This window comes from Mesoplodon bidens (assembly GCF_964165515.1).
Source record: "Mesoplodon bidens genome assembly, chromosome: 1".
In the NCBI taxonomy this organism is placed as follows: Eukaryota; Metazoa; Chordata; class Mammalia; order Artiodactyla; family Ziphiidae; genus Mesoplodon; species Mesoplodon bidens.
Window position 1 is genome coordinate 15,022,182 of NC_138176.1, and position 109,067 is coordinate 15,131,248.

Below are 109,067 nucleotides of genomic sequence, written 5' to 3' on the forward strand. Positions count from 1 at the left end.
ATCATAGAGAGGAAGTTATGTGCTGCAGGCTAGCCACAGTTCTGAGATTTGTGGATGGGCACATGACCCAAGCCAGCCCAGTCAGAATCCTTCCCAGGTTTTTGTTTAGACAGTTGAGATACTTACTCTCTGTTGGTTTTTTTTTTTTTTTTTTTTTTTTTTTTTTTTTGCGGTAGGCGGGCCTCTCGCTGTTGTGGCCTCTCCCGTGAGATACTTACTCTCTTTGGGGCTCACTTTACCTGAAAGTACAATGAAGTCTGGAATTATTTATGGTCGTTTTTGCCACCATATAGGAAGAGTCTACTTCAAGTTATGCCAACGTGGAGGAAGATATCAGAGCCATAAAAACTGGAAGAAAAGAGACAAATTGGATAATATCATTTGAACTGCTGAATCCAGCCATTTCTGAAGCCAGAATTTTCCCTGGTCTTCCTGGTTACATAGACCAATATATTCTCTTTCTGGCTTAGGCTGGTTTAAGGTGGGTTTCTATAACAAGCAAAGAATCCTGACTCTGTATCTGACTAGTACAGATAACTTATATTACCAATTATGTCTTAGTTGTTTGACAAGCTATGTGGTCCATATAATCCTGAGTTTTCTTTATTGTAACTTACTACACTTAATCATAATCTCTTATTTAACATCTACTTTACATGCTAGCTTTGGAAAACTTTTTCTGTAAAGGGCCAGACTGTAAATATTTTAGACATTTTGGGCCAGACTGCCACAACTAACTCAACTCTGTATTTTAGTGTGAAATCAGTTATAGACATAGACAATACATAAACAAATGAGCGTGGCCGTGTTACAATAAAACTTTATTAACGGCACTGGAATTTGAATTTCATATAATTTTCACATCATAAAATATTACTCTTCTTTTGATTCTTTTTCAACCACTTAAAAATCATTTTTAGTGTGTGAGCCATATTTGGCCTACAGGCTATAGATTGCTGACCTGGTAGTAGATTGTAATCTCCACAAGGGTGAGGAGTGGGTCTCATCCTCACTGTGTCCTCAGCACCAAGGGCCAGGGCTTGCCTACAGCAGTTTATCACTAATTATTGAAAGAATAGATGAATGCTCAAGGAAAATCAAGATTATAGAAAATTCAGTTTTCACAAAAAATACAGTCACACCAAGTATTTTGGAAAATTAGTAGAAATTATTAAAGACTTAAGGAACCTGAGGAAGGTCATGCTTCTTCCTAGTTCTCTGGTATCTTCTTTGTCCCTCTCTGATCTCTTTACAACAATTGCTCCTGAATTGTCCCAGGAACCCCCAACTTTTTCTCCTTCTGTTATGCAGATCAATTTTTTCCCTTTACAACTTCATCCCCAAACTTGCATATCAAAACCAATCAAGGTATTCAGATGAACAGAGGGATCTACCCCACAAGTCAGGTGACCAACCTCCCCAGTTCCATTAGCGACATTCTCAGTAGGTCACTGGTCTCAGGCAACACACTTAAATGCTCATTTTATTTGATACAGAAAATGGAGAGAGTATCACCTATTGATCCAACTCATATGTTTTCTTGAAAGTTTCACATGAATTACTGAATATATAGTATATATTCTTTCATATATATAGTGGAATATATACATAAGCTTTTAAAATTCTTCAAAGAATTTAATATTATTAATAAAAATTTTAGCAGTGTTCACAGTGATCAATGTGTATAAGGAATGTGATCCAGCATGCTTAGATCAAATTTGTTTTTTTAAAAAGTAGTCATTTTAATGAAATTTCTCATCTTAAAATAAAAACAAACTAGTTCAAAGGCTTTCTCAGAAAAAATCAACTACAACCAGAATAACTTTCATACTATATTTTTCTTAACTGATATTCTCATATTCAACTAACTTCAAACTGTTAATGAATGAAAATGAAAAATGATGACACCTAAGTTTTAACTTTGAAAAAATAAACAGAAGAACTCAACCAGTCTAAGATCATAAAATATGAAAATTTATCCTTTTAGGATGTTTTGCTCTATAGGAACATGGATATTTCTGAATATCTTTAAAAATAATATTTTATTCTCATGGAATCTTTTTCTCTTTCATTAACCTGGAGGATAACCTTAGACTTTTAGTTAAAGTAAGTATAAAATGAATAAGACAGCAATGTGTTATCAATACATAAAACAGCAGTATTATAAAAATTTTAAGTCTTTCATACAACAATGAACAGGTCCCTTTTCCTCAAAATCATCTTTAATGCATTGCTCAGCTGCTGTGGCTAAGATTTTTTTCTTTTTTCTATTTTTTTGAAAAAGAATATGTCATATAACCTATGCGCTCCTCTTTTTCTGCCTTAATATCTGCTATTATATCCATGTAAAACTAAAAATCTACACAGATATATCTTTGTTTTAAATAATCACACATAAAAGTGGTTATAATTTTTTTTTTTTTTGCGGTACACGGGCCTCTCACTGTTGTGGCCTCTCTCGTTGCGGAGCTCAGGCTCCGGACGCGCAGGCTCAGCGGCCATGGCTCATGGGCCTAGCCGCTCCGTGGCATGTGGGATCTTCCCGGACCAGGGCATGAACCCGTGTCCCCTGCATTGGCAGGCAGACTCTCAACCACTGCGCCACCAGGGAAGCCCAAAGGTGATTATAATTTAAATTGTTTTAAATGTTTGCATTATGTTTCAAACTGAAAATTCTCACAAATGAAAAGTTTAGATTTATAGCTCATACCATCCAGTTAATCTGTCCATTTTTGCATTTATGTCCATTTATGAAATACACAAGTAAAATATGAAATACCTAACACTAAGCAAAGGTGATTCCGTCATTTAAGAAACACAGGATGAAAACACCTGATTGCAGACTTTCCTGGTGGTGCAGTGGTTACGAATCCGCCTGCCAATGCAGGGGACACGGGTTCGATCCCTGGTCCGGGAGGATCCCACATGCCGCGGAGCAACTAAGCCCATGTGCCACAACTACTGAGCCTGTGCTCTAGAGCCCGAGCCCACGAGCCAGAACTATTGAAGCCCATGCGCCTAGAGCCCATGCTCTGCAAGAAGAGAAGCCACCACAATGAGAAGTCCATGTACCGCAACGAAGACCCAACGCAGCCATAAATAAATAAATAAATAAATAAATAAAACCCCAAACATCTGATTGCTTTAACACTAAACAGAATTGATAGCTCTGACTGGTTATCTCCCCCTGGCTCTAAAAAATCAAGTGTGGACCTAAAATGGAATATCTTTTCCCTGCTCTAGAATGCCATGTCATTTTCCACAGCTGACTATGAGGAGCTTTTTCCAAAGAAGATTTCAGTCTCGTTTGTGGGTTTTTTTTGTGTTTTTTTTTTTTTTTTTTTTTTTTTTGTGGTACATGGGCCTCTCACTGTTGTGGCCTCTCCTGTTGAGAAGCACAGGCTCCGGACGCGCAGGCTCAGCAGCCATGGCTCACGGGCCCAGCTGCTCCACGGCATGTGGGATCTTCCCGGATCGGGGCACAAACCCGTGTCCCCTGCATCGGCAGGTGGACTCTCGACCACTGCGCCACCAGGGAAGCCCTTTGCTCCTGTATTTTGATAAGGCTTTCCATCGTTACTGCTTTACTTACAGTAGTACCATTGATCATCAGAGCCGTAACATCAGACATTGCTCAAAGGTTACCTCTTCACAAGTGGAACCAAGAACTAGGTTGCTTAGGTCAAAGACCTATATACCTTTTTTCAACATTTAAATGTTTTGCATTTCTCAGACAACATAGGAAAAAATCTAACATGGAGTTACCAATAAAATCCTCCTCATATACTTTCTGACTGAACTCAGCCCAAGTAAATTCCCCAGCCAGTGAGACCACATAACCAAGCATCACGATAACTAAAGAAATATAATACTAATGTCTGTATTACACAAGGAGAAAGTCAGCAGAACACAGGAATTGCATGCATCAGAATACAAGGAGACAAGCCCAATATGGCTTTGGCTATGTAGTATCTAAAGCTTTACCTACAAATTCAAGGATACCATATGAATATTTTCTCAGGAAGTGCCACTTTGAGTGAAACTGCCATTAGGATGAAAACTTAGCAACAGTATAATAAATTTCATGACTGGATATGAATATTCATGTGACCTTGACTATAAAAGGGTTTTACTCAGAGGGTCTATGCTAGGGCATAGACCTTAAGGTAGGGAAACATTAGCAGTAGCCCTCGAAACGGCCATGACTTGGTAATGTCTACTGCAGTTCTTGGGAGTCAATCAACGGTGACTACTTCCTCACATGGTCTGTTGCACAGATAAGCACCACATCTGATGTAGCCAAAAAGAGTGCAAAGAAGGGCAAGAGCAACTCAGGCAGGGGGACAGCTTATAAAAGTGTCTGGGAAAGAAATGACTCACAAATTTCCTAAAATATAATTCAGGGAACTGGGAGCTTATGAAAAGAAACCTGTATAATCCACCTGGATTCAGACGTTACACCATTTACTTGAAAACTGAAATATGTATCTCTTGTTTTAAGGGGAAAAAAACTGAGCACCAATTAAGTTAATGGAAAAAGAGGGCCTCAGACTAGTGGGATGACCCCAGTTGGACTACACCAAGTCCCTTCATAAAGGTCCGAAACATAGAACTACAGGAACATGTTGAGAGACTGCCAGTTATCCATCAAATAAGAATCTAAGCACCTATATTTAGTGCTTTCGAGCTCCTCAGTTTTTACCATATTTTGGTTCAATAAATGTGAACTACTGCTGAATTATTTTATAGCCCACTAGAAAAATGTTGCTCCATGATATTAAATTCACCAGCACAGAGATGCTTTCTAGAATATCAAGCAGGTACTGAGTCTTGAATTTGTGCCACAACATTGCAAACACAAGCCACAATTTCTTCTGCTTCACATCAAGAAATCAGACAGTGCTGAGGGAGCAAATGCTCGTTCTTAAAGGACAATGTCATCTTCACAATGGAACCAAATAAAGGAAGCCCTTGATCCTATCTCAGAGTCAAGAAGTTCTAGACATTATTCTAGAACTTTTATATAGAACGATTATGTCTATATAATTTACATCGATCACAAGTTGCTTTCTGGACTACAAGGAGGATGCATGCACTTTGAAGTAGACAGATAGAAGACATTGTAAGAGTCTTAGTGTAAATAGTTAAGGCTGGTGGGAGTAGGAAACAGGTGGTTGGATAAGCAGGACCTGAACTTTCTGACAGGAAGAGCAAGGAGAATCCCAGCCCTATTCACACAAAGTCAGGTGGCAGAACCTTGGTAGAGAGGAGGTATCCAGAAGAGAATATCCAGGTTCAGGAATATGACCCTTCGTAGCCAGAACAGTGTCCAATGATTTTTTTCTCCAAATAGAAAGGAGACCAGGAAGAGGCAGGAGAGCCAAGCATTGCAGATTTACAGGGGAAAAAAAACCCCAAAAACTGCTGACAGAGATAGAGATACATCCGTATAATCCACACTTCCCCAATTTCCACAATATCCTACAGAGGAGTGCAACTCAAAGGTATGAAAAACAAAATAATTGTCTTTGGCTCTCAGCCACCACCAACAAAATAGACTTTTGTGACACAACCATAGTTGTATAGTAGTTACTTGCAACTGACAGATCACTAGATCAGATGGTTTCTGACTCAGAGTCTAAATGAGAGAATCAGTTTGTCTATGTTGATACTGGGCAGTGTGTGATTATTTGAACTGTCCTTTGCCTCCAGCATTTAGCCAAGTGGAATGGATGATGTAGATAACAAGGATTATCACTTTGAAGAAAATTGCCATTAAGGCTCACGGGTTTCTTATCACTCCAGTATCACTTGTCCCATATTTAATTTTGTGTGTGTGTGTGTGGTACGCAGGCCTCTCACCACTGTGGCCTCTCCTGTTATGGAGCACAGGCTCCGGACACACAGGCTCACCGGCCATGGCTCACGGGCCCAGCTGCGGATGTGGGATCTTCCCGGACCGGGGCACGAACCCGTGTCCCCTGCATCAGCAGGCGGACTCTCAACCACTGCGCCACAAGGGAAGCCCCCATATTTAATTTTTAAAATCAAAGTCTATCCAGTGAAGACAAGAAGATGGGGCCTCGCTCGGCTTCAGCTGTCTCAAGTGAACTGAGAATTCACAGGACAGTCATTAAGGCTGCTCCACCTGTACCTCCCTTCACTTTTTTTTTTTTTTAACAAGTTGGTCTTTGCAAAAAACTATGGAGTTGCCAGGGTTGTTTTCTGCCATGGATACTGAGGAATCCAACTTTCAAATACCCAGTACAGTGTGCAGATGGGCCAACAGCTCTGGAATGGCCAACTGGAAGATGTTTCCCCCAAGGAACTAAATAATACCAGAACCTTTAAAGTATTTCTCAGACTTAACTGAATATTCAATGTTTATTTGAATTTTGTTCATTGAATTTTGTTCAATGAACAAAATCCAGTGTTCAATATTTTTTTTAATTATGGTGAATTATAATTAATGATAAAATCTATCATTTTAACCATTTTAAAGTACATAGTTCAATGGCATTAAGTACACTAACATTGTTTTGCAGCCATCACCACTATCCATTTCAAGAACTTCGAAACCCAGACTGAAACTCTGTACCCACTAAACATTAACTCCCCTGTAATGTGGAGCATCATTTCATACACTTACTTTCCATCTGAATATCTTCTTTGGTGAGGTGTCTGTTTAGGTCTTTGGCTCATTTTTCAATTGGGTTGTTTGCTTTCTTGTTGAGTTTTTAGAGTTCTTTGTATGTTTCTTACTCCCACCCCTGCCTCTGCCTCAGGTAACCACTGTTTTGATTATTTTTCACTGTGGATTAGTTTTACCTGGATATGAACTCTATATAAATGAATTATACAGTATGTACTCATTTGAATCTGCCTTCATACAATACCTGTGAGACTCCGCTGTATTGTTGCATGTAACAGCAGTTCATTCATTCAGTGTACCAAACACTTTATTGTATGTATACAACCAATATCATTCCAGATATTGGTAATTTGTGTTTCCTCTCTTTCTTGATCAGGCTTGTTGAGGTATATCAACTTTAATACTCTCTCAAAGGATCAACTTTTTTGTTTGTTTTTTTTGTTTTGTTTTGTTTTTTTGCGGGCCTCTCACTGTTGTGGCCTCTCCTGTTGCGGAGCACAGGCTCCGGATGTGCAGGCTCAGCAGCCATGGCTCACGGGCCTAGCCGCTCCGCGGCATGTGGGATCTTCCCGAACCGGGGCACGAACCCGTGTCCCCTGCATCGGCAGGTGGACTCGCAACCACTGCGCCACCAGGGAAGCCCAGGATCAACTTTTGACTTTGTTGATTTCTTCTTATTTATGTCTACACACACATGCAAGTTCCACATCACAGGTTTTTAAACTGTTATTGTACTATATTTTCTAAATCGCTTTTTTTTTTTACTTAACAATATATCATGGATGTTTTCCAAAATTGATAACATAGATATTTCTCAATTTTTAATAGTTGCACAGTATGCCCTTGATTCCGTATTTAGGCCAATTTCAAATTTTTTAAAACTATAAATGATGCTGTATTCTTGTTCACAAACATTCACACAACCCATGCTGATACCCTGTGGTACCTGCTAAGTTATAAATTATGAAATTAAAATGTTGATAGATTCTCCAAAAATATTCATGCCCTCTCCCTCTAATTTCACCATTACTGGCATAATCTGTTTAATTTTTGCCAATTTACAGAAAAAATTGTATCTTGTTTTTATTTTCATTTCTTTAGTTATAAATGAGCATCTTTTCATATATTCACCTTTGTATCTTTTTCTATTAATTATTAATATCCCTTGACCATTTTTCTAATGTTACCTTTTATAATTTTTTGAAGTTGTCTCTGTATTACTCATGTTAACCCTTCACTTATCACTTGTTGCAACTGTTTTCCCAGTTTTGTGTGTGCACATATGTGTATGTCTGTGTGTTGGATGTCTTTTGTTAAGTCAATATTTGAGATGTAATTCACATACAACAAAATGCACAGATGTTAAGTGGACAGTTTGATGAGTTTTGTCAAAGGTAAACACCCACATAACCACCACCCAAACCGAGGGATAGAACAATTTCAACACTCCAGAATGTTTCTCATGCCTCCTTGCAGTCATTTCTTGCTCTTTTAAGTATTAGAATTAGATAGACGTCTATAAAGTTTCTGGCATAGCGTCCAGTGCATAGTAGGCATTCAATGCATGAAATTGTTATTATTAATCCTCTCCTGGGAATGGCTGATACAATGAGCCTACCTCATCTGCCTGCACTACTGAAGTCCTTTGGGAAGCTAACGGCTTCATTTTCTCTACACTTCTGACGTAGGTGAGACTCCTCCCCTGCCCCACACCAGTCATGGAGGACCACTGCTTTCGTATTACCACATTCCACTAACAAACCAGCTAAACTTAAATTCAATAACAAATTCAGCTAAATTCAGCTAAAACTCCAGGAAACTGAGTTTTAATTACTCTAATCCAACTCACACTAAAACATTGATACCATTTTCCATGACAAGCATCAGAAAATAATTTAAATTCTTATGACTCATCCTTGAGAACAAAATGTCCTCAGACAATGGAACACAGGTATAATATGTGTTGGTCGGCCTTGTAGTCACCGTCTCATGCTCCCTGGATGACAAATAATGTACCCTGGACAAGAAATGAAGAATGTTGATGGTATTTATTGTATTCCCTATGCACCTTATGCCACAAGGAAAAGATTTTGGTGAACTATCTTGCTTGGTTTGAGCCCATAGGCTTCAATTATATAAAGAATTCTGCAGGTGCTGTTAGATAAGACAGGTACCTTTTACTGGGTTGGCCAGAAAGTTCGTTCGGGTTTTTCCGTAAGATGTTGAAGAATCACAGGTTCTCTGTGAACCCAGACGAAAAAGTGGGTAGAGCTCTCATAAGGAATCAAGAGGGTATGAGATCTGACAATTAACTACACTTGCAAACAGGCTCTTTGAGCGAGAGACTCTAATCACTCCTATATACTCTCCTAAGTCTTCTGTCTACCAATGACACCTTTCTTTGGCCCAGATTAATTAAGCCCAAAACAGTTTTCTGTCACTGAAACTGGTCTGCCACTGGGAGAAGCAGAAAGCTGGGTGAATATTAGTCATACAATGATGTGTATCATTATATGTTTTATCCCATCTTCAAGCAGCCTCATCTAAAATTTTAACAAAAACAGCTAAATTATTCAACAAATATCTATTAACCACTTACTAAAAGTTTTTACCCAGTCTTGTATTCTTAGTACATGCACTGAGCCTGGCACAATTGTTGATGTTTAATAAACATTTGACAAATGAATGAATAAATGAATGGATGAAATTAGGTGCTGGGCAGTATGGACATTTTTTTTTTTTTTTTTGCGGTACGTGGGCCTCTCACTGTTGTGGCCTCTACCGTTGCGGAGCACAGGCTCCGGATGCACAGGCCCAGCGGCCATGGCTCACGGGCCCAGCTGCTCCACGGCATGTGGGATCTTCCCGGACCGGGGCACAAACCCGTGTCCCCTGCATCGGCAGGCTGACTCTCAACCACTGCGCCACCAGGGAAGCCCAATATGGACATGTTTTAATCCTTACTTTTCTTGACAGAAGTTGAACTAGTTGCCCATTTTTTCCTTCTTGAAAGCTCTATTCCTAGGCTGCCTTACGTCACACTCTCATGTTTTTCTCTCCTATCTCAGGGCAATTCTCACTGTTCTTTGCTGGCTCCTCCTCCTCTACTTGACCCTTAAATTTTGGCAGTTCTTCCAGAGTCTGTCTTAGGCCTTCTTCTAAGCCTGCTCACTTTCCCCAGGCCATTTCATCCATCTCCTCAGACAACACACTCCTGTTTTGTTTTTTAAGCTAGTTTGAGTTGAATATCTGGTCTTTTGCAAGTAAAAAGTGTCCCAGCTTATTCAGTGTTACATAAATATCTATTAAAAAGTATACTAGGTTATCAGGCAGAAAACATGAGACAATATTGTAGGTCAAACGTAAGCGAAGGAGGAAATTAATATTTGGACAGCTTGATTTAACCTTTCTTAAAAATGGAGAAGAGTATATACATTTCTGTTCTCAGCAGCCCACAGATGCAAGGTTTTTGATGTCTCTTAAAGCACCTATCTTAAGGCTCCTTCTTCATCCCTAAAATTGTCATACATAAGAATTACAGTACATTATAAAGGAACGATTTGTCCAATTTTGTTCAAAGAAGGCTATGCATCTTATTTATGCTCTGAACAAAAAGATTCAAAGTAATGTTACAGAACTTATTCATTATATCTATATTAAGCTATTAGAATCAACCCTTAAACCAACCATTATGATGTCATTCTTCTTGACAAGCACCAGGAAACAATTCCTATTCTTAATTTATAACCAAAAGATTTGCATAACCTATATTATATTCAAACAACATGCTTATGACTAGAGCACTGCCAACTCATGAGGACATGATTTCACTACCTCTTGTGCATTATCAGATTACACATTTATTGAATTAGATCTTCTCAACTTGTCTTGTGTAATTTTGATGTTGCAACTTTTCCATACACACAAAACCTCATTTTTGTTGCTTAATATAATTCAAACATAGTCTATCTTTGACAATCTTATTTCTGGCATACCTATCTCTTTTTTTAAATTGGAAATCCAAAATTTATATACTGAAGAATTTATATAACAAAGATATGAAAAGGGCCATCAATTGGCTTTTGTAACTCTAAAACCTAGGTTTTAAATTAACTTTAGCAGTTGCTAAAATGCGCTAATTGACAGAGGTTCATAAACTTAATCAAAACTACTGCTCAAATTTTAGTTATATCTGAAGATCCTACTAAATTTAAACAATATTCCCCCTCTAATATTAGAGGGGTGACTAAATGTAAAATTTAAAAAATAGGTATGTCTCACTTCAACTGTAGCCTTGCCTAAATTTCCCATAATCATAGTACTCATTGTCCTAAAATATCCCATATTGGGTATAAATGCTCTAACACAGAGAATAATAAATGAATATCAAAGTAAGTTCTCAGCACTTATAAATTGGCTTGATAAATGAGACTTTATGGACTCCCAGTTAAAATAGTTAATACGACCCAATGCATATTAAAATAGAGCTTTCAAGGATAAAAACTTACTATATAAAACCTAATTAACGAAGGGGTGATCATTCTCACGACTTCTCCATTTAACAGCCCAATTTCACCTGTTCTTAAACCTGGAAAAAAATAAAGGGCATCCCAAGGTGGATTACTACTTAACGCTAGCATCCTATCCATTAAGGCCTCATACTCAATACCCAATATTATTAAACTTACTGACTTCAGTCAACAACTATAAATATTTTGCTCCTATAGATCTGGCTAACATGTTCTGTTCAGTGCCTACTTCAGCAGACTCTCAGCTGCTGTTTGCCTTTACCTCCAAAGGGACATCATGCCATTTCCAGGCTACCCGTGGGGTACCTGCAAAGTTTTGCTAAAGCACACAATCTTTGCAGACAAGGTCTTAACCATATCCATCTTCCTCCAGGAGCACAGGTATGAGATTACATTGATGATATCCTCCTCCAAGGAGATTCATTTGACACACTCACCTTTCTTTAATAAGAGACAAATTCTGAGGTGTTGTTACAGAGGCCAAATGCAGGCCAGGATTCCAGGGCCACAGGTGGCTACTGCTGTAGGAGTAGAAACTTAAAAAAAAAAAAAAAGCCTTCCATTCTATAAGGAACAAAAACTCTTCATTCCTTGTTCTAACAAGTCAATGGTCCTTAGACTAGACCCCTGATCACCTATTACCAGTTATACCTAGCCTCCAGCTAAACTAACCAGTCCCTTATCTGCCTTGATCCTATGGAGTGGGGAGAGGAGATCAAAGGACAAATATACCATGCTTTAATATTTTTCAAAGTTTTTAGCATTGTTGCATGTGTAGTCATTCAGTCATCTGTTCATTCATTCACTTACGTAATCATTCATTGACAGCTGACAGTGCTGGGTCCAGTGCTCGGCCCTGGAGTATGGACAGTGGATGAAGCACCACTTCTCTCTCTAGGAGCTCAGTTACCATTTGAAGGCTCTTCTCAAAAGAGGCAATGGGGCCTCCCTGGTGGCGCAGTGGTTGAGAGTCCGCCTGCCGATGCAGGGGATACGGGTTCGTGCCCCGGTCTGGGAGGATCCCATATGCCGCAGAGCGGCTGGGCCCGTGAGCCATGGCCACTGGGCCTGCGCATCCGGAGCCTGTGCTCCGCAACGGGAGAGGCCACAACAGTGAGAGGCCCGCATACCGCAAAAAGAAAAAAAAAAAAAAAAAAAAAGAGGCAATGAAAAGGAAAGATGCTAGTTGTTTTTCCTCAGTTTTTAGTTTTATCCAAGTTATAACTTAAAAAGTCAAATTCTTCTATACATTTCTGCTTCTATCTAGTCATGACAGAGTAATGGGCACTGGACTTGCTATCCCACTGAAAACAAGGAGAAAATGGGACAAAGTATATGAGACAACTGTTTCAGGCACTGAGGACAGGCAGAGCAGAATCACAGCCTCTGAGACAGGAACCACAGGTAGGTGAGCCTGGGGCAATTTTGCTTCTGTTGCACAGAGAGTTAAGTCCCAAGTATAGAGAGGTGAGATAGGTGGTTTTCCTGAGCTGAGAAGGCACAGACTCAAGTTCCAGGTAGCCAAAGCAGCTATAATTTGTGGGGCGGGCTACCTAAGAGGAGGCTTCTAGGGCTTCCCTGATGGCGCAGTGGTTGAACGTCCGCCTGCCGATGCAGGGGACACGGGTTCGTGCCCCGGTCCGGGAAGATCCCACATGCCGCGGAGCGGCTGGGCCCGTGAGTCATGGCCGCTGAGCCTGCACGTCCGGAGCCTGTGCTCCGCAACGGGAGAGGCCCCAACAGTGAGAGGCCCGCATACCGCAAAAAAAAAAATAAATAAATAAAGAGGAGGCTTCTACCCAACAGGGTGGGAGAAGAGGCCTGAGTTGGGGGTGCAGGCTAAGAAGTAGGGGTGGGGTTAAGACCTTCAGGAAAGCCACGCCTTAGTATAGAGACCACACCCTAGAGTAAGAGCCCTGCCCTAAAACTAAGTTCATAATGAAAGTTGAACAGCCCAAACAATAAAACCAAGACCAACAAGATCAAAAGAATTTCCCAGTAATCTAAATGACTGTTGGGATAAAATGAAACACTCTTTAAAGGAAGGTGTCATAATCAAAATTCATTACAATGTTATCACACACAATATCCAGCATAAAATCTTAAACACTGAGGTGTATACATATAATAGAATATTTGATACGCTGAATGACTGAACTGAGGTTATATGCAACAACACAGGTGAATCTAAAAGACATTGCATGAGGCCAGAATCAAGGGAGTACACACTGTATAATTCATTTATATAAAGTTCAAGTGCAGGCAAAACTAATCTACAGTAAAAAAATAATAATAAAATAATCAAAACAGTGTTTACCTGAGGCAGAGACAGGGGTGGGACTAAGAATTGACTGCAAGGAGACATGGGAAACTCTCAGGAATGATGAAATTGTTCTATCCCTTCCTCTGAGTAGTAGTTACATGGGTGTTTACCTTTGTTAAAACTCATCAAACTGTTCACTTAAAAACTGTATTTTATTGTATGTGAATTACATCTCAAAAATTGATTTAAATTTAAAGAAAAAAAAACAACAGCAAAGGAAAATATAGAACCACGTTTTATATAGCAACACTGAGTTTTTCATGCAAGTCAGAGAGGAATTTTTTACTTAGAAAAAACAGGTACATTTATTGAAGTCTTTATAAGTTGATTTACACTGCCTTGAAAGAAGTGACTGTTAAATTTTAGGAACTTTGGAGGCCAGCTGTTAAACTACTGTTAGCTCAAAATTGGCCATGGTAGAAGCTTTTACAACACATTACAAATCAGGCCTCCCCAAACCCACTCCCACCCCAAGAGCTGGTTTATTAGCACACAACTGGATTTATGATTTATATTAAAATAAAGATCTGCTTTGCATGTCATGTCTAGAGTTACGGTCAATAAACAAAGCAAACTTTCCAAAATATAGTTCTACAAAGATTATTTGTAACAATGGAGACTATCAATACCTCCTTCCCTGCTCCCCTTTTCACCACTACTCCCAAGCAATGATTTCAATTCTTTTGGCTGTTTACTTTTGGATTTGCCTTCATGTCACTAAATGATACGCTCATGCTGCTACTTATTTTTTCAGTTTTGGCATTATCTACTGATTTCCCAATATGGAAGATATGAATTTAGTCTTCTTTTCCACAAAACACCTGCCACCATCAAAAACACATTTCACACCACTCCCATCCTTGCAACATTGTGTTATACTTTTAGTTAGATCAATATTCAGTATTTACACTAATATGGTTATGAAAATATCCACAGCTGATCTGTCTAGTATTATGATTAGTATTACTTTTCCTTCCTTGCACAACTTTTTGTTTTCCTTGGAGTTAGTGATATCCTTGTGGTTTGCTTCTTTCATTTGCTTAGTTTTCTATGCACTTATCACTAATTTATACCAAAAAATTTATCCCAATTGTTTAAAATTTCTCTCAATAGTTCCAACATATCAGGTATTCTAGAAATTTAATTTTCTTGGAAACATCTCTCTGGAGGCTGCTCTCATTTGCATTGACTGCTCTCTAGGCTGGTACACAGTTATGATTCCGGAATTTACCTTCCGCATATCTGTGAGATTCTCATCACCTCTCTTGTGAATTGTTAAACCAACTGTTGGATTGTTCATCCAAGTATCGCTGTTGTTGTTCCTTAAGCACGAGGACCACATCTTAGTCACCTATGCCACAACTATCATGATATCCTGATTAGTAGGTGCTAATTTTTCACTTTAAAATATAGGGAGAGATAGTCAAACTGACTGTATGTAAATGATAAGAAGGTTATATTTATTTGGACATTTTAATTTAGAGTTGACAAAAGCACCAAGAATATGTCCGTCCCTACTAATATAATTTATAAAATATTTTGAGAAAGAGGCAAGTAACTCAAAGCAAATCCGTTTGTGTAAGAAATATGCTATATGAGTACATACTATGTGTCAGGCATTGTTTGAGGCACTGGGGAGATTGCAGTGAACAAGAGACAAAAATCCCCTACATTCTAGTTGGAACGATAGACGATGAATATGACAGAATTCATAAATAAGTAAAATATATCAGATAAGTGCTAAGAGACAAATAAAGCAGAAAAGAAAGACGGGAAGTATCAGGGAGCCTACACCAGGGCAGTAGCCATGGTATAATGAGGAGAGGTTCCAGATTCTGCATATATTTTGAAGGTACAAACAACAGGATTTGCTGATGGATTGGACACATGAAGTATTGTAAAATATTCAACTATTAGGATATTCTTGGAGTCAACAGACATTCAGCCCAATTTCCCTTCATCAACAGCACTGCACTAGGAAATACTCCAACCACTTAAGTTATGAAACAACATGAATTCTGACATCATGAATTCTATAGATGTTAAATGATAAGGAGATAGGAATTTTTAAGTAAAGCTTTAAAGGAAACACATACCTGGTGATAAATCTGATTGGCAGGTCAATTACCAAAGATCCTAATTAGAATGTCTTCACTTTATTTGATGGACCAATAATTCATGAATGAATATTTGAAGACTAAAGACAAAGACTAAATAATCAAGATTAACACACCCAGAAGTTATATAAATAATCAACAACTTAAATTAACATCAACTTTTCATGTGGTCTCAGGGTGAAAGTCTGTTACTTATATTTTTGAATTCAAAAATAAAGAAAGTGTGTTGATTAACCAATAAGGCTTTTTTAAGTAACAGTACTGTAATGTTACTGAAATTTCACTTTTATGTCCCTTAAACTTTATATTTACTCAAGGGTACATGTGATACTAATTTGAAAATAAGCATCAAATACATTGTATTTGAAAATTATGTATGGAGCAATTGGAAAATATATATAGAGAGAAATTTTAAATTTATACCTACATAAATGGGGAAGGAAGGAGGGAAGAAGGAAAGGAAGGAAGGAAGGGTCACTCTTGCAATTTTATCATCTTGTTCAAAGTGGTACCAGAGAAATCCAGCAGATGGCATTCCTACATTTTTCTAAATATGATACTGAATTAAAAACAGAATTGTTTAAACTTTGTATTTCAGACAAGAAAGGCCGAATAAATCACAGTTGAAAGCAAATACATTTCAAAATTTTCTATTACCATGGAGAAATAATGCTTTTAAGCTACTCTAATGCGCATTCATGGCTTGTAAGCAACTTATAATTTTCACTTCCTATTCTAGCAGCTGGTGGAAAGTAAGCATTCATAATCATTACCTGCCAATCAACAGCTTGATAATAGAAAGCTGTAAGTTGCCATTGAGAGACTCACAAACTTTTCCCATGATGGAATATGGGATCATTATTTTCTTCCAGTCTCTTTTCAATGCTTTTATTGGTTATTCTATATAGATGGGTTCCGAAATTAGGAAACATTATTACTACCATTTTCAACTAAGTAAACAGAGGCTCAGAAAGAGTAAGAAAATTAGGGGATATGGTAACTCAACCAAGAAAGAGAATCAAAAACAAATGAACCCAGTTTCTTTAACTGGATAATCAATAAATCCTCAATTAATAAATATGGGTTAAATGAACAAGTTAATTCAAGTCATACTTCAACGCACATTGAACACTTCCTGTATGCTGACACTGTTCCAGGCTCTGAAAAAAAGTGGTGCATAAGACAAATAATATCCCTGCTCTCATGGAACTTGTGGTTTAGTAGTGATAAATAGAAACAAACAAACAAGAAAGAGATCAGAAATTACAAATAGTATGAAGAGAATTAAACTATAGTGTGTGATAATGTGATGATGTGAATACTTTAGACTGACTGTTTAAAGGACGGCTTCTCCCAGGAGGTGACATTTCAGCTGATACCTGGACTACAGGAACAGACAGCCATACAAAGATCAGGAGGAGGAGCATCCCAGGCAGAGGGAACACAGCTTCCAAAATGATCCCAAGGCCAGAGTGAGTCGGACCTATTTGGGGAGCAGAAGGAACGGCAGTGCAGCTAGAGAGGAACGTGAAAGGAGGAGAGTGCATGATGTGAGTTCCAAGAGGTAGCTAGGAGCCAGGATGAATGGATGCAAGAATGGATGGAAGGAACAACAGATAGGGAAAAGAAAGAAAGAAGAAGAGTGCGACTTTTAGGTTAATCAGAGATTCTTTTACATGTTGATCTTTCTGGAAGTTCTCCATTAGTCCATATTCCTGCCTTAGCAGGTACTGAAAAAATGAATATAACTCTTATTATTTGATATTTTAAGAAGATGCCATCCCTCAGGTTAGCACCTTAAATTATCAATGACCAGAGGGTAGCACTGAAAAAAAAATCTGCAGAAAATGTAAAGTAGGGTGAATAGGTATTAATTTCAAGAGATACCCAGAAGGTGAATTTTCAATAGTACTTGATTTGAGTCTGTTTTGTACTGATTTGCCTCTTTCTTCTCATGGAGTGTAAAGGATATTCTTAATTAATTCAAGATTCATTCACTGATTCTGATTAATCAATGTTTTCTGGTACCAAAAGAGTGATTTAAATAATTCTCAAATTTCTCTTATCTTCTAATATTTACCTGCTGTGTAAAAGTTTATTGTAAGCATATTTTCAAAAGCAATGTATTTTTAAGATTTTTGGAACTGAAGCTCAAGCAATTAAACAGTAAATAAAGAGGCCCACTGCCCTCTGTGACCTCACACGAACCAGATCATTAATCAAAATCTCAGTTCCTCCTGAAAAAAACTGGGATATATGCTTGGTCTCCAACTAGAATCTCAATAGAGAATTTTGATTTTATTGGATAAAAATATTTTTATAAATATAACCTTCATTTTATAAATTTTAATTGGCACCAGATTTTAGAGGTGACATTACACTATGATTGCTCTCATGTCACCCATACCCAACCAGGAGCTTCTTTGTCTAAAGTCACGAAAGCTGCCAACATCATGTCATGGTGGTTTGAATTTACACTTTCTCTCAGCAGTCACAAAGCCCTATCCAGAAATATTTATTAGTAATTGTATTTGCACCTATTAAACATAGATTGAGAGGATTTTATTTTAACAAGATTTTATTTACCAACTAATTAGAATGACAATTTATTACAAGTATGACAATAATTAACTTAGAATTAACAGAATAGTATACAGCTTTTCTGGTTGTAAGAAAAAAATAAAATCATTTTTCTCCCCCGCTATGGGCCTCATTTTGCACAGCTACTTATATCAGTCATTGTTATTAATTTCACATTTTTATTTACTCTTTATTTTCCCAGACATTTGAATTCTGCTGCTGTCAATTTCACAAAGGTCTTTTAAAGATAGATTCGCTATGTATCAAAAGCAGTTGTTTAAATAAGCATTCGGTTCTGACAGCTTTGCTCTTGATACTTTTCATAGCAGCAGCTAGGAGAGCATTTTACCACCAGTCATGGTTTTCTTTGTTATACTTTCTTTTTTTCCTCCAATCAAAGTAAATATGTTCTTACAAACAGCATTACCCTAAAAAATTTTCCTCATGTTTAATGAATGTGACCCTCAGTACCAATGAATAACAACAAAGCAATGAAATCCCGATTTTCCCTAAGAGACAAGAGAGTTATCACATTATTTCATTCATATATTAGTCAATGCTGTCTCAGTATTATTCTTTTGTCAAATGTCAAGTTAATAAGAAAATAAAGCTTCTTCACTGGTATGATGATTTTATCGTTAACAGGCCAAGCAAAAGCTTATTTAAACTTGAAAATACAATGTTTAGAAAGCACAAATGCAACTAATTATGCATTTCCTACCTCCAACATTTTCAAAGATAACTTCATTCTTCCCACTCTTCCATTAAAAGAAAAATCTGTTGTCTTAAGATAAAAGGGCCACAAAACTCCGAGACCGAATCCCTGCTTCAGGGATTTCATTTTTAGTTCACATCTTGAAACAAATTCCCTTGACAGAAAATGCTCTGAACTAGACTCTGAAAGGCAAATGTATTTGCTTAAGTTTTTCAGGATGACAAAGGAGAGAAGAGGAGTCAAGACGAAACATGAAAGTTGAACTAAAATAATCTGCTTCAGATATTAAAATATTTTTTAGTATAATGAAAACTTTAAGTAGCAAATTTCATACTATAAATAAATATTTGAATGACAGAACACCTTACCCTTCTACACCCAGGATTAAAAACCATATCATATTTATTTCTAATCATGTCACTGAACTGCTACTGTTTTCTGGACTGCAAATAAATGACTTATTCATAACAATGTGACACAGTTATGTATGATTGATTGGTATGAAATAGAAAGGGACTTTGTCCTCAGCATAGATTAGAACAGGGCCCGTCTAGTGCATGCTGTCTGTCTATCTGCAGCTAGCCAACTGAATTACTGATTGTCCTTCTGGCAAAAGACTCAATAGATTTTTCTCAGCATAATTTCTACTCTACAATAAATTACCAAATCTCAATTGACTCTGTTTTAGAGTCATTTCTAGATTCCAATTCATTACAATACAATGACTTCAAACTTATCTTGGACTTTAAGAATCTCATCATGGTTTTTCAAGTTTCAAGAGAAAAAAGATAGGCAATGTGCTCCTCAATTTTTGTTTCTTTTACAGAAGAAAACACTACTATTGATGAAACAATGAGTACTTTAGAAATCTTCCTGACTGTACACACTTTAAAACTTTTCCTTTTCTTTGCTTTTTCCTCCCATTTCAATAATTAGGCCAGGGAATAAAGAAAGGAATTTCCAGTCCAGTGGTCATGCTCTACATCCTATAATTTTGTTGCTGTTTTTCCCCTAGCCAAATAGCTCCATTAATCAACAGGAAAAATATGCAGCAAACTATCTATACATCCTAGTATTATATAACCCCAGTGGAAGGCTGATAATTAGGAAGTTGCTTCTGAAAGAACTTCCATTAGAGTAAAGAACTATGGTGGTAAGCCAGGAACCTCAGAGATGTATCAGTGTTACTCTGGGTTAGTTAGGCTTTGGTTATAACTAAGTATAGGGAAAATTTAGTGAATTTATTTAATGAATGAGCATTCATTTAAAAATTGCCTTTTTATATAGCCAAAGTCTTACTTCCAGAGCAAAGTCAGTCTGAGACACACTTTTACTTAGATAATTTCAGTTATTTTTCCTAGTTAAGAGTTTTATGAATTACTAATTCTTAAAAAAACTAAAAACAGACCTAATCTGCTGATATACTGACAGTGTAGTTTCGTACACTGCAATTTCTATTGATTGTTGTATTTCCTTTTTTCAGTGAACTTGTGCCTTTGATTACATTGATTCTAATAGTCCCAGTTATTTTGGTTGGTATTACACGGGCAGTGCTCTACCATGCAGTGCTAAAACAATCATTTGATTGTTTGAAAAAAAATAGTTTAAATCTTAAAATACGCATTTTAAGCATTTTGAAATAATGAAAATACATTATGAACCTCCCATTTTGTCTCAAATTCAATTCATATGAATTCTGATTCATTACTGAATATTAATCTAGATATTCTATATGATGTGAAGACATGACAAGACTGTTATATCAGTAAGAGTTTATTCTGCATATATGCCATTGTGTGTTAGTTGTGCAAATAACTGGCAGATCTCTAATTCACATTGATATTTTAGCTACAAAACCGATAATGAACAAAAATTACTGTGAAAAAGGCTTTACATGTAAACTTAGCCTGCATATTAATGATGTGATACACATTTAATAATAAATATTCAGAAGACTTAGAACTTAGAATGTGGTTAGACAAATGGACTAAAATAAGACAGAACTGAAGTCATGACTAATCCCAGTAACCATTTCCCACTCTGCATTTGCATATAAAACAGACTGCAATTCTCTGGTACCATTCATTTTTTTTCTTCTTAAGCAAAAGTAATTTACTCTTAAATATTTAAAGAATCAAAATAAAAATAACTTTTGAAAGTGCAAATTATTTAAACAGATGGCAATTGGTACACATCTCAAAGGAGAGTTTTAACTTTGCTACTTTAAAAAAAAATAAGGATGTAAAGCAACCTATACAAAAAGCTATGCCCAAATAAGACTTGATTTGAAACCAAGACTACCTTAACATTAATAGATCTAAGACATTTGTAAACATCTCATATTTGATATTAAACTAATTCAACTAAAATCATAAAAGAAAACATTTGCACTCAGAACTTTGAGTTATATCCTTAAAGTAGCTTTTGTTCCCCTCCCCTGCCTACCACGATTTAGGGCCTTGTTGAATAGTTTCAATATACTTTTTTAAGAAACAGGTGAAAATACACCTTTCTTCCTAGTTAGGACTGCTAACAGCAGAAAGAGATGTGATGTTGGAAATTTGGTGGCAATATCATGATTGATCCAAACATAAGTACACTGTTTTCAGTTGCAATATTTTAGGCCACCAGCAAAAATGAATCCTGATGGCCATAAGGAGACTATGTACCTCCCCAAGTAGATGACTTATTTCATTCTAACCAACACTGGCATTAGGAAGAAAACTGGCAGGCACAAAGTGCTGGAAGGTGGCTGCAGGTGTCCCAGACTTAAATCTGTAGACACATTTAGAGAAAAGTGGAGAAAACTGGCTTCTGTAGATGAAAGGCCTCAGAAGGCCTCTGTCAAAAGACATCTTATGATTACAGAAGGATTAAAATGAAAGTAAGCATCTTTGTTGGTGCAAATGGCACTGACAAAATTGGGTCAATAATCTGAGCTTTTCTTCCTACACTTGATTGGATCTGAGGTAAACTGCAACAATGAATGAACATCAGAAAGCACAGATCAGCTTAAGGGTCGGGGCGGGGAATAAGGAGCCCGAGAACACAATATCTGTTTCTCCTTTTTTCTTCCTTTAGAAATAAAATCAAACCACATAAAAACCCTTAAGTTTCAGCAGGTAACAAGACCAAAAAATTATTTTTTTAAGTGCTAATATATCAATTCTAGATATGAACAACTTTGAACATTTTAAACCTCATGTTTTCCACGAGAAATGGATATCATTCATGTATCTACCACAAAGATTTGATATTAAGATGCTTGATCATATCTTTGATAGCTGATCACTTCTCTACAGGTTATCTGTTTCCTGAAGATCTTTCTGTGCCAATGTCTGAAATGAATACAATTACTCATGAGAGAAATGAAATTCTTAATAAAAGAATTACATAAAATTCATGTAAATTTAGCACAACAATAACTCTGGGCATTTCTAAATTTTACTATTGAAAGTTTTTATAAATATATAAATCCTATAAAATATAAATCCTAACATACCTATTGGATAATCTTAAATAAGAAAATATTTCCAGAAAATAAATATGGAAGAAAATGTAGTGTATTAAATTAAAACTGTATTTTAACATACTTTAAAGCTAGCTATATATGTCTTCTATTAAAATAGAGCATGATAAATACTGTGTTCATTTTATAAACAACCGAAGTAAGAGGTTAAAAGCAATCTGAAGTGCTCCCACACAATCTGAAAATAAGTTTCCAATAATTGAACCCAAAGTTCTGGAAATCATAAAAATTTGTAATAAGAAAGTTTTAGGATCAAATATAATCAAAGTATAATTTATGCCCATCAAAAACAAAAAGCTTTTAAGCATTATGATAGTTAAACTTCTTCAGTGCATTAATCCTCTAATAACAGTTTCAGTCAAGGGGATATTGTGAGGTCAGGTTTGAATTTTTTTTAACTTAGTTTGAAATTGTACATATTCTCTTTATATATTGATATAACTTGCCTTATGCAGCATCTAATTCTCCAAGACTCAAAACATTTCACAGATTTATATCATGACCTTAGTTTTGTTTGTTGTTGCTCTTTTGGTGTTTTTTTGGCTGCATTGGGTCTTTGTTGCTGCGCATGGGCTTTCTCTAGTTGTGGAGAGCAGGGGCTACTCTTCCTTGCGGTGAGCGAGCTTCTCATTGCTGTGGCTTCTCTTGTTGCAGAGCATGGGCTCTAAGTGCACGAGCTTTAGTAGTTTTGGCACGTGGGCTCAGTAGTTGTGGCTCTCAGGCTCTAGAGCGCAGGCTCAGTAGTTGTGGTGCACGGGCTTAGTTGCTCCGCGGAATGGGGGAATCTTCCCAGACCAGGGCTCAAACCCGTGTCCCCTGCATTGGCAGGCAGATTCTTAACCACTGCGCCACCAGGGAAGCCCTGTTTTGTTTTTTGGTATCTAGTGCAAATCCATGTGAAGGGCACAATACTAATTCAATGAGATGTATTCCAGTAAAATCATTCTTACCAGTAAGTAAAAAAAAGTGCTGAACAAAAGTTAAACAATCAATTATGGCTTACCAACTGCAAAAATTCTACTTCTGTTTGGAGAGCATCATAAACACTTTGCATGTCATCTTCCTTATAAAGTTCTAATTCTTTTTTAAGTCTGTTTTAAAGGAAAAATTCACTCTATTAATTAGTTCATTAGTAAACTTTTATAATAATTCTTTATTACATGAATAGTGCCAGATTTGCAGCTTCTATTATGAGAATTTCAAGTTAACACTAAAGAATTTGGAAAGATATTTTAATTCTCTATAATTCTGTAAGGAACCAGCCATTAAAATTAGTCTAGGAAAGATAACTGGAGGAACAAGAATTTGAAAGAAGAAATAAAGCTATCTCGTTTTTCAGGTAATTTGAAAACATACTTGGGAAACCCATGAATCAGTGATAAAACCAACTCAAACAACAAAATAATTCAGTAGGGTGACAAGACACAAAATTAGCAAACAAAAATAAGTAGCCTTCATTGTCACCAGCAATAATTAACATGACTTTTTCATGGATAGGACATCATAAAAATGTTAACTATCTCCAGTTAAATAAAACTTAATTTGATCCTAATAAAAATACTAACACTTTTTTCCCCTGGTGCTAGGCGAATTTGATTCTAAAGTTCATATGAAAAAAAGTAAAAGAACATTCTAGAAAAACCCTTGAATTTTTTTTTTCCAAGAAAGCCCTGAAAAAAGAGAAAACAAAGAAAGGTGACTAGCCCTATGAGATATTAAATCATACCATTAATCCTTTATAATTAAAAGAGTGCAGTAGTGGCATATAAATAGAGCAGTGGAACACAGAAGACAGAAATAGCTTAAAAGGGACAGGTGGACATTTAGCATATGCGAAAGGAGCTTCCTCAAACCACTGTAAAAGACTGACTTTTTAATAAGCTGTGTTAGAAAAACCGGATAGCTATGTGGCTATAAATGGACTGTCAAAGCTAAAATTGGCTCTGTATCTCATAGCATACACCAAAATATACTCTAACTGGATCAAAGATTTAAGTGTAAAAAATGAAACTATCTAAGGACAAAGTGAAAGAATAGGGAAATTCCTTTATAAGCTGGTTGTGGCCAAGAACTTTCTCACTACGGCTCAAAATATAAATGAAAAATGAGTATTCAATTCAATTACATTTTAAAAATTGCATAGCAAAACACATGAGTAAAGTCAAAAGATGACAATCTGAGAGAAAATACTTGCCACATACATCACAGATAAAAGTGTAATCTCTCTAATATGTAAAAGGACTTTATAATCAAGGGGAAAAAAGACCAAAACTCTGATTAAAAAATGGGGGAAAGTCATAAACAGTCACTTCACAGAAAAAAGTATAAAAATCATCCCTAAACATTTGAAAAGTGCTTAATATTACTCATGATAAAAATATGGTCAATTTCACTCATAATAAAGACTTGAAAATTTACTACACCGGTATATAATTTCTCATCTATCAGATTGGTAAAACTCCAAAAACTTGATAACACACTTTCTTCATAAGGTTGTGGATAAACAGGTGTACTCAGACATTGATGGGGGAATTTAAAATGGTTAAACTTCAAAGGAGGAGAATTTGGCAGTATATAACAAAACTACATTTATATTTTCTTTTTGACTTTGCCATTCCACATCAGTAATACACCCTATAAAAACAAACAACATATGCACAAAGTTATTGTTGCATTATTATTTGTAATCACAAAATATAGTAAACAACCTGTGTCCACTCTTATGAGACTGGTTGAATAAACTATAGCACATCCATATAATGGAGTATTATACAGTATAAAAAGAATGAAGATAAAGATGAAAAGGAACACAGAAGGGATAAACCAGCAACTAGTGAAAATGGTCACCTACAGCAGTGAGTGAAAATGGGGTAGAATAGATATGGAATGAAATGAAACTCATCTGGGTATATCTTTCTTATATACTTCTGACTTTTGAATCTTGATGATTATTTACATATTTGACAAATAAAATTAAATAAATAAAGTTGAGGAAAAGACCATAAAGTTTAACACAAAATAACAGTTGAGTTAAACACAAACAGAAACAAATAAACCTGTTTTTCAAATTTATAATCACAGATTAGAAAAAAAGAATTAATTCAAGTAATTTTCAAACATAGTAGTCTATAACCCTCAGTGGGATATGTTGTAAGGTAATAAGAATTATAAAGGAATCTTAAATTTTATTTACTACTTTTGCTGTTAGTGAAGGTACACAGCTAGTAATTCTAAAATTATTTTACAAGATTGTAAGAAATGGATAATTACATTGATGTTGTTAAGAACCAGAGTTTTCACTAGAAGAAGGAAGATATACATAGAAAATGGAGGGAAGAGGAAAAAAAAAACCTGTCATTTTGGATTTGAATGGAAGGGATCAGTATAAAAAAAATCATGATTTAAAAAAATGGTATTTTTATTTCTGTCCGTTTAAAGTATTCAGAAGCAATGACACCCAGTAGTAACGAGCACATCTAGCATGCTAATCTTAGCTTCTAAAACCAGTACCAACTAAAAGACACCAGGACTCCTTGAAATAATTGGTCCCAGGGCTGAGGTAGGTATTATAATATACAAGGTGAGCCTAGAATATTTTGTTGCACAAGAAGGAAGGAAAGTGACCAAAAACTGATGGGGAAATGTCAAAAGACACAAAAATTTAGTTCAAGCGACTGCCTCTAGCCAAATCTGGGACAATTTGAGCATCAGAAATAGTGACAATAATGTATTATAACACATGAAATAACAAAGAAATCCATGAATCCGTAGAAAATCTTAAAAAGGAGAAATTAAAAGGATGGGGTAAGAGGAAGGGGAACTTCTGTCTTTTTTCCCCCAGAATTTTACTAGCTAATAAAAGAAGAGGGAATTCCATTATTAGAAAGTTGCCACTTTGCAGCCACCAATGTAATTACTGACTCAGGGAAGAATCATTAGTGGACACTAAAATGATTGCATGAAAAGTTATTGGGAAAAAGGCTATGCAAAAGGTCTCAGAGTCATCCCCTATATCACTTAGTAAATATCCATGGAAAAGAATATTTTCTCACTGAAGAAATCTGACAGACACAATCTTATCTAAGGGATCAAACCTAACATAACTGAAAATGAAACAAACTGACATTATATACCTTCTGATACAATGCTCTGAGGACACAATATTACTTATATATTATTCTTGCCCAAAATTATTTAACCTGAATCTAATCTCAAAGGAACAAATAAATCTAAATTGAAGGACATTTACAAAACAACTGGCCTAGATTCTTAAAAAAAAAAAAAGAAAATGTAACTATAAAGAATGTACAAAGAACTCATACAACTCAACATCAAAAAAAAAACAACTTGATTAAAAAACAGGCAAAGATCTGAACAGACATTTTTTTTCCAAAGAAGACATACAGATGGCCAACAGGCACATGAGAAGATGCTCAACATCACTAATCACCATGGAAATGCAAATCAAAGCCACAACGGGCTATCACCTCAAACCTGTCAGAATGGCTAAAAGACAACAAGTAACAGTGTTGGCTAGGATGTGGACAAAAGTGAACCCTTATGCACTGTTGGTGGAAATGTAAATTGGTACAGCCACTGGAAAACGGTAGAGAATTTTTCAAAAAATTAAAAATAGAACTGCCATATGATTCCAAACTTGCACTCCTGGGTATTTATCTTAAGAAAATGAAAACACTAATTAGAAAAGATAGATGCACCCCTATATTTATTGCAGTATTATTTACAATAGCTAAGATATGGAAGCAACCTAAGTGCCCATCAATAGATGAATGGATAAAGAAATTGTAGCGTGTGTGTGTGTGTGTGTGTGTGTGTGTGTGTGTGTATATATATATATATATATATATATTCAGCCATAAAAAAATGAAATCTTGCCATTTGCAACAACATGGATGGACCCAGAGGGTATTATGCTAAGTGAAATATGTCAGACAGAGTAAGACAAATATTGTATGATTTCACTTATATGTGGAATCTAAAAAAACAAAACAAATGAGCAAACATGACAAAACAGAAACAGAGTTATAGGCATGGAGGTAGTTGACAGACAGGAGGGCGATGGTGGAAGGAAAGAAATAGGTGAAGGAGATTTAGAGGTACAAACTTCCAGTTGCAAAATAAATGCATCACAGGTATGGAATGTAGAGTGTGGAGAAAATAGTCAGTTACTATGTAATATCTTTGTATGGTGACATAGTATAACTAGACTTATCATGGTGATCATTTTGATACAGAAATATCAAATCACAGGAAATAATAAAGTACTGCAGGTTAATTATACTTCAAAAACAAACAAACTCATAAAAAAAGAGATCAAATTTGTGGTTACCAGAGGCAGGGGTTGTGGGGAGGAGGAACTGGATGAAGGCAGTCAAAAAGTATAAAATTTCAATTATAAGATAAATAAACACCATGGATATAATGTACAACATGACAAATATAATGAACACTGCTGTATGTTACATATGAAAGTTGTTAAGAGACTAAATCCTAAGAGTTCTCATCACAAGGAAAAAATTTTTTTCTAAAATCCTGCTGAATTTTTTTCTAAAGTCAACAGCATGGGATTTTCTTTCTGAACATTTGAAGATAGAGTGGTTTTGTGAACAGCATGTAATGGAAACAGCACAAAAGTTAATATACACCTGCTACTGAGAGACTCTAAATGCATTTATATGAAGTAGTAAATCAATGCTGTTGCCTCTTCAGTGAAAAGGTCATCCAGTTAAGTTGGTCACAGAAGTCACATTGATGGTCCTTAGATTTATAAGAAGGTATAAGCACATGATGATGTTAAAATACTTCTAACCTCTCTAAAAGATACACAGAAAAATATGTGTATTTACATACGTATTTTTTATTTTACCAAATATGTATAGATACTTTTAAATTATGAGAGTAGGCTATGTTGATTAAATAAAAAACTCAAACATTACAAAAATGTAAAACATCAGTCTCCTCTCCCATCGTCTTTCTCCAGAAACCCTCGGTGTAACCAGTGTTCAAAGTTTGGCATATATCCTTTCAGAGTTTGCAAGCACACATACCCCTGTGCACACGCATGCATGTGTGTGTTTAGCAAAAAGATAGGATCACACGTACTGGTCTGTAGTTTGCTTTATTACTTAGAAAATACAGACATTTCTCATTAATACATACTAATCAACTTTATTCTTTTTAATGCCAGTGTATGGAGATGCCATATTTTATAACCTTCCTCCCACTGATGGATGTATGAGTTCTTAAATATTCATAATTAGAAACACTTTCATAAATGTATCCTTAAATACTTGTGGGAGTGTTTGTGTAACATTATTTAGGATAATCATCATTTAGCAGAGTAATAAGAATTGTTATCCAGTCTATATTGAGAAAATAATGCACATTTACTTTGCAGTACTCTGTGTTATCAACAGGAATGAACTCAAAGTGGACAAGTGTAACAAGATCTCAGTTCCAAAGCTTCTGGAAAATACTAGTCAAAAATTATGTGTATGTAACCAACCCATATCATCTCTCTCTTTTTTTTTTAACATTTATAAGATGTGAAAATCCCCATTTAATTCCAGGATCATTCTTAGCTATGTATTTTGTTGAATATTTCTGTTGGCTCTGCATCTTTTCTGGTATAACTTCATCATTTATTCACTAACAGAAGTGCCTCTACAGCATTGATTATGTAGCCTTCAAGCTAATAGAGATCCCCTGTTTTGTGAATTCTCGGCACACACTGTAGTTATTAAAGCTTCTAAGTAAATACAAGGGAAATTTTTATGGTAGAAATCAGTTGATTATTTTAAATGTTATATTCTGATATAAATGTGCCTATTTGCAAAGGTACCAAACATTGAAGTAATTTTGCTTATTATATGAGCCATATATAATATTAATCATTTCCAAAATTCATTTGTATCTTTGATATCATTACGCAGATTTTTTTTTTCATTTTCATATGTTACCCTTACGAACAACCCCTTTTGGTGTGGGGATGAGGAAGATAATAGAAAATATGTGGTAAAAGGAGATGCCACCCAACCCAGGATTTGGAGTAATGGAGATGCTGGTAGGACGCCCCTCTCTTTTACCTCCTTCTCAGTAGATCTCTCAAGTTCAGCCTTACACACCTATGAAAGTTCCTACCTGTCTGCTGGTGGCCTGGACTGAAGGAAGGCATAATTAGAAAATTGAAATTCTACTTTCACACAATCAACTTCCAAACCCACTCTCAGAAATAAATTGGGTATGAAAGAGAATGACATATATATCTTTAAAAAGGAGTATTTTGTGTTTAAATGGCACTGAAATAATTTTCGTATGAATTACTATAGAGAAATAATATTTTAAAAGTCAAGCCATGAAAAAAGTGAAAAGTAGGAAGGACTATTTATGAAACCTTTAGTGTGATTAAGGAAACCAAAAAGGATAAGATTAATAGACTTAACACATAAGATTTAAAATTCTATGTGTCAAAAATGTCATCAACATTGAATGATAATCTGGGTGAAATCTATAGTACTTATGACAAAGGATAACAGTTTATCAAACGACTAACTGATAAAAAAAATCAGTAAGAAGACACTAAAAATCAATAGTTTTTCATTCATGTATTCATCCAGCAAACATGTATCAAACACCTCCTTTGTTCCATACACTATGCAAGTTACTAGAGATACCAAGATGAATAAGACAAGGTAATTCATTTATACTGCTTATCAATTAAGTACAGATTAAAACTACTGAATATCAATTTTCTATCAGATTTTGAAAGACATACTTAAATGACCATAATCAAAATTGGCAACAGTGTGGTACAGAGATAACTCATCTGTTGCTGTGGCAGTATACACTGCATGTATTTGGAATGTAATTTGATGAATGTAAATTATTGCAAGCATCTTTAAAATGTTTATGCCATTTAGTGCAATAATTCCACTTATGAGCTCTATCCCAAGGGAATAATTCCAAGTACAGAGGAAGCTTTGTGTACAAAGGTGTTCATAGAAATGTTATTTATAGTAGGAAAAAATAGGAACAACTTAAATGCTGTACTATAAATGAATGATTAAATTAACTGTGGTATAACCACTTGGATTACTATATATTTATCTTAAATGGTATTAATTGGCATGTGTAATTAACTGGGGGAAATGTGTATGATAGCATTAAGCAAAAGAAAAAAAACGAAGAGGCAAGATCACATAATCACTATCACATAGAAGCAAAAGACCTAGACAAAGTATACCTACATTTTAATAGCATTGAGTTTGTGTAGTAGGACTTTGGGTGAAAATTGTCTTTCTTTCTAATTAAATAGTACTTGTTTACATTTCTATAGCTAAAAAGAGTATTCTTTTAGTTAAGGCTTTTCTATGGCACTTAGAGGTAACAAAAAAATGAAATCGTGCAGGATATCATAAAAATACATGGCACATACACTTTGCTAAACTAACTAGCAATGTTGGCCCATCCTCAACAATATCTGATGATTTGGAGAAAGGTGACAATAACCAATGCACACTGCCCTTAGTTATTGTGCAGTAGGTGAAGGAAGTTCTTCTTGACTCCTGTAGGCAATCAGTCTATGCACTGAAGCATGAGATCTGCTTACCATTATATAGCTTTGGCCTAGCTGCAAATACATTAATATTCATACTATTAGCATCTAGCCTCTTTTAAAGCTAGCAACAGTAATCTTTTCTTTAAGTACAGATCTAAATTCTACAGCTTGATTATATGCTGAATAGTGAGATACTTCTTATAATTTATTCTAAATGCCGTCCTTAATTTCAGTAGTCTTTCATCCTTATCGTTAGCTAACTAAAAGGGGAAGTGGTCACCATCCAATTCTGATGGGCTTGAGAGCTCTTACCAAACCTGTAGTCCATTTGAACTGAAAAGGGACAGGGCAAGTATTGATGGTATGGTGGGAAGAAAGATCCGTATCACTGTATTTGAAAAGATAAATATATTAAAATGAAGCCTTACGTACATTGCATAGCAGCATCTACAGTATATTGTAACTCTCCATTTAACTTTCCACTTACTCTTTAAAAATATTTACTACAAGGGATTTTATGCTTGTGTAAACATCTAATGCTCCAAATTAATAACTTGTTCTATGTTTCCAACTTGAGCATTCCTTCAGAATTTTTATTCACTATTAAATTCCTACAAATTCAGAAGACAATGAACTTCACATATATGAGGTATTGTCAACAGCATGGGATTTTAGAAAATCCTGCTGTATTAAACAAGCATAAACATTGGTTATAAAAAGCGTAAAACCAGTCTAAGAAGAAGTGTTGTAGGTAAAAAAAATGCCTGAAATGTTTCAAGTTGTCTGGTATGTTACTATTGCAGTAAATAAAAAGTCATGATGAAGAACTGTATTTTGGTGACCCTGGTGTTGAGTAATAATAAAAAATAATAGGTGTTGGGAGTTTGAAGTGGTCCAGTATATAATGCTATTCTTGCCTACCTGAATTCTGCCCATCTGAGAAATAAGGAAGGCAGAAGGAAGGTCAAGATGTCAAGTTTGCTACTAATATAGCAGTGACTGGAGAATGGGGCTTATATCTGCATGCAAAGGATTCACTAATACTGAACCCCAGAATTAGACTAACGTAACTCACACCACTAGAGACAGAATTGGATGCCACAAGCTTTCTTTCATGGAGTCCTATCGCTGTAAAACTTAAGGGATAGAGGAGCAGAGTGGAACACACACTCTGAGGCCGGCCATACTCCAGAGAGGTAAGGAGAAGAAAGCTGGGCTTCGGTTTATCCTTCCAAACTCACCAATCAGACTGAATCACTCCTCTCCACCTTAGAATAAGAAAGAAGGAGTTCTGGAGGGGGACAACAAGGAGGGTTAAACCAGTAAAGCTTTTTCTTCATGGAAGAAAAAAACCAGGAGTGGAAAGAATTCCATGGGGCTATCTCAGGGGTTAATATACACCATGTCTTTGCAAATAACACTGAAAAGAGATGAGGAACTTTTATCTTCTTTGTAGTAAAAATAAAATATGTAGACTCAACCACTGGAACAAATATTTATTAAACACTAAGTACCCTGTATGTTAGATGCAGACACTGCTAGAAAAATGAAGAAGTAGTAGAGGGAGTTCCCAGTTAAGTGGGAGAGATTGATACACGTAAATATCATAGAATATGATCAATGATATAACAGAATTATAAACATATTCTCTATGAACACAGAGAAAGGAACAGTAGAGGAACGCTTTCATAATTTATTACGTTCATTTATTCCTTCATTTATTTATTCAATACCTACTGTATGCCAACCTCTGTACCAAGGTGCTAGACCATGCGTATACAATGGTAAACAAAGTAGACAAGATCTTTCCCCTTACTGAGCACATGATGAGATAGACATAAAAATAAAGCACATAAATATGTAATAACAAAATGGAATCTGTGCTATCAAGGAAAAAATACAGTGTGTTATTAGGAAAAACAACAGGTTATAAAATTTAGATCACAGGGACCCTTCTCTGAGGAAATACGTCAACTGAGATCTAAAGGATAGGGCATGTCCCACCAGGTAGGAGACAAGCAGGCAAGGGGCAAACAGATAACTTGAGGAGAAAGAAAGGCACAGATAAAGGTCTTAGGTGGAAGAAAGCTCGGAGTGCTTGAGGGAGCAGAGTGAGAAGGGGACCATGGTTGAAAATAACATCAGGGAGGTGGTCATATACCATATTGTGACGAGTCATGGACTTTAGGTTTTATTATGTTCATTATGAAGCCACTGATGATTTTAATAAGGGGGCTGACACGATTCAATTTATAATGCAATGAAGGTAGCAAGAGTGGATAACAGGAAAGCAGAGAGAGATTGTTACTGTGATCCAGGTGAGAGAGAGGAGTGGCTAGAACTAGGACGGTGGCCATGGAGAGAGAAGTGGAAGGATTCAAGAAATATTTTGGAGGTAAAAGCAACAAAGCTTGGTGATGGAAGGGGGTAGGGTGAGAATGATGAGATTTCTGAACACATCAAACATGCCTGCTACATTCTGGGTTTACTCAGGAAAAATGACGCGTGAGCTAGGCCTTGAAGACTAAATCAGATTTTTAACTAATAGAGAACAAAGAGAAAGCTACAGAGGTGTGAAGTCCTGTGGCATATTTGGAATTCCACAAATAGTATTCCAACATGCTAGTAGAATAGAGTAGACGGTAGAAATGCAGGAAGATGGCACAGATTACGTTTTTGTTTGTTTAATCAAGGCAGCATCACTTCAGATCTATTTCTATGTTTATATTAAATTCTTGGGAATTCAGAACTGGAGCTTAGGAAGGATGGATTAGTGACAAAGATTTGGAAATTATCTACGGATGACAACTAAAACTTTAGACCAGATGAGATCCATGGAGAGTACCAAGTAAGAAAACAATCAATGACTAACCTTTAGGGAGCCTCTGCACTTAAAGGACAGGCAGGAGAAAAAAACGAGAAAGAAGCCTGAAAGGCATGAAATTCAAATGGATAGTATGAAATAAAAATGAAATCATAAGTAATTATACAATTATAATTATGTCTAATAATTATAGAGCATTTACTGTGTACCAAGCACTGTTGTAAGGGCTTTATATATATTAAGACATTTAGTTTTTGCTATAGTCTTGTGAGGTAGGGCCATTATGAACCTCATTTTATAGATGTAGAGAATGAGGCATAAACAAGTTAAATTGCTTGTCCAAGGTCACTAACCTAGTAAATAGCAGAGCTGGGATTCAAAGGTGTTTGTAATCTTAACCTCTATGCTTACTGCCTCTCGAGACCCTGAGATTTCTGCCCTCCCTGGGCTATGCGGAAAAAACTAGCTTGGTCTGTTATACAACCCTCAGGGACGGTTCTTAGAAATTAACACAACCTCTGGTTTAGGTATTCATCATAGCAATATTCTATAAGTTAGTTGCTTTAACATGTGTTAATTAATGAGCCCACACTCTTCACATTAGAATCTTTTAAATAAACAAACGTCTTGTAATTTATAAACAGGGGAAGATTACTTAAAGCAGAGACCATTAAACTGTTGTGAATATAAAGTACTGGTTCTCAAATGTAAAACAGATAGCTAGTGGGAAGTAGCCGCATAGCACAGGGAGATCAGCTCCGTCCTCTGTGACCACCTAGAGGAGTGGGATAGAGAGTGTGGGAGGGAGACGCAAGAGGGAGGAGATATGGGGATATATGTATATGTATAGCTGATTCACTTTGTTATACAGCAGAAACTAACACACCATTGTAAAGCAATTATACTCTAATAAAGGTGTTAAAAATAAATAAATAAAGTACTAGTTCTCTTCATTAATGGATGGCCTTAAGTTAGAGTCCAACAAGCAACCTGGACATGGCAGATTAACTTTATAAAAACATAATCATTACAAAAGAATTTCAATAATATAGACAGAATAAAATATGCATCAAAATTTTCTAATTGCAAAAAGTAGAAACAATAAGTTCCTAGAGATGAAGTATTAATTTTTTGTAACTTTTTGTAACCAGTAATTGCTTTCTTACTGGTTAAAGTTTAATAAAAGTAGAAGTACAATTATAATAACTTTAAAATAAAACTGGTCCTGAACTGGGGACAATTTTGCCCACCCGTCTCTGCCCAGGGGACATTGAGCAATATCTGGAGTCTTTTTTGGTTTGTCACAACTGGGGTGGGTGGCACTACTGGCATCTAGTTGGTAGAGGCCAGGGATGCTAATAAGCATGTTACCCTGCAAAGGACAGCAGTTGGTAGAGGCCAGGAATGCTAATAAGCATCTTACCCTGCATAGGACAGCAGTTGGTAGAGGCTAGGAATGCTAATAAACATCTTACACTGCATAGGACAGCTCTCCCACAACAAAGAATATCCTGACCCCAAATCTCAACAGTGCCAAGGCTGAGAAACCCTGATATAAAAATAGCGTCTATATCAAGAGTAGTTAAACCTGAAAATTTAAGATAAAGGCAATTACTATAGAATTCAGTATACATTTGAACACACAGACAAAAAAGATTATTCCAAAATTTAGGGATAAAACCAACTTAGTTTTGGCCTTAATGATGTTCGGTAAATGTCATATCATTTTTTGCCATCATCAGCTCCTTGTTATTGAGTTCATTATAAGACTGACGGCCCTCTTTTCTAAAATCTTTACACTTGGTATTTTGACTCTGCTCTTCACACTTGAAATAACTTTTATGGAACATACCAGAAGGGAAACTAAGCTACACATATTAAAGAATTTAAAGTGGGAATTGATAAATATTGGCATTTCATTCAATAACTGCTAAAATGCAAAGAACGGACTAGGTATATTGATTGATGTTTCTTTCTATCCAAATTTCCTTTGTCACCATCTGTGAAAGAAAAGCTCTCTCTAACAAACTTTGTGTGCTTAATTTTAATCCAGGGCAAATTTTTATGACTGAGTGATAAACAAAACTGGAGTTCAAATTGGAAGCCCCTTTACTACTAACTATCATGAGACCAGTGGGCATTACCATTTTTAAAAGTGTAAAAAAATCAATGAGCAGACTGTTATTACAGACACTCATTCTGCATCAAACATATCACCAAGAGATTGATATTTCATGCTTATAAAACTTAACATTAAATTAAATTGCAGATATTTTCTCACAATCTACTAAAATTATGGCCTAAGGCAATACACTGCTACTATGAAGCATTTGTTCAGCTCTAGTGGACTTATTTCCTATATGTTTTATGTGAAAAAAGTCTTCATTTGCCTCTTCGTAGATTTGGTAATGAGGTTTCTGTTTCTTACATTAAATGTAGAAAGTATAGGAAGTTCTTTAAAATTAAGCCAGCAAATATAACACTGAATTATTAATAAATAACAGTGAAATTAATAAACTGGGGGGGTCCTCCTTTGGTATATAATTATGTCATTTCAAATCTCAGCCATTCTTTCATTATCCAAATGCATTTTAAAAATTTAAATATTCCATACAGAAAATACATTTTCAGTCTTTAGGCCCAAAACCAGAGTGACAGATTTCAAGTAAAATAGTAGACTGTGTTTTTTTCCCCTGAAATCTAGAAGGACAAAAAATAATTTCAATCATTTCACTCCAGAAAGTTAGGGATAATAAAAAAGAGAGTTGTGGAAACAATACTATATCTTAATCTGTTAGGATATGAATAACTCTGAGACCATGAGGTATATGAAAAGATAAAATTGATTTCAACCTTATCAACCTGATACATCGTGAAACTTATGTGTAGCACTTTCTAGCCAGTAAAGTGTTTGCTTATTAGTATGTTTCAGAATACACATAGAAGGAAATAATTTCTTAAATGAACTTTAAAAAAACAACAACTGTGCATTTAGTTTTATGCTGAAATCTACTTGACAACTTGGAAAATTATCAGATTTTATACCAAAGTATAATAGGCGATTCTTACCTTAAGCATTCAGCATCATTTTGAGGCTTTTCACTGATTTTTATTTTTTCTGCCTCTAGGTACTTGGTAGTACAAACAGCTTCTTTATTTTTATCTTCAAAACCTAAACAATTAAGAAAATTCTTACAATCTTTAAAAAATTAAACATAGGGCTTCCCTGGTGGCGCAGCGGTTGAGAGTCCGTCTGCCAATGCAGAGGACACGGGTTTGTGCCCCGATCCAGGAAGATCCCACATGCCGCGGAGCGGCTGGGCCCGTGAGCCATGGCCACTGAGCCTGCGCGTCCGGAGCCTGTGCCCCGCAACGGGAGAGGCCACAATAGTGAGAGGCCCGCGTACCGCCAAAAAAAAAAAAAAAAAAAAAAATTAAACATAAAGGTTATTTTTATTCATTCATAAGAACAATACTCAATTTTGGTGCTTCATGTAAAATATATGTACTAGTGATTTTTATTTTTCTACTTTAATGTAGCAATTAAAGGCACACACAAAAAAGATCTTAACAAAATTTGTGACATTAAAAATACCAGATCTAACACTGATGTTCAGTGCTTTACCTATTCCTTTTTTACATCAATAGCAGCACTATATCCCAATAGGTGAATACATTTTGAAAGAATAATACTACCCTATAGTAGATATATAACAATATTCATCAGCAAGATAAACTAACTCATAAAGGTAATACCTTTAAGCTTTCTCTGCAAAGTAAATAATTCTTGTATCAATTCACTCTTTTGTTTTTGAAGTTCATTTAACTGGCCACTATCACGTTCCACTGACTTCATTTCTAGAAACAAATAGACAAAAACCAAAAAACATATTTTAACTATTTTAAGTTTGGCCTTATGTATGTCAGGAATGATTAACTTTTTCTTGTGTAGTAAAAATTTAAGCAGTATATGGTCAATTTTAAGTCCCAACAGCTTCCCTTGGCCGTGTAGGAACTGTTTCTTAATAAACTGACCAGGATTATTTAAGCAACAACTGGATACAAAAGAACAAGTTAGTTGAGGGTTAGACTGCTGAAAGAGAATTCAAAATAGTGTCATATTACTAAGTAAAACAAGCTTCCCAATGAAATTAGAAAACTCTACTCATTTTTTGGTTACCATGAACAATGCTGCTATGAACATTCAGGTACAAGTTCTTATGTAGACATATGGTTTCAATTATCTTGAAATACCAGGGAGTGGAATTGTGGGTCATAGGGTAACTCTAGGTGTAACATTTTGAGAAACTGTCAAACTGTTTTCCAAAGTAGTTGTATAATTGTACATTTCTACCAGCAATGGATGAGGTTTCCAATTTCTCCACAGCCTATCCAACACTCTTATCTACTCCTTTATTATAGCCAGGCTAGTGGCATCTCATTGTGGTTTTAATTTGCATTTTCCTAATTATTTTGAACGTCTTTCATGTGTGGCCATTTGTATGCCTTTTTTGGATAAATGCCTTTTTAAATACTTTGCCCATTAAAAAAACTGGGTTATTTTTCTTTTTATTGTTTAGTTGTAAGAGTTCTTTATATATTCTGGATGCTAGTCCCTTATTAGATACATGATTTGCCAATATTTTCTACAATTCTGTGGGTTGTCTTTTCACTTTTTTAATAGTGTCCTTTGAAACTCAAGTTTTAATTTTGATGAAGTCCAATTTATCTACTCTTTTGTTGCTTGTGAATACCTAGAAAACCATTTCCTAATCCTAAGTTATGAAGATTTACAACTGTGTTTTATTCTAAGAGTTTTATATTTTTAGCTCTTACATTTAGGTCTGTGATCTGTTTTGATTTAGTTTTGGTGTACAGTATGAGGTAGATGTCCACATTCATTCTTTTGCAGGGGGATATCCAGTTATCCTAGCACCTTTATTTAAAAAGACTATTCTTTTGCAAATGAATTGTCTTGGCATACGTGTAAAAATCAATTGACCATAAATGTATGGGTTTACTTTTGGATTCTCAATTATATCCCCTTGATCTATATGCCCATACTCATACCAGCACCTCACTGTCTTCATGACAGCAGCTTTGTTCTAAGTTTGAAATCAGAAAGTGTGAGTCTTCCAACTCTGTTCTTTTTCAAGTTTGTTTTGGCTATTATTGGTCCTTTGCATTTCTATGAATTTTAGGGTCAGATTGCAAAAAGCCAGCTAGAATATTTGATAGGGGTTGTATTGAATCTGTAGATCACATTTGGGAGTATTGCCATCTTAACAATATTAGATCTTCCAATCCATCAACTTGGGATGACCTTCCATTTATTTAGGTCTTCTTTAATTTCCTTCAACAATGTTTTCTGTAGTCTTGAACTTTTGTTAAATGTATTCCTAAGTATTTTACTTTTTGATTGTAAATTGAATGTTCTTTAACTTACAAATTGTTCATTGTTAGTATATAGAAATATAATTGATTTGTATATATTGATCTAATATCCTGCAACCTTGCTGAACTTGTTTATTAGCTCAAATAGTTTTCTGGTGGATTCCTTAGGATTTCTATACACAAGATCATGTTATCTTCAAATAGAGATAGTTTTACTTCTTCCTTTCCAGTCTAGATGTCTTTTCTTTCTTTTTCTTGCCTGATTGCCCAGGCTAAAATCTCTAGCAACATGTTGAATAGAAGTAGTAGGAGTGGATATCTTTGTATTTTCCCAATCTTAGGTGAGGAATTTTCATTCTTTCATCATTAATAGCATTCACCATGGGTTTTTCATAGATACCCTTTATCAGGTTGAGAATGGTCCCTTCTATGTCTACTGTATTGAATTTTTTTTTAAACCATGAAAGGGTGTTGGATCTTGTCAAATGATTTTTCTGAATCTTTGATTATTTTTATATCTTTTATTTATCTCTTCATTATATTCATGGTCTTGAGTATATTTATAAGAACAATTTTAAAAGTCTTTCTCTGCTAATTGCATTATCTCTATGATTTCTAGAGATGTTTCTATTGGCCTAATTTCCTCCTTGCTATGAGTTACAACTGGCTTTTTCACATGTATAGTGATTTTTGATTGGATACTAGACATTGTGTTCACTATTTTCTTGAATGTTTGAATTTTGATCTCTTCCCTTAAAGCATGTTGATGCTTGTTATTTAGCAGGCAGGTAGGTAACATGATTAGGTCCAAACCTTGTTTTTAAGATTTTTTTTAAAGGAGTGTGTCCAGAAGAGCCTTAAGTCTAAGGCTAATTTAATCTTGCTATTAAGGCAGGACTCTTCTGTTTAATGAGATCTTTCTATTCTGATAGGATGGAACATGAATGTCTCCCAGTCCTGTGTGAGTTCTTAGAATTGTTGACCGTATGACTCTTCAGCAGTTTTTCTTCACTCAGCCTAGTGGTTTTCCCATACGTATGCACAGAGTAATATATAGCCAAAGGCTCAAAGCAACCTCTATAAAGATTTCTGGAGGTTTTTGTCTGTGTAGTTCTTTCCTCTCAAGTACACTGTCCTGAAAACTTCAGCTAACTCAGCCTCCCTGAACTCCAATCTTTGTATCCTCAACTCAATCAGACCACTCTGCTTTGCTTAAGTTCCCCCTCTCAGTCCTGCTGTCAAAGAATTGCATCCAGGTAAAAAGCTAGGGTAATCATACCTCATGTGTTTCCCTTCTCTCAGTAATCATAGTCTTGAACAGTCTCTTTTCCTCAATATGTAAAAATAGTTTTTAATATATTTTCTTCAGTTCCAGTTGTTTGTGTTGTGCTCCTTCCTGATTATAAGTGAAAGTTCTCCACATACTATTTAAATTATCCTTTTACTTATCTATCTCTCATAGTAGACCATAAGCTCCTTAAAAACAGGAGCTTTCATTTATCTTTAAACTCCAATTCTTGTACAGTGCTTGTCATAATACATACAGAACACATAGCATGTGCTCAAGAGAGTGTGCTGAACTGAACTCAAATAAATCATATAATTGAATTAAAAATTTTTATTATCCATGTTTTTGTCAATTAATTTAAAATGAACAGTTCTTTGAAAAAAATTAATAAACTCATATTTATGCTTCAGCTCCTTTAATAAATGAATAGTTAAAATATAAACATAACTACATGCTAATAAGTAAGAGAAGTATTCCAGGATACCACTACAATCTTTAAGAGGTTTTAAAAGTGAAACAATATTTTATTCTATTAACTGATTTATCAGACATTCTATGATAAAGTGATAAAATATCTTTGTAGAACTGGGGCAAGAATGATAGAGAAATTTTGGACTTAAACATTCCTGAGTTAGAGCATGTATTATTTTTCTTAGTCCTAACTCTCTAGGCTAAATGGAAAAGGCATGGTTCCAAGACTGTTTCTTCCCTCCCAAAAAATAAGACAAGTGCATCAATTCCTATGACACGTACACAACAGAAAGAATAAACACAATGTTTGTGGTAATAACTTTTTTCCCACTTTTCTACTGCCTCATTTTAATTTTGTTATTACTTTTATTTTATAGCTTTATTGAGGTATAACTGATGTGGTGATAACTTTTTACTTCCTTCCACTGCTTAAAATCCAAGAAGTTCTAATCAAGCTAGGTTTTATGGCTATGAATATTAAACCAAATTAAGACAATGAAAATTCATTCCCATCTTTTGACATGTGAGTTGTCTTTCTCATATAACTGTACATACATTGCCTATCTTTAAAGAATACTAGCAGGCAAGGTGTGTAATATGCTTCCTCTTATCTAACATCCAAGAAAAACTGATTCACCAACTGGAAGAAATAAATAAGGGGGACATTTTGAGAAAAATGTTGTGACAATCATTATAGTCATTATTTTGAAGCCAAAAGTGATGGACCCTTTTATCCATGAATTATCAGATGTTCAAAATAAATAAACATTTATTAATTTCACAAATATATATTGAATACCAAATATGAATACTTCTAGTTGCTCAGGCCAAAAAAACTTGGAGTCAACTGTTAATGCCTCTCTTTCTCTCAAACCCCACATCTAATCCATCATGAAATCCTACTTGTCCATCTTCAAAATTTATCCAGAATCCAAACACCTCTCACCATTTCAATTGCTTACAGTCTTAAACTAAGCCATCATTATCTCTGGTCTCGATTACTACCGCTTTTCCCTAGGTTTCTGTTTCTGCTTTTACCTCCATTAAGTGTATTTTCAACTGAGGCCAAAGAAATCCTATTAACATATGTGAGACCCTTCACTCCTGTGCTCAAAATTCTCCAATGACTTCTGATCTCACTTGAGTAAAAGCCAAAGTTTTTCAAATGGCCCACAGGTTTTAAATGATCTGAGTTCTTAATTTTAAATTAATTTTTATTGGAGTATAGTTGCTTTATGTTAGTTTCTACCGTACAGCAAAATGAATCAGCTATACATATACATATATCCCCTCTTTTTTGGATTCCCTTCCCATTTAGGTCACCACAGTGCATTAAGCAGAGTTCCTTGTGCTATATAGTATGTTCCATTAGTTGTCTATTTTATACACAGTATCAATAGTGTTTATGTGTCAATCCCAATCTCCCAATTTCTCCCAGTCCCCCTTTCCCCCCTGGTATTCATACGTTTGTCTCTATTTCTGCTATGCAAATAAGATCATCTGTACCATTTTCCTAGATTCCACATATATGCATTAACATAAGATATTTGTTTATCTCTTTCCGACTTACTTCACTCTGTATGACACTCTCTAGGTCCATCCACAACTCTACAAATGACCCAACTTCATTCCTTTTAATGGCTGAGTCATATTCCATTGTATATATGTGCCACATCTTCTTTATCCAGTCATCTGTCAATGGACACTTAGGTTGCTTCCATGTCCTAGTTATTGTAAATAGTGCTGCAATGAACACTGGGGTACATGTGTCTGTTTGAATTATGGTTTTCTCAGGGTATATGTTCAGTAGTGCGATTGCTGGGTCATATGGTAGTCCTATTTTTAGTTTTTTAAGGAACGCCCAGACTGTTTTCCATAGTGGCTGTATCTTGTCACCTCTCTGACCTCACGACCTCTCCTTCTACTCTAAAGACATTAGGCTCTTGGGACTTCTCTGGTGGCGCAGTAGTTAAGAATCCACCTGCCAATGCAGGGGACACAGGTTCAAGCCCTGGTCTGGGAAGATCCCACATGCCGCGGAGCAACTAAGCCCATGCACCACAACTCCTGAGCCTGCGCTCTAGAGCCCACAAGCCACAACTACTGAAGCCCGCGCACCTAGAGCCTGTGCTTTGCGACAAGAGAAGCCACCGCAATGAGAAGCCCACGCACTGCAACAAAGAGTAGCCCCTGCTCAATGCAACTAGAGAAAGCCTGCGCGCAGCAATGAAGACCCAATGTAGCCAAAAATAAATAAATAAATAAATTTAAAATGACAACAACAACATTAGGCTCTTTGTTTTTCCTCGAAATCAGATTAGGCACAATCTCCCTCTGTAGGCTTTGTATCAGCTATCCTTCTGTCTGAAATGCTCTTCCCCTAGATATTCATTTGGCTCATTCTCTTACTTCTTTCAGGCTTTATTCAAAACACACCTCATCAGTGAGGCCTTCCCAGGACATCTATGTAATATTGTAACACATACACATGCACGTCTGTGTGCACACACACACACGCATACACATAAGATATCCCTAGAAGGTGGAGAACCACTAGGTTGTGTAGGGCTGGCAAAACAAGTTGAGGAACTTGGTTTGCTATGTTTATCATGATATTTTAAAACATAATGTAACTAAATTAAGAGGCTCATAGTAATAGTCCAGAACTAGTAATTCCTTCTAGAAATATATGGGTGTTAATATTTTGGCAACTTCAAAGGGTAAGAATAGCGTCCACATCTGAAGTTAAAAACTAATAAATCAAGGAAGATATCAGGCAGTGGAAAGAAAACTCTAAGTAGCAGAAAATAATAAAATAGCTATGGAGAGATGAAGATGAAGATTATTCAAAACCCAATGTAACTGGCTGACTAACCATAGTTATGGTCTAAAAGCTCAATGGGAAAGGTCAGAGGGGACAGCCAGCAGAAGAAGGAAGAGAGAAGAGAAAAATCAAGTATCAGGAAATAACAGATATGGTGGTACAAATTAGAAAAGGGAATGGAAGAGCAACCACTGACGGGACAGAAGACAAATGGAAACTAAAACTGCTCTGAGAAGAAAATGGCTCTAGTATGTGCTTAAAATTTGAGTAACTCCTTTCTCCACCAGCACCAACAGGGAGAAACAGTCACCATAAACAGTTTCACAGGTGAATTCTTTTGAACTTTGAAGAAGTTGATAATTGTAGTATTTACATTTTTTCCAGCTGGAGAAAGAAGAAAGCTTTTACATTCTTTCTGTTAAGTCAATATAACACACACAAAAAGATTAATCTCACTTATAAATACTGATGCAAAAATCTTAAAGAAAACATTAGAGACCACAGCTAAGTAAGGCTAATAATAGGATATTTATTAACAAAGTTCATTATGTTAATAGATTAAAGTGGGAAAAGCATATATGATCATCTCAAAAGGGGGAGGGTAGGGAGGGAAAGAAAAAAGAGGGGAGAGAGAGAGAAGGAGAAGAAAGAGAGAGAAGGAGAAGAAAGAGAGAAAGTTTCAATCTGGTGTCATGATTAATAGTAAAACTCTTTCTAAGCTGGAGACAAAATCCAGAAGCCATAATGGAAAAGATTGATGAAGATGACTGCAAAAGTTTTAAATTTCTATATGGCATTCAGACATATGCAGACACACACAGAGACACACATACATACATACTCTAAGTATAGTCAAAGGTAAACAATAAACTAGGACACAAATTTATAACACATGACACAGGGCTAACTTCATTAATTTACAAAAAGCTCATATAAATCAGTAAGAATAAAAATACATAAAGGATATTAACAGATTGTTCACAGAAAAAGAAAAATATAAATGGTCAATAAATGCAGATAAATTCAACATAGTGAAAAATCAAAGAAATGCTAATTAAACCAACAATGAAAATAACATCTTGACTTGTCAGATTGGCAAAGATTAAAGTCATTGATAATGCCCAGATTGGTAATGGTAGGAGATAATAATTTAGGAAAACAGGCACTTTCCTATGCAGTTGGTAGGAAAATTAATTCAGTGCTATAAGGAGTGTAATTTAGTATTAAGTCTCTTAATATTTCCCTTTGATTTAGCGATTTCATTAGTAGATTTTTACCACACAAATACATTCACAAAAGCACAGATAACATACTCAGATTATTAGAGACCCTTGTTGTTGTTCATGTAGGTTGTTTCTTTTTCTTTTTTTTTTTTTTTTCTTTTTTTTTTGCGGTATGTGGGCCTCTCACTGCTGTGGCCTCTCCCGTTGCGGAGCACAGGCTCTGGACGCGCAGGCCCAGCGGCCATGGCTCACGGGCCCAGCCGCTCCGCGGCATGTGGGATCCTCCCAGACCGGGGCACGAACCCGTATCCCCTGCATCGGCAGGCGGACTCTCAACCACTGCGCCACCAGGGAGGCCCAAGGTTGTTTCTTAATTTTTATTTTTATTTTATTTTGTTTTCTTCTTGAATCACCACCAGTCCCACCACCTGTGTACCATTGCCCATCTCACTGGGAATTTAGCTTCTTTCTGTAATTTTCAACTCTACCTCCCTACTGGCTCCAATCCATCAATATTTAAATATCTTCAAATATCTCCCATTTCAAAAAAGAAAAATGAAAAAAGGACAATCCCACTTTCCCACTAAAAACCCTCCCCTGACCTCACATCCTCCTGGGTTACTGGACTTTCTATCTTATCTGCAGAGAAACTTCTTCGAAGACTTATCTATGCTCATGGTCACCATTTCCTCTTCCTCGCTGCTCAACTCATCACAACCCGGCTTCTGCCCTTCTTCTCTAATTACCTCAGTCTGTTGCTTTTCCTAAAGATCACCAGGGACATCCAACTGCTGCTTCTTAGTCCTTATGGTTGACAGTTTGGCAGCTTTGCCAAATGTTCTCAAATACAACCTCAAATACTCTCTCCCCTAGGTGATCCCAACTTCACAGAGCAATGTATCCTTTCTTGAATGTGCCTAAACTTCTCGAAGCTCTTTCTCACACTCTGCTGGCTTTCTTCCTCTTCTTGAAAGTCGTGGTGTTACTCAGGGTTCTAGTATTTTCTTTCAATACATTCTCCCTGGGTGATGCCCCAAATTTAATAGCTCTAGCCCAAACCTCTCTCTGAGCTCTTAAGTTAAATATCTAACTATCTGACATCTAGACCCAAACCTCTCATTTGTCTAATCCCTATGACACTTCAGATCTCAGTCTGAAAGTCACTTGCTCAGGTAGTCCTTCCTTAACTACCTAGTCCAGGTTAGATTCCCTTACATGTTCTCATATCAGTTTGTACTTCTCTTTTTGAAGCAGTCATCAATTTATAATTATCTAATTTATACTGTTGGAGATAGAGCCTTGAACAAAACGAGTCCCTGCCATTATGGAGATTAAATTTCATATGGAAACCCTAGAGACATTCTGAAAGTATAAAGAACCAACAGTATCAAGCACCATGAAAGCAAATCTGTTAAAACAAATTCATATTTCTGGAAGAATGAACACAAAATAGGGAGTTCCTACATTATTTGTGGCATCAAGGACCTTTTTTCTCTATCATTTATATAGAGGAGTAATTTACATAAAGTACATACATTTATAGCACACAATTTCATGAGTTTTGACCATCATATATACTGTGAAACCACCACCATAATCAAGAAATGATGTATTTCCATTAATCCCCCAAAATTCCTGTGCCCCTTTGCAGTTCATACATTGCAACCTAGGCAACCACTGATCTGCTTGTTGTCACTTTCTGATTGCTGTCACATAGTTTGCGTTGTATATAGTACGTATTTTTCTGTGTCTAGCTGATTTCACTCATCATATCATTTTGAGATGCATCCATGTTGTGTGTCAGCAGATTTCTTATTTTTATTGTTGAGTATTCCATTGCATGGATATACCAGTTTTGTTTATCCATTCTCCTCTTAATCTTAATTAACCTCGTAACATTTAAGTTATGTTCAGCTTTATGAATAAAGCTGCTAAAACTTGGTGTGAACATATGCTTCATTTCTCTGGAGTATGTTTAACTTTTTAAGAAACTGTAAAACAATTTTCCAAAGTGGTTGTATGATTTATTTTACATTCCCATCACTACCATATGTATTTCAAGTGCTCCATATTCTTGTCGACATTTGCTATGATAAAGCTTTTTAATTTTAATTAAGTGAATATACAGTGATATCACATCATGGTTTTAATTTGCATTTTCCTTATGACTAAAGATATTGAGTGTCTTTTCACATGTTCATTGGTCATTAGTATATACTCTTTTGCAAAGTTCAAATCTTTTTCCCCTTTTACAATCAGTTTTGTTGCCTTCTTATTAAGTTGTAAGAGTTCATTATATTCTGGATAATAGTACATTGCCAGATATGTATACTGCAAATATTTTCTCCAAGTCTGTGCTTTGATTTTTCATTTTTAAGTAGTATTTTTTTTTTCTTTTGCGGTACGCGGGCCTCTCACTGTTGTGGCCTCTCCCATTGCGGAGCACAGGCTCCGGATGCGCAGGCTCAGCGGCCATGGCTCACGGGCCCATGCCGCTCCGCAGCATGTGGGATCTTCCCGGACCGGGGCACAAACCCCTCTCCCCTGCATCGGCAGGCGGACTCTCAACCACTGTGCCACGAGGGAAGCCCCTGAGTTGATTCTTAATATGGTGTGAAGTAAAAGTTAAGAATCACTGTTTTGTAATAGATGAATGAATTTCCTTTACCCACTGAACTGCCTTGCTACCGTCGGTGAAAATCAGTTGCCCATATATGCATGAGTCTATTTCTGGACTCTTTTCCATTCCAGTGATCTATGTGCCTATTCTTAAGCCAATGACACATTATCTTGATTATTGTAGCTTTTTAGCAATTTTGAAACCAGGGAGTATGAATCTCTAAATTTTGTTCTATTTTTTAAAAATTGTGGCTATTTTAAGTCATTTGTATTTCCATATAAATATTAGAATCTGCTTGTAGAGATTTAATAAAACTTAATGGGACTTTTACTGAGATTCTGTTGAACCTAAGATCCATTTGAAGAGAACTGACATATTAAAAATATTGAATTTTCCAATCCCTGAACATGGTATATCTATTCATTTAGTTCTTCCTTAATGTCTCTCAGCAATGCTCAGTTTACAATGTAGAAGTCCTGCATGTCTTCTGTTAAATTTGTTCCTATGTTATTTTTTGATCCTGTTTAAATGGCATTTTTATTTCATTTTCCTATTGTTTGCTGTTAGCACATAAAAATTCAACTGATTTTTATACATCAATCTTGCATTACTTTATTGACTTATTAATTTTAGCAATTGTTTTGTAAACTCCTTACTATTTTCTACATAAACAATCATAATCTACTAATAGAGGCAATTTTATTTTTATCCTTTCTGATCTGTATGCCTTTTTTCCCCTTGTCTTATTGCAATAGCTAAAATGGCTAGGACATCCAGAGCCATATTGAATAAAAGTGGTATTAATGGGCACACTCACCTTATTCTCTGTGGGAAAGTATTTAATATGTCACCATTATGTATGATGTTAGTATTCAATATTTCACCATTAAGTATAATATTAGCTGTAGGCTTTTCATACAGGATACTTATCAGATTGAGAAAGTTCCCTTCTATTCCTGGTTTTCTGAATGTTATACAGAACTGTACAGATCCACTTACCAGGCCCCCTTTCCATTTATGTTATAGTTGTCATGTATGCATATGACATACATGTATACAAATGGCCTCTACATTCATTATAAACTCCACAAGACAATATATTTTTTAAGAAATCATATGTATTTTTAAAAATTCAGAGAAAACATAGGTACTTATATTTTATTTGCCATTTCTGATTATCTTAATTAAGATATGAGTTTGTCTCTGGTGTCATTTTTACTTCTACTTGGAGAGCTTCCTTTAGCATTTCTTGCTGTTCAGTCATGGTTGTTCAGTCGTGGTGGCAAAGAATTCTCTTAATTTTCCTTTACTTGAAAATGTCTTTATTTTACCTTTTGAAGGATTTTTCACTGGATATAGAGATTTACTTTTCTTTCAACACTTTCATTATTCCACTATCTTCTTGGCTTCATGGTTTCTAGTGACAAGTACATGGTCATTTGATTAATTGCTCCCTGTTTTCAAGATTTTTTTACCTTTGGCTTTTCAACAATTTCACTATTATTATGTCCCTAGGCATGAATTTCTTTGAATTTATCTTGTTTGGATTTGCTGAGCTTCTTGAATCTATGAATTAATATTTTTCAGCAAATTTGACATTTTCTGCCATGATTTCTTCAAATATGTTTTCTGCCCCATTCTCTCTCCTCACTCCTTCAGAAACTCTAATTATTTGCATGTTAGACCTTTTGAAATTGTCCCACAGGTCCCTGAGTTTCCATTTTTTGTTTCAATTTTTTCTCTCTTCTTCAGATTGGGTAATTTCTATTAATCCAGCTTCATGTTCATTGGCTCCTCTGTCAGCTCCATTCTGCTATTAAGTGACATTTTTATTTCAGATATTGTATTTTTCAGTTCTAAAATGTTCATTTGATTCTTTTTTACATTTTATATTTTTCTGCTGAGATTATCTATCTTTTCATCTATTACAAGTGCATTTTTCTTAACTCATTGAGCATAGTTAATAAAGCTGCTATAAAGTTTTTAGCTCCAATATCTAGATCACTGTGGTTTTGGCATCTCATTATTTTCTTTTGACATTAGGGGTCATGTTTCACTGATTCTTCACAGGTCAAGGAATTTTGGATTGCATCCTGAACAGTGTGAATATCATGTTGTGGAGATTTTGACTTTTTTTTTAAATAACAGCCATCCTAAATGGGTGTTAAGCAATATCTCATTGTGGTTTTGATTTCCATTTCCCTAATGACTATTTAGGTTGAACATCTTTTCATGAGCTTACTGGCCATTTCTTTGGAAAAATGGTCTACTCAAATCCTTTGCCCATTTTTTAACTGGGCTTTTTTGGTTTGGTTTGGTTTTTTTGGTGTTGAGTTATGGTTTTTTTTTAATATTCTGGGTATTAATCCCTTATCAAAGATATGACTTGAAAATATTTTCTCCCATTCTGTGGGCTGTGTTTTTACTCTCTTGATAGTGTCCTTTGATGTACAGAAGATTTTAATTTTGACCAAGTACAGTTTATCTATTTTTTCTTTTATTGTCTGTGTTTTCAGCATCCAAGAAATCATCATCAAATGCAATGCCATGAGGTGTTTCCCATGTTTTCTTCTAAGAGCTTCATTATTTTATTTTTTAAGTTTACGACTTTGATCCATTTTTAGTTAATTTTCATACACAGTGTAAGGTAAGGGCCCAACTTCATTCTTTTGCATGTGGTATCCAGTTTTCCCAGCAGCATTTGTTGAAAAGACGGTCCTTTCCCACTGAATGGTCTTGGCACCCTTATCAAAAATCATTTGACACAAGGGTTTATATTTGAGCTCTCTATTCTATTCCATTGTTCTATATGTCTGTCTTTATCCCAGTATCACACCATTTTGATTACCACAGCATTTTACTAAATTTTGAAATCAAGGATTTTGAGTCCTCCAACTTTGTTCTTGTTTTGGCCATTTGGTATCCTTTGGGATTCCATACAAATTTTAGGATGGGTTTTTCTGTTCATGAAAAAAATGCTGTTGGGATTTTGATAGAGATTGCATTGAATCTATAGATTATTTTGGATAATAATACCATAGTAGCAATATTAAGTTTTCCAATCCATGAACATGGAATATCTTTCCATTTATTTAGGTCTTCTCTAATTTCTTTGATTAATGTATTATAGTTCTCAGTGTACAGGTCTTTAATCTCCTTGGTTATTTTTTTTCCTAAGTACTTTATTCCTTTTGATGCTATTATAAGTGGAATCTTGAAAGACTGTTCTTTGCTAGTATATAGAAATGCAACTAAGTTTCAACGTTGCTGTATTTATTAGCTTAAGCTTTTTGTTTTGCTAGTTTTTTTTTTTTTTTTTTATGGAATTGTTAGGTGTTCTACCTATAAGATTATGCCATCTGGGAACAGAGATAATTTTACTTCTTCCTTTCCAATTTGCGTGTCTTTTGTTTCTTTTTCCTGCCTAACTGACCTGGTCAGAATTTCCAATACTATCATGAATAGAAGTGGTCATATCCATGACTTTTTAAAAGAAAGGTAGTTTTAGAGTATCTCCTAAGGTTAATACCTATTTAAACTTGTGTTCTACACCTGTGATCATTAAATAGCAGTAAACAGGAATATTATCTAAGGGACTTAAAAAACTATGTTCCATATCCTGATTCAATAAATCTGAGATGAGACTCAAGCATTTAATATATATTTTTTAAACTTCCCAGATGTGTGCCTATAGTTAAGAACTTCAGTCCTACACTCTCTACCTCTGAGAACCTCATTTCCTTCATCTATAAAATTAAACTAATTAAAAAGTATAATCCCTATATTTTTAAGGGTTTAATTATGTTCCCGGTAGCATTCTATGTACTTAGATATTATTTCATTGAATCCTCACAACAACCTTGTTAAGGTCATTATTATTATCCTCCGTCTTTACAGATGAGGAAACTGAGGCAAAGAAAACTTAAGCATCTTGCCCCAAATCACATATTACTCTCTGCTGGTTCTCCCTTTGCCCTCTTTGACATCTCTGTCTCATTCTTCTTCTCTTCCTTTCCTTAAATGCTATGCTTTCCCAGTTTCTGTCTTTGGTCTTCGGTCCTCCTCTATGTTCCCTCTACATGTTCCCTTTGAATTATGTCACCAACTCCTTTGTATTCCCAAACCCAATACTCTAGCTCTGATCTCTCTTATCAGCTTCACGACCAAATTTCTACCTGCTACCTGGGCATTTCCACCTGTTTATCCCATAGACATCTCCAACTAAAACTACCTGAAATAAAACTTAATCTTTTTGTCCAGAAAAGGCTATAGTTCACCTCCACCTCTTCTCTTCCTCCTGGTACCATATTCTACCCAATCTCTTAAGTTTGAAAACTGTGATTCATGCTTGACTTTCTATATATCTGTTTACATTAATCAGTGATACAGTCCTATCATTCTTCCTAAACATATCTTTAATTCATCGTCTCCTCCCTTTGGTAACTTCTTTAGTTCAGGATCTTATCACAAACTGCAATAACTTGCATACTACTGTTTCTGAAATGAAATTCTCCCCACCTCGCTGTGTAACCGTGTTTCCTAGTTTAAACTGGATTGATGGTAAAATGAGGATCACAACAACAGTATTACCCTTATTATAGCTTCTATCACATTTTCCTATAAACATTTGCTTATGGATTTGATCCCTTCACTTTTTAGTTTTACATCTCCAGGACCTAAAAGAGTAGCTAACACACAACAGATAGTAAACAGATTTGATTACTAAATAAATGACCAATGCTCATGTCACATCTACTTCTAAAGAATTTGAGACTGCTCACAATAAAAGATACATACCATCAAGATAAAAGCAAAAGAATAGCTATGCAATAACCCAAGTTACTTATGAAAAAGTTAAATTTCTGGAAAAACCATTAATTCAAAATAAGTTACTTTCAATAATACCAGATAAATGAGGTGGTACTATGTATTCATACCCATTTTCAGAATGTTTGCCTCGTTTTCTAAGTCAGATATTTGAATCTTGACATTTTCTTTCATCAAAAGCTCTCGTTTCTTTGTTATTTCATACTCATTATTGAAGTCTGCAATTTCCTTAATAAATTTTTCTTCCTCCTCTGTCACTTTTCTCTTTGTAGCTTCCTGAAAAATGGAAACAAAGGAAAAAATATAGGTGTTAGTTGCAACAATATTTTTCCTTAGTGATTTAAAATGCAATCATTTGGAAATATTAACAACAAAATAGAAAATTATACTTCCTGGGATTAAAATGCTGTACTACTACAGCAATATTAGTTAAAAAACTGAAGTTATTACATAGTAACAACCAACTACATTCATGTGAAAGATTTACCCTTAATGTTTTAGGACAATTATTGAGGTAGAAATTCTACCACCCATCATTATGTATGCATTTGTTTGTGTATTAAACTTACAGCCATATATGCCATTTTTTCATTGCAAAATGGGTGGTAAAATAATTAAATAACCAAAGTTGAAAATGAAAGTCTACACGCAAAGGAATTACTGTCTTACAGGATAAAAAAGAAAAACAAAACAGGAAATCCAAGAAAACCTTTTAAAATTTAGACAATAAAGGTAAAATTATATATTCATTTCAAATTCAGTTCTAAATAATAGCTACATTTCATGCAATGTCAACATGGAGTAGAAATAAGAATTTTCAAAAACTTTAAACAATGCTAGTACCTAAACTTTTTGACAATGGTAGAACCTAAACATTACTGCATTTTCCTATTTTTTTTCTAAGAAATGTAACTAATTATGAGCTACATTTGGAAACTGGCCATGTCATTCATAACCATTTGGTGGTTGATTCTGACTTTAGATATATATTTTTAATATTTTAAAATGCAGTTTTTTCAAAATGTCAGTTAGTTACAAATCATATTCCTAAACTGTCCTTATCTCATTTAAAACTACTGAGTCTGTTGCCTCTGACTTATGATAAAAAGATAAACAAAATCTATCTTTTCACCCACATCCATTAATATGCCTAAAGTGTGAAACTCTCTGCCTTTCAAAAGCATTAAAACCAAGGTATTGAAGCCTGAGCAATTCAAATCAATTTCACTATTTCTTTTATGCTTATTACAATTGCAAATAAGTTCTATACTGCATGCTGCCAATAAAATTCTTTCAAACTATATTACTCTACCAACTGGTTTAAAATAGCACTTAATAATTTTCCATATCTGAACAGGACTATCTGCCAATATGCATACGGATAATTTTTTCTAAAAGTACACCTATTTTAATACTTTTTGATACAGTTAATGAAATAAATTTTTCTAAGTGGCTGGAGACTTACAAACGTTTGGAGAAGCATACTCCTTTGGCTTGTAATTTCACTGCACTGTCTTTCTAAGGCATTTTCATGAGTTTTCAAAAGCTGTAAGAGGAAGGCTTTTTCAGAAAACTGCTGAATCTTTAAAGTAAAAAAACCAGAAATCAGAATGAAACAATTAGACATTTTAGGGTACCTTAGTTAACAGATCTGTATAGTATAAAATTTTTATATTAATCTTTAAAATGCAAAATAAAATTCACATTAAACATCTTACTTTATATGCTCTGTCTTAAATTGTTTTATAAATGCTTTATAATTATAATTTTTATAATCTCTTCCCCTAATAAGACTATAGGCACCTCAAGGGCAGAGGATGTGTTTACTTTTTCCTTTCTAATACCTAGCACATTTTGTACCTTAGGTACTAAAGCTTTTTGATGACACACATTGAAATCTGCTTTAAGACAGCTTGTTTTAAAGAACAAATTTCTATTCTCATCACTTACATGAAAGATATGGATGAATAAATCATGACTAATCAAATTATGAGATAAAGTCTAAAAACCACAGGCAAAAACTTAGTCCCATGACTATAGTTATACCAAATAAAACACAAATCTGCTAAAGTCTTCAAATGGGTTTTGAGAACTCATTTTTTATTTTAGTACCTCATTTGGTTCTAACTAGCAAAAGATAAAATAAACATTAATATTAGATATGTAACTGTTATTTCATTTGGGCTGTAAAGAATAGCATCTCTTGAGACCACGAACATTGAAATCAAAGTCAGGAAGCTTTAATATATAAAAGCTAAAAATGATGCCAGACTGGAAATAATCTTTCCACTACATTCAGTACTGGCCCTCATAAGAATCATCACTTCAAATCTGGGGCTGTTCCCATCTCCACAGAGAAAAGGAAAAGGAAATAAATTCAACTTAAATTGCAGAAAGCAAGATTTATGTTAGCTGTTAAGAACTTCCTCGAGGTGAGAGACAGGTTGTGAAATCTCTGTCCCAGAAGATATTGAATAATAAAGAGCTTAGGAATAGTTTAGTCCAGAGGCAAAGGGTTGGCCTAAAAGACATTTTGAAATGATATGGCTAAAAAGCCCTAGAAATACTGGCATTAAAAAAAAAGCAGCTGAAATAAAACAGAAAATATGATCTTAAATTTATATAATATCATAGCCCATCTGCCCATACCTTCAGCACTTGGTGCTGATTTCATCAACTTTATCTTAAGAAAGACATCAATAGAGAAAGATTAGAAAGGTGCAATTTACATGACCAAAGGAATTCAGAAAATACTTTCAAAATTGAGGGAAGGGAGAATGGGCAGTTAGTATTTTACTGTCTGAGAAGACAAATTAGAAAACATATGGTCTGATCTATAAAATTATATAGAAACTGGTAACAATGGTGAACAAGAGTATGATCATGAATTTTATCACATTTATTTTGAATAAGAAAATACTTCTGAGCTATTTAGTACCTATTATATAAATTAGAATAAAATGAGTTCCAGAGAAGTAATACCTTAACAAAGGTTATATAATTAATTAGGGGCAAACCCAGGACTAAAATTCAGGTCTTCTGACTTTATTGCTTCTAAATCATGATACTAATATGTAAATATTAGAACTATTTCAAAGTAGTAAAAAGATACTTTTGGTACTAAAAAGGGGCTTCAGTCTCTGACAACAGCATAAACTGAAAGTATATAAGTTTAAGAGACAGAAAAATTACCAAATACTAGGTCCATCAGAATTTATTGAGAAAAGGTTGCTTGCAGTATATTCCTCACTCTCAGAGTTGCAATTATGAACAATAACCATGAATGTTTACAAAAATGCTTTGAAACCAAATATCAGTCTGGATAAATTTTGGTTTAATCCAATTAGGTATTTCATGTAATATGCCTTTCAGAATCAAAATTCCTAAATTCTGATTCTGTTTCTACCACTGATCTGTAGTCAAAGCTGCACTGAAAACCAAAAATGGAGAAAATATTATTTATCAAGCTAAGGAATTTTAAGATAAGACAAGGAAATTTATCACTCGAATTCACAAAAGCCTTATGTTAAGGACTCAGAAATTAAGGTGCTCTGTTTCCAGCTATCACTAAGACCTAAAATCACTGAGCTCATGTCTTCTTTCTTAAAAGGGAAAATAACAATTATTAAGGAGAGATATTAGACATATTCACATTTAATTGGAATGTTTTACCATAACCTGGAAAGATGAAACCTATATACCCCAAATGGAAATCAGACTGCTGTTCAAAAGGTCTATAAGAAGGGTAGAGCTATAATTTTCCTCCTCCCTAAAATTCTATGTAAATTATCCATTTTGAGGTCTTTTCTGCTTTTTTGTTTTCATTCTTATTATTGGTGTACTCTTCATTCTTACTTTCTGTTTACACTCTGTCTTTATCTTTTACGCACACATTTTCCTCTTTTAATCAAGACCTAAAAAGCCCCAGAGAATCAATAACTACAGAAAGATTATAGTAACATTAATTTTTAAATTTACTTAGGATCTGTGATGAAAACATTTAATGCATAATGGAATTGGCAAGTAGGGAAAAGAGAGTAATAGAGAAAGAAGCAGGACTTTGGAAAAGCTCACGTTAGGAAGGTCAAGAAAGAATAGATTGCCTACGCTGACTCACAAGTTGAGGAAGGCAGTTAAGTTATGGTTGCAGAAACTACATCGGGTCTAATATTATTAGACCTTCTATTTTAATGGAACTAATGGGACAAACGCCTTAGGATTTATCCAGTTCCACTCTAAGTTATTAACTCTCACTATTAAAAAAAGCTTTTCAAGACCACCTATTTGCAGAATGTGTTTCTCATTGTTCCTTTTGTTCTTCCTGTTATCACAACTCATTTCTTTAATTATTTTTCACATTCTTGCTTTTGAAAACCAGACCTACTGATGTATAAATATTCCAAATATAACCCTGAAGATGTTGATAGGATCATAAGATGAGGTCACTTCACAGAATAAATTATCATCAGAAACCTCTCTCACCTTTCTTTGTCGCAAAAGTGATGGGTAGGAATCAGAATTGGGAAGATACTAGAAGAGATGTAAAATTGTGATTTAAAAAGATATTTTTGAACTTATCTGAGTCAGGTTTGAATTGAGGCACTATCTTATATCTACGGTAGCCTGGACATCCATGATAAATAAAAACTTAAGAAACTACTGGCTGTATCTGCTAAATTACCCAGGGATCTCAAGGGGCTACAAACGATAAAAAGAAAAGGGTGGAAGGTTCAAATTTTTCTTTCTAATCTCTTTCCTTTCTCTGACTACAAATGAAATGAAAATATTTGCGTGCAGCCTTAAAGTTATATGCTAGAATCAAATAGCCAAGCTTTGTCAGAAAATATTGCTGTTTTGGAAAATTTTAATTATAACAGTGCCAACACTCTGGTTAATTTTACTTCTCTCGGAAATAAACACTTCTTTTTCCCTTTCCCTGTCTTATTTTTCCTGGGATATTTGATTTTTCAAAAGAGCTTGTAGCTGACCCAGTCAGCTGACTTATCTGGTCAACTAGGTCAGTTTTCAGCATAGCCATGATTTGTGACTCTTCACCACTCTTGCTCCTTGGGCACCCTTAGGTATTTTTCTACCAGAATAACTTGAAAGTTGAGAATGACTGAGGATTTGAAATTAATGTTTGGGTCCAAGTAAGCAAAGTACAAAGTACAATCTACACTTTGTTGTGGTTGCTATTGCTTAAAATAATTTCAGGCTTTAGGAACTGGTATTTTGCTGACTAAATGCTCTGCCCAAGAATAAAACAGGCAACACTACATAAGAAAACATCATGAAAGTTAGGTAGAAGATTTCACATTCGTAATCACAGCAACTGGGGAAAGAATGCATTTGTTATGACTATAATAAAAGACGTTTCAGCACTAGAGTACATCAATGAATACTGTATCAATTGCAGATATTAACTTTTTAAAAAATAGATCTGTTTTTTATAAATACATTTCTTAACCACAGATGCAATGCTTAAAGAATAACTCACTATGACACAGTAATCCTAACTAATATAGTAAGCAAGGAAGGTTCAATATTAGTAAATATTAGTCCTTATAATGGCTTATAAGGCTTTACATGATTACACTCTTATTCCCTTTCTAATCTAATCTTCTACCAGTTTCCTCCTCAATCACTCCTCTCTAGCCACACTGGCCTCCTTGTTATTCCCCAAACATCCAGCCACACTCTCTCCTCAAGGCCTTTGCACCGGATATTCTATGCCTGGAAATCTCTTTCCCCAGATTCCTCATGGTTCATTCCTTCATCTCAGTCAAGTGTTGGCTCATCTCTCATCTTTTCATTAAGGATTATCAGGATGCCTGATAAGACCACTGCTATTTACGTCTGTTCTGGAAGTTCTTGTTAATACAATATGTCAAGAAAAGGAACAAGAGATAACAATTATTTAAAAAGCTGGCACACAGTTCTCTCACTTTTGTTTGTTTGGGCAAATGTGATTACTGTGTACCTAATAAAACCAAGAAAATCTACTGAGAAACCTAGAAATAGAGAAGAGTTCAGTAAAAATGCTAGTAACAAAATAAATACCAAAAACTAGTAGTTTTTCTATTTACCAACAATAAATAGAAAAAAGCATGGAAAAGATCCCATTTACAACACCAAAAACTAAACAAAACACAAATGAACCTAACATGAAGTATGTGGGACCTATATGAAAAAGCCTACACTGAGGAACATAAAAGAAAGTATAAATAAATAGAAAGATATGCTATATTCTTTTTTTAAAAAATAAATAAATTTATTTATTTATTTATTGGCTACGTTGGGTCTTTGTTGCTGCGTGTGGGCTTTCTCTAGTTGCGGCGAGTGGAGGCTACTCTTCGTTGCAGTGCGCGGGCTTCTCATTGCGGTGGCTTCTCTCGTTGTGGAGCACGGGCTCTAGGTGTGCAGGCTTCAGTAGTTGTGGTTCGCGGGCTCTAGCACACAGGCTCAGTAGTTGTGGCGCACGGGCTTAGTTGCTCCGCGGCATGTGGGATCTTCCCAGACCAGGGATCGAACCTGTGTCCCCTGCATTGGCAGGCAGATTCTCAACCACTGCGCCACCAGGGAAGCCCTTATGCTATATTCTTGAATGTGAAGATTCAGAGTTGTAAATATATCAGTTCTCCCCAAATGAACTTAGTATAATCTTAATTAAAACCCCAATACTTTTATTTTGTTGGAACTTGAAAAAGTGATCTCAAATTTATCTAGGAAAACAAAACAAAACAAAACAAAAGAATCAGGAAATTCCTGGGCTTCCCTGGTGGCACAGTGGTTGACAGTCTGCCTGCCGATGCAAGGGACACAGGTTCGTGCCCCGATCTGAGAAGATCCCACCTGTTGCGGAGTGGCTGGGCTCGTGAGCCATGGCTTCTGAGCCTGCGCATCCGGAGCCTGTGCTCCACAACGGGAGAGGCCACAACAGTGAGAGGCCCACGTACCGCAAAAAAAAAAAAAAAAAAAAAGAATGAGATTGATAGTTATGATTACCAAAGGAGATAGTGGGGAAGAGGGGAGAGATAAATTAGGACTTTGGTATTAACATATACACACTACTATATATAAAACAGGTAAACAACAAGGACCTACTGTATAGCACAGGGAACTATACTCAATATCTTACAATAACCAATAATGGAAAAGAATCTGAAAAAGAATATATATATATATATATTTACACACACACACACACACACACACACACTTGAAACTAACACAACGTTGTAAATTAACCATACCTCAATTTAAAAAAAAAATGCCTGGAAGGAAACTGCTGGCAGAGACTACGTCTCAGCCTGGAAATGGGGCAGGGGAAGGGGTATAAAGACTTCAGTCCAGCCTGGAAATGGGGCAGGGGAAGGGGTATAAAGACTTCAACGGCTATCACTCTTTTAAACTAAACTGTTGCTTTTGTTTTTTGCAAGAAAAAAAAAGTGCCTATGCTGGCTATGCAAGCAGAGTAACAAAACTCCATCCACTGGCTTGGAGATGCAGCATAAAAGTGAGCTGCCTCCATTGATCCATGAGTGGAAGAAGAATCATACCCAAGAAACCCCAAACCCACACTTGAATTGTTCACGGATGTGAGATTCAAATGTCTCCTAGCCATGCAGTGCAGAAATCCTGAGCTCAAAAGTTAACATGAAAACTGGTCCTGAACAAATTAAATCTGCAAGGTTCTGGCAGCTGCAGTGAAACTGCTCCTTAGGAACATCTTTTTTATCAAGAGAATATGCAGGACTCCCAAGAAAGAAAAGCCCTGCTAAAGATAAGTTCACAATAAAAAATTTTAAAGCTCATATGCAAATGTACCACCATGTGAGAAGGCCATCAGATGAAACAAGCAGAATTCACAGAAAAGGAAAACAGAAAACAGAGAATTCTAAGAGGAAAAAAATTAAATTAATTTATTCACTCAATAATATTTATTTAACACCTACTGTGATTCAGGCACTGTTCTAGATACTGGGAATAACGGTAGTGAATAAAATAGATGCATATGTATTCCTTGTGAAGCATACATTCCACTGGGCAGAGACAAACAGTAAACAGATCAATACAAATACATCAAGAGAAATTAAGTGCCACAGAGAAAAATAAAGCAGAATAAAGGATAGAGATACTGATGGCATGAGGTCATATTATTTTATATATGGAGCTAAGGGAGGGTCCTCTACAGCAGCCGTTCTCAAACTTTCTGATCTTATGACTTTTGGTCTTTATGACTTTATGGTCTTAAAAAATTATTGAGGACTTTTATTTGATGACTTTTGAGTTATATCTATAAATATTTTCAGTATCAAAGATTAAAACTGAGAAATTTTGAAAACACTTAATTCATTTGGTAATAACAATAAATCCATTGTATGTTAAAATATATTTTTATGAAAAAATAATATTTTCAAAGACAAAAAAAACATAGTAAGAAGAGTTGCATTTACATCTTTTGCAGATCTCCTCTAACAAAAGACAGTTGGGTTCTCATATCTGTTTCTTTATTCAACCTTTTGCAATATGTTTCTTGGTTGAAGTATACAAAGAAAACCTGGCCTCACATAGATGTATAGTTGGAAATGGGAGGGTTATTTCCAAAGAATTACGCATATTCTTAAGGAACTTTATAAGTGTTAGTTCCTGAAAGGTTGGTTGCAATGTGGAATCTGAAAACACTTCAATAAATTTTTCATCCTCTGTTACAATAAAAACAATTGGTCTATTTTGTGCTTTGAGTGGATCTTTTATCCATGCACAATTCTGTAAAATTATGTGCTGGCTATTTGGAAAATATTCCTTCACTGAACTATTCAGTTCCTCCAAATGTTGATACACTTCTTAATACAATACTAAAAAATAACACTTATTAATATCACCAACAAACTCATTAGAAAAGTCTTTCAGTACTGGGAAACTGTCAAGCTTACAATGACAAATCTGAGTCTTCCAAAATTCTAATTTTTGTTTGAAAGGTTGAATTTTTTTTTTTTTTTTTATAAAGACTTTTTTTTTTTGTGACAGTTTTGCTTTATTTATTTATTTATTTATGGCTGTGTTGGGTCTTCGTTTCTGTGAGAGGGCTTTCTCTAGTTGTGGCAAGCGGGGGCCACTCCTCATCGCGGTGCGCGGGCCTCTCACTGTTGTGGCCTGTCTTGTTGCGGAGCACAGGCTCCAGACGCGCAGGCTCAGTAGCCGTGGCTCACGGGCCCAGTTGCTCTGCGGCATGTGGGATCTTCCCGGACCAGGGCTCAAACCCGTGTCCCCTGCATTGGCAGGCAGACTCTCAACCACTGCGCCACCAGGGAAGCCCCTGAAAGGTTGAATATTATCATTGGCAAAATAATAGTATCAGTTTTTTGCCTTGAAATGTCAGGGTCATTTCATTCATTTTTGAGAAAATGTTGCCAAATACTCAAGTTTAAATAACTACACTTATCTGTCAATTATTCAAGTAAAAATGGTATTCCAGAAAAAGAATAGCTAGTTCATACTGCAACTCAGACAATCATACAAATACTCTCCCTTGAGACCATCACTGTACTTTGGAATATAGAAGTACTTTATGTGAACTTTCCATTTCAACACACAATATTAAAAACACATACAGGGCTTCCCTGGTGGCGCAGTGGTTGAGAGTCCGCCTGCCGATGCAGGGGACACGGGTTCGTGCGCCAGTCCGGGAAGATCCCACATGCCGCGGAGCGGTTAGGCCCGTGAGCCATGGCCACTGAGCCTGTGCGTCCGGAGCCTGTGCTCCGCAACGGGAGAGGCCACAACAGAGAGAGGCCCGCGTACCGCAAAAAAAACACAAAAAACAAAGAATAGATGTGCCAAATGGCCAATAAGCATCTAAAAAGATGTTCAACATTAATCTCGTTGGGGAACTGGAAATATAAACCACAACAACATACCACCTCCCATCCACTAAGATGGCTATCAAACGAACAAACCAAACAACCAAAATCCCCAAGAAAATAAGTGTTGGTGAGGATATAGAGAAACTGGAACCCTTGTATATTGCTGGTGGGAATGTAAAATGCTGCTGCTGCTGCTGTTATAGAAAGAGTCTGGTATTTCCTCAAAAAGTTAAACCTGGAATTAACCATATGACCAAGAAATTCTACTCCTAGGTGGAATACCCAAGAGAATTGAAACATATGTTCTACAAAAACTTGTACACAAATGTTCACAGCACCATTACTCATAATAGCTAAAAAGTGGAAACAACCCAGTGATCATCAACTGATGAATGGATAAACAAAAGTGGTGCATCCATACAATAGAATATTACTCAGCCATAAAAAGGAATCAAGTACTGACACAAGCTGCAACATGGATGAACCTTGAAAACATGCTAAGTGAAAGACAGTCACAAAAGGCCATTATTGTATGATTCCACTTATACGAAATGTCCAGAGACAGAAAGTAGACTAGTGGTGACCAAGGGCTAGCGGGGTTTGAGGGGGATGGGGGGGTGACTAATATGGGTACAGGGTTTCTTTTGGGGGTGATGAAAATGTTCTGGAATCAGATAGTGGTGGTTGTACAACCTTTTAAATGGACTAAAAGCCACTGCTCTGTAACTTTTAAAATATATCTTTATTTTTTTTAGTAACCTAACAGCTATGTCCCCCAGCTTAAGAAATAAAACATTATAGATACAGCTGGAATTCCCTGTATACCCTTCCCTGATTACGTTTATCTTCCACTCCCATGAGAGATAATCACTAAGTTGATGTACTATTATCATTCTCATGTGTGTCATTAAACTTTCACTACGTATTTTCCCTTACAAGATGTATTATTGTTCTGTGTGTGTTTAAATAGTATCATGCTGATGTAACTTTTTTTGTTTTTGTTTTTGTTTTTTTGCAGTACGCGGGCCTCTCACTGCTGTGGCCCCTCCCGTTGTGGAGCACAGGCTCCGGATGCGCAGGCTCAGCGGCCATGGCTCACGGGCCCAGCCGCTCCGTGGCATGTGGGATACTCCCGGACCAGGGCACGAACCCGTGTCCCCTGCATCGGCAGGCGGACTCTCAACCACTGTGCCACCAGGGAAGCCCTGATGTAACTTTTATAGGTTTTTTTAATCACAATATTATGTTTCAGTAATTAATGTTTTTTTTTACATCATTAAGTGGCTTTTTTACAATGACACCTAGCACTTAGAATTCTGAGGTCATACTCCCAGGAATAATAACTGAATCAGTTAAATGTCTCTGCCTAGATATTTTTATCAGTTCAACCAGGTGATTTCTCCAAGCATCCCAAACCATCATTAATTGAGCTCTTGTTCAAAATAAGGGAATTTAAAGTGCATTTTATAACATGAAAGCTTTACTCCTTTTTGACTGAGGGATAACCTAGAGGGGAAAAGCTTGCATTATATTCCATCATATATGATAAATCATAGTAAGATTAAATGATAAACATAATCAATAATTAACATGAAACATTTCAACCAACTACAGGGAGTCTCTACATGGCCATTCTGGTTTTAACCACTAGCATCTTTGTAGTAGATACTGTTGCACCTGGTTGTCTCCCTAATGTGCATTCCTCCCTTCCTTGGTAGTTAATTTCTTAGTTAATTAGTTTTTGGAAACCTGCACCATCTCCAGACAGCCCAATGAATTTGGGAGAAGTTACTACCCCTTGACCACAGTTATTGGTTCAGGGATAGTCAAATGTCACAGTTTGTGAAAATGACATGAAAGAAGGTATCTGACAAGAACAATTTCCCTGCTTTTCAGAGAAATCTTCTGGAAGCTTCCTTCTTTCTCTCCCTGGTTTTGAAAAGAAAGCATATGACTCTAAGAGTTGTTATAACTATCGGGAGAACACAAGGACAACCAGCCCTTCTACCATTCTTCGTTACTGATAAAATTCCAGTTTTATTCACAGCAATAATGCATCCAGTTATAAATATTCACATTCCCAGATTCCATTTCAGGGTTGACCACTTGACAAAATTGTAACCCTTGAGATGCAGGCCCCAGTCACTGGAGAGGACTTCCCTTCCACCAAAACAATGATAAAGCCACACAAGAAGAAGCCTTTTGATTTTCATCTTTTCCTCTTTTTTCCAGCTAGAATTCAGATATTATGAATAGGGATGGAGCAGCACCTGTGACTACAAGGATGAAAGCCACATGCTAAGGATGGTGGAACAAAAAGATATAATGTGCTGGGGTGTTTTAGGATTTCTTTGGGCCACTTTAATAAATGGCCCTTGACTGCCAACCTCCAAACTTCCCATTACATGAGGAAAAATAAATCCTTATTTGGTAAACCCACCACGGCTAGACTTTTATTTTAAGCAATCTGGTGCAATTCCAACTGATATAACTACTGAATCAAATGCTGGGTTTTCAAATATATAAGTCGTTTCCCAATATTGTTTAAGCCGTTTTGAACTGAATTTCTGTGACTTGCAATCAAGAGCACCCTGAACTGAAAGAGCCTCATCTCTAAGGAAGGGATAATACCTCTGATTTGACTCTTAAGTCTCTCAAAGGCAAAGGCCATATACTATTCATCCTAAACTGCTGCCTGTCTGATTTGGATCTTTAGCAATGAGTAGCCTCATGATTTTCCAAAAGAAGACATACAGATGGCCAAGAGGCACATGAAAAGCTGCTCAACATCACTAATTAATAGAGAAACGCAAATCAAAACTACAATGAGGTATCACCTCACACTGGTTAGAATGGGTATCATCAGAAAATCTACAGAGAACAAATGCTGGAGAGGGTGTGGGGAAAAGGAAACCCTCTTGCACTGTTGGTGGGAATGTCAATTGATACAGCCACTATGGAGAACAGTATGGAAGTTCCTTAAAAAACTAAAAATAGAATTACCATATGACCCAGCAATCCCATGACTAGGCATATACCCAGAGAAAACCATAATTCCAAAAGATACATGCACCCCATTGTTCACTGCAGCATTATTTACAATAGCCAGGTCATGGAAACAATCTAAATGCCAACTGACAGATGAATAGATAAAGAAGATATGGTACATATATACAATGGGATATTACTCAGCCATAAAAAGCAACAAAATTCGGTCATTTGTAGAGACATGGATGGACCTATAGACTGCCATACAGAGTGAACTAAGTCAGAAAGAGAAAAACAAATATCGTATATTAATGCATATATGTGGAATCTAGAAAAATGGTACAGATGAACTGGTTTGCAAGGCAGAAACAGAGACACAGATGTAGATAACAAACGTATGGACACCAAGAGGGGAAAGCGGGGTGGGGGGGTGGTGGTGGGATGAATTGGGAGATTGGGATTGACATATATACACTAACATGTATAAATTGGATAACTAATAAGAACCTGCTGTATAAAAAATAAATAAAAAAAATTTTTAAAGTGTCTTGGTCACAACTAACAACTATAGGTATGTATTAAATTGTGACAAGGAGAATTTCTACTTTATTTTATTTTTTTTTATTTTTATTTTTTTTTCTTTTTGTGGTATGCGGGCCTCTCACTGTTGTGGCCTCTCCCGTTGCGGAGCACAGGCTCCGGACGCGCAGGCCCAGCGGCCATGGCTCACGGGCCCAGCCGCTCCGCGGCATATGGGATCCTCCCAGACCGGGGCACGAACCCGTATCCCCTGCATCGGCAGGCGGACTCTCAACCACTGCGCCACCAGGGAGGCCCTCTACTTTATTTTTTTAAATTAAGATTAAATAATTCACATGTATTTTTATTTAAACAAATGTTAATTAGAGAGGGAAAAAATGCCTTTCTTTTATCTATGTTTTTAAGCAACTTTTAATCAACAGTAAAATTAAACTCAAGTAGGATATAAATTTTTCTTTGATTAAACTTTTAAAAAAAAAGGAAAAAATCTCAATTACAAAGTTCTATTTCAATATTAAAAATGATAATAATTTGTGATTTTGTTCTTTCCCGAATTGGGTAACAGAGTACTAATGGATACGACTTTGCCTGCTGTTCTGGGAGGGTTCCTAACTTTTATTAATTAAAAAAAAAATGGGGCTTCCCTGGTGGCGCAGTAGTTGGGAGTCCGCCTGCCGATGCAGGGGACATGGGTTCGTGCCCCAGTCTGGGAGGATCCCCCATGCCGCGGAGCGGCTGGGCCCCGTGAGCCATGGCCGCTGAGCCTGCGCGTCTGGAGCCTGTGCTCCACAACGGGAGAGGCCACGACAGTGAGAGGCCCGCGTACTGCAAAAAAAAAAAAAAAAAAAAAAAAGAATGAGTATATTTTGAAGTAAAGAAGTAAATGAAGCCAACTTAAGTTACTTGTTTATTTCAATATCACTTTCCTTTAAAAATTCATGGAATATTATTTCATTAGTGTTATGATGTTTATGCAATAGTTTAAAACTGGAGAAGAAAAAAAAACAGCCTCAGACTTTCCTCCATTTACTTCCTCTTGAGGGAGTACAGCTTTGTGTTAGGTTTTATGTAATATGTTTATAAAGATTAAATGCCCCAATTTTAACTATATGTTACTATTTTTTAAAAGAAAAAACTCTTTTAGATGCTTAAAAGAAACAACAAATGTTCTGTGAGTCCTTAATTCTGATTTTCTCTGTCACTGATACTATAAAACCTTTCCTTGATGATCAGAAGCTTCAGGTATATTGGTAAGCATTAACGCAAATCCAGAGCATGTTCTTGTCTTTCTGTTTTCATATTACCAAACCTAACCAGGTATACTATAGCTCTCCAGTTCACAAAGTACTCATACTGTATAATCTGAGACTTTCGCAACCATATACTTTAAAGGACTCATTGAGCCCTGAAAGGCAAATGCTATCATTTAAGTTCTAATTACATGCTACCTGGGTTTTACAGAACAGAAAAAAATACTGTACTTCCTGAATACATTTTTTGACCACAAGCAACTTCCAAAATAAATGCCCAAAATATTTTCTGAATGTATCATTGTGCAGATAGCTCAAACACTGGCTTATTCAAATTATGTTCTAGTTTCTCCTTATGCTGCTTCTACTTGATAAATTGGTCAATAAATGCCAAGTCAAATATTCAAGTAAATATATTTTCATTGTTATTGGCAGACATATAATTAACTCTGAGAATAAAAGAAACAAGAAATCAATTTATGATTACTTCTTCAGTTCTTCTCATTAGTGTTACACTGTAATTGTGGCTCCACTTTAAAAATCTTTATACACACACACACACACACCCCATGTTGACTATATTATAAATCAAATTATTTCAATTACAAATTAGTACTGTATGAACTGTGAACCTCCACATGTAAATTTTATTAGTAGAAAGCAATTGTATTACTAACCACATATATGAGCTGATTAAATGCACATATATGCACATATATGTGCATTTTATGAGCCTATATTAATTAGTAATTTCAGCAAATGTTTTAAACAATGCTAGGGATTTGCTCTGTCTTCTCTTAAATATAACTAATTGAATCAGCTTTTTTATGTATGTGTATGTATCAACAGACTACATTTCCATTTTCAGGAAGATAGACTGTTAACTGAGAAAATATTACGAAGAGTAAAGCTACTTTTTTCCAAAGAAGATATTCAAAGAGTAAACCTTTTTTTTTTTTTTTTTTTTTTGTGGTACGCAGGCCTCTCACTGTTGTGGCCTCTCCCGTTGCGAAGCACAGGCTCTGGATGCGCAGGCTCAGCGGCCATGGCTCACGGGCCTAGCCGCTCCACGGCATGTGGGATCTTCCCGGACCAGGGCACGAACCCGTGTCCCCTGCATCAGCAGGCGGACTCTCAACCACTGCGCCACCAGAGAAGCCCTCTTAATTCTTTTTAAAGAAAAATTTAAGCTACATCATGACATTCTTAATGCTTTGCCTATGCCATCAGCTTTTAGCATTGTTTTTAGTAGCTAGTTTATCTGCTACTCACAGGCAAAACAAGACCTAAGGTCTCACTGAATATTTCCAAATTTTATTGGTATTTTAAAAGACAGCGCTCTCCCTATTATCTCCCTATTAGTACTCATTAATTCATTCAAAACACTAATGTATACTGTGTGCTAGGCATGGAAGACAGGCTGTGGGAATAAAAGATGGTTAAGAAAAAAATTCCAAATACATTGCTCACAAAATAGTGAGGGGTACAAACACAAACACAAGCATGCACTGTTGTTTAATTGTAAGGTGGTATCCAAATGCTATGATAAAACAAATTTTCCAAGATGTACAAGGGAGGGCTCACAGGTGATGTTTGAACAAGACTTGGAAGGAAGAACAGAAGAAGCTTGCAGGGTGGAGAAAGAATCTATGATTATTTTATCCAAAAAGAGAACTGGAAATTTCTCACAGTGGTAAGTCTATTTGACTTATTTTAGCAAAGAGACTTCCTCAAACAGATTTCTCACTGTACACTGCTCGCATCGTTTATCTTTAGGAGTTGAATAAATATGTTTGTATGGCTGTCTGCTGCTACCCATAGCTAGACCTTCATTGTGACATACTTGGATGATGTTCTTAGCTCCCATCCTCCCAGAGCTCAGAGAGATTTTCCTAAACCCCTTTTATCACACCATTCCATTGTCAAAAACCTGCGATGGTTTCCTCCTATTCCTAGGTATCAGCCCTCTGCTTTGGGAGATTTCTCTTCCCAATGTGCCTTGGCTATGCCTCCCTTTTGCTCATATTCTCCCGGTGCCCCAAATACTTTTCTCCTACTACTTCTCTTTGCTTCTCAAAAAATTCTACCCACACTTCAAAATCCTCCTTCAAGAAGCCATCAGATTCCCTTGTTTCTATGTAAAATAACAGAACTTTACATATGCTGCAGAAAGAAGTGAAATACTAGTGGAAAAATGATCCTTTTGGACGAAGGCCACGTCCAAAATGTGGTAGAAGACGGAAAAACAAATGGCAGAGACTCGTGTGAAAGTTACATTCAACTGTTACATCAACACAGAACACTTCTTAGATTATTTATTATTCAAAATTTATTTCCCGCACCAACTACTTAACTGAATAAATCTTTTTCCAATGGCATTGCGCCCTTCTGAAACGTTAACCATCCCACAACACGGACAATGAATTCTTCATTACTTAAACTGGTTTCTGTAGGACAAATTCATGTTCGGATGGAAGGCGTCACCAGATTCAGAACTTTGAATATTACCCGACAACATGGAACTACACTCACTAACACAACAGTGTGTTTCGTAATTGACGGACAACTGGTTAAATATCAATAGCAACGTATCCTCAAAAAGTCAAGCGAAAACACTTTTTCAAGTGATAATGTGCATGCTCTCCACGTCAATACCTTAGATTCCAACTTGATTTTCTCTTCATTCAGCTCCTCTGCTGCTTTCTTAATTTTTTCACGACATCCGTTTATTTCCGACCTGACTGTAAGATAAATTAAATGCTTAAACACATCCATCTTTCTGGAGTCCCTGTTTCTGGGGCCTGTGATAAGACACCTTTCAGCAGTCCTTCCCTCCACGTGGAAAGCCGCCTGCCCTCCCCGCTCGGCCCACTGCCTCTGGATTCCCTCCGCCTCCAAGCCCCCGGCTCCAAGACCAGAGGCCCCCCGCGAGCGCCCGACCTTGTCGCATCAAGCGGCGATTCTCCTCCGCCAGGTGCTCGGAGACGATGATGTGCTGAAACAGGGACGCCAGACTCATCTCGGCTGGGCTTAAATATTTTATAACGGAGTCTAAGGACCCTGGAACGCACAATAAAGGCTTATTCCAGGACCACTCCTAGCTCGGCCTCCAGCGGCCTGTCCCCTGCCCACACCGAGGACGGGGCCCACGCGGGGTGAGGTGAGGCCCCGAGGCTCCGGGCGCGGCGAACCCCGCTCCGGGCCTCCGTGGCTTCCGTTACGAAGGGCAAACCCGCTTTGTTCTCCCCGGCGCCCTCGTTTCTCCTGTGACCTGTCTCAGACTGCCTTTTTCCCCTGGCTGAGAGCACCTCCCCTTAGACGAGGCCTTGGCCCCTGTGCGGGCTTTTTTCCGTTTTGGTGGCAGGGGGAAAAAAAAAGGAGGCTCTGAGCCCTCCGCTTGGGAGCGGTTTCGAAACGGCAGCAGCCCTGCCCTTTCTGCGGTCGGCCTTTTCCTCTCATTCCACCGCCGCCAGCCCCCCTGTTCGGGGAGAAGGTCCTCAAAGTGCACTTTATCTCAGCAGAACATGTACTTGAAACAATACTTTGGGCTGCAGAGCTTGCAGAAGGCAGCGGCCAGCGCCTCAGTCTACGGGTCTGGGTCCGGTGGGAAGTGACGCTACGGCGTCTCCTTGGGTCCATTGCGCGTTCGGGGGTTTTGCTTTGTTTTGCTCTGGCCATGTGGCCCCCAAAGGTCTTTAGGTCGTGCTTGGAGTTGGGCGGGAATCTATCGCCCAGGCATGAACGCAGTGTTATAATAAAGTACAAAGTACCCGTGATCCTAAATATAAACTTTTGCAAAGTCTTATCCTTTGACGATGGGAAAGACTGCTATAAATGTGCAATGTCTGACATTCGCCTTAATCATTCCTTTGTAATCAGGGCATATCTTTTTTGTCTGCTTTAAAATTAATCATTGCCTTTTGTAATCAAGCTGCAGTAATATTAACACTTCAATATCTGTGCAGGATGTGTCAGAGACCAAAGTGGTTGCTAATTAAAGCTTAAACATGAAAGGCACCTTTGGGACTTCGGTATGGGATTTTTTTAATTAAAAAATAAAATATTTGTAATTTTTAGCAGGTCAAAATATTAAGATTATAATAAACATTTGACTTTATATCTGAATGTTAAATTGAAATTGGCTAAACTTTAAAAATGTATTTAGTATTAAGTAAAAAAAATAGTAAATGTGAATTCTGTTACATCATCTGTATAATAAACTTAATTAATATTTCATTAATGCTGTAGTATAATCGGTTTTAAATGATAACCTTTTCCAAATTTCCGCCTAAATTTCCATCAAGCCACGTATGCATAAAACTTAATTTTAAAACTTTATTATAAAAGAATGCATACTGAAAAGTGTAATGAAGTAGAAAAGAATTGCCCACAAATATATCATTCAGAAGCACATAGTAATAACATTTTGGTTATTGCCTTCAGGTAATTCTCCTCATCTTGCATTTTTTCTTTACAAATATATTGTGAATATATTGCAAATAAGTAGTAATAGTAGTTATTATTTATTTGCCAGGTACTATTCTGAGCACTGTAAGCCCTTTTGAGATGATTTTTACTATAACCTTCATAGCATAGTTGAGGAAACTGAGGCACAGAAGTTAAGTATCTTGCCAAGGTTGCATATCTAGTATGTGGCAGAACAGGATTTGAAATCAAGAAATCTGAGATCAGAGGCCATGGATTTGATTTTGGATTCTGCTCTTTTTCACTCTTATTATATCACAAGCGTTTTACCATCTCATTGAAAACTCTTCATTAATACATTTTTGTAACTTCATAATCCTCCATCATATGGACGCATATGTAAAATTTAGATATGTTGAAATAAATTTGACTCTTTTATCTGTTCAAGGATGGGAAACAAAGCTGAAATTGTGGTGTGAACCATTTTCTTTGAGCACTCGTTTGGAGGCTTATGAACTGTGCCACAGCAGCCATCAAAGGAAACAGCTTCCAGAAGATAAATTGTATTACTAATTAATATTACTCCTTTCAGAATTATTTCCCGTGGACTTGCACAGGGAGCATCCTCACAAGGAGGCTGGTTTTCAAAAGCATGCTGCTCTTTAACATTCCAATTTTATTAGTTACACTCAAACTCACATTTATTATTTAACATGCTCTTTCTGTACTGAAACTTGGCAGAGTGAAATTTGGGCAGCCTTTAGGGAGCCCAGTTGCCTCACTCACACAGGAGTATGGAAGAGAATGCTGCTGGGAATTCTGGGAACGGGGCATGGGAAAAATGACTTCATCTTCCGTAGTCTTCTTCACGTCCCACAATATTTCGGTGCTTTTAAATCCCAAGTTTGAGTCTTCTTAGTGGTACCACAACTATAGGCATTAGCAGGATTTTTTATTTTATTTATAGAAGCAAACATGATTATGCAAGGTCACAATTCAAATTTTAAAAGTGTTTCATAATAGTAAAAGTAACGTATTAATATATTAAGATGTTGCTATCATATATCTAGCTTTACGCATACATTTTCTGTAGTGTTAAGGTATTTTTTTCTTATAGATATACATGCTGATTATATTCTATAATGTTCAGAACAAGAGTAGCATTACTTAAATTTATGCCAAATTAAAAGGGTACAAGACATGGTAAAACTAGGGCATTCTATTTTTTGGAAATGTATCTTATAAGCCTAAAAAAAAGGAGATGATTCATTCAACAACTGTTTAACGAGTGTCTGCTATTCATTCAACAAATATTATTGAGCATCTCCTATGTGCCGTATTTGAGAAACAACAACAGGATTTAATAAAAACAAAACTACATAAAAAGTATTTTTCTTCCCCCAGATATTTCTAACCTCATTGGAGAATTATTATATTTTTCAGCATTTTGGCAGCAGTATAAACAACTGCTTTCAGAGTTTCACCAGATGTTCTTTAGAAAGAAAGCCAATTATTTGCATTATGATACCCACATGATTCTCAGATCGAAACTTTCCGTCTGTACATGTTTCATTGAACTGCGTACCCATGGAATATAAAAGTTGAGATCACTCACTGTCTCTCAACCTCGTATTTTTGTTCATAATAACACTAGCACCTGGGTTATTGAGCCGTCGATAATTGCTTTGCTAGAAGGCCTTATATAAGGCTATATTGCTCTTGTGATTTAAAATGCATTTCCTTTCCTTTCTTAGATTGATGACTTCCCTAAGTTCTAAACCAGGCTTACAAATACCCACTAGCCCAGGGCATATATATTGCAATGAAAAGAAGAAAAGTAATTCATTTATTTTATGATTTTCTTAGGGCATCTGCCAAAAAGAAAAAAAAAATGTGGGTTCAACCAAGTTAACAACCACTTATTGAGTATCTACTAAGCGTAAAATCTCTGGTAGGTACTATGGAGGATACAAAATTGAAAGATACAGGCCCTGCCCTCCTGGAGGTCATAATCTACCAAATGGGACATAGCATGCACGGTTCCTAGTGGGCTGTGTATAAGAGCTTCACGCTGGTGCTATGGAGATATGGCAGGGGGAGAAAGAATTAGTCTGGGGGCTTCCCGGGGGCTTCCCGGGGGCTTCCCTGGTGGTGCAGTGGTTGAGAGTCCGTCTGCCGATGCAGGGGACGCGGGTTCGTGCCCCGGTCCGGGAAGATCCCACATGCCGCGGAGCGGCTGGGCCCGTGAGCCATGGCCACTGAACTTGTGCGTCCGGAGCCTGTGCTCCGCAACAGGAGAGGCCACAACAGTGAGAGGCCTGCGTACAGCTAAAAAAAAGACAAAACAAAAAAAGCTCCCTCCTTGCATGTTTGTAAGGGAGTAAATGTTTTTTTTTAAAAAAAAGAATTAGTCTGATGTGGGTGATCTGGGAAGGCTTTTCAGGAGGGGATAAAACATGAGCTGGATTTTAAAGGAGAGTGAAACTTCAGTAGATAGCAAGTAAGGGAGAAAAAAAGCAGAAAGTCAGATGACGCCAATTTTTGGAGTGTTTAACATTTTTATGCATATGATAGAGATTCATGTAATGTTTGCTAGCTGGTGAGTAGCATGTCAGAATTGCTTTATGCAGTCATCTGGCAATGGGTTAGAAAAACTAGAAACAAAGAGACTAACAGCTAACATCTGTTAATAACTATGTTCCAACCACTGCCTGAGACCTTGACGTTGTCTTCATTAGTTTAATCAATCCAACAGTCCAATAAGATCAATGTTTTTATTATTTCCACGTTACAATTAGAGAACCGAGGCAGAGAGAGCTCAGTAACTTGTCCAAGGTCACATATACTAGCTAAGAAGTGGCAGAATCGGGATTTGAACCCTGATAGTCTCTTAAGGCAAACCCTTAACCACTTCATCTACTGCCTCCAAAAGCAAGAGGCTGGAGAAAATGAGACTATTTCAGCAGCTGTGTTATATTTCAAGACAGATACATTTCCTAAAAAAAACTTATTACTAACACATTAAGGTCTTTTTTAAAGACATTTTCAGATTTCTAGAATTTGGATTAGTAACAGAATGTATCTTTAACAAATTAAAATCAAATGTGATATAAAGAAAAATAATTGAAAATGGATCATGCATTGTTGTAAATGTTTATTTAACCAGCTACATATTAGTATACAAAGTACCGTATTAGTTTCTTATTATTTTTATTAGATTCCTGGGGCTGCTATAACAAAGTACTACAACTGGATCGTTTAAAAACCACAGAGATTTATCCATTCACAGTTCTGGAGGCCAGAAGTCTGAAGTCAGTGTCAGCAGAGTTGGTTCCTTCTGGGCCCTCTATGGGAGCATCTTTTCTGTGCTTCTTCTTAGCTTATTGTCCTTACTGGTAATCTTTGGCATTCCAAAACCTTTGGCAGATGCATCACTCCTATCCCTGCCTCTATTTTTCCTTGGCGTTCTTGCTGTGTCTCTGCCTCTGTGTCTGTTCTCCTCTCCTTATAAGGATACCAGTCATATTTGACAAAGGGCCTACCCTACTTCAGTATGACCTTAGCTAATTCCATCTCTTACAACCCTATTTTCAAATAAGGTCACATTCTAAGTTACTGGGGGGTGAGGACTTCACATATCTTATTGGGGATCACAATTCAAACTATAACAAACCTTAAAAGTTAAGGCATGGGAAAGAGTTGTGATTTTTTTTAATTTTAAGATTTATTTCTATTGATATTACAATCAAAGCATTTTTAGTGGTTTAATGGACTTTAGAAAATATCTTGCACAGTCCTTTTGTTTTTTTAGATGTTAACACTGAGGCCTGGAGGATGATGGATTTCCCCAACATTGCACAGGCAGTTAATGTCAGAGCTAAGTCAAGAACGCCCTCCTAATTCCTTCTGCTGCAACAAAAGATCTTTTTTGTTCACCAGTGGCTTTCAACTACTTCAGTTAAAACAACTCCTCTTTTATCTTTTTTCTGTATTGAACTTTCTAGTAAGAATTTGAAGAAAAGGTATAACAACTAGGGTACAGAGCAGGCCTCAGGCAATTTAACTACTGCAAGAGTTCTGCCCCATTAAGGAGATTAGATAGATAGATAGATAGATAGATAGATATAGGGAAAGAGACAGAGAGACAGAGACAGACACACACAGAGATAGGTAGATAGATGTAGAGAAAACACATATGCATACATACATAGACATACATATATAGATACTCACATATACATGATAAAATCATATACATATAATATAAATGCTTAAAGGAGTGAATTTTATTTTCAGACACTTCTACAATAGAAATGAAAGTAAACTATCAATTCTTAATTACTGATTAAGAAAAGCATACTTTTTTCTTTGGTTATAAAATATATTGCATGAAGAAATTCCATTAACACATTAGGAGTCATTCAATACCAAAGTCTTTGGAAGAAGAAAGCTGTAGTTTAGCCAGTGAACTTGATTTTCACATTGTCAGAGTCCAGAGCCCAGCACAAGGCCCAGGAGGGCTGTTCCATGTGCCCTACCCAAGAGATTAGACTGTCAAGCCCAGGAAATGAAAATAAAACAAAACTTAGAAACCACTGTTCTCCACCTTGTACAATTCATTTCTTTAATAAATGTTTACTGGGTATACACGTAAGGCAAGTAGGAACTTGGGATTGCAAAGAAGAATAAGCAAGGGGCTTGAAACCTGGTTTTATCAAGTTATAGTTTCCATGACAGTAAATTTAAGTGGCCGGGGATTACGTAGGAAGAATTAAAAGATAAATGTAAGACTTTTTGTTTGCTTGCTTGTTCGTTTTCTTACCAGTTACTTTAGTCATTAATGTATTCTTTGACCACCTAATAAGTGCATGGCTACTTAGTAAGTAATTGACTCCTTAGTTATTAAGCTGAAATTTAAACCAACAATCAATATATTCTACTCTAATCTCTTTTTACAATTTTTATGAAAATTTCTATTAATTTCAGTGAATTAATCATAGTGACTATTTGGAAATGTGGCATAAATTTCAATATTTCTACTACTTTTTATGAATTATTCACATTGACTCTTTGGAAAGTTGGGAAAAAATGTACATATATACATATATTGTACATGTGTAGGTAGAGTGAACCATAAACCCTATATCTTCTTAAAATAATCTGAAAAACTGCTCATTTATCAGGATAAAATTACTTGATGTTTCCAATGTTTAAAATGAATTTAGTGGCCTTAGTGCAATAATATTACATTTTAAAAGCCAAACACCGCCATTATTTTCCCTTCACAATGCCACAGACAGTTCAGAATGTTTTATCATTGTTTACATGGCTCAGAAACCTTATCTTTTATTTGACACTGCAGGTGCGTCGATGATAGGATTCGGAAACTGTGTAAGATGGTTAAAGGAAACAATTAATTAGCATTTAAATAAAAGAGCTCCCTAAGAAACATATTAAACAGAGAATAAGCTAATGATGTAATAGGTGATAGTAAGCAGTTCTGGAATAGAATTGAAGGAGATGAATAAAGAGAGTGAAAGGAATTTAAATGTCTGAAAACAAATAAGGAAATATTGCAAAATATTAGAATTACTGAAGTTGTGTATATATCCTCATTTGAAATTTGACAGTCTTGTATTCTGTACTTGTTATATCTCATTATTCTACTTATAAAACATGTACATTCACGGGTTTCCTAAACCATTGGATGATCTCTACCTTTACCATTTTCTTTTCGAAGGTGTTAACACAGAGAAAAGCAGGAAACAGCTGAGATCCTGCACTCTGTTGTGCCTTAGCCTCAAGTGAATAAATGCAAGTATTGTGCACATAGGATCCAAACACTCATAAAAAAAAAGATTCATGGTGATATTCTTAGAAGAAATTAATAAAGCCTAAGAGAACTTGTGAGAAGCATGTCCTAAAGATGATTTTATTTTGGTAATTGTTGTATTTTAAATGCTTTCATGTTCTTCTTTTGATGTCTTTTATCTTACTTACAGATGCTATTACTCATAAAATATGCTATTTCAGTCCACAAGGCTGTAGCTGTGAATGAAACATAATATTCTCATCTGGAAGTAGATAAGGGGATGCAAATCTCCTGCTTCACAGTGTAAGCTGATTACCACAGGGGTCAGAAAGCTAGTTTCCACTTCCTTTCAGTACGAGCTATGATATTTTCTATAACTGACCAGACATCTTGTCTTTCCTTTATTCAGTCCAGGCGTCTGATTGTCAGCCTGTCTCAGTGGTTTACGTGGTGGACTAGGAATTCTGTGGCTTGCGCGTGGTGGCAGGACTTGAGGGTGAGGCCACGAGGAGTGACCACAAACATCATTCACTAAGTGTTCACTGAGTAACTACTATGTACGAGGCTCTGCCACAACAAGGAGCAGGATGAGTGAGCTCTCTGCACACGTGGGCCCATAGGGGCCACAGGAAGCAAAGGACACACATTCATGAGCTCAATACCCACAGAGTGAGTGATGGTGTAAAACCTATCAGTGTGGGACACAGACCCTCTACAGGCTGTGGACAGCCCATTTATGCTTCAAGTCCCTCAGGCTGGACAGAGCTGGCATCTGGAGAACAGAGAGGAAGCCAGTGGGATCACATCACAGATGGGGTTGGTGAAATGGTCAGGGCGCAATCCTGCCGGGCCTTCAAGGCAATGGAAGGAGTTCAGATTTTATTCAAAATGCGGTGGACGCGGCCATGAAAGGGCTCTGCAGGGGAATGGTTGCATTTTACGAATAAGAAGATGACCATTAAGCACTGTTGCCTTGGGGGAGGAGTGACTAAACATGGCTGGATGGAAATGGAGACCGCTGACCTGGGTGCAGGGCTCCATTTGGCTGATAACACACATCAATAGTGATGTGACCTTGAGAAAGTCACTGACTCTCTTTCCCCCTTATTCACTTGTTTTCAAATGGGGATAGAGAGGCAGAGTAAAAGAGAAAGAAACAGGAGAGATTAAGAAAAGAAAACCTCAGTGCTCACAGATGAAAATTTCAGACAGTACATTGAAAAAACGAACAACTGAGAATTCAGTAGTAAAAGCCTTAAAGCAAGACTTAAAGCACCTCAGTCCACACTCAGGAAAAACCCCACGGAGGTTACATAGAAAAAAATCTAGAAATCTGTTAGAATCATTGCCTTGGTTCCTTTGGTTAAAGGTTAATATCAGGGCCCTAGGGAAGAAAAATTCAAGAATGATGCTAGAATCTACTCTATATCCTTTAGATTTAGTTGTACATAAGTGTATGCACAGCAAAAATTCACTGGCACAGATGTTCCAACTGCAAAAACGTTGAAATACTCCCACAGTGGCTGGTAAATCACCATGACCCCAGCCCTCCGGTGTCAACTCCCACCACCAGGACCATGCAGGTCTTCCACAATCTGGCAACTAAAGGTTGACACCTGGCTTAGCAAAGTGTCTCAAGGAACCTGCTCAGTGTCTTTTCTGATTTTTTAGTACATGGACCTATAGGTGTATTGTCCTATTGCTGTTATAACAGATCACCACAAACTCCGTGGTGTAAAATACAAATTTGTTATCTTACAGTTCTGGAGGTCAGAAGTGCAAAGCCGGTCTTAATGGGCTAAAACACACACACAAACAAACAAACAAAGAAATACTCAGCAATCCTTCTGGAGGCTCTAGAAGGAAATTTTTTTCCTTGCCTTTCCAGCTTGTAGAAGTTGCCTGCATCTTTTGGCTCCTGGCCCCTTCCTCCATATTCAAGGCAGTAATGCATCCTCAAATCTCTCTCCTTCTCTGACCTTCCTGCTCCTCTCTTACAAGGACACTTGTAATTCCCTTGGGCCTACCTGGATAAGTTAAGATGATCTCACTATCTCAAAATCTTTAACTTAAATCACATCTTCAAAGTCCCTTTTGCCATGTAAAATGACACAGAGGTTTCAGGGATTAGATGCAGATATCTTCGAAGGCCATTATTCTGACTACCACAGTGGTTAGATATTTTAAATATCATATAATAATAAGTTACCTTAGAATGCTCATAAAGTAAAACTGAGTGTGTCATAGTCAAAAACTGAGGTACGAGTGGAGAGAATCTATCATGTAGAAAAAACTTAACGTAGGTCCATATCTCAAGAACTTTCTGAAATACTGCAGACCTTTAATTTTCCCATCTGGTTTAGTAGTTCTCAGTATCAAAGAGATGAAATAGTTAAAAGGAAAAGAAGAGTTGAGGGCAATATAGAAAGATGGAGTAAGGAAGAGGGGGAAAGAATACAAATATCGCTTGTGTGTCCAAATCTCCTGTAAGGACTGAGGAGGGGAAGATCAAGGACCCTCAGGTGGGGCAAGAGGAGACCCCAGAAACTGATGGTGGGATGGCATCAGGTAATGTCCAATCCGTCCAGGGTCAATTGTCTCTCCATCTGGCATACTTAGGCACAAAGGAAGTGAAAAAATGACAATTTAAATTTCCCCTGTGAAACGTAAGGTAGATAGATAGTGGGGAGCAGCCGCATAGCACAGGGAGATCAGCTCGGTGCTTTGTGACCGCCTGGAGGGGTGGGATAGGGAAGGTGGGAGGGAGGGAGACGCAAGAGGGAAGGGATATGGGAACAGATGTATATGTATGACTGATTCACTTTGTTATAAAGCAGAAACTAATACACCATTGTGAAGCAATTATACTCCAATAAAGTTGTAAAAAAAAAAATTTTCCCTGTGATTTAATGCCCATGGAACTACATGGGATTGGTTTGGTGAGGTTTGGGGAAATTTGAAGATGGGTAAGGGACAGCTCATCTTAGAGGGCAGGACCATATCTGGTGGGTCTTTGTATATCAAAATGCCTTGTAGGCAGTGAGAGCAAGCATCCTGAAATACAACCCAGGACCCACAACAGACTGTTAGCTCCATGAAGACGCACCTGTTGGTCTTGTCATCACCGATCCCCAGATCTTGGAACAGTGCCAAGCAAAGAGCAGGTACCCAGTAACTCTGTGTTAGATGAATAAAAGAAAAATGAATGTATGAAAAGGTTTGGTGTAAACAACAGGTTTTTTTTTTTGCATAGGCAATGAGCATGTAAACATTCTTTTAATAACCAGAAAATGCTGGAAACCAATACTCAATTCAATGTACTGACTTTTTTTTTTTTGCCGTACGCGGGCCTCTCGCTGTTGTGGCCTCTCCCACTGCGGAGCCCAGGCTCCGGACGCGCAGGCTCAGCAGCCATGGCTCACGGGCCCAGCCGCTCCGCGGCATGTGGGATCCTCCCGGACCAGGGCACGAACCCATGTCCCCTGCATCGACAGGTGGACTCTCAACCACCGCGCCACCAGGGAAGCCCCAATGTATTGACATTTTGATGCACTGTATCAGAACCTAAGTGATCAAATGAATGACAGGCCTATATTCCTGTCTATAAATACGGTTGCCAGATTTAGCAAATAAAAATACCAGGTGCCCAGTTAAATGTGAATGTCCGATAAACAATGAATAATTTTTTAGTATAAGTGTGTCCCAAATATTGTATGACAATCTAGCTATAAAGTCATATTGTATCATATTTTAGATAAATTGTAACTTTGTAAAGACGTTATGCTCTTAATGATGGTATTATTAAGGAAGAAAAAGGAAGTGCTTTCACTAGATTGTGTTCAAAATGGGGATAGAAGGCTGTGTTGCACTGTACTGTTTTAAAAGCATGCTTGTCTGTGAGCAAGTGCCCGTGGAGGAGGGCTGAAATTCAGCTTCTCATAAATTCTGCAGAGCTACCAGGGGACAGTAATCAACACGGATAAAATCTGGAGGGAAGGTCAGTGAGGCAGGTAAGAGCTGCTGCATCCATATTACCTAAAGCACACACAGCTCCACAAAGCAGGACCAAGCGGGGCCAGGAAAGAGCAAGAGGGAAAAACGGAATCACCCTATGCGGGTTTCATTAGATTGCCTTTAGGAAAAAAGCCCTCATCGGCCCCAATAGCAACTTTAATTTTATGTGCATGTTGTGCTTGCTTAGCCTATGCAATAGAGTTGAGCATGTCCTATGTACTAAGTGGTCTGTTTTCATAATGCTCAGCTGCTTGTGAAGTAATTCACTGTTTTTCTTAAAAAGGGCATGGTGTTGCTGTGTTCATTTGTGCCAGATCTGAGGAATCTCTATCGAAGCCTTTTTTTTCCACTAGGCATTTTAGATGCTACCTGGCTGTTAGGCCTGAAAATACCAGATGGAGCTTGGGAGCGGAGCAGGCACTGTTGTCATAGAAACGAGATGCTATCCCAGCTCTATGCAGCCACCATATTTTTTTCTTTCACTGTGTGGAGTTCTGATAGGAACAAGTACTGATAAAATATAGAGATTCCCCCTCCCCCCACACACTCACCTACCTTGGAAAATAGACCTACATTTCAAATGTTGCATAGATAATTCATTAATACGTCCCGCAGTGGACCAAGTGCTTTTAACTTTGAAAAACTGACTTGATTTCCAGGTCTTCTAATCAGAGTACAACTGGGAAGCCCATGCTTTGACATCATCTTTTTTCCTCTAAGTGTGATGCATTTGTCCTAACCCCAAATGAGACAATATCCTTTGTAGCCAGGGGAGCTCAGCTTTGAGATTCCTGGAAAATGCAACCTAAGTATTCGTAATCATTCTGCAATGTCTCCACTCAGCAGGAGAATGGAGAGTAACCTCTCGTGATTCTCTGTTCTCCCCACAGCGGCCAGCAGAATGCTGAGCACACAGGAGGGGTGTGATGGGTCCTTGTGGCTTGATGTCCAAGCTTGAGGGATACAGTTATTGGCCAGCATCCCACACTGCTGCCTTTTCTCTTGGGCAGCTGTGGCATCCTCAAGGGAATGTGACTGTGAGCAAAGTGCTCAACGCAGATGGGGCAGTAGTATTTTCTAGAGACAAGGCTGCTTTTGTGTCCATCTACCCTTGGGAACAGGGTAAATCCTAGGGCCCTGAAGCTCTGGCTCAAAGAGTTGTGTTTAGCAACAAAGGACTATTAAAATTGATATGGTTTAGGGCAGTGATTTCCTGTATTCGTTTCCTGTTGCTACTGTAACAAATTACTACACATAGTGACTTAAAACAACACAAATTTATTCTTTTACAACTTTTAAGGTCAAAAGTTTAAAATCTGTTTCACTGGGCTGAAGTCAAGATGCCAGCAGGGCTTGCTCCTTCTGGAGGCTCTTGGGGAGAATCTCTTTCCTTGTCCTTTCCCATTTCCAGTGCCCACCTGCATGCACTGGTTCTCAGCCCCTTTCTCCATCTTCAAAGCCAGAGGCCTAGCATCTTGCTTCTATCATCATTTTCTCTCTTTCTTCTCTAGTCAAAGCTCCCTGTCTCCCTCTTATAAGGACACTTGCGATAACATTCACAGACTCCCCAGATAATCCAGGCTAATCTCCCCATTTCAAGAATCTTAATTTAATTATATCTGTAACCTCCCTTTTGCCATATAAGGCAACATTCACAGGTTCCAACAATTAGGACATTTAGGTCCATTATTCAGTCTATCACAGTTCCTAAACCAAGATGATCATTAGAATTACCTGAGAAGCTTTTCAAAAATAGAGATTCTTGGTGCAACTAGAGATTATCATACTAAGTGAAGTAAATCAGAAAGAGAAAGACAAATACCATGTGATATCACTTATATGTGGAATCTAAACTATGACACAAATGAACCTGTCTATGAAACAGAAACAGAATCACGGACATAGAGAACAGATTGGTGGGGTTGCCAAGGGAGAGGGGCTTGGAAGAGGTATGTAGTGAGAGTTTGGGGTTAGTAGATGTAAGCTATTATATATAGAATGGATAAAGAGCAAGGTCCTACTGTACAGCACAGAGAACTATATTCAATATTCTATGATAAACTATAACAGAAAATAATGTTTAAAAAAAAGAATGTATATACATGTGTAACTGAATCACTTTGTTGTACAGCAGTAATCAACACAACATTGCAAATCGACTATACTTCAAAACAAACAAAAAAAAGAAATTCTTAGGCCCTACACTAGAGTGATCCTACCAGAATTTCTTAGGTTGGGTGGGGCCTGAAAAGTTCTTTGGAAGACTCAGGTGATTCTGTTGGAAACTACCGTTAGAGATTCTTCAGGGTCTTTCCTAAACACATGCAGTGGGGTGTAATGACACTGTGATTGACTTCTTCAGGGTCATGGAGTATGTGGGAGAGGTTTTAAAAACGTATGCGTTTGGAAGCGTGGAAGGCCCAACCATCCTCTGAGGTTCACAACACTCCCACAGAATGGCTTTGGCAAATGATTGCATCATGTGACCTGGGCCTAGCAACTCTTCAATTTAGTGGTAAAAATACCAAAATCGTTTGCTAATGCCTCCCTAGACCTTTAACCATGTGAAATGTCTTTTTTTTTTGTCTCTCAATTCTTTTTCTTTTTTTAATAGATCTTTATTGGAGTATAATTGCTTCACAATACTGTGTTAGTTTCTGTTGTACAACGAAATGAATCAGCCGTATGCATACATATGTCCCCATATCCCCTCCCTCTTGAGCCTCCCTCCCATCCTCCCTATCCCACCCCTCTAGGTCGTAGCAAAGCACCGAGCTGATCTCCCTGTGCTATGCTGCTGTTTCCCACTAGCTATTTTACATTTGGTAGTGTTTATATGTTGATGCTACTCTCACTTTGCCCCAGCTTCCCCCTCGCCCCTCCATGTCCTCAAGTCCATTCTCTATGTCTACGTCTTTATTCCTGCCCTGCCGCTAGGTTCATCAGAACCTTTTTTTTTTCTTTAAGATTTCATACATATGCGTTAGCATACTTTATTTGTTTTTCTCTTTCTGACTTACTTCACTCTGTAGGACAGACTCTAGGTCCATCCACCTCACTACAAATAACTCAATTTCGTTTCTTTTTATGGCTGAGTAATATTCCATTGTATATATGTGCCACATCTTCTTTATCTATTCATCTGTCGATGGACACTTAGGTTGCTTCCATGTCCTGGCTATTGTAAATAGTGCTGCAATGAACACTGTGGTACATGACTCTTTTTGAATTACGGTTTTCTTAGGGTATATGCCCAGTAGTGGGATTGCTGCCTCCTTAAAAAACTGAAATATATACCTTGATATCTGTGTTCTACTGTTGTTTCTTTTCCTTATAGAGACTTTTCCATTTACTGCCTCAGAATGTTCTCTTCCTTCAAAGATGCTTTCATGCTGTCCTCAGAGCTCTTATAGTTGCCTATTTTGCCTGCTTCAAGAATGGCTATGGTAGAGAAAAAAACTCATGTAGTATCTTTAGAAAAACTCTAAATATTTCATCGTTTCTTACTAAACATACATTATTTACTCTGTAATGTAAATATTTTATGGCCTGCAACTGGCAATTTTGGAATATATTGGTATGTTTGGAGAATTACAGTTCAGTTAAAAAAATTCTACACTGCACACTCAGCTCATATTTAACTTACACAATTGTTTAGAAGGCATTAAACTCTCAGAATTAAAGGAGTAATAGAATCTGTCTTTTAAAAGGGGCCTTGAGGACCAAACTCAAAACCTGAGACAACACATTTGTGTGAAAAGAGAAAGTTGGAAACTGTATGACAGCTTCAGACTTGCCTCCGTTGCAGGATGACAGCATGAGACAGTTACCTGTGCCAAGAGGGTCCAGCTTCACCCAGTGGATCAAAGGGGTAGCCAGACCACAGTCAGCTCATTAGAATGTTCACAATCTGGTTAGGAGCGGAATCTGAGAAGAAGAATTTTACCACACACAAAAAGGCAGAAAATCTTCTCCAGCTTAAGTATTTGGAGCTGTGGCTAGGTTAAGAAAATCCTTTCATTAAATAAAATGGCTCCACATCAGACATTTAAGCCAGATTTTCAAATATAAACCTAAACTGTTTGGAGAATTTTTTTTTAATTCCAGTGACTCTCCAATATAGAGGTCATAGGAGCTGCTATCATTCTAAATTACAGCCCACTGCAGAGGTTGGCTGTAATCCAGGAGGTTGCATTATTCCAAATGGCCTGTCAAAAACTGTCAAAACACTGCCATTATCAAAAAGTAGTTCTTTTAAATAATTTTCTCACTCTTTTCCCTGAAACTTTACTGGCATTGAGCCTTAATATCATAGCTTATAGGCATAGTAAGTGAAAGCCATTCAAATGAGAAGTGGGGAAAAAAAAACATTCTAGGCATACAACAACATACAAAATTCTAGGCAGAAAAATGAGTCAAGTTTGGAAATGTATCCCTCAAAGCAATAGCCAGTGCTAATCTACATGTGAAATGGTAACCAAAGAATACAGAATTATGAATCCTAGTAGTATGACTTTTTCCCACATTTAACACATGGGGAAAAAATTCTAGAGTTAGTTGATAGACTCCATATTTTTCCTTTTTTTCCCCCTCTCCTTCCATATCATCCTTCTAATGAAAAATGTTATATCTTCTAGATTACTGATGTCTATTCCTTTCATTTCATAAATGTGGAAATTGACACCCAGACAGCTGCCTGATTTACCTAAGCTTTCATGACAGATCTAGACCTGAGCCCTGCATTCTTTTTAATACACATTCCAACTCTCATTTTGATTTGGAAGTCCATCTCTTTTATCTTCTCCTTTTTACTTTAGACTTGACCCTATGGAATTCCCCTGCTTGAAGTAGAGAAACCTACACCCAAAAGAGCAATACCTGCCACATACATTCTCTCTGATATAGACCCTGATGTTAAAACTTCAATTCTAACAAAGAATTCCAGCAACTATTTTGTTTAAGACCATTTATCTTTCAAACAGTGTAAGACGACAAAATATTTTAGAGGCACGGCTCTTATTTTGAGTCATTACAATTCAGGCAACGAATTAGGAAATCAACAGGGTAATTCAGTCTTACAGTCATTGTGACAGTCGTATTTGTCAACAACTAGTTTTCAGAAGAAACAGAACTCAAAGAAAATGCATAGCTTACAGATTCAGACAAAGAGATGCACAGAAATATGTCTCTAAGCTATCAGTAGTATATTGTAGAGAAAAGTTAATGTGCAGATGAATTCGTTTAATAGAAAGACAATGCTTTGAACAAGTGTAGCATAAAGGTATTTCAAAATAGATCTGCAGTTTCTGGGGATGTCAGTAATATATGTAATGGTGCTGGGTCTCATTAACAAGCAGCTCAAACTCTTCAGCTACCATAAAATACAAATTATCAGCAGGACATTCTCAGGAGCAGTATGTCTGTCTGACCCGACTTCTGCTCTACAGTTAACAATTTTGTTTTAATCCATAAAAAAGAAATTTTCATCACCTCTAAATTGTGCAAATGATCACACTTAAGTCTAGTTTTCATGGTTTTCCACAGAAATCTCTAGGGTTGGGGGAAAATGTTCTTTTTAAAATCACTGAAAAGCCATAATTAATTCATTACCTACAAAGACAACCCTAAGACCTTCCAGTGGAGGACTCTATGAAACCCCCCCACCCAAAAGAGCATTTTGCTTGAGTACTTTTGGTTCTTTAGCCTGTTATTAAAAATCTACCAGCCTAAAATGTCTGAGCTTGAGAAAACTTAACATAAAAATGTATTTTCCAAGCGGTGCCTTAAGGAACCCTTAATATGTCTCAAGGTTTTCATAGGCTTTCTTTAAAAAACAAGAACAGTGATTCTATGTGAAATTAATTTGGGAATGGCATTCTATAGTCCCCTGGAGACTCACAATGCACATTAGTTTATTAAAGGTTCTGAGACATTCTGCAATAAAGAAACCTGATTTGTACAGTTTAAAGAAATGATCCCAAAGATATTTGGCTGTGACCCTTGTTTCATGTAGCTTACTTAAGCATGTTAGGGCCAATGATGTCCTACAATATACAGTATGGCTCAAAGCCTGGTACAGAGTTCTGTCCTAGGCAGCTACCAAGGCCTTGGCCACAAGCTACTCAGCTTCTCTCTGTCAGGCATTCCAAAAGTTGTGTTTCTGATCTAGGCTAGCATTTCCAGTAAACTGGTCTTCACCATGGGGACAGGACATGACTGTACATTTTGAATAGAGCAAATCACCACTGATCATTTTGCTGCTAAAAGATTTTCTTGATGATAAAAATAATGAACATTTATTAGGTACTTACAACATGTAGAAACACCGTTCTCAGTATTTTGGCTATAAGCTCATTTAATCCATATGAACACATCTATATATTTTTCTTTTCCAGATAAGGAAGCTGAGACACAGCAAGATTAAGATTAAGTTGCTTATTGGGATTACTAGCAAATAAGTAGGATTCAAACTTAAGCCATCTGGTTCCAGAATCCCTGCTCTTCACAGATGTGCACACAAACATACACACACACACACACACACACATTCACCTTTACAAATGAATATGTGGGCTTCTCCATACACATTAATTCTCATGATACCTAAGTATGACCAGTATTTCCTTATGGCCCCTCAGCCTGGAAATAAAAATAGGATTACAAAATAAATAGCACAATGATGTCTCACTTTTAAGACAATAGCTACCTTTGAAAATAATGTATTGTCACCCTGCTTCCACACAAGACTACATCTAAGGTATCTAAGAAGAAATAATTGCTGTAATTCCCTTTTAATTAATTGATTTTTCGGATACTAGTAATGGCAGCTCACATCTGTTATCTCATTTGATCCTCACAGCAATTCTGTGGGAAAGCAGAACAAGTATTATCATTGTCTCTGTTTTATAGATCAAGAAACTGAGGTTCTGATTTACTCAAACATGCAAGCGACAGAGCTGTTTCTAGACACAAAAGCCCCCACTTTGGGTTGACTTTTTCTGAACTGAGAAGCCTTAACGTCTACAGCTTCTTTGTCTAATCTTAAAAAGTCTCTCAACTTCACACTTTTTTTAAGGAAGGCCAGAAGTCAGTGTAGATACAGCCAAAGGCCATCATAATATCTCTTGAAAAATTGACCTAAGAAACCAGGATTTAATTATGAATAGGAATTTTGGGTTTTACCCATTCTGCAAAGTCATGTTTATCTGATTTTGCAAAATCTAACATACCTATTATGATTTTCCTGTTAAATATTTTTTCTCAAGTTTCATTATGAATACAAACCATGGTGAGGCCCAGTTCTGTTATCCCAACTTTATGTCACACTTTTTTCTAAACTGTATCTCCCTTTTGTACTTAATCATCATTCGGAATGATGGATGGCCACAAGGAGCCATATCTTGCAACCATTCAGCTGTTTCAATAAATCACAAACAGTCGACACATCCCTTTGGTGTACATATCCAGCTAAAAGTCAATTTAAATGGCAGCTATGTGAATAATATGTGTAGCCCTAAGCACTCTCTTCCATGAGTTTCTTTTCAATTTGATATCTGTAATCAGTCACACTTTATTCCTTATGTATTAAATGAGGTGAATTACAATGTTTCGAAGCAGTTCAAAAAGGTCTATTTACAATGCAACCCACTGAAAAGTTTGCCATGACTTCTATTTTCACACAAATTCATATTTCAGTTCCTTAATAGGAAGTCAATTCCAAGTCAAGAGCCCAACAGGCAAATACATTTTAAAGACATGCAGCCTTGAATTGTGTACCTACTTCTTGTGTGTAACATAAACAGAACATTCATAGTCATTTTTGATCCATAGACGACTCCACTGTTACCCACACTACACTTCAGTTAGAAGCTTATGCTTCCTTCTGTCTTAGAAAGAGAATATACAGCTCAAGCCAAAGATTAAACATAAGCAAATTCTGAGACTTAATTCTCATGAAGTGACATGTTTCTGAAGTGTATTTTCAGATAACATGAGGAAGGTCTGTCTTTGGGGATGGAAAAAACTTTGTGTCATGGTCTTTGGGCCCAATATTAACATTAACATTAGCACTCCTTCTTTCTCTCTCTGCAGCCAAACTCTTGTGATGCCAAATGGCCAAGGTTTCCAGCAAAGGGAGTCCAATGCCCTTCTCTTTCCTCTTTGCATATAACAAAAGGGTAAAAAGCACTGAAGGCCATCGCTTGGCCCTCTGATGATATTCAACATGTATCAATGTCATAATGACAGTTCCTAAATCTTGTTAATGTGACATCTTAGTGAAGGGACCAACAGATAAGATAGATGGTATCAGATTAGAATCTTGTTGTAATGTCTGCTTCTTGGTTAGTACCAGTTCTTGAGCAATTTTCTGTAATTTCACTGCTCTGTTGATTTTCAGATAATACTGTGTACCAGGCACTATGTAAAACATTTTTTTCATGGATTGTCCCTTTTAATATCCAAAATAACCCTACCCTATAGGTACTGCCATTATTCCAATTTTAAAACTGAGGTCTAGAAAGGTTAAGAAACATGTCCAAAGTCATACAGTTCATAATGGTGGTGCTAAAACTCAAACTGAAGTTTAATTTCTGTTCATTTGCGGTGTATTTTGTGGACTTTAAGCCAGAATTTCTTCCCTCTTCAGATTTCTATAGACGTTTCTACCAAAGACTTGTTTTCACATAAATTCATAATCTCTTTCCTTGCAAGGCAAAAATTTAATGCTATTTAATCTTCAAAGGATGTGTTGAATGCTAACGAGCTACCCAGACATTTGGGGAGATGGAATAATGGAGGAGAGGGCATGGGAGTCAATTCCTGGAGTTCTACTTTAGTTTGAATTTGATGTTAGTAAATTCTTGAAAAATTATTTGAATGATTACCATCATCCTACTACAACTACTTATGAAGCTTTCACAAGACATCGATTGCATATAAATACATGATTTTTGCTCAGGGGATTTGCTCTCTGAGGTGAAACCCCTCCTCCCCACCCCAACTCCCACCCCCCCAAGAAAAAGAGGAGGAAAAAGTGGAAAGAGACAGAGAAGAAAGGTTTTCGTTTCCCTTTCTTGTAAAGTCTACTTTTCCCCAGTTGAATTCAGGTGTTCTGGTTTTTCTCTGTTCGGTCTATAAAATAATTTTTCCATCACTTAACCCTGTGTGGTCTCTGGAATCAAGACTTTTTCTCTTACAAAAATGCAGCAATGGCCAAATTTCCACAGCCAGGAGAAAAGGAAAGATTGAGACAGTTTTCTCAATAATTGCCTCAATCCTCCCCCTTGTGCTGGTGGTAGAAACTTGGCCAGTGACTAGTAGAGAGATGCTGGATTGATCTCCTCCTCCCTCCTGTTACTGTTTCCTCTGCCTAAAATGCTGTTCTCCTTCTAAGTTATCACACTCCCTCTAATTCTGCAGGTCAGACGTCACCTTCCCTGGGAAACCACTACTGACATCCCTCTCTCCCCACTTCCCTGATTCCTGCTCATTTCCTTCATCTCCAGCAAAATTCATCACCTCTTCCTCTTTGTTCCTGTAACACTTTGTTATACCATTCTCATGCTTTTCCGTGTTCCCCTAAAAGCTGTGAATTTTCTAAAGGCAGGGAATTTTTAAAAATATTCCCCAATGTGTCCCCATAATGTCTGATATGTAAGAGATGTACAGTCCATTTTTCTTTGACCAGGTTTGCACCAGAAATGGCACAAAGCCTCCTTAGCCAAATTCCAAGGGAAGAGAACTTTCCCATGTCAATGCCTCCCCTCATTCACTGCAGTAAACAACAGCTTACTCCATGGCCTGATACCTTGTCCACATTTTGAAGCCTGGCTACATGTGTACAAGTTCTGAGCAAAACATTTTTTGATGAGGATGGGTCCGATGCCACAGCGGGAGGTAGAAACAAGCCTTCCTCTCCTCATTTACCTATCAGTGACAGATCTCCATACTGGAATTATTTCAACTGGCTTTATGGGTCTCAACTGGATCAGAAAACTGAGATCAGGGGAAAATCACATAAAACAACAAATCCTGATTCTTCGCGGTGGTTTCAGTAGTTGAGGTGGAGTCTGTTTCTTACTTATGTGTGGTAGAACACTTACTTCTGGGGACTGCTTCCCTCACCCCATTTGCACATGTAGTTGGTGGGGCTGTCCATTAAGATATGCTTCAATTGAAGGGCTTCCCTGGTGGCGCAGTGGTTGAGAGTCCGCCTGCCGATGCAGGGGACACGGGTTCGTGCCCCGGTCTGGGAAGATCCCACATGACGCGGAGCGGCGGGGCCCGTGAGCCATGGCCGCTGAGCCTGTGCGTCCGGAGCCTGTGCTCCACAACGGGAGAGGCCACAACGGTGAGAGGCCCGCGTACTGCAAAAAAAAAAAAAAAAAAAAAAAAAGATATGCTTCAATTCCCATGGGGATGGGCACACCCTAGGCACATCAGAATACTCCATCCCACCAGGCATAATGATTGTCAGGGTTGAGGGAGTTGGTTACCTTAGCAGGACCAATTAGTGCCCTGTTTCAAAATTTGATATGGATTGGGAGGGGCATGGAGGGGAGGAGAGAGAACAATAAACAAAGACAGAGCAAGACAGATAGATAGAGACTCTTACCTTGTGAAATTATCATGGAAGCCCTTGAGTGGACCCAGGAGAGGAGACAGAGTTGGGAGTGTGTGTGTTGAGGGGGGAAGATGTAAAACAGTTTAACCTTGGTGGAGAAGCTGAAAAAAAAAATGTCCTTCAGGCGGCACCAGCTCTCAGAAGTGCTGTCAGGGGCTTTCTATATGGTTACAGCCAGTCTGGGGACAAGTCCATTACAGAGGAAGCACAGCTGAGAAATGCAGAGAAAAAGACATACTCCTGATGACATCATCCCTACCCCTGCCTCTCGCCTTACCTGAACTCTCCAATAAGTTGTGGCAATAGATTATCTTTTGGCCTAAGCTAGGTGGAGTTTGGTTTCTGTCACTTGCAGCTGAAAGAGTTCTGACCAATAGACTTTTCTAATGCATAAATCTGCTTCCCATTTCCAGGTTATGGGAAGAGTACTTCAAGGGCAATGATGCAAGGCCATTGACTTAATTTTGATGCTATACTTGGCTGTCATTTTTGGGAAGATGTTACCTAAGGGTGATTTTCAAGGAGTGAGCAGACTGAGAGAGTTCAGATTCATACTCTATTAGAGCACTTGTCTTACCTATACATCGGAAGTTAGTTTCTGAAAAAATTTCTTGCCTACATAAATACATTCTGGGTCCTTCAGAGTGATTGCTTTGGCCTGCTAGGGTTTCCATTAAAAGATGTCACTGCTTATGGCTTCTGCCCAACTGTGCACTTCTTCTAACATAAAGTGAGTTTATAGTCTAACTGAATATCTTGGAACTTTTCAAGCTCTCATAAAGGTGCTTGGTAAGAAAGGTTTGACGTTAATGAGATTCCTCTTAGTTTGCATTGTTTTTTCTATAACCTAGAAACAAAACAAAACCCCAAACCTTAATCATTTTAAATGACCATACCAGTCAAATAGTCCTCACCTTTTCAACTTTCCTGTAATATATCATGTTTCCATTGAAGTGGACTATTGTAACTGCCTGAAGAAGTATTGTCTGATGTCTGTAAGCACAGTCAGCAATCAATAATTTGAAATTTGTACAATTTGTACCTTTAAGTTCTGGCACATCATGTTTTTATTTCATTCAATCTGCTTACTGTTGAAGAAAAAGCATTTTGAACCATTGCCACAGAGCACATTTATGTGTGAAACAGGGTTCATTTTTACGGTGGGAAGTATATCATTTTGACGTTTATTTGCAATATTAATTGTATATATTGATTCCATTTTTTCAGAAATTGTAAATTTATTATAAATACTACCACTGGTGTCCTTATTTTGGTGAGAATGTTCTTCTACAGAACTTGAAAACATTTTGGAGTCAAGTCATGGATTTTTAAATTCAGAAAGACAACATATGCTGTAATATTAAATTAAAATTCCACAATCAGTTGTTAGTTCCAGGACAAACTCAAACAGGAAATGCATTTTCTTTAAATGTGGTCTCTTAACTGTTAGGTTAAGAACGAATGATCTTTTGCGATCATTAGCTCTTCTTTACTCATTTCTTGTGTTTGATCTTAAGCCAATAGAAATGTAGTGTGGAAAGTTATCTTTAGCCCTTTTTAAGTGTCCCCAGTGTTTTCAGCTCATACTCATAAGAGCAGTCTCTCTCAAAATCTTTCTCTGCCCTCTCTGAATATACCACCCCCAATACAAACGCACATGGATAGGTCTGGATTTGGAAATAGCTGAGGCACGACCCTTACAAGGAACACCTGGGTTCAGCACACCTGGAAAGAAAAGTCAGAGAGCTGCCACCCAAGAATCCTGGGAGCATTTCAGACTGAGAAGATTTCAGACTGCTCAGTAGGTATGAGATGCTCTCAAGCTGTTAAAAGGGTTATGGGATATAGGCTGCAGGGCAGGCAAGCTTGTCCCTGAAGGAGTATTGCCAGCAAGAGAGGAAAACTCTTCAGACAGGCTGACTCCCCTCTGGGAGAGACAGCGGTAATCTGGATCCTGTCCTTTTCACCCACTCAGAAGTCTAGGTCAGTCACTTTATTTTGCAGACACGTAATTTAAAAATTACATCAAGTGATTTAGCACTTGCATTTGTATCCAGCCCTTCCTGTGGGATAATGTGATAGGCACCCCGGAGGGCATACGCAGGAGAAGGAGATGAAAGCCATGACCCTCGCAGCTAAGAGGCCTCCAATAGGGTGGGATAAAAAGTGAATGTACAGAACTATAAGATAATGTAGGAGATGAGCGTCTGCAGAGGTGTACAGGTACAGTGCTATAAATATTTACAAGGCGGGAAGACTGTCTCTGCCCTGGGGCATCTGAGAAGACTTCATAAAGGAGGGGGCATTTGAGTTGAATCCTGAAGGGAGAGAAGAACATTAAGCAAAGGGAATCCATGCAAAAAGGCAAAAATTACACTTATAGTATATGCAGGACATCATCCAGTATACATGGCATATAAAATAGAAAGCGTAGCGAAGTGGAAGATAAGCCTGGGAAAGCAGATTGGAGCCAAACTGTGGCAGGGCGGGTCTTAAATGACAAAAACAGAGTTTGGACTTTCCTCTGCAGACACTGGGAGGCCACTGTGTTCTTGGGTAGGAGAGCCAGGATCCTATTAGAGTCTAGGAAGTACCCGGTACTGTTTTTTGTGGGGGTTTTTTGTGGTATGCGGGCCTCTCACTGTTGTGGCCTCTCCCGTTGTGGAGCACAGGCTCCGGACGCACAGGCCCAGCGGCCATGGCTCACGGGCCCAGTCGCTCCGCGGCATGTGGGATCTTCCCGGACCGGGGCACGAACCTGTGTCCCCTGCATTGGCAGGCGGACTCTCAACCACTGCGCCACCAGGGAAGCCTGGTACTATTCTTATTGTCATGAAAACTGGGGAGACTAGAGGGTGACATTCAGGAAGAAGGCAGTGAGGGGCTGATTGGGGTGATGGCAGTTGGAATGAAAAGAAGGGGAGCGATAGAAGAGACATGGCAGAGGCAAAACCATCAGGTCCCAGCAGCTGCATGAGTGGAGGATGCAAGAGACAAGGGGGAGAGCTGAGCCAGGGTAAGGAGAGCATGGTGGGAGGTGATGACTTTGATCCTGGACATGATGACTTACAGTTTCTGGTGTAGACTTAGGAGAAGAGTCCAGCCAACAGCTGGAAATGTGGTCGGGAGAGAGTATGGAGCTAAGATAAGGATTGGGGAGTCAGCCACAGAGAGGTGAGAGTTGACACCGTGAGAATGGATTAGACCACCAAGGAAAAACCATATGGAGGGAGGACTGGGATGAACACAGAGGAAACTGAAAATCGATGGGAACAAAAGTACTTTGGGGCTTCCCTGGTGGCACAGTGGTTGAGAGTCCACCTGCCGATACAGGGGACACGGGTTCGTGCCCCGGTCCGGGAAGATCCCACATGCCGCGCGGAGCGGCTGGGCCCGTGAGCCATGGCCGCTGAGCCTGCGCGTCCGGAGCCTGTGCTCCGCAATGGGAGAGGCCACAACGGTGAGAGGCCCGCGTACCGCAAAAAAAAAAAAAAAAAAGAAAGAAAAAAGTAATGAGGATTCATAGAATAAAAGGCTATTATTTGGAAATGAAAGAGACCTTAGCACTCAGTCAGTCCAATCTTTTCATTTGACAGGAAGCAGAGGCTCAGAAAGGTTAAATTACAGCTGGCAAACAGCTGTATTCCAGGCTGTACTGAGTCCAGACTGAGAAGCAGGTAAAATGTTTCCTGGTCCTCCCACCTCCCTTTCCCGGACAGTCCTCTCCTTCTCTGTCACTTATAATAACATTCAGAGTAGCAACATTTGTTAAGCTCGTTCTCGGAGCCATGTATAGAGTCATGGTTATGAGCTTTGGAGACAAAATTGCCTGGATTCTAAACTCGACTCCTTTGCTTCCTAGTTGTATGACTTTACACAGACTACTTAACCTTTCCAAGCCTGTGTCCTCAGCTGTAAATGGGGGTAATAACAGTATTTGCCTTAGAGTTAATATATGTAGAACACTTAGAATAGTACTTGGCATTGTGGAATCACTGTGTAAGCATTAGCCATTATTTTATGAAGTACTCTAAATTAGGAAACCATATAATTTATTGTTCAAACTCAGATGCTTTTGAGCAGTGCCATGTGGAGCCACATGGGAGCCTGAGGCAAAAGGAAAAATCAGTAATACTGATCCTTCTTTTCTTTAAATTTTTGGTATTTTTTAGTCATGGATTTTTTGCATTTTTAAGTTTAAAAAAAAAAAAATTGCTGTAAGGGCTTCCCTGGTGGCGCAGTGGTTGAGAGTCCGCCTGCCGATGGCGGGGATACGGGTTCGTGCCCCGGTCCAGGAAGATCCCACATGCCATGGAGCGGCTGGGCCCGTGGGCCATGGCCGCTGGGCCTGCGCGTCCGGAGCCTGTGCTCCACAACGGGAGAGGCCACAACAGTGAGAGGCCCGCGTACCGCAAAAAAAAAAGAAAATTGCTGTAAAATACAATATATCTTGATGCTGAGTTTTTTGGCATCCCTTAAATTTTGCACCCTAGAGAAATATCTCACTCACCTCGTTCCCCTACTTCTAGGTCTGCTGTTGAGGATGATTTGGGAGACTTTCAATAATTACACAAGGAGAGCAGGCAGAAATCAGTACTTTCCTGGGCACACTGAGACATACAGTCCCCCTAGTAGCTTTCAGTGCACAATCTGTAGAGCTCTTCTCTATTTGTGTGTGTGTGTGTGCATGTGAGTGTGTGTGCATGTGTGTCTTTTCTCCCACTAGTGGACACACTGCCTTTCCCAGGGCATAGCTGTGACCTCAAGACCAATTGGGAACAATGTATGAAATTCAAGTTCATTCCACAAAACACCACCTGGAATTAGAACCTGGCCCCAAGCCCCCACCTCACTGAAGTTGTTTCCCTATAAGTTTGTGCCTTCAACTTTCAATCCTTATGTCCCTAAAAACATGCCACTAGGGCCAATGATAAGCTAGTCTCAGGAGGTGAAAGTGACTAACAGCTTAGTGTCTTACTACTTCCTGGAGTATTTGAGGGATAATATTAGAACATACCTCATAAGAGTAAATGAAATAATGTATATAAACTACTTAGCAAAATGTGTGGACCTGGTAAATAGTAGGTAATAGGAGCTGTTATTGCTATTTAATAACAAATTATTATATACTTATTACTATGGTTGAACTGTTTGAGGTTGTTGGTAATCAACAGTGTTTGATCTACAAAAATAGCAATCTCATATGATTCAACTGACTACTAATACTACTACTGTGTTAATTAGAATATATTGAACCCTATTAAATGCCACATGGGGGATCAAAAAATGGTCAAGTGTTGGCAATTTCATATGGTTCAACCTAGTAAAAACAGTCTATTGTTGGCAACGCTGAGTTAATCCAAAGGGCTGAGCAATTAACAATTGTTGTATTGGGTAATCACTTCACATGGGCAACTGCTTGCTTTATGAATTAGAAAGCTCTTCCTAATTACATACTATACAATTATCTGCAGAGTATCATTGCATGCATTCCACTGCCTTCCACAAACATTTATGAAGCTTCCCCAGTGTGTCAGGTATTGGGAGATGACTGAAAGGACTAGATGCCTGCCCTAGTGTAGATTTTCTCCAGAGCTCAGTGTTCTGGAGACTAAGGTTGTACCTCAGATTGTGTCTTTTTAGACACTAGATATTACTGTAAGTAATTGCACCACATGGTCATTTTCCCACGTTGATAATTGCCAAGTTTTCAAAAAAAAAAATTCACTCTTTTTAACAGAGCCAGTGAAGTTATCAGGAATGATATATGAGATGGTGTCAGATGGTGGTGTTCCGACTTTACTACCAGTTCTGTAAGATACAGCCCAGGACAAGCTGAAAGGAAGCCTACACACTTGATTTTGATTTGCTGACATACACTGAGAACCCCTTCTGCCCAGACTCCCTAAGTCATCCCCATGAGAAGACAGGATTTAAAAATGCATAAGCATCATGCTCTCCGGAAATAATGTGGTTTAAGTTACAGTATGTCAGCCAGCATGACCTTTGCGTTTTTGCACTTGGAGAGAACCAGAGGGATTTGCAAACTCTTCCCTCTGTCTTTCCAAGTCTTCTCCATTGACTTAGATTCTTCCCGCAGTGGGCTAATTCAGCCTCCCCTAGTTCACATAGAATTTGGCTTCAAATGAAATTTACCTAAAAGTAAGTATTCTGGTTAAATAGGGGTAAAAAAACAAACAAACCCAGGAATCATCAGCAGTCCTATAAAATGCTTAGGAATTCAGTTACCAAGAATCTATAGAAATAAACAGATTCAAGATTTTTCTTGAACTCTCATTAAAACCAGTGAAGCAGTAACTGGGACACGATAAACGCTCTGAAATGGTGGATGGTAGATAAGCAGGCCTATTTGAACTTCAACATAAACAACTTTGATTGCAGTAATTTTTCCCCTGAAAATGTCCGAATATGAAAATATTTTTTAGAAACAATTCTTTCAGAAGAAGATGTTTCAAAGTCACTTAAAACAATCTGGCGAGGCTCCATCTTTGTTTTGCTGACTTATTTAATAGCTATAATTTTTCTTTGTGTAGTAAAAACACTTAAGATCTACTCCTATCAGATTTCATGTATACAATATAGTATTAACTATATAGTCACCAACTTATACATTAGATCTCCAGAACTTACGCATCCTGCATAACTGAAACTATTCCATTTGACCAACATCTCCCCATTTCCCCCACCTTCCAGTCCCTGTTAACCACCATTTAACTCTCTGCTTCTGTGAATTCGACTTTTTTAGATTCCACATATAAGTGAGATCATGCAGTTTTTGTCTTTCTGAACTTGGCTTACTTCACTTAGCATAATGTCTTCCGGGTCCATCCACTTGATTGCAAATTGCAGGATTTCCCCCTTTTTTAAAGGCTGAAAAATATTCTATTGTATATGACTGCTTTATTTAATTCTCTTTCTCTCTCCCTGGAATAGGGGGGAAAGAACCTTTCAAACTTCAAGTTAAAACTTCTTCTTTCCTTTCCCTCTGCACAACTTGTCCTCCATCCCTTTCTCTCTGCTTACCCTTTCCCTGGCTAAAGAACTGATCACGTGTCAGGCTGAGTCCCTGGATTCCTCGATGCACAAACTACAAAATATGTCTGTCTGTGCTGTCATATTCTGTAACTCACTCTGAACAGTCCCTTTATGCCAGGCAGAATGGGGTCCTGAACTTCTCCAACTCTAGCGTTTGGTCTGATTTGTCCTTCCAGACAGGAGTATTCCCACTTCTGAGAAGGGCACTTTTTGAAGGAGAAACCACAAGCTTCTAAAAGTCTTGCTTTTCTTTAAAAAAAAAAAACAAAATAGAAGTTTTATTTGCAACATTTTTGTTTTCATAATTGTTTTGCTGCCTACCTTCTCTAACACATAAATGTGTTAATTTTAAGCAAATAGTAATCCATTTTTTCTTCTTTCAAAATTGCTGTTCTGTGAATTATATTCATTTATTTCTTCATTCACTGAATTTTTGTTGGATCTCATTTTATTAAGGAAGTATCCAGCACATAATACACTGTGAGATTTTCAGTACTGTGAGTTACTCAGTGCTACTGTTGAGAGGTATTCAAAGATGATCAAGAAATAGTACCTACCTTCAAGAAACTTGCAACCTGATGAAGTAAAATAAGAAATACACACAGTAACCTATAATACAAGGTATATTGTAATAAATATCATCCAAGTTAAATGATTTAAGTATTCAGAAAAGCATTCTCCTGAATTTCTTTGAGTCTCCCTCAGCCTAAAACCTTTATCTCTGACTCAAGCATCTAAAAAATGATGTCCCACTAGGCATTTTTTCATAATATCAGATCTTTTCAAAGTAATTTAGCCATGAAAGTCTTCCTCTATTTTCCCTCTCAAAGAACAAAAGCTTTATAGTCAATGTGTCAAGATAATCTCATATAGCTTTGGTGAACTCTGGTAAATGTGAGAAGAGTCATTCTCAAATGAGGAAACCAAGAAATCAATGCCAATATTTCATCAGTAACGAAGGAATGGATTAATGATTGAAATAGAAGATGCCCCCAAAACACAGAAATTATCACCAGTGATAATTCCCTTATGCCTAAGGAAAAAAAATTTAATGTCATCAGCTCAGGTTCCTACAGAGAGGCCTTCAAGTATTAAATAATCCTTTGACATTCCCTGGGATCAGCATGGAGGGAAATTATTAATAATGATAAGCAATATATGTGGGTTTTGTGAAACAATTATCAAAATTATATGTAGCAACAGTTTTCTGTAACTTTCCAGCACCTAACATGGTGCCTGGCTCATTCTTAGTAAATGGATAAAAGAGCACATGATATTTCTTGTACCTAGCAGGATGCCTGGCATACAGAAGGTACTTAACACATATTTGTTAAAGGAATGATTGACTAATACTCTTGTTTTAGGTTCTAAACTAAGTAAGTTATGACACCAATTTACAGTCCTCATGGCTGATGAATGTTCTTGTGTCAATTCCAGAATCTCAGTATTTCAAGTGAATGTCAGAGCCCCACTTCCAAGTGTGCAGGGTCATTGTTGTTACCTCCCTTTGACTTGATCAACTCTTACTCATGCTCTGAGACTCCGTTTGAATGTCATTTTGTCAGGGAGGCTTTCCCTAACTCCTAGAGTAGCATTTATCAAAGTCTGGCTCATGACACCCCTGTATCAGATTCATCTGGGTTATTAATCAAAGTGCAGATTCCTACAAGTATCAAACAGATACTTGTACAGCCATGTTCACAGCAGCATTATGTGTGATGGCCAAGAGGTGGAAGCAACACAAGTGTCCATTAACAGATGAATTGATAAATAAAATATTATATATTGTATATATGCACACACAATAGAATATATATATATATATTGTGTATATACATATACACTAGAATATTATTCAGCCTCAAAAAGGAAGGAAATTCTGATACATGCTACCACATGGATAAAACTTGAAGACATTATGCTGCTGGGGAGAGAGGAGAATGGAGAGTTATTATATGGAGTTTCAGATTGGGAAGATGAAAAAAGTTCTGAAGATAGTGCTAATGCTTGCACAACAATGTGAATGTATTAATGCTATTAAACTGTTAAAAATAACTTTAAAATGTTAAATATCAAAAAGGTAAATATTTCGTTATCTGTACTTTACCACAATTTAAAAGGAAGGGCAGATACCTGGCTTCCACTCTGGTCTGTTAAATCAGAAGGTTGAGAGGAAGGGACAGGAATGCAGCAGGAACCCGCAAGCCCTCCAGGTGACACTGTTATAAACATGTGAGAACACGGATACAGACCACATTAAATCCCCCCTGTTTTATACCAACAGAGCAATCTACACTTTCACTTTGAGATCATGCTTGTAATTTGACCATATGCTCCACGAGGGTAGGGACTGTGGTTTTCTTGTTCAACACTGCATCCCCAGCATTTAGCACAATGCCTGGCTCAGAGCAGCACTCATTATATGTTGATTGAATTACTTTATCTGAACATGACTCTCATCTTCCTTATATGTAAATAAATATAATTGCCTTCAGATGTTGGATATGAAGATTTGAGATAGTACACATAAAGGACCTCCCACTGTGCCTGACTCATAGTAAGAGTTCAATTACCAGAAGCTTGCTTTATTATTAATAGCATTATTTGGTTGTTATTATTACTAAGAGGGGGAGAGTATAACTATTCAAGGTTTAGACCAGGAGTTACAGATTTTGTTACCCACAGCCTCCAAGCAGGTAATGAAATTACATTCAGCACACGCTGGGTTTACACTATCCAATAGAAAGTAGTGGGAAATGCAGAGCTCTGAACATGTATAGTCCATATAAAGGAGGTTACCACTACCTAGCTTTTGCCTGTTGGTACTATATGGTTACTCAGATCCAGACCTATCAGATCTTGTGATTTTTGAAGAAAAGCTGGTAATACAAATTTCCATCTGAAATTTCACAATTTATAAAAGACACCTGTTTTTGTTTTTTTGTTTTTTTTTTAAGATTTTAAAAGTTCTGTGCAAACCAAACAAAACACATTGATTCATGGGCCATGAGTATGTACCCCCTGATTCATCCCAAGGTCCAGAGTATCCTTAGGTCCCTAGAATAGACCCTCCTTTTATGAAAATGGAACTGGAAACATCCATCTTGATAGGGCTCACTGTACCTCTGGGTTTTGGAGACTATCTAGTTCAAACCAATCAAGACAATAGGGGAAAGGGCGGGGGGCGGTGTCTTTATAATTGACCTGTTAAGAAGTTCAGGGGTATGACAGGCTAGAATGGGTGTCCACGGATGCTTACAGCAGTGTGGACATTACTACCAACCCAAATGGTAAGACAGTAATGGAGGACATGCCAGATGCTTTTATTTGTTTTCCAGTAGGTTTCTTGGTGAATTATTTAGGGCCTTTGCAGTTAGGTTATTTACCTACACCCAGAAGGACAGAATTATTTCTAACAGCTAGAGGGCTCTAGCAGTCCACCTTTCAGACGCAAATGGATTTGCTGTAACAGTTTCAAATCTGGAAGTGGATGACTCTCAACTGTCGTCTCTAAATATCAATAGATTAATATTACCTACACATTATTTAATCCATATGCAAAATTACCAATACTCTATGCCAAAAATTCTTTCCTTTTTTTAAACTTTTTTCTCCCTTCCATTAATTTTTTTCTATACGTAATTGAGCTTCTTGATTTTATATTGAAAGCATTCCTCCAGAAATCTAAATTAGAAAGTAAATTTCTATTGATGTGGTAGATTATTAAAATGTCTGGTAATCATATTAAGCATTCAGGTTGGTATATTTTATTTTTTTTTTTATTTTTTATTTTTTTTTGCGGTATGCGGGCCTCTCACTGTTGTGGCCTCTCCCGTTGCGGAGCACAGGCTCCGGACGCGCAGGCTCAGTGGCCATGGCTCATGGGCCCAGCCGCTCCGCGGCATGTGGGATCCTCCCGGACCGGGGCACGAACCCGTGTCCCCTGCATCGGCAGGCGGACTCTCAACCACTGCGCCACCAGGGAGGCCCCTAAGGTTGGTATATTTTAAGTCAGTTCTTGTCTAGCACATCCAGGAGAAAACTGTACAGACTGATAGTGATAGAAGGCAAGAAAAATAAACTCTTACTCCACGAAAATTATATAATTTGACCATTTTAGAACCAAAACAACTTTTCAGCTTTTAGGGTTGCTCAACAAAAGAAGATTCAAGTGGAGCATCTGAAGTTTTATCTGCCCATCACTCCTGCTATTTTTTCTGACATTTCCACCATCAAGACACTTACATGTTATAATTTAGCCTTAATTCCCAGTTTCCCTTCCTTGCGCCCTCCATTCTGCTCTAGGACATGTTTTAAAAGCACTTAGAGGTACTTAATGGACAGATTTAGCAAAATCTTCATCCTGTTTCCACAGCTCAGTCGCATACAAAAGCCTGGGTAAACTCTCTCCTCCTTCTGCCTTCATCCCCTAAAAATATTGATTGTGGTCAAGGGGGGAGGCAGAGGGAGATTTCTCTTGTGTGAAAGCTACACAGAAAAAGAAATTTTTTTTTTTGAATTGGTTCTTTTCAGATGCTAATGCCCACTTCCCCTTTCTTATCAGCCACTTTAGTTACTTCTGCAAATAACACTACTTAAACAAGTACCCACACATATTTTCAGTTTCTTGAACATTTCAAACATCACTGTTTCCCAAATACACTGACTTCAGGAAAATAGAAAATGCATTTTATTCCAAACCACTCTTTCCGATTTGCAAACCCCAGAGAGTTTAAGGGAAATGCAATCCACATGTTTCTGGCCATTTCTACTCACACCTATTTATACAAAGGGTTCTATTTTTTTCTTTATAAAAATAATTTGAAGTCTATGAAGCTGTTAAAATAAATCTTGATACCTTTTATTTTTCTAAGAAAGAGGAAGTTTCTTTGGATAAGGTTAAATTAATAGAAGCTCTTTAAGATTTGACTTTGGCTTCAAAGTTAAAAGTCGTTTGGTAAGGGTGTAAACTCACTTCAAAACTATCACACCATCTAGTCCCGCCATTGGTTTTGTTATTTCCATTATTACATTGTTTCAAATTCTCTGTGTATAGTAAATCATTCATTCACCCATCTTATATTTAGAGTGCCTACTTGAGCCAGGCCCTTGCTGGGTGCTGGGGATACAAGAATATGGCAGACACGTTTCTGCCCTCACAGAGCGCAGAGTCTAGAGGAAAAAGATGTATTGAACAAGGGCTTGCAAGTCTGATGAGAGAATGCCAGGGGATAGCAGAGAAGGCTTCCCAGAGGAAGGGTCTTAGAAGCCACGATATTCAGCCAAACAAAAGAAGGGCCACATCAAGAGCCAGGCTAAGGGACCAGCAAGTTGTAAAGCTCTGAGGTGGAACAGAAAGAAGGTCAATACAGTTGGAGCTTAGGAGAGTGAGGGGGAGGGGTGCAAGGTGAGACTGGGGCAGATCACACAGGACCTTGTTACCCCATCTGCCTTTCAGAATGCACGGTACAGGCACACTGATAGGGACAAAACAGGATCCTCCCAGCCTGACACATCTCCCAAACCAGCCCTCTGAGAGCTGTTCACCTGAGTGCCACCAGCCAGGCAAAGCAAAGGCTCAAAGGGCAAAGACACCTCCTCTGAAATCTTTTTGTAAAGATCCTATATATAAAATAATACATATTCATATGTATGTAATATATGTACATTGTAATATATGTAATGTATATGTTCAAATACATTTTTGAATATGAAACTATATGTATGAATATGAATGTGTGAGTATATCTTTTATATTTTACTACCTTTTCAGTGGAGCCCTTCTCCCTCACCACTGCAGCTGCCTTGGTTTAGGCTTCTAGTTCATCACACCCTGCAGGCTGTATTATTCAGTCTCCCTGCCTCCAGCCTCTTCCCTTTCCAATCTCCACTGCCATGTTTAATACTGTCACTTTCCTGGTTAGAAATCCCTGAGAAACTCTAGATGAACCTCTGATACATCTGCTTTACCCAGAGGGCAGAATCCACAGAAGTTTCTGGCCCCTATCCACTTCAATAGCCAGACCTTCTGCCATTCTGCCCTTCTTCACATCCTCCTCTTCACCTCTGGGTGTTCTGGGCTGTAGCCAGGCAGCCACACAAGCTTTCCACTCTTCATCTCTCAATCTATGCTGGGAAACACTGGTTCCATGGGATGTTAACAGGAATTAGGCCCTCAAGCAGTTAAATATGTTGGGGAAATAAGGATAAAGTTTGTTATGAGTTGAATTGTGTCCCCTCACCCCAGATTTATGTTCAAGTCATAACCCCTGGTACCTCAGAATGACCTTATTTGGCAATAGGGTCTTTACCGAGGTAATCCAATTAAGATGAGGTCATTAGGGTGAGGTCTAATTCAGCATGATTAGTGTCCTTATACAAAGGGAAAATTTTGGACACAGAGACAAACACACATGGGAAGAATGTGAACATGAAGGCAGAGATTGGAGTGAGGTATCTTCAAGCCAAAGAATGCCAAAGAGTGCCTGCATCAGGACCATTAGACGTTGGAGAGAGGCATGGAATAGATTGTCCTTCGCAGCTCTCAGAAGCAACCAAGTCTGCTGACAACTTGATCTTGGCCATCCAGTCTCCAGAACTGTGAAACAATAAATTTCTGTTGTTTCATCCACCCAAAATGTGGTACTTTGTTATGTCATCTCTACAAAGCTAATGCAAGGGTAAATAGCTCTTTTCAGCGCAAGGCTTTTCAGTTTTTAATATGCTAATGTATATCCTAAACTCCAAGCAGGGATAGAGCATCCCAAACTTATTTGACAGCAAAGCTTTTCTCCCCCAGTGCGTTTCATGGGAATCAGTAGTCTGAAGAACATGCTTTGGGAAATGCTGACCCAGGACTTTGAACTTAGCTAAGTGTTAAGGAGGCAAATATGCAGTGAGTGAATGAGTAAACAAGTTCTCCCTGAGTTGTGAGTACCTAACAGCCATTTAACATTCCTGTACGTTCTCCTCCACAAAGTGCATCTCTCACTGGCAGACGTTGAGGCCCTGTGGAAAACTGAGTGAAAAACTGCCAGGGGTGAGAGGGTAAGCATTTGGGGGTGATAAGATATTCCATCCTTTTCTCTCTTAACTACCACGCTGATCAAGGTCCAGTTGTATAATTTGTGGGGGCCAATGCAGAATGAAAATGCAGGATCCCTTGCTCATAAATTATTAAGAATTGCAAAACAGTGACAGCAGAGCATTCAGCCAAACTCAGGCCCCTTGTAAACATGGGGCCCGTCTCACGCTCGTGAGACCACTCCTTCCTTGATGGGTCCAACCTAATCCTTCATACTCTTCTACTGCTATCTATTCACTTCATGAATTACATGTAGACTATTTCTGTATTGGGCGTCCCCCATACCACCCCCAGGTTCAATGATTCTCTAAAAAGATGCATAAGATTCAGTATCTAGTTGCACCCATGGCCATGATTTATTACAGTGATGGGAGACAAAGCAAGATCAGAATGGGAAAAGGCACATGGGGCAAAGTCCAAGGAAACCAGGCAAAAGCTTCAGAGTCCTCTCACAGGGGAGTCACACAGGACCCGTTTAATTCCCCCAGCAAAGGGTTGTGGCAACATGTGAAGTGCTGTCTACCAGGGAAGCTCACTAGACACTTGGTGACCAAGGTTTCTACTGGGGGCTGGTCATCTAGTCACACTCTTCCCAGCATGGTCCAAAATTCTAGACTCCTAGAAGGAAAGTGAGTCTTTAGGATAAAGCATATTGTTTTCACAAACTCTTTAGGCATGGTGAGTCATTCCTGTCAGGAAATGCTGGGAATCCTCCTAAAATCCAAGTTCCCCGATTCCAGCCAAGGGCCAACCTCGTAAGCAGGCCTTTCTCAGGATAGTGGTTCCAGGCCTGCCACGATACCTCTTTTCTGCACAGGCTAAAGGTGTGTTTTCTACAACACATTAGGTTTTGCTAATAAGTGTTTACAGTAACAGGGAATAGTGAATTCAGACACGAATCAGCTTCTCTGAACACCCTTTCCAACTCATGGTGAGTTGAAATACTTGTCAATGAATTCAGATTTCTTCTGTTCAACAATTTAAGAAGACTCCTCCAAGAAGCCTGTAGAAGATGCCACACAGTGAGTCTCAGCTATTTGGCAAAGAAATCTTTCCATCTCTACTCCTACAACTTACTTGAGCATGAGGTAAAAGTGGGAATTTATCATACCTTTTTAAGAAACATTACACTCAAGCATTTGGGTGCTGTTACAAACCACCTCCAAGCTGACCACCAGTTTCCAGAAATGGGTCTCTTTTTGGGAGCTCGATGCTCATATGCTCCAGAACATGGTGTAATTTGGTGCTGCAGCCCTTTCTCCTTCCAACCAAGTGGCCTCAAACTCAGTCACACTAAAATGAAATTGACTGAAAACACTTCTAAGTTAACTCTCCCAAGGATGTTGGTGTTTGACAGGGGACACTAAGTATATCAAAGCCATAAAGATGGCTCCTCAGCCAACAAAGCAGGGAATCATTTTGGTAGGATAGGAAGCTATCCTGAAGCCTCTGATGAACATTCTGCACACTCAGATGCATCAGAACTGGATACATTTAACAGAAGTCCCAGTTAGTTCACTGAAAGGTTGCACTGACTTGACATTCTTAACCATTTCTTAGTCTTCACAGTAGTTACAGTGGCAATGACTCAGGTTAAGCCAACTGTCTTCTAATATTTTTGGAGAGGCATGTAGGGGAAGGGGTCTGGGGTAACAATCCAAACTATCCAAATTTCTATTTGTCCAGATTGTGTTTGGTCTTGATCAATTCTCATGAGGTTACTACCTTAGTATTTCACGAAAGGAGCAATTAGACAATTCACCAATCATTTTCAAAGCTATATTAGTATTTAACACATCAATTGAATGTACTGGGGAATGTAGAATACAAAAATATGGGTTTTGACCTTCAGAGTATCATGAAGTGTTATCTTCGATAAACACTGTGGCATATGGGAAGGGACACTGGACTTAGAGCTTGGCTCCTTGACTAAGAAGTTGAGTGGCCTTGGGCAGTTCACTCTTTGGCAAGTCACTAGACAGCTCTGAGCTTCAGTTTCCTCATCTGCTCGGTGGAGAAAATAACCTCTCCATCATAGAGTAGATATCAGGATCAAATAATGTAGTTGAATTCATGTGGAAGTGGTTGGTAAACTATAAATTGTGTGTGTGTGTGTGTGTGTGTGTGAGTGTGTGTGTGCATTTAAAGAATAAGGAAAAGTGACTGCATTTAAGAAAAACAGTACGTCTAATAAATGATGGCAATAACCCAGCCCCATTATGGGGAGCAGTTACTGTCACCGTCTGTATCGCTGATGGTACAATTAACTTAATTAACACATACCTCTGTGGCAAGCCTGCTGAGATAACACTTTTCCTTTTCACAGGCCCCAGCTTTGCCAGTGAGGCATCTCCAAGTCATGCATCTTCCAAGTTGAGAAGCCAGAGTGTCAAATGGCTTTGAGTTGGTATGCAGAAAACAGAATTCCAGAATACTCACATGTCTGGCAGCTCAAATTACCTACAGCAATACTAGGAACCTCATCGAAATCTTGTAGAATAGGGCAGAACGACACCAATGCCTCCTAAAGTGGAGGTATGTCTGGGTGGGATGGTTGGGACCCCCTAGGGAAGCCATTCTCACCAAATCCAGAATAACTTTCCACAAGAATAACATCCTGTCCCTGCAAGAGGTACAAACAAGGGAGCCTTGGGTCTGTCATGATGGTAACAAGGGGTAACAAGGGCTTTTGACAAATGGGAGTGAGCCTGTGTCTAGATAAGGAGCAAGTCTTTTGATGGGCCACTTGGCCATAGCACGGACCTCTGCTGATAGCCTTGGTTGAACGCTGTAGAGGGGTGGTCTGGGGAGACCTGGGATAAAGGGACATACCACTTCTATTTGGGCGTCTTTAGTTTCATTCCAGTTCTTTGGAGTAGTTGAAAACCTCTTAGGAACATTCCTGCTACTCTAT

General features: G+C 37.4%; 1 protein-coding gene across 1 annotated transcript; it reads right to left on the reverse strand.

Moving 5' to 3' along the window:
* Positions 1-22,212: 22,212 nt before the first annotated feature.
* CCDC172 (coiled-coil domain containing 172) lies at positions 22,213-70,270 on the reverse strand (the record flags this gene model as incomplete). The annotated part of the gene is made up of 8 exons (XM_081235357.1): positions 70,079-70,270; positions 69,794-69,879; positions 53,960-54,076; positions 52,605-52,770; positions 37,604-37,705; positions 36,917-37,019; positions 23,449-23,536; positions 22,213-22,254 (listed from the first exon to the last, which is right to left on the reverse strand). The coding sequence occupies exons 1-8, from the start codon at positions 70,155-70,157 to the stop codon at positions 22,213-22,215; spliced, it is 783 nt and encodes a 260-aa protein (XP_081091483.1). The 5' UTR covers positions 70,158-70,270.
* Between the last annotated feature and the right edge of the window lie 38,797 nt (positions 70,271-109,067).